Raw genomic sequence first — 127,693 nt, forward strand, 5'->3', positions numbered from 1 at the left:
GTGGACCATTTTTAAAGTCTTTATTGAATTTGTTACAATACTGCTTCTGTTTTATGTTTCAGTTTTTTGGCCTCCAGCCATGTGGGATCTCAACTCCCTGACCAGGGATCGAACCTGCACCCCCTTCACTGGAAGGCGAAGTCTTAACCACTGGACCACCAGGGAAGTCCCTGGTTGTTCGATTTTTAAAACATACTAAAAGAAGGCACACTTCTGTTAAGAAGTGAAACAGTACAGGGATATGTAATGAGTTGGCAGTCTCACCTCCATTTTCCCCCATTTCATCCCTCTGAGGTAACCACAGTTTGTCCCTCCAAATTTACAGGAAAGTCACAAGAATAATTGATACAGAGAACATTCTTCCACATATCCTTTACCCAGATTCACCGATTTGTAACATTTTGGCACATTTGTTTTCTTCCTCTCTCTCTCTTTCTAACACACATATTGTCATCTGTTTTTCTGAGCTATTACAACAGTTTTCAGACATCCTGCCTCTTTACCCCTTGATGTTTCACTGGGTATCTCCTAAAAACAAGAATATCCTCAGTATAGTTGTCAGCCTCAGGAAATTTCACATTGATACAATACCTTTATCAAATCTAACTTCCATACTCCAATTTTTTCAGTGGACCCAATTATGTCCTTTATAATTGTCTTTTCCATTTTCCATCCAGTACAGGATCTGTTCCAGGATCATATATTACATTTAGTTCTCATGTTTATTTAGTCTCCTTTCATCTGGAGCCTCAATTTGTGTTTGTCTTTCATGCCAGCGACACTTTTGAAGAATAAGGGCCAATTTCTTTTAATTTCCAATAATAAAATATTTTGTATTTGATCATTTGTATATATTTATATTTTAAAAGTAAAATGTTTTGAATCTTCCTGATGTTTTCCATATCTTTTTAAATGTCATTTCAGTCCCTGGTGATGCCTCTCCATCTTTTCAAATCCTACTTGTTCTAGGTTCAGTTATAATCCTTTCTTCCCTGGCCTTTGCTGGAGGCCAGAGAATACCCTGTAGACTTTACGTCTGCCATGCACCCGCACCGGCACTGTGCTTAGCATACACAGAGCCGTTAATACATATTTGTTGATTAATTGATTTGGGGCTGAGACATGGGTACCGTCTGCTGCAAAGACAGAACGCATCAAGCAGGCTTAGCAAGTCAAGATGGGTATCTTTGCTGCCAATTGCTTCTGGGCCTTGCAATTATCGAGGTAACTTTTGGATTCAAAACTGGATCCTTGATTGTAGATTTGCCACACCATGGAACTGTGGGGAAGTTGATCTTTTTTTTTAAAAGTTTCACAATAGATAATTAAGAGCGTGAAATAAAAGTAACTTTCCATACTATTTTATTCCTCCAAATTTCAGGAAACTGAAATAGTGTTCAGTTCAAGAAAAGGTTTCAGAGACTAATGAACCAAACAGTATATTCGAATACAGTCTGTGCTTACGTTATCAAAAACCTATAGGAGGTTGAAGGCTAGTGTGTTCAGAGGATAGGCCCCTCAGAGGAGATGCTAAATTATAAACTGAGAAGAAGGCTTTCATACTAAGCACTATCCATTTGTCGACATCAAACCAACATTTTTTGCCCTTGCCCAAGAAAGCTTTAGACTTATCAGGTCTTGGTAAATTGTGAAAATCACATGGCTGTTCAATGCCTCCATGTGGTAGAAAAAATAATTTAGCTCTGTCCTAGCTTCCTGTGATAGCAAGGTTCAGGACCAATACAGTCGCACAATGCTTAGGGTCCTTCAAAGGGATCAGTGCTTTTTGATAAAGAGGCCTGTGGAAGAACGACCCGAATTGAAGATAAAAGCCCCAGATCTCATTAGGCTTCATGAATTGACCCTTCTTTGCAAACCTTCCTTATCCTTCTGTATAAGGAATGGCTTTTTCAGCAAAGGAGCATCATAAAATAAAACAAGTGGACTGAAATCCACAGTGAACCCACCTTTTCAGAAAAGCTTTACAGACATTCTTTTTACATGCCAAACATAAGTTTTTTTCTTTTGACAAAAAACAAACAAAAAAAGGAAATCCTTTCTATCCAGCCATAGGGTAACTTAAAAATACATGTATGTATATTAACAAATGTTAATATATTATTAACAAATTTGCTCGGCAATCCTTTGGATGTGCAATTGGCCAAAGGTGCAATTCACCTTTATGAAATATTTGAAGTTCCGTGTAAGCAACAAGCCAGAAATAGGTGTGCTAGAAAGTCAGACGGGGTCTCTTTCTTTTGAATCAACCGTGTCATTTCACCTCCTAGGGATCAGTCAATACCTTCATCTTCAAGGGCTTCTACTTAAACGTACTTGATACTCTAAAGATGGCTTGAAGAAGGGGATTGGATCATTCTGAGAATCCGGAATAGGCAGTAATAAAAACTGGAGCCCACTTTTTCAAAGCCCAGGGACGCCACAGTGTTGCACCACATGGCCTCTGTGGCTGAATGCGTCTTTTAAATGTAGATTGAGCCTTCCTATCAAAGCAGCCACTGTATATGGGCACATTAGCCTGCACTTGACTTCCCCAGCGTTGGGGGCAGGGGCCGAGGGATATTGTCGTGGTATACCCTTTGGTTTCTTTAGGATAATATAGCATGAGAATGTATTACCTACCTAAAATATACCCGTCAATATGAAATAAAGAAATAATAAGGATTATTCTCAGAATGGGGAGTAGGGAACTTCAATAGGGGTCCTTAGTTGATTCAAGTCAATGTTATAAATTCAGTGATTCCCTTCACTCGCTTCCATTTTTTTCCACTTTCCCACCTGTCTTGATTGTTAATATGTTCTTTAAAATATTATCAGAATTCTTTTATATTTAATATATTGTTCTTCAGTGTAATTGAGACTCTTTCCATCACCACCCCCGTCCCCCGGCATTGCCAGGACTGGCAAAGTCATCATGGGCCACAGTCACAATTCCGCCACTGACTTACTGCTTGACCTTGGACAAGACACGGTGGCTTCCTTTGCCTTAATTTCTTCATCTGCAACATAAGGAGTCTGAACTCAACGCTATCTTAGGCCCCTTCTTGGAAATAAAATCCTGTGATTCCTCAACCCGGTCTTTCTCTTACAAGGTTTCCTATATTGTCATCAATTCTAAGTCATAAAGACACCGTGTCCTAACAAAATTCCTGAGAAGTAAAATAAGGGTGGGATTATTAATACTCTGAGTAACAGTTAATAAACCACTTTTTACTATAGATACACATTTGATCCTTCTTACAACCGACCAGCGAGTACAGCGCAGGTATTGCCCTTCTTAGCTGAGGAAAGGGAGGCTTAGAGAGGTCAATTTATCTCCTTAGGCCTTGCAGCTAATAAGTAGAGAGCTAGAAGATTACAAATGAATTATTATTTTTTTATGACGGAGACAACTGTATATGTAAAATAATCTGAATATAAAAGAATAGTCTTTCCAGAGCAGCGGATTCTTTTCTAAACATTTTGAGGTTATCATTCCCCCTCGGCAGGTCATTCCCGAACCATAAAGCACTAACCAGGGTTAGAGATAAGAAAGACTAGTACACAAAAGAGAGCTAGTGTCCCTCCAGACTAGCTTGGGAAAGCGCTTCCCTATAGAGGAGGGGCCCTCCCATTACATGATTTATTTCCCCAGGGACCAGTCTCATCCAAGCATCAACAATGCAACACAAAATACTACGTTCAGTTTTTTTAAAAGTATTATTATAGTTAGTATCCAAATATATGATTTATGCCAACCAAAGTTAAAGAAAAAATTCATCCACCGTCCCAGTCACATCAGCAAATCAAACCTCTTCCTCTCCTGTATTCTCTGCCAGCTCTCGTCTTGATACATACATGAGTTTTTACTGGTTGTACTCACAGTGTGGACATGTATTTTAAAGTATCAGGAACCCAAAATTTTCGTAAGAGGAAGTCTCAATTTTAATAACTGTCTTCAGATTATGTTTTTCATGTTTGCTCATTGTTTTATCTCGAATTTATGTTTTTTTTTTCATCAGAAGTACAAAAAGTATACAACCTGGTTTTAAGGAGATTTGGGGGCATTGTTTTCAAATAACATACAGCAGGGAATGTTATTATTTTTATATCCTCTACCAAGACTCCTGAAAGCAAACACACACCTGGCATCTTTTCAAAATTTCTAGGCATTTGAGTGACTGAGGGACTGCTCCGAGGTAGGAGGCTGAAACGATGACGGGTTTTTCTCAGCTTTTGGACCCCTTGATTCTACAACAGTTCTTGGTAGATACAGCTTTCCTGGTAAGGATTGAACAAGAAGTCTGCACAATTACTTTGAGTCTTAATAAAGTTGGAGTTTCCTGTTGAGTGCTAGAAGGGGTTGAGGTGGGTGGTAGTAAGAAGTGGATATGCCACGGGCTTTATAGCTTGTGTTGTCCTGTGGTAACTGAAGCCACACTGTTGCCATGGAAAAGGATGGTAATTTGAATGAGACAATTTAGAGTGGCCCATGGAAATCTGACTGGACAGCAGCTGAAAGCACCAGACCTAGTATGCGTGACACCGCACCTATCTCTTCAATTCCCTTCAACTGAAATGACCAATAAGTGAGAAACTAAACTGTAATTTGATGGCTTAATCTTAAAAAAACAATCTTCGTAAAAATACTAAATAAGGAACAATTCAGAAGAATTAGGACTATTATAGAAATATTATGATTACTTGAATAGCATTTATATCGCCGCTGCAGAAGGTACAGCAGGCCCCCAAACTTTAATCCAATTTCCGACACCAAAAATTCTAAATCCAGTCTCCTTCAGTAGTATAGGGTTTATTCCCATTGATTTCTCGCATTTGTGAGGCTGTCACAGTCGGTTGGTTTTACCTGTCACGAAATCCTTTGTATCCCTTTTATAAAACACCACCTCTTTCTATAAAAAGTGACTGGAAGAATCCACAATCGTAAAATTGCACGTGCCTGAGCAGAAAACTATCTTGGGATTTTCTCACAGGCGTGCCTAAACCGACCTCTGCTCCTGGAAGGTAAGTTGCCAGAGGGAGAAGCCAGGGTCAGCCCACAGGAAACCCTGTTGCAGGATTTCTAATTTCCCCCTTAAGCTGATCACTTTTTTAGGAGTTCCCGGGCATTCTCTAGTCCAAAGTCCTGGCCACCAGATTACCATCATTTTTTTTTTTTTTTTTTTTTTTTTACCAATTTGCCATCCCCGCCCCTTCCAGAAGCCCTTTTGGGAAGAACTGACTCTCGTGACTGTCCTATTCCATACAGTTCCCGGCGCCCCCCCGCCCCCCCCGTCTCGAAACGGCTTCCCCGCTCCAGCCCAGGAGCCGGGGGGTCCCCAGACCACTTGAGAGGAAATGCACAGCCCTCGCCCCCTGGCTTGGCGTCCCGGGTGGTGAGGGCGCTGGACTTCCCGAGGTCCCCCGAGCGCTGCTCTCGACCCGCCGGAGGTGTCCGGGGGCGGGGAGCGCGGGTGGGTGGGACCGGGCCGGTGGGGGAGGGGCGGGGAGGAGGAGGAGTGTGTGCGAGCGTGTGTGGCTGGGGGAAGCCATTGCCTGTTTAATAGTTGCTGTTGCTGCACTTCCGCTTCTCTCCCAGCGAGAGAGAGACACGAGTGGCCAGGCCCAGCCGCAGCCGCAGCAGCAGCCGCCGCGGCGGCACGGAGCAGCCAGACACAAAGAGAGGTACGGGGATCCCCCCCGCCGCCAGCCGCCCCCCGGCCGCGCCGCCGGGCCTCGGGGACACTCCTCGCCGCCGGGTACGGGGCCGGAGGGTCGGAGAGGGGCCGGGCCCGCCCGCGGGGGATGGGCAGGGAACCCCGGGCCGCATGGGGTGCGGGGGCAGCCCGCGTCGGGGGCGGGGGGGTGCCGAGGCTCGAACTGTCAGCGCTGCCCCGGGAGCCCCCCGCTGGCCGCCGAGGGGGCCGGGAGCGGGGGAGGGGAGGCGGGGGAGCCCCGTTTTCCCCCGGGGCGGGGGCCCGCGGGGATTAACCCCTTCGGGGCTGACGGGCTCATTGTTATTCCTCCACCGAGGAGGCCGAGTCCCCCCCCCACCGGGGGTGCCGATCGGGCGTGTGCTCGGGACCCCCGCCCCGGCCGCGCAGCCCCGAGCCGGACGGCCGAGGGACGGGCGGCGCGGAGGGGCGTCGGGGCGCGGCGGGGGCCTCGGGCCTCGCCGCCTCGGGCCCCCCCCCGCTGGCCTCTCCCTTCCCCCACCCGGGCACCCGCTCCCCGTCTCCGTCCCCACCCCCTTTCGGCTTCCTCTCCGCCCTCCTCTCTTCCCGACCTCGCCAAACTCCGCTCCCGGCCCCCCGGTCCTCCGCGACCCCCGGAAAGCCGCCGAAAAAACAGCCCGAGGCCGGCCGGCCGGCCGCCGGGACCTTCCCTGCCCGCTCCGGCCGGGCGCCCCGCGCCCCCGCCCGGCTGGCTGCTCCCCTCCCTGCCCCGAGGGGAGCCCCGGGGGGCGAGGGAGGGGCTGCTCGCTACGCCTCCGACCGTTTTCCCACTGCGTCCCCCAGTTGGGGCCAGAGATAAACAAGCAACGTCCGATTTGCAAAAGCCGTGATGGGCCTGAAGACTTTGGAAAGCGAGTGGAGGGCGGTGGGCGGCCGGGTGCACCCCGGGCCAAAGCCCTCCTGACAGCGCCCGAGTTCCTTCTGTACAACTGGCTGCATGGTTTTTGTGTTTCTGTTTTGTTTCCCTCCCCCTGCAGGGGCTGTTTGCGGGGTGGGGTGGGGGGTTCGCTATGTCGGATGACGATTCGAGGGCCAGCACCAGCTCCTCCTCATCTTCGTCCTCCAACCAGCAAACCGAGAAAGAAACAAACACCCCCAAGAAGAAGGAGAGTAAAGTCAGCATGAGCAAAAACTCCAAACTCCTCTCCACCAGCGCCAAGAGGTACCGTACCCCACCCCCCAACGCCAGAAGGCTTCCTATTTCCCGAACGGACTGCCTCTTGCTGCATTTGGTCTGCCTCCAAGGAGGGTAGCTTAAACGCTCCCCACGGGTTATGTGTTTCTAAAAAGGAAAAAGAGGGCCTTGGAAGCCCTAATGGTTTTTCTCTGTTGCTTCTGTTTTCTCTTTTAATCATGGTCCACATGCAGCTGTTGTGGCTTGCCTTTCCCATATCTTCCTGCAGTTTGTAAGAATCCTTGTTAGTATTATTAGCGACCCCCAAATCTGATTTCAGATGATTTGTCCTATTATAATCACTAATCTGTGACCCTCCCCAAGGCTGGCATCCCACTTTATTACTAATACCTGCCCAGACAGCTCTATTCACAGCGAATTCTATTGCCATTTTACTTCCTTCTCACCTGTTGCACGTATGATCTGTTTCACAAATTGCATGAGGAATAACTAACTCACATTAGCAGAGTAAAACATGTAATAGGTGGAGATAGATGTTTTCGGATGGAATTTAAAGAGATGTTTCTGATTTAGAGAGTTGAGGCAAGTGGATGAATAAATAAACGATGTAAAATGGTTATTTAGGCTATTTGGGGGATTCTTTGTTGTTCTCTTTCAGAACTTCAGTTTACCAAATTTCAGGGGAACTCACATTTTTTTCATGCTATTTTCTCTTAGGCTGTACAGTTGTTTTTTGGTTTTTGTTTACAAGATGAATTCAAGCAGTGGCTCTTTTTCTTTCCTCTCTTCCTCTTACGTCTCTGGAAGAAGCTACCTTTTACCTTAATCTTTTTTCAGTAGCAGTATCCTCTGATCCCATGACCCTTAAAGTAATCTCTAGCAGATTCCTGGGAACCCTCATACCTTTTCATAAATCCTTCTGCTGTCAGGTGTACAGTCATTAAACTTTAAAGTGGCAAACCAGAAAGATAGTAAGGAATCCAAATGGTAGGTTAGAGAGAGATATCTGTCTTAAAGAATGTAAAATAAAATGGAACGTGAGGCTTTAGATCTCTCCACTGAGTAGTGAGCCAAAACTCTCAGAGTTTGAAAGTTTGTCCTGTCATTCTCCCTGACTTGAAATTTGGAAAGTTGGTAAAGTGCTTTGGTGACCTGACCATAGGAGGTTGAAGGAATGACTTCAGCTTATTGTAAACAGCGTAGAGGTGTAGAGTTAAGTGGCAAGATGTCTTGGCAAGATTGTTCTCATTTTCAGAGGGTTAGTTTGATTGCGTCTCAGCTTCCCAGGAGTCCTGACTGGCTCTCCTTGATTAGCCCTGTGCTGGTTCTCCCCCAGAATTTTGGCTTCTACCCTGCCCACTTTGGATGGGGCTTTCCTTAGTCACCCCACCCCCTCGCCCCAGCTTCTGGGCTCCCTGTCCAAGCTGGGGCAGCTTTTGGCCTGACCTAAAGGTAGAATATGTGCTTTAGGTCATTAGTATTTTCATATTTTGCTGCATATCCCTGGTGTACATGAATATATTTGGGGATAAAGGCACAGGCATCAAATATAAAATAGTCTGCTTTGTGTCAGCAAATTACAGAGGGGATTTTTTTCATTAGACACAATTTGTCCATATATGCTAAGGAGGTTAAAAACTCATTTGGAAATGCTTGAGAAAGAAATGGTAGGTGTAAAACAAATGAAAGGTGGGAAGCTACCAACGGTACTTTTATGTATAAAGTTAACATCAGCTTTAGCTCCCTGGGAATCTTGCTGAGAGAGTGGCTGTTAGTGCAAAGCAGAGCTATGGTTAATGGTAAAGGTAAAGAAGTGGAGAGGAACAGTGTATCCAGGAAAGAATAAGGGGAAAAGTGATGGTAGTGGGACCCTATAGATGCTGCTCTGGGAAATGGGTTGATTTGGAAGGTGGGTGTTGCCCATAGAATTGGAAAAGGCACATACACCAGGAGATAGAATGAAAGAGAAACCTGAATTGGCAGACGGAAGGTTACTTAACTGCATGTTGGAAACGGCATATTGGTTTTGAGTCCACGCATAAAGGAAAAGCCCCCATCAAGGGTGGTGTGGACAAGAATGACTCTGGAACGTATGTGTGGGTTACTCTTACGAATCTTTTACAAGTACTCTAGAAACGGTGCGGGTGTTGGTTGTAGAGATGAAGTGGACAAAGCTGTCTGGCATTATACTTTTTAGGTATTAAAGAAGCAGCTACCTTTTCAGTGATGAATGTTTTATAGGGAGAGGTTGGGTTGACAAGGAGAAGTGAAGTCAATGTGTGTTTTTATAAAAGTTGTGCTCAGGGGGAGGTTATTTTGGCCCGTGTACATAGGTCTTAACATATACAGTTATTCTAGTAGATAAAGCAGGTAAAGAATCAGGAAGCCAGGGTTCCAGACTTTTAGTCTGACATGCAATAATGAGTCAAACAGCAGGGATGCCAAGGTCTCCGAACTGAAATGATAATTGGTAGCAATAGAATTGAGCAGGACACAGCTAAGTAGGTATCAGAGATAGTAGTGAGCTAAGCCCTTTCTAAAGTTCACCAGAATTTGTAGGGGACAGGAAATGTCCTTCAATAGGAAAGTTGAAAGAACTTCCCTAATCAGCACCCCAATCAGAATTAAATTTCTCTTTACTTATAAATGGAAAGAACAGTGTCTTCTGAAACCTATATTCCTCATTGCATCTAGCCAGCCTTTCTACCTTCAGAAAACCTCTGGGAAGAGAAAAGCATCCATTGCGATTTTATGTATGTGTGTGTGTGTGTTAGTTTTTTACTACTGTGATGCCTCGGTGAGATTTTTAAGTTGTAACGTAGCCCTTTAGGGCTTTATATGATAGGAGCAGGAAAGGTTATAAAAATGGAAGGCTCCATTTAGAAGGTGGAGGAGGCTTAAAGTCCTCAAACTTTGTCGTAGGAATTGATGCTCGAAGCGCCTAGGTAAGCTGAAGACAAAGGCCATGGCTCGGTGTGAACTGCCGGGTGGTGTCGGCCTAGGGGTGGGGGATGGGCTCTTTGTAGAGTCGCGGGCCGTTGCGGAGATGGGAAACTGGGTGGGGGTCCCGGGTTCTGAGCCGGTGTGGGGTGCAGGCCCAAGAGAAGTGAGAGGGTGTCCGGGCTAGAGCAGGGCCGGGCAGGTGAGCCGAGAGGGCGGCCGGTGCACCTGTGCGGGCCGCGGGCCGGGGTGTCCGGGAGGCAGGCGGCGGGCGAGCTGTGGGATCCCCAACCTGGCCCGAGGCTTCGTCCGCGGCCGGCGTGCGCGCGGGCAGGGGGGCGGGGTCGCCGGCAGGGGCGGGGCGGCCCACCGGGGTCCGCCGTGCGGCTCGCGCCGCCCCCAGCCCGACGGCGGCGGCTGGTCAGCCAGCGCCCGCGGGCCTCGCCGGGAGCGGCCATGTTGGCTTCGTCCCCGGGGACGCGGGCGGCCTGGGGGTGGCGCTCTGGGGGGGGGAAAGGGGAAGCACCCGAGGTGCCGGACGGCTTGGGGGGGCGCTCTGCGGTGGGGGAGCACCCGAGGTGCCCGTGCCCGGTTGCCGGGGGGGGGCGCTCTGCGGGGTGGGAGCACCCGAGGTGCCCGGCGGCCCGGGGTGGGGGACGCTCTGTGGGGGGAGGGAACCTGAGGTGCTGGGTGGGGGGGCGACCGCGGGCTCCGGGGTGGGGGTGGGGACGGGGACGTGCTCTCTCGCCCCCCCGCCCCGCACACATTGTGATACAATTCCGGAAACTAGCTGCGAGTGAGGAGCTTCAAAACGATTTCCTAAGTGGAAATTGGTGAGAAATAGCCCTGCCGTAGTGCGTGAGGCGAGATTCGAACCCAGGGCGGTGGAGGGCCGGTTCTTTCCTCGCGGGGTGCAGGTCCTGTTCCCCGCCAGCTCGGTCCGCGGCGGCGGGGTGGGGGGGGTTGTCTGCCCTGCGGGGCGGCCGCCCACCCCTGATTCTTTCTCCCCCCCTCGCTTCCTGTCTCCAGGATTCAGAAGGAGCTGGCGGACATCACTTTAGACCCTCCACCCAACTGCAGGTGAGCTCCTTTTACATTTTTTTTCTTTTTTTCTGTTTAAACTTTTAGGGTTTTTTTCTTGTCATTATAAACTTTTGCTTCTGTTCTTTGGTTAATGCTTGTTTGGGTGCTGACATAAAGTTAACAGCTGAAATTGAATAACCTGAGTATAACGTTTTGATGAGCGTCTGACCATGCAGTCTCATGTCGAAGAGAGGTGGTGGATTTATTTGGAGTGGATCCTTGTACGTATGTGTAAAGTGAATTCAAAGATGTATGATCGCCTGGTCAGGGATCTTTGATAGGTCATTAAGGATGATGTAAAACCTTTTAGATGCTTAGGTACATTTTAGTTTAAAAAATTGCTTTGCTGTCTTAATCTGTTATTCATGCTCTCTACTAAGCTGATAGAGCATAGAGTTAAATCAAGCACTGGATCCTCAAACTTCTATAAATTTTGTTGGACTTTGGGCAGACCTATTCAGGACATAATTTGTGGCTTTGATAAAAAGGTTTTGCCTTAAATTATTGTATAGATTTAAACTCTTCCATGGGGATATTTTTCCTCGAAATTGCTTTACTCAGACTGTATATACATAATGTGTGTTTCAGTTTCAAAACAATTTGATACCAGCTTTTGAAGGATTTGGTGATGACTTGATTTTATTTAAAATAGCCATTTGGTTACTGTTGAGTCAAGGTGGAAGACTTGATGATTTTACTAAATCAACAGTGAAGTGAGGAGGGACTTAAATTACAACAGAGCCATTTGAGAGAGATTAATTGTTCCATTCTATTACTCCCATAGTTTAAAAATTAAGTATAACATTTAATCTAATTCTCAGTTCTCAGGATTGTTATTGGAATGGGATGTGAGGTTTCAGGAGTGTCCTAAACTTGTAGAGGTAGAGGAAGAATTTGTTACCCACAAGAAAATATTTAGTGGCTTTACACAGAATTTAAAGGGAGCCTGTGGAAATATTCAGGAATATTGAAAAGCGAAATGAAATATTTTGCTTATGAACACTGAACTTTCTAAACTATGGTTAATGGAGTAAATGGAAGCTTTAATACTGCCATTTTGGTAACATGTTCTTAATGTTGGTCAGATGTGGGATGTTCTTTAGTAAAATTTTGTCCCTGTTTTGTAAGGAAAGTAAGTCATTTTCAGTTTGAAATGCTCTTAAACTATAGTTTGTAACCAGTTAATCGTTCTGGAGGATTTTTCTTATGTCTGTTAAGAATCTTTTCAGACTGTTGTCCTGAACAGTGGAGAAATGGGTCAGGCTTAGGGCTGGGATGGTTTCGTTTTTCATTTTAGTGGCATCGTTGTTCTGATGGAGGCCTGGAGCTTCCCTTGGTTGGTTGTGTTGAATCCATGGGCTTTCCCCGTGGTAGATCTGCGCTGTGTACTTATTGCCCCTGTCTGGTATGACGTCTCTTCCATGTGTCTCTTGTGAGTTCAGACAGCTTTAGCTGGTCAAGTTATCAAGTTTTTAAAGCATGGTTTCAAAACTTATAACATATATCAAGGCATAAATGGCTTTCTTATAAGTGCAATGAAATTTAAAATTGTAAGCAATTTGAAGGTTTTCATGGAATTAATCACTTTAAAAAAATCAGATAAGTATACTTTTATTTCATACCATTTTAGCTGAGTTCACATGTGAGAGATATGTGCTGCTGAACATGTAGAACTTCTTATCCTTGGAAAACCCTCCTAGTTACCCCTTCAAGGTGAAACCTCTGACCATCACCTGTGGGTCAGGCGAAGCACCAAACTGGATGGATATTGGGTGGGGAGGGGGGAGGAGACAAACTTCGACATACTTAAAACATTTTGAAAAAATATCTCTGATTTCAGAGAGAACACCAGGCATTTTTATTTTGCGAGAGAAGTGTGTGTTATGTAGACTTTTAAAAGTAAAACCTGCTTTATTTTCTGAAGACGTTTTTCAGTAGGGCTGCTTAAGTCATATGAACTGCAGTTTCCACTTTTGGCTGGCTTACTAGCGTTACTGACAGAATGGTATGTAGTAACCCCGATATTCAGCTAACTTAGGTGAGTTTGGTTTTATGTTTTGTATTGGTACCTTATAGGATGGAGTTATTTACTGTTTTAATGTACATTGTTTCAGATGGAAATGGATAATTTGCGGATACTTTTTGAAGTTAGCTTCCAGTTAAAATGTGAATTAAGTGATCTGTTGAATGTGTGCATTTTTTTGTACTTAATGTTATTCTCCATGAAAGCTTGGTTCTTATGAAGTTGTAATTTCACCAATTGTAAATTATATTTTGAATGAGTTAAATAATTAGCTTTCAATTAACGTGTTTTATACCCTAAGCTTTTGTAGAACTGCCTTTCTTCAGTCAGTATTCAGTGTGTGGTTTTAAACTTAAACACATTACTTTATTAAAATACAGCAGTGGACACATAGGAACCTCTCAATAAACCATTGATTGTTGCGAATCAATGGGAGAGTGCCTTCTCCTGAAGGTGTACTGGATGTGTTCAGTAATTTTAGCACTTGGCAAAAATATTTGAACTCGAAGTTATTGAACTTCAAAACTTGTGTGAAGTGCAATTTCTAAAAAAGTTATAATGTATGAGCACATCAAGTTAAATCCTCAGTGTTTTATATTATGTCGAGTAGATTTTTTTAGAACAAAATGTGGAATATATTCAATGACGAGGTCAGAAGTATTTTAAGTGAATTTTAAAAGTTGCTGTATATTGCCGTTTAAGTCACATTCCTTGGTATCTCTGGACTGTTTGGTTATATTTATATGTACAGATGTAATAGTCTCTCAACTCATGTACCATGCTTTTGGTTGTTAGGCTTTTTTCCCTGCATTTTGACTCTTAATCATTTAGGAAAAAAATGCTGTCTTAATTACTGTAATGATTTCCTACAGCATTGGATTGTAAAATTATGCCTTTTAGATAGCTGGTGAACTCTGGGCCACTACAGTCGGGTTTGAAGCTATTATTTATAGCCTGGGGCTCAAGCTTTGCTTAATTGACTAGTTATAGCTATGTAACTAACCTGTAGCCATAAATGTCTGTAGGCAGTATGTCTGCACATAATAAATGACACATTTTGCCCAAGTCCTTTAAACTTCAGATTTCACTTAATAGATATATTGGAATTATGAGTAAATGCTCACTTAGTGCCTCGAAACCTAAAAATTAAGATTGGGAGGGGGTTCTGTTTAGGACAAAGTGTCTTCAAGAAGTCATTAAACACTTCAAGCATGGTGGAGAATAATAAAAGTAAGATTTCCTTTTATATGACTTTATTACATTTTGACCATTATTTTTCTGTTTCCTAAATATATAAACCTAACTAAGTCAATGCTTTTTATTTTGGGGGGAGAACTAGAATGTAATCAGATATAGTTGGTTTTAAAGTTTTACAGCTAAATCGCTCATTTTTAAAGATGATGTAAAGGCTCACATGAAGAGCATTAAAAAAAAATGTCAAGCAGTTGTCTAAGAAGCTTTTTCTCAACCATCTTTTCCTCATTTACTAAAAGGGCTGAATACCTGGCTGGCCTACCTCATAGCATTGTAAAGTTCAAATGAGATTAGAGTTTTCTGACTGTGTTAGGTGGTGACATTGTTGGAACTGCCCATTTAGCTCTTTTTAATAGCTCATCTTTTTTCCTAACATTGCCTTTTATTGCTTGTATTTTAAATACAATTTTAGGCCATTACACAATTATGATATAAGAATGTGTGTTTTTGAAAAGCTGAAATGCAGAAGTTGTGGAGTAAAAAGTGGAAGGATCCCCCTCGTGACCTCTTCTGATCCTGCCCCTTGCACAGAGATGCTCCAAGTTAGCACAGATCGTTTCTGTGAATTTACATTGTCATATTTTGTGGTTTTATAAAACCTCCTGGCATTGGTGGTAATAATCATGAGATGTCAGTTTAGAAATCCCAGGCTGCTAACGTTGGAGTGAAAAGAGATGATCCTTTTCTCACAACAGTAAAGGCTTATACATCTCGTCCAAGTTAAGCATGTTTTGTATGCTTGTTTGGGTTTAAGAAGTGGGTTCAGCAGAAGTCATCCTGTACAAAACCCTGTATCATCTTACCTGCTAAAAAATATCCTTCCTTTTATATATCTTTCATTTATCTGCTAATGCCTTAAGGATATCAGTGTGACTTCCAGCATCTGAATGATGTTTAGTATCATCATAATTGTCATTTGGAGTTACTACTACAGTGTGCTTCCCTGTGTGTGCAAAAGGTAGTGTGGAAAAATAGTGAGAACTGGGAGACTGGCGTGGCAACAGATCAAAGTGGCGCCCAGAGCAGGGTCAGGTTCCTGAAATTAGATCATCACCTGGGGCCCGAGTGGGTAGGGAGGAAGGAAATCTGTCTAAAAGTGAATTGTTTCCTAAGTGAGTAGGAACTCTTGTGGCTGTTGTGCTTTACCGAATGACCACGTGTGTGGATTGTAAAACTGTACTGCTGCTGTTTCTCATAAAGTGAAAAAGAATTACTGTAGGGGGACTTCCTTGGCGGTCCAGTGGTTCGGACTCCACGCTTCCACCGCAGGGGACTGGGTTCCATCCCTGGTCGGGGAACTAAGGTCCCGCGTGCCGAGAGGCGCGGCCCAAAAAAAAAAAAAATTACTGTATGACCCAGCATTCTGCTCCTAGGTGTAGTCCCAAAAGGATTGAAACCAGGGACTCAAACAAATATTGAGTCAGTGTTCCTAGCTTCTCATAGTAGCCAAAAAGTGGAAACAACCAAGTGTCCGTCGACAGACGAGTGGATAAACAAAATGTGGTCTATACACATGATGCAACATTATTCAGCCATTAAAAAGAATGATTTTTTTTTTTTTTTTTTTTTTTTTGGCCGCACAGCATGGCAGGCAGGATCTTGGTTCCCTGACCAGGTATTGGACCCACACCTCCTGCAGTGGAAGCGCGGAGTCTTAACCACGGGACCACCGGGGAAGTCCCACGGAATGAAGTTCTGATACGTGCTATACCATGAATGAACTTGAAAATACTACGCTGGGGAAAATAAGCTAGACAAAAGGACAAATATTGTATGACTCCACTTACATGAAATACCTAGAATAGGCAAATTCATAGTGACAGAAAGATGAGAGGTTTCCGGGGGAGGGGGAGGGGAGAATGGGTAGTTATTTCTTAATGGGGACAGGGTTTCTGTTTGGGGTGATGAAAATTTTGCAAACAGATAGTGGTGATCGTTGCACAGCGTTGTCAGTGTGATTAATGGCACTGAATTTTACACTCTCAAATGGTTAAAAATGGCAAATGTTATATATTTTACCACTCCAAAAAAGTAAAAATAATAAATAAATAAGACTATACTGCTGTTAAAATGTTATCGGTATTTTGAGGGAAAATTGCTTATAGTTTAGGAGGCAACACTTCAGTTTTTTGGGATTCGTGTACAGGATGCTAACGTTAGGTTCCTGTCACAGACCATGAGTGCCTGTCACGTGTGAAAAGTCACTGCCTTCAAGGAGTTCGTTGTCTAGTAAGCATGGTGAGAAATGCCCCTACAGATTTGGGATCGTACTTGGAAACGCGAAAGTTACTTGGAAAGTATTAGTAAATGCAGATGACATATTTTAAAGGTTCAGAGGAGTGACATATTACTCTGACCCGGGTGCGGGGGGTGTGTCTGGAGCAGGGGAGGAGATGAGAAGTGGGTGGGAAGAGTGAGGGACACCTGTGGGGGGAGACCAGCGCAAGCAAAGGCATCGCAGAGGAAAGGCACGAGGGTGCTGCTGGATGGCAGGGAATCAATCTGCGGCTAAGGACAGGAAAGAGCGGGGGAACCAACGGATAAAACGTGCGTCCTCAGTGTCACCGGGGGGCCTTGAAAGTGTTTTACTGATACTGGAGAATAGCTGACACCCTTTTGAGCTGGAAGTGTAATCCAGTTAGAGCTGAGCATCTGGACAGAGACAGAGCAAGGGCTGCGTGGAGCTGCTGCTGCAGTAGTCCAGGTGGGAGGCCAGGTGGGTCTGGGTTGGGGACAGGTGGTGGCCAGCAAAGTGGAGAGGGGAGAGAGGTGGGCAGCAGTAGAATCAGAGAACTTGGCCACTGATTTACATGTGGAGGACTTGAAAGGAGTCAGGGGTCTTTGGGTGTCGGGGAAGGTGGTGGCGCCATTAGCAGCCGTAGACGAGGTGTAATAATGTGCTTTGTTGGCCACGCTTAGCATGTTGCTGCTGCTCAGTAGGCGCTCGGGAAATACTTGCGTTTCGATTATACATTTGAGCTTATTATGAATCCGTCATTGAACTCGCAGATCCACCTAGCCTACTTTTAGATTAGACAAATTAAATAGATTATAAACTCCCTAAAAGGCATGAACCATGATTTCTGTCTTTGATTCTGATCCTACCTGTTTTTTCCCTCAACTTTTTAAATTTGAAAAATTCTAAACCACAGAAGAGTTGAAAGAATACTGCAGGGAACAGCAGCCTTCACCCTGATGCATCAGCCGTGCACGTTTCACCTTGTTTGCTTTGCCTCGGTCCCATCTCCATATATTTACTTTTGCAGAACCATTTGAAAGTGAGGCACAGGCATCGTGATGCTCGTGTGTTTAGGTTTCCATGCGTTGAATCTGAGGTGGGCTGGCTGGGGGCTGAGGCTGGAACCGGCCTTGAGTGTCTACATTAGATTTGAAAGTGGGTGATAAAGTACATACACCCTGTCGCCCAGGGAAGAGGAGAATTGAGACTTGTGCTCTGAAGGATGCCGCAGATGAGGGATGGGAAAGCAGAGAGGACCTGGAGAAAAAAGACGCAAGGTAGGAGGAGAGCTGCGAGCCCTAGGGGAGGTTAAGGTTAAAGTTATGCTTTGCAGACTGAGAGGAAAAAAATGAAAAGGCGAGAGAGGGAGATGCAGTGTTTTTTGAACACGATTGTAGAGAAGGTAGTAGAATATAGAATTGAGGCTGTAAGTGGAGAGCGTGTATTTTGGAAGGCCGGTGGCCTGAACTTGATGATGGAGGGACAGTTTCTAGAGGACTGGAAGCCTTCGTGGTCCTTGACTAACAGTTCAGCTACTTGAAAAGCAACATCTGTCCCCAGTGTTCTTTGGTTTGTTCTTTCCCGGGAGACTTCAAGTTCCTTGAGAGCAGGGGTTATGTCTTTGCATCCCGACATTGTCCGAGAGAGTGGATAAACAATAATACATATTTGTTAAATTAAAATACAAACACAAAAACCTAATTTGGGTCTGATGATTTAATGGAACGTCCTCATTACCCTCTTCAGAAAATAATGGCAAGAGCTGGGGAAATTGCTGTTGCATTTTACTGCTGTCCGTCGCTGGCAGTCTTTCCAAGTTGGCACCCAAGCGCTTTTGGCAATTTTCACCTTCCCGGAATCACAGAGGAGCTCTGGACTGCAGTGTGATACAAAAGATGGTGCTGTGGGCTAGATTGGGAAGATGTATACAGAAAATGCCAGTACCTGTGATTTGCATGCTTTGACTTTTTAGGATTATTGTTTGCCAACAAATGAGCATGGGTTTAGGGGTGCTAAGTAAATTGGGCTTTCCGGAGACGTTCCTCACGTCCCAGGGCTGTTCCAGAGTGGGTTATGTCGGAGATGCTGGCACCGCCTGAGACATCTGACACATTCCCCATCATCAGTGGAGTGAGACAGGGCTTCATAATGGGCCCATTCTTATCCAGCCTCTTTTTTTTTTTTTTTTTTATCCAGCCTCTCTTATGCAGTCATGCTCTAACGTGAAACAAAGGGCCTAGTAACTGGTGTCAGAATACGCTTCTAATCCTCTGGGAAACTTCCTACTCTAAAGGCTAAGAAGCTCATCAGAGCTCCTTGCTGGAGAACTGTAATCCAGGAACTGCTGTGTGCTAATGGTTCCTTTCTTGAAACATACATGCGAGTGACAGTGAATTGCTTGTAGAGTCCATGCCACACTGCATAGATGACAGACTTGTAGGCCAGAGTGATGTCTCACTCAGTCAGGAAAGTCCTACAAAGCCAACAGTTTTCATATGCCAGCCATAACTGAAAGCTATCACCGGGTTTTGCTACTTGAAGCAGCATACTGTTCCCTAATATTTGAATTAACAAAGTAGTCAAAAACTGACCTCCGTCTGCTTTCTGAAGAACCTGAACATGAGAAAGTGAACCAGAACGTGACCAGGCCAGAATAGAGAGACTGTGTTATCAAGCTCTTACATAGCATCAGCATTGCATTTGTTGCAGGTGTCACCTCTGATTGTCTATAATGACCTGTGTCAGTACTAAGTTTTAAATAGTAATAGTCAATGAGAGGTCCCAGTAGGGTCGACCACCGTTGAAATGATGACCGTTATGTGTAAGACCAGGAAATTGGGTGTTTGTATCTATTTAACTTGATAGATGGAAAATTGATGTGGGATGGACCCAAAATAAGTTCTATAGAAAAAGACATTGAAGCACATTTTCAAATAGCAATAGATGGAGCAGCTTGGAATGACTCAAAGAAAAGTTTTAGAGAGGGTACAGCTCAAGGAGTCAGAATTATAATCAGGAAGCAGTGCTGTGGAAGAGTGCCAGCAGTGTGAGTGAATGAGATCGGATTCATTTCAAATGCAGGCAGACCTTTTATTGCGCTTCACGGATACCACGGCTTTTACAGATTGAAGATTGTGACAACCTCGCATTGTCAAGTGATGATCAGCATTTTTTAGCAATTAAGTATTGTTTAGGGTGTTTACGTGGCTTTTTTAGACACGATGCTGTTACACACTTAGACTACAGTGTAGTGTAAATGTAACTTATGTATGCTCTGGGAAGCCAGGCAGTGTGTGTGACTCTCTGTGTTGCGATAATTGCTTTATGACAGTGGTCTGGATCTGAACCTGCAGTATCTCCAAGGTGTGTCTTCTGTGTGCTAGGCTCTGTGGGTGACTCCACAGACCTGGCCTCTGGCTTGTGCAGCTTGAGTTTTAGTAGGCAGTACAGACATTAACCAAGTTAGAGGATTAGTAAGTACAGGTTGTATTGACTTGTATGAGAGAAATTAACAGTGCGGTGGTAGAGAAAAATTGCGGAGGGGGTTACTTAGAGAAGGCTTAGAAAGACATTTAGGCAAAGACCTGAACGATGAGAAGAAAGGAGATGTCCTTGTGAAAATCAGAACACATCCTTGGGAAGAGCATCCCAGAGGGAAGCACACTCACAGGCTGTGGGCTGAGGGAATCACATGATGCGGGATCTTGTAAACTGTTTCATTCTAAGAACAGTGGGAAGCCATTCAAGGTTTGGAAGCAGGGAAGTGACATTATTTAAGTAACGATTTAAAAGTCTTTCCCCACCCTCCTTGCTATGTGGGAAATAGCTGGGAGGAAGGCACGAGTTGGATAAAAGGTGACCAGGAAGGAAGGTGTGGCTTTATTCCAGGCAGCTGGTGAAGGTAGTTGGGACTTGGGTAGTGGCAGTGGAGGTGGGCTTAGAACCCCTGGACCTGTTGATGGGTTGCATTTGGCAGGTGAGAGAGGACTGAGAATGGCTCCAGGTTTCTGTGGTTTTAGAAACTAGGTAGATGATGGTGATGTTTTACTGGAATAAAGCGTGTGTGTGTGTGTGTGTGTGTGTGTGTGTGTGTGTTGGGATGAAGCAGGAAAGGAAAATGAGGTTTTTTTGGATGTGTTAGGTTTGAGATAGATGCCAGTGACACATCCAAATGAAGGTGTCAAGTAGATGTTAGCTGTAAGTAATTGGAGTTCAGAGGAATATCGTGAACTCTAGACACATTAAAACTTGAGATAGGTATACACTTGGGGGACGTCAGTATATAGAGGCTCTTGAATGTTTGGGGAACACCTCTAGCTCACCTGGAGAGGAAAGGTATAGTGAGAAGAGGGCTCAGGATAAAGACTTGGACATCTTTAGTTAGAGGTTGTAGAATCTGAAGGAGAAGCCAGCAAAGAAGGCTGAGAGAAAGGAGGAAAATCAGGAGAACATGGGGTCAGAAAGCAGCGAGTGGACAGGGTTTTGAGGTAGAGTGATGATCAGCTCTGAAGTAATCCTGCTTGAGGTGGAAGAACATGAAGACCAGCAAGTACCCATTGGATTTTATGACTTCACATTGGTTGGTGACCTTCACGAGACAGATCCAACAGAGGGGCTGATTTTTGAGACGGAAAAGATGTTTGTGTTACTGTTCCCAACTAGAAGATTTCATTGTGTTTATCAGGGAAGTGATTCAGTATTACCAGATTTTTTACACTAGTGTAGAATTTCTTAACGTATATTATTTCTCTTGGAGGCGGGGGTCTGTCATATTCAGTGAATTCTCAAAGGATTGGAGGGGGGTTCCTTTTCTCTCCCCCCACCAGAAAAAGTTCTGCTTTACTGGATTCAAGGCTTTTGTGATCTTTACTGCTAACATTGTGGTATGGATACCATATGTAAATAGTGCAGGATTCATATATTATATCTTGATGAATCCCTTTTGCTGGACCTAATTTGAAAATACTAGGCAGTGGATAAATTGGAAAATCAGTGCATTGCTGCTGCCATCCTTAAGTGTTTTTACATGCTTTGATTTGCATCAATATTTTGTGCTCTTCACACTTGTGAATGCACTAGAATGAGGGGATTATACGTGTTTACTTTTTTAAAAAATTAATTATGTATTTATTTTTGGCTGCATTGGGTCTTTGTTGCTGTGCGTGGACTTTCTCTAGCTGCGGTGAGTGGGGGCTACTCTTCCTGGTGGTGCGTGGGCTTCTCATTCCGGTGGCTTCTCTTGTTGTGGAGCTGGGCTCTAGGCACATGGGCTTCAGTAATTGTGGCACGTGGGCTCAGCAGTTGTGGCTCACAGGCTCTAGAGCGCAGGCTCAGTAGTTGTGGTGCACGGGCTTAGTTGCTCTGCGGCATGTGGGATCTTCCCGGACCAGGGTTCGAACCTGTGTCCCCTGCATTGGCACGCGGATTCTTAACCACTGCGCCACCAGGGAAGCCCTACGTATTTACTTTTAACACTGCATAAGTTATTCATCATAGTATTTTTTCATCCTTTTCAGATTGACTGTTATGTTAATGTTTTGGTACATTAACTAAAATTGGATAATTCCAGGTACATTGAATGTACCTAGAACTCTTAAAGCATCATGTAAGCATCATCTTTCCAGTCATCTACCCGTCACGTTTTATTAATTTGTTTCAGATTATCCCAGGCACTCTGGGTCCTGTGTTACTTGATAATTGACATCCCGTTTTCAGAGATTGGTTCTCAAGGCACGTAACTGTAAGTTACACACAGTCAGCCAGGGGACGTCAGGACACCTAGAGTGATTGCTGAATGTGGTTAATAGTTTCATATGAGAGAATGTCCCACAGTGCAAATGTTTATCTTAGTTCTTCCCATCAGCGCAGTGCGGTTAAATAGCAGCTGTGTAGAGCAGTCCGACGCCAGATTCCCTTTCAGGTTTGGGGGTGAGGTTGGGGGAAGTGCTGCACAAGCACCCTGAGTGACCTGCTTGCTGTCTTTGTAGTCACATCACAGAAGTTGTCAGTCGAAGCACTACATTTTAGCGTCACAAATACGTTACACTTCATTGACATTAGCTGTGTTCAAAGGTGGGTCCTTTGGGTTATGTATTTATTTCACATCTTCAGACAATTAGAGGTTATTTTCTCGTATGCCCTTATAGCAGATAAGTATTTGGAGGAGAAATTTTTCATGATCTCTCCTATTCAAATAACTTTGACAAATTTATGAGTTAAAATTGACGATGCAGAGGAATCCGTTTTTTATTTGTATGACGTGAAGCTTCAGACTTCAGTCCTGTTGCTGGGTCCACCTGGTGAGATGCGGGTAGCCAGTAATGGTGTCCTTTGGGTGAGTCGGTGACTCAGGCTGTCTGGAGAAGTGAGAGCAGAGGTCTGGGAGTGTTGACCGTAGAATTTAGAAATTTTCAGGATTGGGAGACATTCTGCTAGTTCAGAGTATTCGTTGGAATCACAAAAGCATTAGGTACTGCCAGAGAAAAGCAAATGGTACCTTGTGGAGCTGCAAGTGTTTGGCTACATGGCGCTTTGCTCCCCAAATAACTTAAATTTCTCCTACCACCACTCATAACCCTTCCTCCTTTATGGGAATACATCTCAGTTTTTTAAGGAAATTTATTGGAATTGGCTTTGTAGAATTTTATTTCTTAGACTTTGCTAGAACACATTTATCCTAAAGAAAAGGAGATCGTTGAAATTGGTGTACATCAAAGACTCTGAAAGAAAACATTTGTTTTACAACAAGCACCCAGGAGGATTTTTTATATAAACATGAAAGATAACTTTCCTCTAACCTAAGTAAATAGTTCAGTAAATGTGTGTTAAGTATTTATAGTAATGTGTGAGCAGAGACTGGGAGTAAAGATAGCAATGCTTTCTGTTACTTAATAGTATATGATACTGCTTTGGCTTTGGTCCTTTTTCTGAATAACTTTAGGAAAGTCCTCAATGCATATTCTTCAGATTGGCAGCCCCCCCAGAAAGTGCTGCTTCTTTGTGGCTCAGAATGCTGAGATGTTTCCACATCCAAAATGTATTTATTACATAGTAGACATTGCCGAGTGATATGGACCAGTCCTAAAATAAACCACATATTAAGGACGCAATTCTTGTTAGAACCAAAAATTGAAATTGGTTTCCATTCTGTCCGGCCACACTGCTGGATTCCGTGTAGATGTAAGGATTTCTTCTACTGTATTTTACTGTAACTGTTTGCATTTAGGTCTATTGGGAGGAAATTCTGTACCTGTAGTACCTGCAAGTTAAAACACATGACTATGAAAAAAACCCTAAAAAGCTATTACGGTCTTGGAGCCCAAATTAATTGTTATGATGGAAATTTTGTAGCTTGGAGGATTGGATGCTCCCTCTCTCTGTTTCTGTGTCCTGTTAACTATGAGATGAGTGAATTTTCATCCACAGATGACTGGTGGTGTGTTTGTCTTTTTCCAGGGCCATTCTTGATACCTTTCTACATTTAGAGGTTTGTTACAGTCCAACTCTCATTGCTTTCCAAAGGTTTATTAAACTTCCCAGCCTGGTAGTGAGGCCCTCCAGTTCTGAAGCTTCTCTGAGATCCCACAAGCCCCTAGAGAAGTGTAAGGTTTGCTGATGGTAACATTTACTCCTTGTCATTTGACCTGGAAGTGCAGGAGAAGAAATGCTGTCTTGTTGTTGAAAGGGCTAACTCAAGTCTCCGATACTAATGACATTGCCGCAGGCTTAATTTGCGATTCCCTTTCTGGTTGCAGTCTTTGTCGGCTCACTCTGGCATCTCTGGCCCCTCATAGCCCGCTGTGCTGCCTCCTCTCCTGGTCCCTTCAGAACAGAACAGTTAGCCAGTTGGGTGAAGTTTTCTTGGTCTATTCTGAACATACTCAGTCGAGCCAGAAAACAGGTAGTTTGTGACACTTGACTTTTTGAGGAAGAGATACGATTGTGTGTATCCAGATTATATATGTGAATTGCTGTTGACCTAAGCTTTGAAAGTATGATTCATTCCCCAACAGGTATTTACCAGGCCCAGTAGATTAGTAATTGTGTTTCTTGAATGAGTTTTTAAAATAATGTAACATACTGAAAGCACATGATTTGCATCATGAGAATTGTCTGTAATAATAACAGATTTTTGTTTGTTCCAGTTCAGTCTTATTACTAGTTTTGCAAGTACATGAGGCCTGGCTTGGTTATCAGTGACTCAGCTGGGGTGGGCAAGGCGTCTCCTGCCTGCCCCACCTGTGTTCCCTGCCTGCCTGTCTCCCTGTGACCCAGGCTGAGCAATACAGCTCATTGACAACACTGCTGGCGCCTTGGTCTGTGTCTGCCCTGGTGTGTTCCATGCGTGGCCCTCTGACTGAAGACACAGCTGTGATCAGCTGCTCCTCAACCACATTCAGTCGCTCATCCTAACATGTAGTGGGCGTTTCCTGTCGTGCCAGGTACGCAAGATAGAGCAGTGGAAAAGCTCTCGTGGAGGTTACATTCATATGGAGGGAGGGACAGTTTTAAAAATGTACAAAACAGTTCTCATCACAAGAAAAACACTTTTTTCTGTTTCCTTGATTTTATGTCTGTATGAGATGGTGGATGTTCACTCAACTTGTGTGATAGTATTTCATGATGTGTGTAAGTCAGATCATTATACTGTACACCTTAAACTTATACAGTGCTGTATGCCAATTATATATCAAAGAAACTGGAAGGAAAAATGTACCAAAAAGTAATTTCAGGTAACAATACTAAGAAATTAAAACAGAGAAATGGCATTAGTGAGTGACAGGGCAGGTGGGAGCCTTGGTGATGCCACTTGGGTGATGACAAGGACCCAGCCATGAGAATGGCATTTTTAGGCCCAAAGACAACAAATAGAAGACTGGACGTTATGAGTGAGGGTGAAGAGTAGTAGAAGATGAGGTAGGCAGGGGTCCGATCTTACTGATTTCGGTAGAAGGCCATTGAAAGTTTTAAGTAGAGGAGTGATCTACCACTGTGCTTGGCCTGTATTCAGACAAAATTTCCAACTCATAAAAAGAGAGCTTACAGAGATACTCTTTGTAAATATCCTTGGTTTTTGTTTTTTCTGTTTGTTTGGGTTTTTTCGGCCTTATGAACAGATTCACTGACATTTCTTTATATAGCAGTCCTGTTTCATCTGGATGTAATAGATCTATCATACCTATTACATCTAGATGTAATACATAGAATATGTGATACATAGATATGTAATACATAGAACATTCTATGCTGTGCAGACTTCAAAAATAGAATAAAACTTAAATAGTGATTATAGCAGCTAACACTTATGTCATTATTATTGTTACTCCCCTTGTACAGATGAGGAAGGAGAGGCTTAAAGTGGTTACCCAGCTTGCCCAAGGTCACTTAACTGGGGGAGCTGTGTTTAGGCCCCAGCCTTTCAAAGCCTGCATGGCTAACCGTCCTGCTCATACAGTAGCCCTGAATTGAACCTTACGTCACGATATCGCCTGTTCAGTTTTTACTCCACAGAACTGTGTTTAGATTAAAACACAGCTTATTTCACAACTTAGCCACTGACATTGTTGCATCAGGCTGGCCACTTACCCCTCTGTATGTTCTCCAATGTAGGTTTCATCATCATGACATTCCTCTTTTAAAAATCGAAGGACTCCAACTGCCCTTAGAGTTAAGTACCCCAGATCTTTATGTGATGTAGAAATCCTTTACAGCCTGATTCCAGTCCACTTGATCCTCATCTTGTTACTTCTGCACCCTCACCCCGCCCGTAACTTAACTACATTCCGCCTACTCCCTGGAGCGTTCTTTCTCCCAATTTCTGTCCTTACTATTTTTCAAAGCACAGACGAAGGGGCTTCACCCCACACAGCTCTCTCATCTGTCCCCCATTGGCACTTTATACTTACCTCTTTACAGCATTTATCACACTCGCCATTATTTGTGTTTTCTTTAAAATGCAACTGTTTTATTTCTTGAGCCTAACACCAGGAGATGCCTAAAAAGTTTGATTACTGAAACAAATTATTTGACCAGCAGTAGTTGTATAAATGTTTCTTCAGATGTTAACATCAGTCACTAAGAAATCATGTAGTCAAGTTGACGTGATGAAACCAGTCAGTTTTAATCTTTCATTGGTAGAAACAAAACAAAGTTATTTCTGCTACTTCGTGTAAATGTAATGTTTGTCCTTAAGATTTTAAATATAGGTGTAATTTTTAAGAAAATTAAAGAAAATATGCACTATACCTAGTGATTTAAAATTTAGATCAAAATGAGAAGATGGAATCATGCTTGGATATTTACCAGTGTTAGGTGATGCACCTGCTGGTAAAGGCATTGAAGTTGCTGCATTACAGATAGATGTAAAGTTACTTTTGCAGTAAAATATTAGAGTAACGGCCACCATCAGAAAAAAAGATTTGAAAAGTTTTTTAAAGATGTTGGGGGTAGGAGTTTATTAATTTATTTATTTTTGCTGTGTTGGGTCTTCACTTCTGTGCGAGGGCTTTCTCTAGTTGTGGCAAGCGGGGGGCCACTCTTCATCGCGGTGCGCGGGCCCCTGAAAAGTTTTATTTGACTAAAATGATAAGCTGAGCATTTATTTATGTGCCTCTCTCTGTGTGTATAGCACTGAATTAGATTGTGTGCCGATAGATGCTCTCAACATAAAACGACATGAAACAGGTAGTGAACAAGACACTGTATATATTAAGGTTCGTTAGTGACCTAAGATATAACTGTTTGATTTTTTTCTAACCATAGTTCCCTTTCATCTAAACCTTCTGTCCGGTGATCTGCAGTGATTGCCAGTTGAGCCCCTGTTGCAGCACACCTGCAGGAGAGGGACTAGCCCGCCTATACCGGCCTTGCTTTCAGTGCTGAGTGGAGGGGAAGGGAGAGGAGCAGTTAGCTGGGGGCTGGGAGGTAAAAGCCCTGCAGCGGTTCTGAGGGACCTTGGAGAGGGAGGGGGGTGGCCTGAGAGGCAGCTGCTCCTTCTTCTCTTCTCCTCTCAGGGTGAACCAGGGGAAGGCAGTATGAACTGAAGGGTTTACAGACCGAGGGAGTCGAAGGGAAAGGTGGTCCTTGGGAGGCTCTGAACCGAGAAGGGAAAGGGGTCTAAAGAGAGGTGACCTATTTCTCTCGAGGTCAGAAATGGGGTCTCGCTTGTTTTTCCCCACAGGCTACATTTACATCCCCACATTTGCTATTTTGTACAAATAAGATACATCTGAAAGAGAAGCAGAAAAAAGCAAAGGAGAAACCGTGGATTGATTGGCTCTGCTGGACCTGGGTTCCTGGGAAGAGGAGCCCCAGAGTTTGCCATTATTTCAGAATTCCTAGAGAAGCCCCAGCGCTGTAAGATTGTGGACATGCTACACGCTTCCCGTCTCCCCTCTCCTTTTTACTACCTCGATGGCTGCACACCTGGAATTTTGGCTCTAGAATAATTTAAAACACATTTTTGCCAAGAAAATATCTTTGGAAAAAATCATGTATGTATGATTTTTTTTTTTAAACTACTTCCTGGCCCTTCAGAACTCTTTGTTTTTTCCCCTTTGCCTTTCTTCCTCCCTCCCTCCTTCCTTCCTTCCTTCCTTCCTTCCTTCCTTCCTTCCTTCCTTCCTTTCTTTCTTTCTCTCTCTCCTCCCCCTCCCGTATGTCTTTCTGAGGTATAACTGACATACAACATTATATTAGCTTCATGGGACTTCCCTGGTGATCCAGTGGTTAGGACTCCAAGCTCCCAATGCAAGGGGCACAGGTTCGATCCCTGGTCGGGGAACTAAGATCCTGCGTGCCACACGGCCAACAAAAACCACAAAAAACAAAACGTTATATTAGCTTCAGGCATACAGTGTGATGATTGGATATTTGTATATGTTTTGAAATGATCACCACAATAAGCCCAGTTCACATTTGTCACTGTACATACTTACGGAATTTTTTTCTTGTAATGAGAACTTCTGAGATATACTCTATTAGCAGCTTTCAGCATGCAGTAGTGTTAACTGTAGTCGCCATGCTGTGTATTGCATCCCTATGACTTATTTATTATTGAAAGTTTGTGCTTTCTGACCACCTTCACCCATCTCCCCCATCCCCCAATCACCGATCTGTTCTTTGCAGCTATGAGCTTGGTTTTGGGGTTTTTTGATTCCACATAAAAGTGAGATCATATGGTATTTGTCTTTCTCTGTCTGACTTATTTCACTCAGCATACTGCCCTCAGGGTCCATTCACATGATTGCAAATGGAAGATTTCATTCTTTTTTATGGCAGAGTAATATTCCACTGTGTGTGTGTGTGTGTGTGTGTGTGTGTGTGTGTGTGTGTACACACATCCCACATCTTTATTCATTCATCTGTCAGTGGGCACTTGGGTTGTCTCTGTATCTTGGCTGTTGTGAATAATGCTGCAGTGGATGTGGAGGTGTAGATATCTTTTCAAATTAGTGTTTTCATTTTCTTTGGATAATACCCAGAAGTGGAATTCCCAGATCATATGATAGTTCTGTTTTTAGTTTTTGGAGGAACCACCATCCTCACCAAATGTTTTCAATCCCACCAACAGTGCACAAGGTGGAACCCTTGATTTCTTTCTTTTTTTGAAAATTGAAGTATAGGGCTTCCCTGGTGGCGCAGTGGTTGAGAGTCCGCCTGCCGATGCAGGGGACACGGGTTCGTGCCCCGGTCCGGGAAGATCCCACATGCCGCAGAGCGGCTGGGCCCGTGAGCCATGGCCGCTGAGCCTGCGCGTCCGGAGCCTGTGCTCTGCAGTGGGAGAGGCCACAACAGTGAGAGGCCCGCATACTGCAAAAAAAAAAAAAAAAAAAAAATTGAAGTATAGTTGATTGACGATATTGTATTAGTTTCAGGTATACAACATAATAATTCAGTATTTTTATAAATTATACTTCATTTAAAGTTATTACAAAATAATGCTATGTTCCCTGTGCTGTCCAATATATCCTGTTGCTTATCTGTTTTATACATAGTAGTTTGTATCTCTTAACCCCACACCCTAACTTGCTCTCCCCCATCCCCCCTCCCCTCTGGTAACCACTAGTTTGTTCTCTGTGTCTGTGAGTCTGTTCCTGTTTTGTTAATTCGTTTGTTGTATTTTTTAGATTCCACATATAAGTGGTAACGTAGAATATTTGTCTTTCCCTGTCTGACTTACTTCATTTAGCGTAATACCCTCTGGTCCATCCATGTTGTTGCAAATGGCAGAATTTCATTCTTTTTTATGGCTGAGTCATATTCCACGTGTGTGTGTGTGTATATATATATACCACATCTTCTTTATTTTTTCATCTGTTGATGGACACTTCGGCTGCTTCCGTATCTTGGCTATTGTAAATACTGCTGCAGCGAACACTGGGGTGCATGTGTATTTTTGAATTGGTGTTTTTGTTTTCTTTGGATGAATACCCAGGAGTGGAAATGCTGGATCACAGGGTAGTTCTATTTTTAGTTTTTTAAGGAACCTCCATACTGTTCTCCATAGTGGCTGCACCCATTTACATTCCCACCAACAGTGCAGGAGGGTTCCCTTTCCTCCACACCCTCTCCAGCATTTGTTATTTGTGGACTTTCTGGTGATGGCCATTCTGACCCGTGTGAGGCGATACCTCATTGTGGTTTTGATTTGCATTTCTCGGATGATTAGTGATGTTGAGCATCTTTTCATGTACCTGTTGGCCATAAGTATGTCTTTGGAAAGATATCTGTTCAGGTCTTCTGCCCGTTTTTTTGTTTTGTTTGTTTTTTGCAGTACGCGGGCCCCTCACTGCCGTGGCCTCTCCCGTTGCAGAGCACAGGCTCCAGACGCGCAGGCCCAGCGGCCACGGCTCACGGGCCCAGCCGCTCCGCGGCATGTGGGATCTTCCCGGACCGGGGCACGAACCCGTGTCCCCTGCATCGGCAGGCGGACTCTCAACCACTGCGCCACCAGGGAAGCCCAGAACCCTCTATTTCTTAAAGGCAGGCGCGTGATCTCTGGGCTGCGCTTGGGCCATGCTTAGTCCTAGTTCAGTGAGCCCTTCGGGATGGTGTTCAAATTTATTCCAAACTCTTTACATCGAGTCTTCTAATATCCCCCTGACAGGACCACGGATGGGTTTAGTATCTCAGTTGTTACCTATTATAAATAGATTTAAGTCTCACAGATGTTGGTAGCCTGACTGCCCGATCCCCATTACATGCGAAAGTACAAATCACAAATAATGAAGAATCGTAAAGTTGATACCGGTCGGGGTGATTGTTTTGGCAAGCTGAAATCATGTGCTGAATCTGAAAGCATGCAGAAGCCTTTAGGTTTAGAAGATGAGCGGAACAGAAGGGAGGGCCGTGGTGGGGTCTGGCTGGGTGGTGCCTGGGGCTGTGGGTCACCCAGTACTGCTTTTCTGTCTCCTGTACTGCTCTTCCCCACTCAGCAGTTGCGGAACCTGCCCCAGCCCCTGCGTGAGGGTGGCCCTGCCCCCCCCCCATGCTGTAGGGAACGTGCGGAGGGAGCCAGGTGAGGGGTCTCAGTTGGAGCATTAGCTCCTCCGTGGAGTTGTGCTAATGGAACAACAAAAGCAGTAACTCCTGTCAGCAGTTACTATGGGGCAAGCTTTGTTTGCTTTGAGTGTAGAAACTCATTTAAAAAATTTAAACCATTCCTAGTGGTGGGTACTGTTGGGCCCATTTCACAGATGTTGAAGTCAGGGCCCAGGCTCTGTGTAGCTAGTGCGCGGAGGGGCCAGGAGAGGCGCGCAGGCAGTCTGGCTCAGGGGCCGTGTTCTCAGCCGCTCTACTCTGGGGGGGGGGAGTCAGGGAGTCCGGTCTGATTCCACTTTTGTTATTGGTTAAGATTCTTTATGTTGCAGGTAACAAAGTCCAGTTTCACCTGGTTTAAATAAAAAGAGGAGATTATTGTAAGGACATGCAAGTGTGTGACTCTATCAGATAACTCAAGGCCTGAGCTGTTCTGGGTCACAAACAGCAGAAGCAGGGATTCTTTCGGCTTCTCACCTCTGCTGCTCTCTGCACGTGCGCCTTGTTCTTTGTCACCTGCCTGGAGGAGCAGGACCACAGGCACTCAGAGAAGCTGACTTTTTTTTTGGCCAGTTCTGACACCTCTGGATGGGGGCCGCTTAGTGCAGCTTGATTGGCTTCTGGGCCGAGCAGCTAGTTTGGTGCCTGGTGCAGAGGGCACCAGCGCTGATGGTTAATTTCACAAGATGGAAGAACCCTGTTCCCTGGGCTCTTCATAACTGGCCGTGGCGGCTCCTCAGTACTGAACGCTCCGTGCCAGCCCCCTAGCCGCGGAGTGCTTGGGAAATGGTAGCTGCCCAAGTGTTTACTGAATGAAGGAAGGAAGAAGTGAATGGTTGTCCTGAAAAAGGAACACTTCTAAAGACAGCATTTGGCTTTCTGACGGCTGCCCACGGCGTGGCATAGATGCAGACAGTCTGTTTGGAAGACTTTCCAGACGGGGGAAGGGGCTGTTTTTCCCGGCTGTGAAGTGTTAAGGTGTCTTTTTTTTTTTTTTTTTAACGTCTTTATTGGAGTATAATTGCTTTACAATGGTGTGTTAGTTTCTGCTTTATAACAAAGTGAATCAGTTATACATATACATATGTTCCCACATCTCTTCTCTCTTGCGTCTCCCTCCCTCCCACCCTCCCTATCCCACCCCTCTAGGTGGTCACAAAGCACCGCGCTGATCTCCCTGTGCTATGTGGCTGCTTCCCACTAGCTATCTACCTTACGTTTGGTAGTATATATATGTCCATGCCTGTCTCTCACTTTGTAACAGCTTACCCTTCCCCCTCCCTATGTCCTCAAGTCCATTCTCTAGTAGGTCTGCGTCTTTACTCCCGTCTTACCCCTAGGTTCTTCATGACCTTTTTTTTTTTTTAGATTCCATATATATGTGTTAGCGTACAGTATTTGTTTTTCTCTTTCTGACTTACTTCACTTATATGACAGACTCTAGGTCCATACACCTCACTACAAATAACTCAGTTTCGTTTCTTTTTATGGCTGAGTACTATTCCATTGTATATGTGTGCCACATCTTCTTTATCCATTCATCTGTCGATGGACACTTAGGTTGCTTCCATGTCCTGGCTATTGTAAATAGAGCTGCAATGAACATTGTGGTACATGACTCTTTTTGAATTATGGTATTCTCAGGGTATATGCCCAGTCTTTTAACTCCGTAGCACCACAGCTCCCGTTTCTTTCCTCTTCCTCTGCTTTTTGCTCAGTCTCCGCATGTTCACCTCCCAGCACTGCCTTAGTGTACAGTGGAGATATTTGGTTTTCATTTTGTATTTCTTAAATAGAAGTTTTGTGCTGCCTGTTTCTAACCTAAAAAAAGAGTAGTGGGTGTGCCTCCCTTGAAAATGAACCATTTGATAGTCAGATACTAAAAAGTAAGAATGTAATAGACTATCCCAGCAAGGAGGATTTGTTTCCTAGACACCTTTGGAAGCAGCTACATTAGTTAATTAATTTACATGTAATACGTAAATTAATTTAATTTATGATGGTTTATTCTTTTTGACAATCATTTCTTTTCCCCATTTTGAGATTATTGGTAGTGAGTCAGAAAACCGCATGCCATGTGGTCTGAAAGCCGTCCTTGATCAGTTGTTAAAGTATTAAAAGTCATGGGGTAGAAAAGGATGCTGGAAAGCAGTGGCAGTGTTAGCAAAACTGGAGGGAGGGTGAGCTTCTGCAGTTAACAGCAAATTTTGTTGCCGATGTAAAGAAAATTACAGGCGTGACTGTGAAGAAAGAGGCTGATTCAAGATATCAAAAGTTTTATATCAGGAAATGTCAACTTTTGGTATTTATGACTTAACAGCTTGACTCCTGGTCCGTGTGCGGACGTTTTTTGAAAGATCTTTGGGCAAGGCCCACACTGCTTCGTTGTTACAGAGCTGTGCAGTTACCTTTGCTGTAATAAGAGCTTGGTTTTGAGTCTCACAAAATGTTCATTCAGGTCTTAACTCTGCTTCTTGGTAGCACTGTAACCTGGGGCAGATCACTTAACCCCTCACAACTTTATTTTCTCATGCATAGATTGGAGATAATAACCCCTATCAAATTCTCCTTCAGAGGGCAAATCTTTGTCACCATTTAGGGTGGTTTTTCTAAAACCTGTCAAGTTGTTTTACTTTCGCACTTAAGGTCCTTCCTCTCCCCTTCAGGAACCTGGAGCAGGTCTCCACCCCGCAGCTCTTCTGAGGTCACTGCTGACGTCCCTTCCTCTAGTCTTCTGTTCCCTTTGAGATGAGGAATTGGATAATTTTTTTTCTTACGCTTTTATGTTTTACATGTTTTAACTTAAACTGTTTTTATGATGGGAGCGTGCCCTTCGGGGACAGTTCTTCAAGTAGGACACTCTCTGGGTGCTGACTGCATGCAACGCTCACAGCTTTTCGGTTGAGTCACTGTGCCTTTACCTAATATGTAAGCAGAAAGACAGGCCAGGGCTCGAACCTCTTGCTTTTCTGACTTTGTAATGGACGAGGAGGACATGTTTCAGAAACTCAGTTTTAGTGGGTATTCCCTTTCTCTTCTTTTAAATTAAGGAATTTCTTTTTAAAATTAAATTTGTACTGAATTTTGTTTTAAGACTTGTGGTATTCCCTGGAATGCATACAAATCAGTGTGAGGAGTCACTACTCCAGTTGATAGTACTTAAGTTTAGAAAAAGACACAGTTAATTACTTGCCGGAAGTAGTTGCTTAAAGCAGTCTAGCATTAAGTGTTGTAGTTTAGTGCAGTGGTTCTCAACTTCGTTGCTGTCTCAGTTACATGTAGCATTTTAAAAAATATTCAGAGGCCAGAGCCCACCCCAGTGAAGCATCATCCATCTCCAGGGGGAGGCCCAGACGTCTGCATTAAGACAAAATGCACAAGCCAGGGTAAGAAGGCATGTAGTATGTATTTTGCATAGAGTATACTTCTGGCCCTAATTTTTGTTTTTATAATGTAACCATAAGTTATTAAAACAAAGTAAAAAGGTAGTCATTCAATTTTAGAAACTTATTTCATTTTTCAGGCTTTTACAAGGAAAACCTCAGGGCGTAAAGATGTATAGCTTTATCAATTCATAAATAATTGTCTCAAGAACCCTGGTTAATTGAGACTGCGTTAAATTTGAGTGTGTGGTTCTGTGCATAATCTACGGAAATAAACCTCAAAGTAAATGGTTTATTTCAACATTGTAATAGCTTTATACTTAAAGGCATTAGGAAAAAGGATGGCGGGCTGGGGGCGGGGTTCAGTACCTCTTCCTCTGAGTTTTAAGCTGTGTCTGATGACTTTTCAGCTGCTGCTTTTATGATCTAGTTGTAGCATAGACAAGGTATATGTATTTCAGAAAAAAGTTTTGAGTGTTTACTGTTGATGTTATGATGACTTTTTATGCTCCATGGGTCTTCTGGAACAAAAGCTGCTTAGATGTAGGTGAAAGATATTGAAACAGCAAGAACTAAAGCATTTTTAAGTCCTGTGAACGAGTCTTTAAAGCACAGTTTTTGTAACTAAAGTAAATAGATATATCTAAAATGAACATCCAGCTAATAAAATTAGCCATCCATTCATAGGATTTAGGAAACAGCTGATTTAGAGTGCTACATAAAAATATTTCCTCGTTTCACTTACTGCTCACAAGTTTTCACCTGTAGTGCATTCACTCATTAAACATCAGATATCTTCCACAAATCAGGTACATCGTTGGGGGAGCACATGTAAACAAGACAGGCTAGGCCCAGGCCGAGTAGGAGCTCTTATTCTGGGGGAGCAAGGGATTTTAAACAAGAAATAAAGGGGCTCTAAATGTTGCTCTGAAAACTACAAGGTGCTTCGATTCTCCTGGTCAGAGGCAACTCTTTAGTTCTTTTTTCTGAAGAGCGATATTGGCTTTTAGAGCTGAAAGGAAACTTAGACCTAGTGCAGTTCTTCATTTTACAGATGGGAACACTCAGGTCTAGGGAGGTGATGTGACCTTCCTACAGCAGCAGAGCTGAGGACTGGTGTGGTTGGGAGAGAGCACCAGCCTTCTGATTCCTGCCCGAGTGCATCCAGCACCTTCCGTGGACCTGCTTTATACTCTCTTTGTGCTGGCTGCTGGGATTACTCAAAACGAAGGGGATAGAGCTCTTGTCGCTAAATAGTTCACAGTTTAGAGTGAAAGACAGGCAACTTTGAAAAAACGTTTGTAAAGGAGTTACTCGTTAAGCATATGGATTAAGATGACAAGTTCTGAAATTAGACTGAGTTAAAATCGTAGCTCCCCCCTTATTAGATATGTAAATTTGGGAGAAACATAAATCTCTGCACCTCAGTTTCTTTATCTGTAAATTGGAGATAAAAATGCTTATTACTGGGGGCTTCCCTGGTGGCGCAGTGGTTGACAGTCCGCCTGCCGATGCAGGGGACACAGGTTTGTGCCCCGGTCCGGGAAGATCCCACGTGCCGTGGAGCGGCTGGGCCCGTGAGCCATGGCCGCTGAGCCTGCGCGTCCGGAGCCTGTGCTCCGCAACGGGAGAGGCCACAACAGTGAGAGGCCCGCGTACCGCAAAAAAAAAAAAAAAAAAAAAAAAAAGCTTATTACTGGGTTCACCAAAAGGTTCGTTCACTTTTTTCCGTAAGATGGCTCTAGTAGCACTTAGTTGTCTTTAACTTTATTCGAACTAGTTTTGTTAGATTGCACGTGACAGCTGTCATATCAGCGTGCATTTAAAAAAAGACCACAATTGGTGAATTTTTATGTAGCCATTTTAATATAGAAGATGGAAGAAAAGCAGCATTTTCGGCATATTATGCTTTATTATTTCAAGAAAGGTAAAAACGCAACTGAAACACAAAAAAAGATTTGTGCAGTATATAGAGAAGGTGCTGTGACTGATCAAACGTGTCAAAAGTGGTTTGCGAAGTTTCTTGCTGGAAATTTCTTGCTGGACGATGCTCCATGGTCAGGTAGACCAGTTGAAGTTCCTAGCGATCAAATCGAGACATTAATTGAGAAGAATCAACGTCATACCACGCGGGAGAGAGCCGACATACTCAAAATATCCAAATCAAGCACTGAAAATCACTTGCACCAGCTTGGTTATGCTAAATCGCCTTGATGTTTGGGTTCCACGTAAGTTAAGGGAAAAAAACCTTCTTGACTGTATTTTTGCATGCGATTCTCTACTTAAACGTAATGAAAACGTTCCGTTTTTAGAGCAAATTGTGACGGGCGATGGATACTGTACAATAATGTGGAATGGAAGGGATTGTGGGGCAAGCGAAATGAACCACCACCAACTACACCAAAGGCTGGTCTTCATCCAAAGAAGGTGATGTTGAGTATATGGTGGGATTGGAAGAGAGTCCTCTATTATGAGCTCCTTGCAGAAAACCAAACGATTAATTCCAACAAGTACTGCTCCCAGTTAGACCAACTGAAAGCAGCACTCAACGAAAAGGGTCCAGAATTAGACAACAGAAAACGCATTATCTTCCATCAGGGTAATGCAAGACCGCATGTTTCTTTGATGACCAGGCAAAAACTGTTACAGCTTGGCTGGGAAGTTCTGATTCATCCGCCGTATTCACCAGATATGGCACCTTCGGATTTCCCTTTATTTCCCTTATTTATTTAGAAAATTCTCTTAATGGAAAAAATTTCAATTCCCTGGAAGACTATAAAAGGCACCTGGAACAGTTCTTTGCTCAAAAAGATAAAAAGTTTTGGGAAGATGGAATTATGAAGTTGCCTGGAAAATGGCAGAAGGTAGTGGAACAAAAGGGTGAATACACTGTTCAATGAAGTTCTTGGTGAAAATGAAAAATGTGTCTTTTATTTTTTCCTTAAAAACTGAAGGCACTTTTGGGCCAATCCAATATGTCATAGGTTTTTAGTGTTTAAATACATAATTGTATGCAAAACACTTGGAACAGTGCTGTGCTCATGGTGAGCACTCAATACGCAATAGCTATTATCTGTTTTTTTAAAATTTTTATTGGAGTATAGTTGATTTATAATGTTGCATTAGTTTCAGGTGTACAGCAAAGTGAATCAGTTACACATATACATCTGTCCACTCTTTTTTAGATTCTTTCCCCGTATAGGTCATTACAGAGTATTGAGTAGAGTTCCCTGTGCTATACAGTAGGTCCTTAAATAGATAACTGATAAAAGCATTCTCTTTAAAAAGTTACACTCTTCTGGTTGTCCTCCGTTTTACAGAAGAGGAGGTTGAAAGCATAAAGTTAGGTAACTTGCCCGTGATCACACAGCTAGAAATTTTGGGAGCCAGGATTTAAAAACAGGAAGTCTAACCACGTGCTCTGTGTAGATTTAGGGGGCTGAGCCAGAGTGTGTTCCAAACTTACTACCGATACTAGAAAAGCTCTCAGAATTCTAAGCATCCAGGATATTGGTGTCACAAAAAGATAGTAATGTGTTAACTGTGAAGTGTTTAGTGATACATTTGCTTTCTTCTGAAGAGAGGAGGGACTACATTTGGGGAATATTGCCTGCTTCACCCAAGTCCAACTTGCCATGTATTTTATTTTTAGCTGTTGGTTTATCCCAACTTGAAATTCAGAGGATTTCTAGTGTGTTAAAAATTGTGTCTTGTTGGATTTTCTAAAGCATTGGACATAGTACTTGGTTGGTTGGTTTTGGTTTTGGCTTTTGTTTTTTAATAGTAGTAGCCTACATCTGATTTGAGTGAGAATGGTTTAAAGTAGCTTTTTTTTTTTGGAGGAACTTTTGACATAAAGAGGATTAGATAGTATGTAGTAGTATGCACTTTCAGTAGAAGACAGACTCTGGTAATATGGAGAATTGAATATTATAAATCTTTATCATTCTCTTATAAATTTCCCTTTCTTTCCACCCGCCCATTAATCTGTGTTGCTTTATACTACACGTTGATACTTTTAAGTCCCTGCAGGAGAAGTTTTTCATATTGATTAGTACGTGTCTAATAAGTGATAGCTGGTACATGAGTTTTTAATATTTAAATATTTCTTTTAAGCAGCATGTAGGGACTTCTTTTCCAATTTGACACTCTTTGTATTTAAATCGGAATGTTCAGACCATTTACACTTAATGTTATTGTTGATGTGATAGGGTTGAAATCTACTGACTTACTATTGGTTTTCAGGTTATCCCATCTGTTCTTTATTCCCTGTTTGTTTTCTTCATGCTTTCTTTTGGGGTGAGTTTATCTTTTAATGATCACATATGCTTTGTTGGGTTACTGGCTGTAACTCTTTTTTTTTTTTTTTTTTTAGTGGTTGCTTTAGAGTTCATAAAATATGTCTTGAGCATACTATAGTCTGCCTTCAAGTGATGTTATGCCCCTTCCTTATAGTACAGGATCCTTCATCATTTATTCCTCCGAGCAGATGTGCTATTGGGATCATAAATTTTATTTCTACAGATTATAAACCCCATAATACTTTACTATGTTTGCTTTAAATACTTAATTATCTTTTAAAGCGATTTAAGAAATAAAAATTTATATTTTCCAAATACGTTACTATTCCTGGTGTTCTTTATTCCCTTGTGTAATGCCAGATACACACCTATTATCATTTCCTTCCACCTGAGAGATTGCTGATGAATTCTTTCAGTTTTTGAATATCTGGAAAAAAAATATTTTGCCTTTGTTTTTGAAACATTTTTGCTGAGTATAGAATTCTGTGGTAACAGTTTTTTTCTTCACGTATTAAGGATCTTGCTCATCTGTCTTCTGGCTTGCGTTGTTTCCTACGAGAAGTCTTATAGGAAAGACTTAGCCTTGTTCTTCCATGTATTGTCTTTTCCCCCCCCCATGTATTGTCTTTTTTCTCTGTGACTGCTTTTAGGATTTACTCTTTATTACTGGTTTTATGCAGTTTAATTATGATCTGCCTTGTGTAGTTGTCTTCATGTTTCTTGTGCTTATGGGTTGTTGAGCTTTTTGTATCTATGTGTTCATAGATTTCATCAGATTTGGAAATTTTTTTGGCCCTTAATTTCTTTCAAATATTTTTTCTGCCCTTTTCCCCTTTGTATATTAGGCTATTTGAAGTTGTTCTGCAGCTCACTGATGCTCTCTTCAAAGTCTTTAATTTTTTTATTTTTGTCTGTTTCATTTTGAATAATTTCTATTGATGTGTTTTCAGGTGTATTCATCTTTTCTTTTGCAGTGTTTAACATGCTGTTAATCCCATCCGGTGTAATTTTTGTCTCAGATACTGTATTTTTATGTCTAGAAGTTTGACTTGGGTCTTTTTATAATTTCCTAAATTATAATTATATATTTATAATATGTATATTTATAATAATATTATAATTTATAATTATATATTACCTAACACTCAGGTGTTTGTCAGTCATTTAGAACTTAGAGAATAGTCATAAGTGTTTATTGTCTTTGTCAATTAATTTTATTATCTATGTCATTTCTGGGTTTGTTTCTGTTGATTAGTTTTTCTCCTCGCATTTTCAAACTTTTCCATATCTGGTAATTTTTTATTGAATACCAGACGTTGTGAATTTTACCTTTTTGGGTGCTGGGTATTTTTGTGTTCTTAAATAATATATTCTTGAGCTTCATGGTTGAGATGCTAAGTTACTTGGAATTAGTCTGATCCTTTTGAGACTTGCTTTTTAAGTTTTGTTTAGAGTGATCAGAACAGCTGTGAAGCCTACTTTTCCCCTTTGCTGAGGCAGTACCATTCTGAGTATTTTACCCAGTGCCCCGTCTTCTCTAGCAAGTGGGAATGCAGACTATTAACCCTGAGGGAGCCCCGGGGCTGTCCCCTCTTTCCCTTGTGGGTGTTCTTTCCCTGCAATTGCGTGTGCCGATAAGTACTCATTCGGACCTCTGGAGCTCTCTTCCTGGGCACCTCTTCTTTTCCAGCAGTTGTGTGCTCTGGCCACCTGGGTTCTGTCTCTGTATCACAGGGACAACTGTAGCTCTCCGTGTGTGTGTGTTTCTTTCTCAGGAATCAGCTGCCCTGAGATGCCTGACATCCAGTGTTTAGAAACTATTGTTGTTTCATGTATTCTGGGTTTTTTTTTGTTTTTTTTTTTTTCTTTCCGAGTTGTTTAAAGCGGTAGGGTAAATTTGGTCCCTTGTTACCCATCTTGGCCAGAAGCTGAAGTGACTTAACAAGGCCAGGACATTTTTTTGTAAATAAAAGTTAGTCATTAGAAAGCAATACATTTATGTTATTCCAGTTTTTATACATTTATTATAGTAATACTTTTAGAAATGTGGGCGAACTCTTTGAAGATTGGAAAGATATAAAGTTACTGGATTCTTGTCATAATGATTGGGGGAGGTGGAAATTAAGTTCATCTTAAATGGCTTGTGTTTCAAGGTTTATCTGCTATAAATGAATAAGATATTTTATTTAAAATTTGTCTTGACATTTGGAGACTGGTACTATTTCTAGCCATATCAACTGCACTTTGCAATTAGAGTTTTTAGTTGTTTCAGACTGTTGGTTTATTTATACTCCTCTACTCTTATTGACTGAGGGTTAAGTGTGCTTTGAGTACATACTAATTCTAACATGATTATAGGGTCAGGCCACATCAGAAAAATATTATGTGTTGATTATAATAGGACTTAAATGGCTACACTGTTACAGATTACACTTCTGTTTTCCACAAATTTCTGTTGGATTTGCGGATGAAATATTCTGAATCTGATAGGGAGAAAATGTAAAGGCCATATATTCATCTCTTGCACTTCTGTCATTTTTAAAAATTGCCTTTCCTAAACCAGTGCCATTCAGTTGTGGGATTGTGGAGCTACGTTTGTAGTCGCCATTAGCCAACTACTTTGAGCACAGTGTTGTACTGTTCTGACACAAATTTGAAATCCTGTTGGTTGGTGAGTGAAAGAGCCACATGCAGCTTAGAGTCCCAGTTTTATATCATTGTCCTAGATCTTCTTGTTTTGTGGAAGTGTGTTTGGGTGGTGGTGGTGGTTTGCGGTTCCGGTGGGAGAGGGCTGAGGGCATTCTGGGGGAACTGCTGTTGGGGGGCAAAGAAGACTTGAGGCACACGGTTTAGTACTGTGATTATTCTAGCAACTGTTACACTGTTAACTGTTACAACTGTTAATTTACCCTAAAACGTTTATTGTAACCAGATAAAAGTAAGTATGGTTATATAACTTTTAGTTTGACTGTAATGGGTGGTAAATCTCAGATTTAATAGGCTTTATGTTGGGATCAGGTAAGAGGGTAGATTTGAACTATTTCGTAGCTCATTGGGGATTTTTTTGATTTTGGGTGAATAGCAATTTTTATGGCATGATGTCGCAAAAGTTTAAGTATATTTTTAGATTATTAAAATTGGATTGTTAAAGTCATACATAAGATTTTATACTTTTTGAGGAAGGGAAAATTCCTTATTGCAGAGGACTAAATGGAATAGATGCTTACAACTTAGACTTTCCTGGAATAGCCGCTCAAAAGCTTTATTTTTCTTTACCTGATTTACGACCTCTGAGGAAAGCAGTGGCTTATTTTACTTACGTAAAGAACCTTATCATACTATAGTTGTGGTAAAACTACCATAAAGTATACTGTGTGCTATTATAACATAGTATATATTCTATATGTATAAATATGTGTAAATATATAAATATAATACTATACACTATCGTATACAATACTAATTATTATTGTAATACACCATAGTATATATACTATATATTATATGTAAATATATATTTAAAAGTATGTATTATAGCAATATAAAGTATGGTATAAAGCTGCTTTTCTGGCAAGAGCACAGTTTGAGGACAGCTTCCTTCAGATTTCTAAGATTACAATTGACTTTCTGTCTCCCCAGAGCAGGTTTCGTTGGGGGTGGATAGAGGGGCAGAGGGGTGTCCATAACACCTTGACTTAGTCTGTACAATTGTGAGGTTCATGCCAGTCTTGTTAACCACAGGCTGTGCAATTCCTAACATATTGTCTAGCACATAGTAGATGTTAAATATTTATTGACTGACATTCTGAACTGTGCACAGTATTTGCTGTCAATAAGAGTGAGTCAGGGACACTGCATCGCACAACTCTGGAGCACCATTCACATAGTAACACTCTAGATTTTCTCAGTTCTTTGCTTGCAGAAATCTGTCTTAAATCTTTGGCGCCTACTGCTGTTAAAGTAGAATATAATGGCATGCGAACACAGAGTTATGTATTTAGTCTTTATTACACATGGTCAACTTTGAGTAAATGAGAGCTGCAATAATTTACTCCCTGCCTTCACTCTCACGTTCCACAGTCATTTCCTACTCTGCCTCCTAGTGGTTTGTTTGAAAACCTCCCCGAGCATCCGTATCATTAGCATCCTGTACGTCTTCCACACCACTGTCATCTTTAATAACTCTGTGGCAGGTAGAACAACGGGCAATCCAGATGACTCTCAAATGCATGTCCAGCCATCCTTGACTGTCCTCTGGAGTCGGTGCTTTCAGGCAAACATTGGAACTTAAAAGCAAGACATGTCTAAAATTATCTAATTCTTCTTTCACCCAAATACCATTCTGTTGTTCCTTTATCTCTTAACCGGTATCATATTGTTTACCCAAGTTAACAGATATTGCCGTCTTTATCCTGCATTCTGGTTATACCAGTACCAGTTCAAGATGTCTTTTTGATATTTCTTTTTACCATTTATAATTTCTTACGCTTAGGGCTCCTTTAATAAAGGTCTGTTAGACGTGAAACTGGAGTATGTAGAAACACCCAGCGGTAGAGCTGTGGTGTGTGCCTGCGGTGCTGTGGTTGGGTGGCGTCTGCAAGGTGCAGGCTACAGCAGCTAGCTTGGTGGGTGTTAGCGCTCTCCCACCCCAGAGTCGAGGGTTCGTATAAGTAGGTTCCTTTTTCTCCTCGTCTCTTCTTGCTTGTTTTATTCCATTTTATCCTCATTTTCCACCCGTGTTAGCCCCCAGAGCACCCATTCTGATGTGTTTCAATATATCATGGGTGAGTGCTCTTGCCAGTGTATTCAGTGAGTTTGTGTTTTTAACTTACGTAAATGACGATGTCATTTACGTAAGCACAATGCTTTAGGCTCTCGCTGTTGCTGTGCACAGGTCTGAGTCATTGCTTTGGTCCGCTGCGTGGCACTCCGTAGGGTGTATCCATTCTGTCCCCACAAGCCCAGCTTGCCTGGGCAGCTCCGTCCCCACCGGCAGGGCCACAGCAAGCGTTCAGTATGCATCCTTTCATGGGCCTCCGTAAGAGTTCAGCCAGGCTGCAGGGGATCGTAGGGTTGGCTTAAATTTAATTTAAGTTGTGCCAGGTAGCTCTGCAGAATGGCTGTCCCCATCTCCATGCCCAGCAGTAGCAGGGCGTGGCAGTTCTTGTAGCCTCATATCTCCTTGGAGGGCTCTGATTTTCTAATTTTTGCCAGTCTGCAAGTGTAAGGTGGTATCTTGTAGTTTGATATGTATTTCTTGGATTATGCCACTTGTTAGCCTCTTGTCCTGTACTCGTCACATTCTTAGGTATCCTAGTCTGTATATTGCCTCGTCACCATTTGTCCACTTTTCTATTGAAGTGCTGTCTGATGCCTCAGATATTAAACCTTTGTTCCACATTTTGTAAATACCGTCTCTCTGACCACTGTTAACTTTATAATATAGAGATGTTAATTCTCCCCCTTATAAATTTAATTCAATCCCAATTTAAATTCCAGTTGGAATTTTTTTTTTTTTTGAGGCAACTCTATAAACTTAGTCTAAACTTATATATGGAGGATATATCCAGACAACTAGGTCAATCTTAGAAAAAAAAAAAAAGCAGCAGTTGGGTGGAGGGCAGGAATTGTTGCTTTACCAGATGTGAAGACGTGCCCCAGTACTACACTGTTTCACCCCTGGCCTTGTGGTAGGTTTAGAGTGCTTAGAGATAGACACATGCACATGTAGGATTTTCGCATGTGATTACAGTGACACTGGAAAACCAGTGGGGGGAAAGGATGGATTGCTTAATAGATGGTGCAGGGGAAACTAACTCACCCTGTGGAGGCAAATAAAACTGGATTCCTACCTAATACCATATATGGGGAGAGAGCAAGATGGATTAAAGGCCTACCTTGGAGATGTAAACTATAAAGTTAAAGAAGAAAATGGGACCCATGGGCTAGGAAGGACCTTTGAAGCACAGACCTTAAGGTGAAATGAAATTAATTTATCACATGAAATTAAAACATCCCGCTTAGTGGACTTCTCTCTCCCTCAGACCCTATAAGTGCCTGGCAGCGTGCATGGCGTGTTCTTTTGGGGAGGGGGCCGGGTTGGCTGTGCGTGTATGTACTGTTGGCAAAGGGCAGGAAGCCTCTGTACTAAGTTCTCCCATCTTGCTCAACTGTGAAATTAGAAGTCTCCACGTGACACGTCCCCCTTCACCTGGGCATCTGTAGAGGAATAGTGTGCAGAGCAGTGTTTTCGGAATAATACAAGGTCTACAACAGAGTTACCCGCGGTGGCTGTTGAAGATGAAAAGGCCCCTTTTCTCCATCTCTCCCTCCCCTGTTGTTTCAGTAAGTGGAGTGGAGAGGATCTGCCTTTTCCTGAAAGCCTCTAGAGCAGGGGATGGCAAACTTGCAAAGTAAAGGTCCAAATGGTAAATATTTTAGGCTTTGCAGGCCGTGTGGTCTCTATTAAAACTATTCAACTCTAACCATAGTATAAAAGCAGCCATAGAAAATAATTCATAAATGAAAGAGCATGGTGGTGTTCCAATAAAAATTTATTTATAAACACTGATAAAATATTAGTGTCACAAAATGTTCTTTAAAATTTTTTTTCAATTATTTAAAAATTGTAAAATTCTCCATTCTTAGCTTGCAGATAGAACAAAAACAGGCAGTAGGCCCGATTTGCCCCGTGTGTGTGTGTGTGTGTGTGTGTGTGTGTGTGTGTGTGTGTCATAGTTTGTCAACCCTGCTCCAGAGTGGTCCATAGGCAACTGAAGTTTGAAAACTGGTGCTGTAAATTACCTGATATAATTGTTATTGTTGGGGGAAATGTCTTATTTCATTATAACAAGAACTTCCAGGACCTCTGAGGGGGAAGTATTATATATTGTTTTTGTTTTGAGTATAATTGCTTTACGCTGCTGTCAGTTTCTGCCGCACAGTGAAGTGAATCAGCCATACGCATACACACACACCCTCCCTCTTGGACTTCCCTCCCCGCCCATCCCACCCAACTAGGCCATCGCAGAGCACCGAGCTGAGCTCTTTGTGCTATACAGCAGGTTCCCACGAACTATCTATTTTCCACATGGTAGTGTATTTATGTCAGTCCTAACCTCCCAATTAATCCCACCCTCCCCTTACCCCACTGTGTCCACACCTCTGTTCTCTACGTCTGCCTTTCTCTTCCTGCCCTGCAGATAGGTTCATCTGTACCAGTTTTCTAGATTTCACATATATGCGTTAATATACGATATTTGTTTTTCTCTTTCTGACTTACTTCACTCTGTATGACAGACTCCAGGTCCATCCACCTCACTACAAATAACTCAACTTCGTTTCTTTTTATGGCGAGTAATATTCCATTGTATATACGTGCCACATCTTCTTTATCCATTCATCTGTCGATGGACACGTAGGTTGCTTCCATGTCCTGGCTATTGTAAATAGTGCTGCAATGAACATTGGGGTACATGTGTCCATTTGAATTATGGTTTTCTCAGGGTATATGCCCAGTAGTGAGATTTCTGGGTCATATGTAGTTCTATTCTTAGTTTTTTGAGGAACCTCCATACTGTTCTCCACAGTGGCTATACCAATTTACGTTCCCACTAACAGTGCAAGAGGTTCCCTTTTCTCTGCACCCTCTCCAGCATTTATTGTTTCTAGATTTTTTGATGGTGACCATTCTGACTGTTGTGAGGTGATACCTCATTGTAGTTTTTTTTTTTTTTACATCTTTATTGGAGTATAATTGCTTTACAACGGTGTGTTAGTTTCTGCTTTATAACAAAGTGAATCGGTTATACATATACATATGTTCCCATATCTCTTCCCTCTTGTGTCTCCCTCCCTCCCAACCTCCCTATCCCACCCCTCCAGGTGGTCACAAAGCACCGAGCTGATCTCCCTGTGCTATGCGGCTGCTTCCCACTAGCTATCGGTTTTACATTTGGTAGTGTATATATGTCCATGCCACTCTCTCACTTCGTCCCAGCTTACCCTTCCCCCTCCCCATGTCCTCAAGTCCATTCTCTAGTAGGTCTGTGTCTTTATTCCTGTCTTACCCCCCTAGGTTCTTCATGACATTTTTTTTTTTTATTTGCATTTCTCTAATGATTGGTGATGTTGAGCATCTTTTCATGTGCCTCTTAGCCATCTATATGTCTTCTTTGCTGAAATGTCTGTTTAGGTCTTCCACCCATTTTTTTATTGTGTTTGTTTTTTGATATTGAGCTGCTTGTATATTTGGGCGATTAATCCTTTGTCTGTGCTTCGTTTGCAGATATTTTCTCCCATTCTGTGGGTTGTCTTTTCGTCTTGTTTATGGTTTCCTCTGCTGTGCAAAAGCTTTTAAGTTTAATTAGGTTCATTTGCTTACTTTTATTTTTATTTTCATTACTCTGGGTTATGGGTCATAAAGGATCTTGCTGTGATTTTTGTCAAAAAATGTTTTTCCTATGTTTTCCTCTAAGAGTTCTATAGTGTGTGGTCTTAACATTTAGGTCTTTAATCCATTTTGAGTTTATTTTTCTCTATGGTGTTAGGGAGTGTTCTAATTTCATTCTTTTACATGTAGGTGTCCAGTTTTCCCAGCACTGTTTATTGAAGAGACTGTACTGTCTCCGTTGTATGTTCTTGCCTTGTTTGTCATAGATTAGTTGACCATAGGTGCGTGGGTTTATCTCTGGGCTTTCTGTCCTGTACCACTGATCTGAATTTCTGTTTTTGTGCCAGTACCATACTATCTTAATTACTGTAGCTTTGTCGTATAGTCAGAAGTCAGGGAGCCTGATTCCTCCAGCTCCATTTTTCTTTCTCAGGGTTGCTTTGGCTATTCGAGGTCTTTTGTGTTTCTATACAAATCGTATAATTTTTTGTTCTAATTCTGTCAAAAATGCCACTGGTAATTTGATAGGGATTGCATTAAACCTGTAGATTGCTTTGGGTAGTATAGTCATTTTCACACTGTTAATTCTTCCAATCCAAGAACATGGTATATCTCTCCATCTGATTGTGTCATCTTTGATTCCTTTCATCAGTATCTTATAGTTTTCTGAGTACAGGTCTTTTGCCTCCTTAGGTAGGTTTATTCCTAGGCACTTTATTCTTTTTGTTGCGATGGTAAATGGGATTGTTTCCTTAATTAATCTTTCTGATCGTTTGTTGTTAGTGTATAGGAATGCAAGAGATTTCCATGCATTAATTTTGTATCCTACAACTTTACCAAATTCATTGATTAGCTCTGGTAGTTTTCTGGTGGCATCTTTAGTATTTTCTATGTATAGTATTGTGTCATCTGCAAACAGTGACAGTTTTACTACCTCTTTCCCAATTTGTATTCCTTTTATTTCTTTCTCTTCTCTGGTTGCCATGGCTACGACTTCCAAAACTATGTTGAATAAGAGTGGTGAGAGTGAACATCCTTGTCTTGTTCCTGACCTTAGAGGAAATGCTTTCAGTTTTTCACCATTGGGAATAATGTTTTCTGTGTGGGTTTGTCGTGTATGGCCTTTATTATGTTGAGGTAGCTCTGTGCCCACTTTCTGGAGAGTTTTTTTTTTTTTTTTTTTTTGTTGTTGTTGTATGCGGGCCTCTCACTGTTGTGGCCTCTCCCGTTGCGGAACACAGGCTCTGGACGCGCAGGCTCAGCGGCCATGCCTCACGGGCCCAGCCGCTCCACGGCATGTGGGATCTTCCTGGACCGGGGCACGAACCCGTGTCCCCTGCATCAGCAGTCGGACTCTCAACCACTGCGCCACCAGGGAAGCCCATCTGGAGAGTTTTTATCACAAATGGGTGTTGAATTTTGTCAAAAGCTTTTTCTGCATCTGCTGAGATAATCATATAGTTTTTATTCTTTAATTTGTTAATATGGTGTATCACATTGACTGCTTTGCGTATACTGAAGAATCCTTGCATCCCTGGATAATTCCCACTTGATCATGGTGTATGATCTTTTTAATGTGTTGTTGGATTCTGTTTGCTGGTATTTTGTTGAGGATTTTTGCATGTGTTTTTATCAGTGATCCTGGTCTGCAATTGTCTTTTCTTGTGATATCTTTGTCTGGTTTTGGTGGTGGCCACGTAAATTGAGTTTGGGAGTGTTCCTCCCTCTGCAGTTTTTTGGAAGAGTTTGAGAAGGATAGGTGTCAACTCTTCTCTAAATGTTTAATAGAATTCGCCTGTGAAGCCATCTGGTCCTGGACTTTTGTTTGTTTGAAGATTTTAAATTACAGTTTCAATTTCACTACCTGTGATTGGTCTGTTTTTATATTTTCCAATTCTTCCTGGTTCAGTCTTGGAAAGATTTATCTTTCCAAGAATTTGTGCATTTCTTCCAGGTTGTCCATTTTACTGGCCTATAGTTGTTTGTAGTGGTCTCTTATGATCCTTTGTGTTTCTGTGATGTCAGTTATAATCTCTCCTTTTTCATTTCTAATTTTATTGATTTGAGTCCTCTCCCTTTTTTTTTCTTGATGAGTCTGGCTAAAGGTTTATCAATTTTGTTTATCTTCTCAAAGAACCAGCTTTTAGTTTTATTGATCTTTGCTATTGTTTTCTTCGTTTCTGTTTCATTTATTTCTGCTCTGATCTTTATGATTTCTTTCCTTCTACTAGCTTTGGGTTTTCTTTGTTCTTCTTTTTCTAGTTGCTTTAAGTGTAAGGTTAGACTTTTTATTTGAGATTTTTCTTGTTTCTTGAGGTGAGCTTGAATTGCTATAAACTTCCCTCTTAGAATGGCTTTTGCTGCGTCCCATAGGTTTTGGATCATCGTGTTTTCATTGTCTTTTTTGTTTCTAGGTATTTTTAAAATTTCTTCTTTGATTTCTTCAGTGATCTCTTGGTTATTCAGCAGTGCACTGTTTAGCCTCAGTGGGTTCGTGTTTTCTACAGTTTTCTTCCTGTAATTGATTTCTGATCTCATAGTGTTGTGGTCAGAAAAGATGCTTGATATGATTTCAGTTTTCTTAAATTTTCCAAGACTTGATTTGTGACCCAAGATGTGATCTATCCTGGAGAATATTCTGTACGCACTTGAGAAGAAAATGTATTCTTTTGCTTTTGGATGGAATGTCCTAAAAATAGTAATTAAGTCTACCTGGTCTATTGTGTCACTTAAAGCTTGTGTTTCCTTATTTATTTTCTGTCTGGGTGACCTATTGGTGTAAATGGGGTGTTAAAGTCCCTCACTGTTATTGTGTTACTGTCCATTTCCCCTTTTATGGCTGTTAGCCTTTGCCTTATATATTGAGGTGCTCCTATGTTGGGTGCATAAATGTTCATAATTGTTATGTTTTCTTCTTCGGTTGATCCCTTGATCATTACGTAGTGTCCTTTCTTATCTCTTGTAACAGTCTTTATTTTAAAGTCTATCTTATCTGATACAAGCATTTGCTACTCCAACTTTCTTGTGATTTCCGTTTGCATGGAATATCTTTTTCCATCCTCTCATTTTCTGTATGTGCCCTAGGTCTGAAGTGGGCTTCTTGCAGACAGCATACATAAAGGTCTTGTTTTCGTATCCATTCAGCCAGTCTGTATCTTTTGTTTGGAGCATTTAACCATTTACATTCAAGGTGATTATCACTATGTATATTCCTATTACCATTTGCTTAATTGATTTGGGTTTGTTTTTGTGGGTCTTCTTTTTTTATATAAATTTATTTATTTATGGCTGGGTTGGGTATTCTTTTTTATATATAAACTTATTAATGGCTGCGTTGGGTCTTCTTTGCTGCGCGCGGGCTTTCTCTAGTTGCGGCAAGCAGGGGCTTCTCGTTGCGGTGGCTTCTCTTGTTGCATAGCATGGGCTCTAGGCACGTGAGCTCAGTAGTTGTGGCTCATGGGCTCTAGAGCACAGGCTTAGTAGTTGTGGCGCGTGGGCTTAGTTGCTCCGTGGCATGTGGGATCTTCCCGGACCAGGGCTTGAACCCATGTCCCCTGCATTGGCAGGTGGATTCTTAACCACTGCGCTACCAGGGAAGTCCTGTGGGTCTTTTTCTTCTCTTATGTTTCCCGCTTAGACAAATTCCTTTAACATTGGTTATAAAGCTGGTTTGGTGGTGCTGAATTCTTGTAGCTTTTGCTTGTCTGTAAAGCTTTTTGATTTCTCCGTCGAATCTGAATGAGATCCTTGTTGGGTAGAGTAATCTTGGTTGTAGGCTTTTCCCTTTCATCACTTTGAATATATCCTGCCACTCCCTTCTGGCCTGTAGAGTTTCTGCTGAGAAGTCAGCTGATAACCTTATGGGGGTTCCCTTGTATGTTATTTTTGCTTTTCCTTTTGCTGCTTTTAATATTTTTTCTTTGAATTTAATTTTTGTTACTTTGATTAATAGGTGTCTTGATGTATTTCTCCTTGGATTTATCCTGTATGGGACTCTCTGTGCTTCCTGGACTTGATTGACTACTTCCTTTCCCATGTTAGGGAAGTTTTCAACTATAATCTCTTTAGATATTTACTCATACCATTTCTCTTTCTCGTCTTCTTCTGGGACCCCTATAATTCAAATGTTGGTGTGTTTAATGTTGTCCGAGAGGTCTCTGAAATTGTCTTGAATTCTTTTTTCTTTATTCTGCTCTGCTGCAGTTATTTCCATCATTTTATCTTCCAGGTCACTTATCCATTCTTCTGCCTCAGTTATTCTGCTGTTGATTCCTTGTAGAGAATTTTTAATTTCATTTATTGTGTTGTTCATCATTGTTTGTTTGCTCTTTAATTCTTCTAGGTCCTTGATAAACATTTCTCATGTTTTCTTCATTCTGTTTCCAAGATTTTGCATCATCTTTATTATCATTACTCTGAATTCTTTTTCAGGTAGTTTGCCGATTTCATCTTCATTTATTTGGTCTTGTAGGTTTTTACCTTGATCCTTCGTCTGTAAGCTATTTTTGTTGTTTCTTTCTTTTTTTTTTTTTTTGATGGGTGGGGCTGTATTCTTGTCTTACTGGTTGTTTGGCGTGAGGCGTCCCACACTGGAGTTGGCAGGCAGTTGGGTAGAGCCAGGTCTTGGTGCTGAGATGAGGACCTCCAGTAGGCCTCACTCTGATAATTATTCCCTGGAGTCTGAGGTTCTCATTCCAGTGGTTTGGACTCAGCACTCCCACCACCGGAGCCCAGGCCTGACCCCTGGCCTGGGAACCAAGAGCCCACAAGCCACATGACATGGCAGAAGAAAAAGAAAAAAAGGAGCAGTACAATAACAAAGAATAAAAAATAAAATAAAATTAGAAAGGTAAGAAATATATTAGGAAAAATAAAAAATAATTGAAACATCTGCAACAAGGTAAAACAAAACCACAACAGAAAAAAGAAAGGAAAGAAAAAAAGGGAACAAGCCAAAAGGAGCAGAACAATAGCAAAGTATAAAGAATAAAATTAGAAAAGTAAAAGATTTATTAGAAAAAATAAAAATATAAATGAATCAACAACAAGGTAAAACATAACTACAGCCTAGAAGAGGAAAAAAAATAGAAAAATAAAATAAGGAAAAGGCTTTGGCTGTGGGGGCGGAGCTTAGGCAGGGGGTGGAGCTTAGGCAGAGGTGGGGTTTAGGGTGGGGTGGGGCCTAGGTGGGGCGATGTTCAAGCGTGGGGCGGGGCCTAGGCTTAGGACCTGCGAGGCAGGGGAGAGGCAGCATGTCAGAGGGGTCCTGAGTGTGGAGTTCCGGACTTTGGAGGTAAGGCCTGGGTGAGGGTGTGTGTGTGTGTGGGCTTAGGCCCAGTGCAGTTGGAGGGAGGGGGTCTCCGAGTGCAGAGGTGGGGCCCGGGGGGTGGTGTAGGGGCAGGGCTTGGGCTCTACATGGCAGGAGAGAGGCTCCAAGGGCAGAGGATTAGGCCTGGGAGCCTGACATGCTCCCTGGTGCCCAGATGGGCAGGGAAAGCGCTGGCCACCCTCCCCTCCTTTCCTCCACTCTCCCGAGGGTTTCTCCCGTTGTCGCTGGACCCCTAACCCTGGGTGGGTCCCGCTGGGTGTAGGAACTCCTCCCCTCCCCCAGCCGCCCCTCAGCGGTGCAGGCCCCGGAGGTCCTGCCTTTACTTTTGCTCCCCCTTCCCTCCCTCCTGCTCCCTCAGGACCCGCGCGGCTGGAGGGGGCCTCGTTGGGCAGAGGATCAGGCCTGGGATCCCAGCAGGTTCCCAGGGGCCCAAGCAGGCAGGAGAAATCTGGCCATGCTCCCGTTTGATTCTCTGCCTTCCCAACGGTCCCCCGTTGGGGATCCTTTCCCCTCCCCCAGCCTCCCCTCGGGCGCTGGTTCCGTCCCACCTCCACTCCTCCTCCCCGTTCACTGCCCCCACGCCCCACGTCCTACCCAGTCGCTGGGGGTTCCTCCCGTCCCCTTAGGTGTCAGCGGCCCCCCACCGGTGCCTGGTAGGTGCCCTGGTTGTGCGGAGACACGAATTCTGCGTCCTCCTAGTCTGCCATCTTGACTCCGCCCCCTTTAATATTAAATATTAAGCAGGTATTTAGTGAATGTTAGGTCCCATCATGTTCCTTTGCCCAAGTATGTCCTTATACTTGAGGAGCTGGGAGGAAGATAAATCACAGTATAACTTGATGAAAAACAATAAGGCTACTAGTTAAATGCCCAAATATGTGATATAATCAGACACTGGCCTGGCAGATCAGACATGGGAGACATCAGAGTATAGTCAGGGAAAATCTTTAGATGAAAGTAGTGAGGTGGGGGAAGGATTTACACAGAAGGCCAAAGCGGAGGACACATAAGAAAGGAAGAGAGAGTAGCGTTAGCAAGAAGGCCCTAACTGGAGCCAGAGTGGGAGGTGCTGGTAAGCAGTGGGGTGCCATCAATGCCGTGTGGTCATTTGTGACTGGCCCTTCCCTTAGCACAAGGCTGTCAAAGTTCATCAATGTTTTAGCAGGTATCAGTTCTTTATTCCTTTTTATGGGTGAATAATATTCCCCATGTAAGGTTATACCACATTTTATCCATTCGTCATTTCATGGATGTTTAGGTTATTTCTACCCGTGGTTATTATGAATAATGTTACTGTGAACATTCATGTGCAAGTTTTTCTGTGTTCATGCTTGATTTCTCTTGGGTATATATCTAGGAGTGGAGTTGGTGGCTCAAATGGTAACTCTGCTTAACATTTTGAGGAATTACAAAATTATTTTCCAAAGTGGCTGCACTATTTGACATTCTCATCTAGGCAATACTTGTTATCTGTGTTTCATTATAGCCAACCTAGCGGGTGTGAAGTGGTATACATTCAGTGTGGCTTTGATTTGAGTTTTTTTATTGAAGTATAGCTGATTTACAATATTATAATGAGGTGTACAGCATAGTGATTCATAGCAATTCTACAGATAATTGATCTGCATTTTTCTAATAGCTAATGATGTTGAGCATCTTCCCATGTGCTTTTTGGCCATTTGTATGTCTTTGGAGAAATGTCGATTTAGGTCTTTTGCCCATTTTTTGATTGGGTTGTTTCATTTTTTGATATTGAACTCTATGAGCTGTTTGTATATTTTAGAAATTAACCCCTTGGCGGTTGCGTCATTTGCAAATGTTTTCTCTTATTCCCTAGGTTGCCTTTTCATTTTGTTTATGGCCTTCGTTGCTGTGCAAAAGCTTTTAAGTTTAACTAGGTCCCATGTGTTTGTTTTTGCTTTTATTTCCATTATTCTAGGAGATGGATCCAAAAAAATATTGCATAATGTCCTGCCTATATCTTCCTCTAGGAGTTTCATAGTATCCGGTCTTACATTTAGATCTTTAGTCCATTTTGAGTTTATTTTTGTATATAGTGTTAGAGAATGTTCTGATTTCATTCTTTTACATATAGCTGTCTATTCTTCTGAGCACCACTTATTGAAGAGACTTTTTCTCCATTGTATATTCGTGCCTCCTTTGTTAAAGATTAATTGACCATAGGTATTTGGGGTTATTTTTGGGCTCTCTATTCTGTTCCATTGATCCATATGTCTGTCTTTGTGCTAATACCATGCTGTTTTGATTACTTTGGCTTTGTGGTATTGTCTGAAGTCTGGGAGGGTTATGCCTCCAGCTTTGTTCTTTTTCCTCAGGACTGCTTTGGTAATTTGGGATCTTTGATGGTTACATATAAATTTTAGGATTATTTGTTCTAGTTCTGTGAAAAGTGTCATGGGTAATTTGATAGGGATCACATTAATAATATCTGGCCATTTAAACTATATTAATTCTTCCAATCCAGGAGCATGGGGTATCTTTCCATTTCTTGGAATCATCTTCAGTTTCCTTTACGAGTGTTTTATAGTTCTTCATGTATAAGTCAATAGTGTCTTTTTAAGAGCCAAATTTTTAAATTTTGATGAAGTCCAGTTTGTTAGTTTTTTTCTTATGCGGCTCATGTTTTTTGTATTCTAGGAATTCTTTACCTACCCCAGGATTATAAAGATTTCTCATATGCTTTCCTCTAGAAGTTTTGTAGTTGTATCTCTTAAATTTTGGTCTTTTCATTTCTGTTCATGAATCAGTCTTTAAGATAAAATGCATATAGGAGAGTTGGCAGGGGAAGGGAAGTACCCGTCACTGATGACTTTTTTTTTAGTAATGAGTAAATTGGTGAGAACAGCTAACTACATGTAAACCTGTAGGCCTGCTTGGTATAATTTTTGCATTTGATAGTCTGCCGGTGCTCCTCAAAAAACCCTGGTGGTGTTCGTTGAGGAATACTATCCATGACCGTCTCTGATGGCCATATGTCATTTGTACACCTAACATCCCCTTGGGGTACCAGTACCTCTCATTTTATAACAATCTTTCCTGTTCCGTCAAGAGTCTCCCCTTCCCCTAGTAGTGGTTGGTGCGTGACTCAAGCCCAGCCCTCCAGAGCTGCAGTGATGGCCTCAGAGCAGGGTGTTGGACCCAGTCTGAACTGGTTGGAGCTGTGGCAGAAGTATTGGGGAGGGCTGTTTTCAAAGGTCGTCCCTTGTCGTCCCTTTTCCTGAGGTCGCTGTCAGTTGGATGTGAATCTTAAGCTTCTGTTATCTGTCTGTTCCAAGGCATCATGTGTGGAGAGCCTGTCTCAAAAGGAAGTCACCCAGAGTCACGGTGAGACGCTCCTAATGACCCTGGTGGTCCACGTGGGTCCGCCCTTGCCTGACCTTTTCAGTTATAGGGGCCAACGAATTCTTCTTTAGGCGTAGGCTCATTTAAGTCAGGTACCTGCGCTTGTAACTGAAAAAGTCCTGATAAATCTTCTCAAATAAGTGTCTCATGTGTAGGGATTTCAAGTAAGTGAGGATTCATTTTATTGATAGAGAGATGGTAGAGGAACAGTAACTTCTCTGTGTGTGCTGTGGGCCGAAGCAGCTCCTGGTGGTTTTTACAAAAGCTAGGAGAGCCTGTTAAATACCTAGGATCGTGATACTGCTTTTGCAGAAGACTGAATTTAAGTCCTATGGTTAAATGAGAATTAACTGAGAAGTACATCTTTAAGTTTCTGCTTTTAATGAATATATGGATTAATTATTCATTTGACCAACTCCTTGATGGTATTTTATGGGAGAGCTGGATGCATAATAGAGGCTTGGCATTTATGAAGGCAGATTGTTCCCTGAACAGGTTAGGACTTTTGAGTGTAATTTTTATTACTTTAGAGTAATTATTTTGTGAGACTATAGCTTGAAATTAAAATGAGGACTGTTTTTCAACTTACAGAATCACAGAGCAGTTATTTTGGGATATGTAGCTAATGTAAGAATACAGAGTTCACCGTGTGGTGGTGAAATCAAAGCATGCTTAGAGCAGTCTTCGGGCTTAGAAAGGTATATGTCGAAAACATCGCCTTTCCCGTATTTGGGCAACTAAGGGGTGTGAATATGCAGCCTTCTATAGCAGTCACTTCCACATTCTTACTAGTTTATGTTTTTTATTTAAAATTTTATTGAAATAGTACATATCTTAATAATCCATGTAATATAAGTTACTTTTTGTGTTATTTGATTTCAGTGTAATGACTTCATTAATTACGTGGAATTCTATAATTTTGAAATTTGAAGTGAGAAGATTAACTTGATTATTGGAAAGCCAAATGTAGCTTTAGATTTTTGTGACAGCTGTTACTGATACTCAAGTAAGCAGTCACTATTTCTATGGAAATTTTATCACTTATTGTTTTTAAAATAATTGTGTGGGTTTAATAGTGCTTTAGGGCTCAGAGCCCCTTTATGCAGTCCTTCCTTTACTTCTCAGGGCCCAGCAGTGCCGTGGTGTGTACGCTCCCATGAGCCACACTCTCCAGATGAGGCTTGAACTGGGATTTGCACACGATTCTGATTTTCACGTTTCCTGTGTGTTTAGTTATATCATGCTATTAAGTGTATTTTTCAAGCTCTTTGAAAGCAGCGTAACCCTTCCTTAAAACAGATTCAGGGAAGTGAAGCATTTAAAACATAAAGCCTTCTCTCCACTTGGAGTACAGTTTTGAACATCGTTGCTTTTTAGTAGGTATTTCTAGTGCGTTACCAAGGCCCACGAACTTGCTAATAAGACAGCACGCTAAGATTTCTCACTAAATTTGTATCAGGTTCTGACTTGCCTTCTCCCTTTCTCCTTCCATTGATGCCCATTAAAGCCGCTCTAGACCCTGTGTTTTCTTTTTGCATTGGAAAGTTTGAACTTTTTGTAACCAAGTGTTAGATTCATTGATATAGTATGAAGGAGAAATTTGATAGACCACACATTTGTCTTTGAAAGAGGCACATACTCTGAAATGAAAGGGGAAAAGAAGAAAGAGGAGTGAAGATAGAAATTCTCACGTTCGAGGACTTCCCTGGCGGTCCAGTGGTTAGAACTCCACGCTCTCACTGCCCAGGGCCTGGGTTCAATCCCTGGTCAGGGAACTAAAATCCCACAAGCCATGGGGTGCGGCCAAAAAAAGAAAAGAAATTTTCACGTGGAAGAATTGAAGTCTCAGGGAGCAAGAGACACCAAGATAAGTGAGAAGTCCTTATAAGTAACGCATTCAACGCTGTAAGATGTTTTTCCCCGGGCTTCCCTGGTGGCGCAGTGGTTGAGAGTCCGCCTGCCAATGCAGGGGACACGGATTCGTGCCCCGGTCCGGGAAGATCCCACATGCTGCGGAGCGGCTGGGCCCGTGAGCCACGGCCGCTGAGCCTGTGCGTCTGGAGCCTGTGCTCTGCAACGGGAGAGGCCACAGCGGTGAGAGGCCTGCGTATCGCAAAAAAAAAAAAAAAAAAAGATGTTTTTCCCCAAACCCATACCTTTCGGTTGCCCATCAGACTGGAGATGTGCACCAGCCAAGACCAAGTTACTCTGACTAGGACGGAGTCTGGCCACAGAGGCTCCGCCTCCCTGTCAGCTGGCTGGTGGTTTGGAAGCCCCTCGTGCACGGAACCTGCTTCTGGTGTGGGTCCCTTTGAGGACCAGGTCTGGGTGATGGAGGTGCCAGTGACCGTGCGGGGAGACAGGCCTTGCCTGGGTCTCAAGTGAGAGGCGCTGGCCAGTGGAGCCGCAGGCCTGGGGCCAGGCCTCTCCTCCGCGGAAACTGCTGCAGAAGCTGTCACTGCAGCAGTGAACTTGGAGCTTCAGCGCGTAGAGGGCTGATGCAGGGCTGCGGATTTTAGCTCACCTTGCAAGGACGTTGAACACAAAATCACAAAAGAGGGAGAACTTGACATCAGAACGAAGGACAGCCCTTTTAGTGAATAAATTAAAATTTATGAAAAACATGATACTTGATCCCTTTCCTTTCCCTCTCTTCGTTACCCTTTGGTGAAAACTTTGTCTGGGACTTGTGTAAGGAGCCCTGACCTGTATCAGGGAGGCTGCTCAGTTTGGGAAACTTGTTCTCAGGACTTGTCCCCTTTCTCCACTCTCCACATCGCGAGTCTGGCGTGTGTGCGTGGGGAGGGGGAGGGAGGGTCGCCGCGTGAACTGCGTGGGAGGCCCACTTTGCTTTCGCCCATCTCCTCTGACGGCTCACCTGGCACTGTAACTTCCACGGGAGTAGGCACCAGCTCTCACGCTCTCATGACTCTTGTAAGAATTTGTATCCCGCGTAATATTGAACAGCTGTTCGTGACTAAACAGGTGTTTAAACGGGCTGTACGTAGTAAGACGCGTTGGGATTGTTTACGTTCTGCCCTCACCGCCCCACGCCCGGAGGCCCTGACTGCCAGAGCCACTGAAATCTTCCTCCGCTCCCTGCTGAGGAGCCACCTCTCCCCCAGAAACGCCTCTCCCCCCAGAGCCGCGTCCTCTGTCACATCTGTGCGCTCAGAGCACACGTGCCCGGGTCTCCTGAAGAGGAGGGTGGCTCTGGCAGCTGTCCCCGCGGCTCCCGGGTGCCGTCACCCTGCCTGAGTGCACACGCACGTTCCTCCCCCAGGTCGGGTTTCCGGGGCGTCGGGACTGCGCTCCGGGGGCCGGTGACCAGCCGACGGCCCTGGTCTTGTTTCGTCTTTGCAGCCGTGCCTGTGCGGGTGCACCGTCCCCTCAGCGCCCACTGACAAAGCTGGCTAAACGTCCCGAGTTGATGTGGGTGTTCTTTTATCTCATGCTGATGCCATGTGGACCGTGCCTGTTTGTGAGTCTTTAAACTTGTGAGCCCTGGTTCTTAATCGGAGCACAACCCTATCGAGCTGTCAGATAAACTGATTAAAAGTATTCATTTTGCTTACAAGTGTTTCCTTTCAGTGTCTGCTTTATTTGCTATAAGGCACAAACCCATTTAAATAAAACCACAAACGCATTTGAATAGTGTTTTTAAAGGAATGCTAAACCTGATATTTTTTAACTTCTTGAAATAAACATAGTGCCCAAAACAGTATGTTCACTATATTTTTTAACTATTGCAAGCAAATCAAACAAGCATATAGCTAATAATTTTCTGAGCTAAAATCAGGGTGTGTAGTTTTCTGAAATGTTAAGGTATTAAATGTACAAAGTTATATACATAAACTCAACATTTTGTTTTTTAGCAAATAAAATGACTTAACCAAGTGGTAGTTACTACCTAACTACCAGCACTATCATGTAGTTAGTTAACTAAGTATATGGTAGTGCTGGGAAAGGTGCTTGGGATTTGTAGTCAACAATACTGCGGAGAAAGAGGCTGGGAAGGCTGGGGAGAGACAGTTTGGATTCTGTATTTGTGTGTGTGTGTGCGTGCGCGCGTTGATCAGAGGATCTGTGCTTTATTGGTAACCCTTCAGGATTGTTACTGTGAAGTACTTCCCCAGAGACAATTCTGTTCTCACTGTCGCTGCTCTAATCCAGGTTCTTAGGTTCCCATAGCCTCTTAGTTAGGCGCTCTGCTTTGTTCATTGAAGGTTGAATGTGTAGCTTCCGATTTCTGAATAGGTTGATGTTTTTAGTGTTTGGGGTTTTCTACTTCTTAAAACAGTGACTTTTTTCACTACGCTCCTGTAGGCAATGCAAAGCTATTAAAATCTAAATTGCTTGGTAGGTATTTAAGGTCCTCTGTGATTGGTTCTTCTCATTTAGTCTCTCCAGCTCCATTTTCAACTACATTCCTGCAGGAGACGCACATCACACACGTCTGTACCATAAGTTCTCCATTTCGGTAACCCCTCCCCTGGGAAAAAAGCCTAATTGGGCTCTCTAAGCATAACTTAGATACCACTACACTATGGAACCTTCCCAGGTCTCCCTAGAAGGAACTTATGTACCATCTCTGTTCCTGTTTCATATTTTTGTTTACCATTTTAGTTTGCGTTTTACTATATGTGGTACAGGGTGCATTAAACTGTATGTAGTGAATCCATGATGTTAAGCCAGTATTTTATGCTTAATTTCTTGTAGTTAAGTGGATGATCCTTTGGCAAAATAGCTCACACACACACTGTTGTACTTGGAGGGCCTTGAATCGGTAAAAAGGAGCTGTGTCACATGGTTTTAAAGTTTTTGGTTTTCCTTTCCATCTTTTCTTGGTTTTTAACAACAGTTTAATATTTCTTTAAGGTATGTTTCAAAGGAGCGACTGTTCCCAGCAGCTTTCCCCATGTTTAGCTTTCCAGAGGCAGCTACTTGAGCCTCTTTGAGCTGGTTATTTTGCTGTTCACCTCCCCATTTTTAGGTAGTATGTCCAAATTGACTCGCTGTTTCAATTTTTGGCAGTAACTCATTCACAACAATGAATGGTGATGATTTAGTTATTTCCTCCCCAGCGACCCCCCAGACTCTTTCTGTTTATATCTTTTGTTTATATTTTGATATCCGCTGTATATCAAAATATCTCTGTGTATATTACGTGAACATTATTCACAGCTGTACGTGGTACTGTGGACCACGGTAGCAAACTGCGATTACTTTTTTCACCTGCATAACCTTTTCCCTCCTCTGGAGTTAGTTTTTCTCTCTCTCGTCTTCTCTTTCCCTCTCCACCCCAGAGCTTTCCATACTTACCACTTCACATGCTTTCATGATCTTCTACGTCTCCTGAAAAGACAGGCAGATGCACTGGGTAGTTTATGAATTTCATAATTTTGGAAGAAGTCTCTCCTGGAGCCTCCTGACCTGCTCCAGTCTAGACAGACGACACTAAGTCTACACACAGCAGTCGCGCCGGGCTCTTCACGTGGTCTTTTGGGGGTTCTCTCTACTCTCTGCTCTCCGTTGAATCTTGTTTCCTTTCTCTTTCTTCTTCACTCACTCCCAGTGTTGCTGTTGAAATCCAAAGTCAAGCGGATTGATTCACTGTACCTTATCTTTTTTCCTCGCTGAGTACTTGATGTGTCTGTTTTCCCCCAGTGTACTGTGCCCTTTCAACCTGAAAACTTATGTCCTGGGAAGTTTTCTGAAGTTACCTTTCATGCTCCTCTCTGTTTACTCCTTTCGGATCACTGTTAAATCTGTTCAAATCTTGGACCCTCTTATGATCCTTTAATTTTTATATGTTTTCTCTCCTAATTTTTACCTGTCCTTTTTCTACTTTCTTGGAAGATTTCAACTTTACCCTTCATTACAGTTTTGAAATCTTTTGTTTGCTTATTTTTAATTTCCAAAAGCTCCTTTTCTTCTCCCCCTGCCCCGTTTTATTGAGCTATAATTGACATAAAACACTGTGTTAGTTTAAGGTGTACAGCGTGATGATGTGATATATGTGTATATTGCGTAATGTTTACTACGAAGAGTTCAGTTAACATCCATCACCACACACAGTGACAGACTTTTTCTTGTGACGAGAACTTTTAGGATCTACTTTCTTAGCAGCTCTCGAACGTACAGTATTGTTGACTGTGGTCCTCGTGACTTATTTACTCTGTTATTGGAAGTTTGTGCTGTTTGACCACCTCACCCATTAATCCCACCCCTTTGTCTTTTCCGAACGTTGTTTCGTTTTAGCCATGTTCTTCTTTCATTGATGCAGTATCTTCTGTCTCTCTGGATATGAACGATACGTTTATTTTGAAATTTCTTTTGTCATTTCTCTTGTCTCTGACTGGCCACCTTGCAGTCTGTCTTGATCTTTGTTTGCCATGTGAGAGGAGCAGCGCCCCTTGGTTCTGTTCCTGTCCGAGGTCCTCCCCCGGCCACCCCTGCTGCCCTGGCGCCCAGGAGGAGGGCTGGGGTCTCGCTTTCTGGCCCGCGGCGGGTGCGGAAGCTCCCTTCAGCTCAGCATCTACCTCTGCCCTCGGCCGGGGAGGTCCCCTGCTCCAGAGACCCTCAGTTTTAGCCTCTCCAGAAAGTAAGCTGCAGTCCGGCGGGATTTCTGTCTCTGTGTAGCAATGACTGCGACTTGAGCAGCTCAGAACAGCGCACACATTCGGTACTGTGGTGCGTGTGGGTGTGGAGTTGGGGCACCGCGCTCCTGGGTCCTGGGTTCAGGGTCTCTGGAGGCCGCGGTCGAGGGTGCCCGGGGTCCTCTTCCAGCTCACGTGGCCGGGAGAGAGGTCAGCTCCTGCCGCCGTGGCACCAAAGCCACCGCTCCTTCCAGGCCAGCGGGGGAGCCTCAGTCTTAGGGGAGCCGGATGGAGGGAGACACGGCCTGACCCGGGCGGTGGTGCCCACCAGCATGGCCTTACTCTGCGGGGAGGGACGGTGCTGCCCAGCTCGGGAGTGGCCTCACAGCCGGTCTTGGGACGCAGCTGCTGCTTGTGTGCACTTCTACCCGTCCTCACTGTACAGCCTGTCCCTGCCCCGCCCTGCACTTGCACAGGCGCCACAGTGCCTAGTCTTCTGGGGACTTTACGTGGGTCATTGGGCTTGATTTTAGCCTCCCGACAGCCGCTGTAGGATTCAGTCTTGGATGCCAAATCCTTGACCACTTGTCTATTTATTTGCCTTCTTGCTTCCAGACTTCTGTTGGCCCCATCTTTGTAGGTTTTTGCCTTTTTAGGAAATCCCTTTCCGGTTCTGTGGGTGGTGCTTGAAGAAGGAATAAATGTTGGTACATGTGTGCAGTCTGCCATCTTGATGCTTCTGAGACAGCCTTTTCCCTCCTCTGCTCCGGCACTTAAATTAGGTTTGGGTTGGTTTTTTTTTTTTTTCTCTTCCATAAAAGAAGGGAAAAATGAGAAATTAAAAATTTCCCACTTCAGGGGCTTCCCTGGTGGCGCAGTGGTTGAGAGTCCGCCTGCCGATACAGGGGACGTGGGTTCGTGCCCCGGGCCGGGAAGATCCCACATGCCGCGGAGCGGCTGGGCCCGTGAGCCATGGCCGCTGAGCCTGCGTGTCCGGAGCCTGTGCTCCGCAACGGGAGAGGCCACAGCAGTGAGAGGCCCGCGTACAGCAAAAAAAAAAAAAAAAAAAAAAAAATCCCCCACTTCGTATTTCATATTTGTCTATTCTTTAATCTTATTTTCCAGTCATGTATGTGGGCTCTTAGCACGCATTATGTGCCCCTGAGCGAAACTCCTCACCTTGGGCTTGGAGCAATTGCCGCCTCTTCTCTTAATCAGAATTTGTCTTGCCTTTTGGCCTTTTCTGTAAAACTTATCCTGAATAGATAGGCACATCCTTCAGCAGTTAGTTCTCTGAGCGTATGTCTCACGTAAAATTGGAAATCACTAGCTGACAGTTTTGGTAGGGCCCTTTTCTGTGGGGAGAATGCTCTTTGGTATTAAATGATTAGAATCGTTTTAGGAGGCAACTGACACTAACATGAGGGAGCGCATATGCGCGCCACATGTGTTCATTTACGGGCCAGAGTGTTGGCTGGCCAGTGGCCCCTGGTGAAAGTCCTGTGCACCTGCTTACCAGTCCCAGTACTGGCTGTGTGAGACTTGGGCAGCCGTGAAATGCCACACGTGAACGCTACACCTGGGCGTCTTTAGCAGCTGCCGCGGTACCTGACTCGATGAAAGCTTTTCTCTCTACTGCTCAACCAGAAGGCGTGTGTAGCTAGCAGGACAGAGATTTGGCTGTGACGTTTCGCAGTGGGAAAGAAACCAGACCCTCCCCTCCAAGTCCAGCCTTGTATTTTTGAGATACAGGGCATAGCCTCGCTCATTCAGTCTCTCAGCCCTTTGCAAACATAAACAGCCTTCTTCCACTTCTGTCCTGGCCAGCTGGGGCTGAGCAAGAAGCCAGTGACTCTCCAAATGCAGTACATAGCTGTGCTCACATCCTGACCCTGTGATTTCCTGGTGGTTCTGAGTTGCAATGGAGACGGAACAAGGAGGCTGCAGGGGCCCAGGCTTCACAGAGCACTGAGCAGGGGTGGTGGGTGGTGGTGTATCCTCAGGCGGGGGTTGACCTGCCTCTCAGCGCAAGTCAGTTCGGTGATGGCCGGCCCTCCTGGTGCCGTGTGAGCTGGAGTGGAGTGGATCGGAGCTCCGGCGCTGTGTCTGGGACCAGACGAACTTCTCAGCTGCGGAAGTAGGTGTCATGTTCTATACCTGCTTTTTAGCTTTTGTCTTCGCCTGAAGAATTGCGTTTATTTCTTTTTTCTCTTTGCAATTTAGGAGCATAACATTTGGACTGTTATTCAATTGAACTGATTCTTGTTTCCCAAAACCATCTTTGGTTTTCATTAAGCGGGGGGTTCTCATCATTTTTGGAGTTGTCACGTCATCAGCAAAATCCCCTCTCTCCACACTAAGTAGGTACTGTGTGGTGTGTATGTATTTCCAGTTAATTCATTTCTACAAATGAAGTGAATCAATTTTTGCTTTAAGAAATTTTAATAACACCTCTTAGCAGATCACAGGATTTTCTTGTTCCTGTTTAATTCCAGCCTCCATCCAAATGAGAAAGAGAAATAAAATAATAAGGTAGGAGAGGCAGACTAGTAAATGTGATTAAATGAAATTGGTGGTGAGTCTGAAGACAGATGATTTTATCAGAAGCTCCGTGGGTGTAGTGGAAAGAATATCAATGTAGGAAAGCCTGGATTGCATTGGCCAGAACTGTGACTTTCTAGCTTTAGGACTTTGTACAGGCACATACATCGCTTAACCTCCTGAATCTGTTTCCCCATCTTTAAAATGGGGATAATGCTACCTTTCCTGATACAGAAGGTTTGGGTAAAGACCGAAAACGTCAAAGTTTATGAAAGAATTGTGGAAATGATAATGTTTCTCTGCAAATGTTGGGTGTTTTTCTGCTTTTGATTGATGTTGGTTCTTGGAGTGGAATTTTAAATGTGCATATATTAGGTTAGAACACACCGATACCTAATAAATTCTGGAGAATTGAATTCAAACATTATTTTGCTTATTATACTTGGATAAATTTCTGCCTGCTTTATTGAGGAGTACTTTGCATACAGTTAAATCCACCCACTTCAGAGTCTTTCATGTTTTGACTCTTTAGGTACACTGAGTACTTAGATAGATATTTAGGTAAATTGAACAGATCATCTTAGCTAACAGTTGGTATGTGGTAATGTGTATGCCGAGTGGTCTGTCAGATCCCCCTGCCTTGATCTGAAAAGTGTTTGCTTCCTGCTGTTGGTGTGTACGTGAGCTGCTTTGGTTTACACTGCTGGGGGGTTTGTAATCTCTCGCTGAACTAGTCTCTCAGCTCCTGGTTGGGGGCGCGGTGCAGAGGAGAGGCTAAGAGGGAGCCCCTGAGTTGAAGGGAGGAGGGAGGAGGACAGGCTGGCGGCGCCCGTCGGTCTCCAAGCTAAAGGTCAGGGGAAGCCTCTGTCATAGGGCTGTAAGTTGGAGGCAGGAGCGCTCACAGTCATTTCCTCTGAAAAGACTATTTTACATATTCACCCGAAGGTGCAGTAAGTCAGTGGGTCCCTGTGGAAAATGTCCTTGGGCTCTGAAGAGCAGGAGTGAATTCGTCTGAAGTCTCCTCTCTACGACTGTTCTAAACCACAGGCTTTGAAAACTGGGCCTCAGTAGCCCAGATGGAGGACCCCCATCCCCTAAACCCTTAAAGGGCTCGCTTTCTCCTCAGAAGCCCTGTTTACCCCAGGGTAACCACAGTTAACTTGCCTTCTCTGTTACTTTCTCTGTTACTAGGTGGGTTAGATTCCATTTCTTCTTCTACCCTTTGTAGAACAGTAACACACTGTAATCATGAAAGTTAAAGATGATCGTTTTTAAAAATCCCAGTAATTTAGATCTGCTTAAAGGAGACAGTAAATCCGCCGCCTCTCATCCTGCAGGCGTAATCACTACTAACAGTCTGGTTGTGTGGTGTGTCCTATAAAAAATGAGACTGCGTTACATACTCTTAGGGAACCTGCTTTTTCAGTTACGTGCGTTATGGATTTCTTTAAACCCTGTTCAGGACGCATACTTCATCTCATTTAAGAGCTGTAGAGTGTACCATTATATGCTTTACCACGATTTATTTAACCTATCTTCTAGTGATAATTCAGCTCGTTCCAAATTTTTTTTTATCATACATAAGGTTCTTATAAATATCCTAATACTGTAGCCATGTGCACATGTCCAGTTATTTCCTCAGGTTAAGTTCTGAGAAGCAGAATCTCTGCGTCAAAGGGTATACTGGATTTATATTTGAATATCTTGTACCTAATCACAGTCTAAAAGAGCTACTAACTTAACTGTCCCACAAACAGTGGAAGTGAGCGCCTGTTTCCTCATAAGTTAACACAAAAGGTTTTCAGTGTTTTAAATTTTTGCCAGTCCTTAGAGGTAAAATGTGTCTCATGTTTAATTTGCATTTCTTTGAGTCTAAGCAAGATTGACAGTTTGTTTATTGGCCATATGGGTTTCTTTTGAGAAATGCCTGTGTACTTTCATCCATTGCTGTTAGTATGTTCAACGTTTTCCCAAAGTCAGGATATTAACCCTCGATCACGTACCCCAGCCTTTGATAAACTGTTGATGACATCTTTCTCTTAAGGGTCTTCGGTTTTTGTGTAGTCACATACGTTCATCTTTCCCTGTGTGTGTGTGTAACTTCATTGGTGTCTCAGCCTTGGTTCCCGCAGAAGGAGACTCTTGAGATGAGAATTCGAGCACAAGTAGTTTTTGTAGTGTAAGGAACAAAGGTAGAGGTGGGGAGTGAGACGGAAGGAAAGACTGCCCGTGAAGGACGGACGCCTACTTGCCAGCTCCCACCGTGCGAGGTGCCGAAGGGGACACTGGAGAACTGTCCCAGCCAGCACTCCGCCGATGGCTGAGGATGCTCTTGAGAAGTGTTCGGTAGTTTATTCCTGCCTTACGAGAACATCGCAAACTAAACGCTGTGAAACAGCTACCAGCATGTGTGTCTGCAGGCTTCCTGACGGCTGTCGGCCGGGCTGCGGAGGCTCGGGCCTGAGGGCAGGGACGCCGAGCCTTCCCAGGCCTCCCGCGCTTGCTGCGGTTTGTCCGCAGCGTCCCAGTGTTCAGGTGCCCGGTAGTTCAGGTTTTCCTAGGTGCACAGAGAGAGTGCCAGACAGCTGCGGCGGAGGGGGGGTCTCACCACCAAAAGAAAGGACCCAGCTTGGGGAGTCTCGCTGTGCCACTTAGCTGTCACTCTGGCCGGCCCTATTCAGAGGGAGGGGAATTGGACTCCGCCGCTGGGAGCGGTGTCAGAGGATGGGTGGATTGTGTTGTACAAGTGCCACAGGTTGTTACTTAGCTGCACTTCCTGCCTGCTGGCCCCGACCGAGCAGCTTTTAGGCACCAAGTCGCAGACGGGCAGCTGGGAGTGGACCGGAGCCGGAACGGCGAGGCAGGAGGCTGTGCGTGAGACGCTGGCGGCCTCTGTGCAGGGCGGCAGGTTGAGAGGTCCCCAGCCCCACATAGCAGACTCCTCGCTCACATTGCTTTCTAGGTCCTGTTGAAAGCTCTTAGGGTGTTTTCTGTTTTGTTTTGTTTTTTAAATATCTGATGGGAGTAAGAGTCAAACACTTATTTTAGTGGTTAGCCAATTGTGCTAATATTATTTTAAAATAATCTACCCAACAGTTCTCAGACTTTTTAAAAAGTTTCAGGACCCCGTTACGTTCTTAAAAAATTATTACGAATAGCAACAAAGCTCTTGTTTATGTGGTTAATAATTATGGATTTTTGCTGCATTCAAAATTATAGCTGAAACATTAAAAATATTAATAGTTCATTTAAAAATCATAAAAGACAGGTTCACATATAACTCTATTTTCCAAATCTAAAAAAACCTAGAAGAGTGACAGTGTTTTATATATTTGCAAATTGCTTTAATGTCTGACTTGAGAAAACAGCTGGATTACCCTATCTGCTTCTGCATTCAGACTGTCCCCATATCACCCCTCGTGTAGTCTCAGGAAAACTTCACGGTGCAAATGGGGGAGATAGAGAGGGAAAAAAGGCCAATCACGTGTTAGAATTAGGAAAGTAGTCGTGCTCTGTGGGCCTGTTGAAGGGGTCTCGGGGAAACTGCCGATCTAGTCTTTTTGCCTGATGATGTCAACGCCAGCTTGAGCTGAAGGCGTTTTTTACCCTCCAAACCCACCTGGGTTCTGTGCTGAGGGAAGAGGTAGGGGCTGGACCTAGGATGGGGAACACCTGCTTGGGGTGTTGTACTCAGAGTCCCGGAAAGAGGGTGCAGGTTGAGGATGGAGACCCAGCGGCAAGATTGCTAGAAGTAGGAGACCGCGGGGGAGTCTGCTCCAAACTGATGGGCCAGTGCAGGAATGTGGTCTGAGATCCCCTCATACGTTGATTAACCATGTAACCTCCAAAGTGGAACACTTTAAAGGACAGTAAAAATTTTAAATTATTATTAAATAAAAGCTGTATCAGACAATAAAATAATTATATAATTCACACCACGTAATAAGCGACCCCCAAAAATCCCCTGCAGCAGGATGGTTCAGGCAAGTCTGTCTCTGGTGGACGGCGAGCCTCGTTTCGTGAGCACTTCCACTTAACGTCACTGCCCACGTTTCCCACTGTGAGGCCGTCCCCTGCTTGCCCGCCTGCAGTCGGAGGTGGGCAGCAGCTGCCGCGTGGAGCCTGCACAGAAGGTGATGGGAGTGAGTGGATAGGAAACCTTTATGAGAGAGCTCTGTAGCCAAAGATGTGTTCCAGAACCTTTTCTTGGAATTGAGTGGAACCTGGTAAGTTCTTTGTTGAGAATTTTGGTGTCCTTTAAATAGCTCTTCCTTGTGGCACTATTGCTTTTGAGCATCGGCGCTAAGGTGTGGAGGGTCCAGGTGTTAACAAGTGTGCCTTATCCCCCCAGAAGTCTAAATGAGAGGCTCTCTTTCCCCCCAACTGCCTCTCATTTACCCGCGATAGAGTCACCATCCCGACAGGTGAGCTGGCTGTGCTTAGTAGACCCTGTGGACTGATGAATGTAAGAGCCAGACTAATATAACTGCTTTCTGTTTACAGTCGCCCCTTGAACAACGCAGTGGTTGGGGGGGTCCCAAGTATAACGTTCGACTCCCCCCAGAACTCAACTACTCATAGCCTGCTGGTGACCGGAAGCCTTACCAATAACATCGACATCGATCAACACATATTTTGTATGTTGTATGTGTATATACATTTATTTTATGCCTTCGTGACATACCTAATTTGTCCTTAATTTTTTCGCTATTTCTAGGCTATGCAGTTCGGCTGCGAGTTTTTTTGAAATTGTCGCAGATCCCCCCAGATTTTTTTAATATATTGATTGAAAAAAATACACACATAAGTGGACCCTCACAGTTAAAGCTCGTGTTGTTCGATGGTCAGCGGTACTCAGCAGTTTTACGTCAGTATATGCTGAGGTAAGCAGTGCACCTGAAAACTCAGGACTCAGCCACGTGACTCTACGGCTTCTTTTAGTGGCAATAGAGGAGTAAGAGCCTTAGAACTTGACCTGCTCTGACCATTTCTCTTACCTCTCTGGGGAAAAAAAACAAATTAGAATTGTTCTAAGTCAGGCTTGTGTGGCTCCTGCAGAAAAGAGCTCTAGGCTGATCCACTTTAATCCTGAATAGCACCTGTTTAACGTGGTATAGGAACACGGCTTGTGAGACACGGGGCGTGCTGATCTTTCAATTCTCTGCACTCTTTCCTGTGTCGCTCTCCCCGCCTCCCCAGTCTGATGTTGTAGTCCCTTGACTTGGGACGAGTTTATCATTTCACTTGCTCGCTACCTACCCCGCACTCTATACCCAAGAGTTCAGAAGTTAAAGCACGATTCTTGGCTCAGTTAACTAAAAACTCTCATTACTCAGCCGTCCCCCGTTGGGAGTAAGGAACCCCTGAGGGCCATGGTTTTTTAGGTCTGCAGTTCTTTCACTATCCCTAAGGGGGGTCTCTTTCAAATTATCTTGAAACTAGTTTTAACTAATTTTCTTTTAAAAATTGTGTCTTTACGTGCATCTGATTTTTTTTTCAATATTGGAGTGTGAATTTCCAGAAGGACCTGTGGCTTTTTTCTAAAGCAGTTGTGGAAGATAAAACTATAATTGAATGGCTAGCGGGGCAGGATTGAGCTTTCGTGGTGTTTTGTTATTTCACAACGTTGTCATATAACCCTAAACAGTGGTACGTATTTTGACCAGCTAATTAAACACTGTTAACCACTATCAGGCCTACAGACCTGTAGTATGTGTGGGAAATTACTAATCTCTAGAGACTTACAATCTGATGTAAGAGAGGTCGTGCACCCACATAGCTGTAGCAGTCTGTGTAAATCATCCACAGACAAATCTGTTCTCTTGTGAGAACAGGACTTCGGGGGGCTTTGTGGGAAGGCTTCCTGGGGGACATGGATCGTGTTGTTTTCGATCCTGAGTTTGAGTTCGTTTCCCTCCCATATGTAGGAAAATGTACCCCCTATTTGGACCCACTCTCTTCCAGAGTAACTGCCTAGACACACAGGGATACCACTGATGTGAGTTCTTACCCACGTGGGCACCAGCTTTTCTGGGGAGTACTTTAGGTTGGCCCTTGGCCTAGAAGTTCTTTATGAGGGACAGTAGCCAGAACGGTGTGTGCGAAGCAGCCCTGCCTTGTCCTCGTGTGAGGAGGCCTCTCAGAGCTACCAGGAAGGATGCACAGGGGAGTGCCCCAATTCTTCATAGCGCTGCCCAGGCCGCGTCACTAGCCTGCTGGTCACTTGAGTGAGATCTGCTGATCTTTCACGTTCCTTCTGCCACTCACTTCTAGGTTACGTGGTTACTGTTTTACGAAGGGATGCCCAGGACAACACAGTTTTTGGTTTTGCTTTTATAAAATTCCTCTGGGTGTGTGAAGCAGATCTCACGGAGAAGGCGGCTTTCATTCCCTAGAGCGTCTGTCTGTTGAGAGGTAGTTGTGGGAGATGAGGATTCCCTCTGGTAAATTGATAAAATAGATTCATGCTATTTTATCGTATTCTTCTTGAATTTCTTAGGAAAAGGAGAGCAAATTAAGAATGGATTTTGAGTAGTATGCTTTGTTGTAGGGAGCGTAGATTGGATTGTGGATCTCTTCCTATAAGCATTTTCTAAGTTCTGTGTGTATGGTATTGATTTTACAGTCTTAACAGAGCAAGGCATCACCAGGGCTAATACTTGTTTCTTACTGCAGAGAATTACAGACAGACAAGGAGAGAGCTAGATAATACAAATAAATGGTCATCTGAGTCTAGAAGATTGGAAAGGAGAGTTGCTGTTCATTGCCACTTAGTTTCTCCATAGCTGGCTTCTCAAGCTTTAATGCGGTTAGGCATCATTTGGAGTCTTTGTTAAAATGCAAATTCTGATGCCTTAGGTCTGGGGTGGAGTCTGAGAGTCTGCATTTCTAACAAACACCCAGGGGATGCTGGTGTTGCTTTATTCAGGGACCACATTTTGAGTAGCAAGGGTCTATAGAACACTAGAACACGTGCAAATCTAACTTTTTTGGTTTTGTTTTGTTTTGGCCGAGCTGCGCCTGCCTTTGCCTTTGGGGATCTCAGTTCCCCCGACCAGGGATGGAACCTGGGCCACGGCAGTGAAAGCGCCGAATCCTAACCACCAGGGAAGTCCCGCAAACCTAACTTAAAATAATGACAGCCATATATGTGGAATGTTTTTTCTGTACCAGGCACTGAGCAGTGGGACAGAGACCAGAGGGTGGGCACTGGAGTCTGACAGTAGGGGTTCAAGCTGAAGCTCTTCTCTTTCCTATCTGACTTTGGGCACATTTTCTCTAAGGCAGGATTCTCAGCCTTGGCGCTGTTGACCTTTTGGCCAAGAGAATTCTCTATTGCGGGGGCTCTCCGGGGCATCGTAGTATGTTGAGCAGCACCTAGCATCTACCCACAAGGTGCCAGTAGCGCCCCCCGCGCCCCATCCTGTTGTGACATCCAAAACTGCCTCGGAGGCAGCATCACCCCCCCCCCCCCCGCCGCCCGCCCGCCGTGGGGAACCACTGCTCTAAGGCTGCTGTTGAAATGGGGGAATTGGGGGATTTTGTGACGTGCGTGATGCACTTTACATAAGCAGCTAGTTTTGCTTTATCATGTCGCTCCTACAGAGAAGAGGAGGAAAGACACGTGGACTAGCCAGTCCACAGTCTCTGCCGCATCCCGTTTCCTGGGGACTATCGTTGGATACTCCAAGTGCCAGTTCTTTATTTTTATGAAACGTTACTCACTGTACTGCGGGATAATAGCAGGGATTCCTTGGGATGTTTAGGTGGGAAGAACCGAGCTGGTAACCAGCTGGTCCTGAGCCCCTCCCCTTTCTCGGGGTGCGCCGGCACACGCTCCCGGCCTGCTGCTGCCGTCCACACGGTCGCCTGCGGCGTGTTTCTTATCTTTCTGTCTCCGGACCTCTCATCCCTCACTTTTTTCTGGGGTGTGAGACTAGATAACTAAGTCGTCTTTCAGGATTATGCCTAAAAGAACATCTGAGTTAGGGTTTTCTATGTTTGTAAGCAAGGGTCATCTCTCCCAATAACAATTAAAAAATTGATCAGGTAGAAATACCATTTCTTAAAATCGATTATAATTTTTGCCTTGCTTTCAGGATATTCTTTATAAGAAATCGGTGATACCTTTTGAAAACTGAAGTGCAACTTTGGTTTCTAACTGTTGAAATGGAAGCTAAGTCTTTAATAAACTAATACTGAGGATGGGAATGGGGGAGGATGGAGAAAAGCATGATTTTAAGACAAAACAAAACGAAGCTTAAACGTTGGCTTGTGCAGTTTTCTTGGAGAAGTCGGTCCAGAGGGCACATTTAGATGCCAGTAGTTAGACTGCTCTAATGACAGTTTTTAAGAGTTGGTTTTATTAATTTCTTTGGATGATACCTTAAATGACTTGTTAATTACTTTTTATACTGTTCAGATTCTATTTAGGACCATATGTGCTAAGCGTTAGTTACACCCGTCAGCAGCTCTGTGCTTCGTGTAGCTCCCCAGAGAGTATCTGGGAGACAGGAGAGCTGCAGCGTTTAGCGGCCCTTCCCAGCGCTCACTGCCGGGGAGGCCCTCGAAGGCCGGAGGCCTGGACCACGGTGAGTGCCTGCCAGCCGGCGGACTTCATACGACCCCCGCTCCCACTGTTGATGGGTCCGTAGGGCATCAGAAACCACTACAGAAATAAGAAAATACTGTGTCAAAAGTAGAAGTTACTATCATTTTTCTTAAAATGTTTACTGCGGCTGTATTTATTTTGACCAGAAGGGAAAAAGCAGAATTAAGGGCACAGACAGTTCTTTCTTTTTGCCTTGTATAAGAGTTCTGTGTGTCACACTTTTTTTTTTTCCCTTGGCTGTTCCGCGACCAGGGATTGAACCCCGACCCTCGGCAGTGAAAGCGCGGAGTCCTAAGCCACTGGACCACCAGGGGATTCTTTTGAACAGTGTTTGTGTTGCAGATAAATGTTATGTCCCTGTTTAACAGAATCTGGAAGGTAAAGGCACGGGCTCCTTTTCCCTTCTCAGTCTCAGCTGCCTGCAGAGATTCCAATCACAGTTGGGTTTCACTGTCTCCAAACAGGGATGTGTATTTTTTGTTGTTGTTCCCATCTTCCCTTAATGTCTTAAATTCAGTCCCCCCATCTCCCAATTCAGAAGTTTCCATCCCTTCTAATCACTTAGACTGATTAGATAATACTTCAACCGGTATTTAAAATTGGAGTTACGTTTCTTATTGTGAAACCAGAAGTATCTTCTGTTACAGGGAGGGGGTTGGAAGGCAGGGGAAGGCATGTGCTGACCTGAGGGGTCCAGCCGGTCACTTTATGGAGGGAGGGGTGGGGTGCTTGGACACACTCCCCCCGGAACAGCCTCACGTAGCTTCTCCCTGACGGTGGCCTTCTGAGAGCCAGGGACTTGTGCCCTCGCCCCCTCCCGTGCCCCCCGCCCCCTGCCATGGGTCTGTCTACCCACCTTCTGGACAAGTAGAGCCCAACTTTTCCAGTGAGAATTGGAAGGAAGGGGAAAAAAAAACCCCAAAAGTTTTGCAGGCCCCATATCATAATTTTCGTTTTATTCTGTGATTAAGAAAATGCATAAGACAAAAAGCTACGTGGATTCATCCAATAACAGCCTCTGAATAGCTGAAGTTTTTATTCAGGCAGCGTTGCTTGGTCTTTCCAGTGGGTTCTCAGACCCCTCACAGTAACTTCCAAGCCTCCTGGTTGAGGACCCACAGGTTAGGGATCTATGCGGTTGAATCTCTTGCAAAGCTTTAGCATTTCAACTACATTGGATATTGTTTCACTCATTACTTTTCTTACTATAACCCACCTTCATTCTCCACTTTTTTGAAGCTTATGTTGTGTACTTGATTCTTGAACTCTCTTTCTCCATACTTTTTTCTGAACTTTCGGGAAGGTTCACAGCCGAACTGAAAGCTGATTGCAGACAAGTAGCGATCCTGATTTGGATTTCTAGCTGTATCACAGGTGACAAGCGTGAAATGTTAAAGCTCGCGTTCTCAGCTGATCGTCCTACTCCCAGTAACCTGTACAAGGGGGTCCCAAATGCAGACCACCTGCTCAGAGGTCCCCAGAGGAGCTTTTTAAATATGTAGATTCTCGGGTTTAAGCTCAGGAGGCCTGGGCTTAAAGGTCAGGAATCTGTAATTTTTAAAGTTCCATAGATTATTTTGATGATGAAATTTCTGTACAGTCATAAAATCTGCTTGTAGTAGCATGTTGTTAGACCTTTGTTCTTCTTTTATCGTTTTTTCTGTACTAAGGGGCCAGCGGAATTGGGCCTCTGCGAACATATCCCCGCCAGGGTTGGACTGACTTTACTGTTACTTTTTTCTGGGTCTCTCAGCGTCACCAGGCTGACTGGGGAAAACAGTATGGCTGCTGATGCGCTAGTGTTCTGGGTGGCCTAGCTTCTGCTCTTGGCCTTGGTTCCTGTCTGTAAGAAGAGGGGTTCACAGTAAATGATAGCCTCCTGCCTTTAAGTCTTAGATGCCGTGAGTTCTTATCCAGTTGGATAAGAGAGAATAGCTTGTCTTTTTATCCGCAGCCTCTGTGTCAGTTCATCTTCATCTGCTCAGTGCACTTTTCAGTTAACTCCAGGCTGGCAGTCAGGTATCATAGCTGCATCAGCCATGGCTTGTGGACTTTCTGTTCAAGCACACATGCTGGATGCAGACATGTAAGCAGGCCAGCAAACTTCAGATGGCCAAGGACCAGTTCTAATCTCAGGCTATGAAGCAGCAGCAATCAGAGTTGCATCCTTTCACTTGGAGGGGTTACTGCATGTTTTTAGAGGGAGAGGGTGGGTTAAGAGCGCTCCCCACCTTGCACCTTCTGAGAACTGTGGTCAGATGTCATGCAGAATCGGAAGTCGGGGAGTCGTCTTTTTTTTTTTTTTTTTAAACTCGAAGATTGGTGTCTGCATATACGTGTGACTTAATATTAGAGACGGTGTTAATTAAACGAGCTCTCTTCCCATATCTGTCCAGTGTAAAACAGGTTTTTAATAGTTGTTGGGAATACCCATCACAAGGATATATTCATGGACCATAGTATTTGAGCCAGTGGGAATAATCAGATAATTGGAAACGGAGGTGACAGCTGCCATTTAACGGGAGATTACTGTGGGCCTGTTGTTCTGCAGAGATAGTCATGCGCGCCCCCCCCCCCCCCATATTATCAGTATTTTAGTTCTCAGAACATTCCTGTGAGGTGGGTGCTCTAAGCTGAGTAACTTGCTCGAGGTCACACAGCCAGCAAGTGCTCAGTGAGTGTCTGAACGATTTCTACCTCTTGACCAGTTTGGGCCCTAACCCTCCCCATTGGCCCCTATCCTTTGTCTGTATCTTCTCCCTCCTTTTTTGCCACAGCATGTTTTCCCCCCGAACCTGTTTTCTTCGGGTTCTCTTTTACAAGCTCATTCCCCCAACCTATGTTGCTGTTGTTTCTCCCACTCCAAACTTCAGGTTGAAAGAAAAAAATCTCTGGTGGGTTTGAGGAAAGTATAGGGCCACAGGTAGGTTTTCTCTTTTCCTTTTTTTCCCCCTCTCCCTTCCTCTTCATCTCCTCTTTCTCTTAGAAGGACCTGAACCCTATCTCTAACCAGTTAGCAGCGGGCATGTTGAAGACAAGCAGTTCTTGTCTTGTGCGTTAGGGAACCTTGGCATCTAGCATCTGCGTTGGGCATGGGCCGTCCGTGAGTGTGTGGGGAGTGGATCCAGTTCACACCATACGTTTGTTGAAAAGAGCCTTGCCTGCTCTGTAGAAATTATGCTGTGTATCCACTGGGATCTACAAGCCTCTCCAAGCGAAGACCTTTTGTTGTTTGGCCAAAACACACTGCTGTCCTCGAAGCGGCTGTTAATAGTTAGGCTTGAGCGTCTCAAGTGAAGCCGTGTCAGCGAAGCCGTCCACGCCGTTACACGTTACCCCGCGCTGCGGGCAGGTCTGTCTGTATCGGCACCGAGACCGTCGCCCAGACTTGCGTCTTCTCTCTCGGTAGCGGAGCTTTACGCTTACTTGTGTGGACAGATGTGTTAGCTAGCCCTCGGAGGTCTTGCTTGTATTTTTGTTTATTAATATGCTTGACTACAGAGCACTCTGTGAGCCGACACAGTGCTGTGGCTATGCGTGAAGAGCGCTGATCTCACAGGTGAGGGTAGCTTAACGTGTAGAGAGAGAACCTGAGTGCGGAATCTAATGTGTGCAGAAGTGAAAACTCAATGACTGGTAACCGGATCCTTTGTCCCCCTCCTGCCCCGCCCAGCACGGTTTCTGCTGTAAAGAGAACTGCAACCTGTTGGACTCCTTTTAGGGTAAGATCATGGAGAAACAAGGACAAGGAGGAAGAGCCCCAGGCAAAGGGTCAGAAAGGAAGCTTTGGTGCTTTAAAATGGTCCTCAAAGATGATGTAGCCGTGAGCAAAACTTTGTCACTAATTTAATGAGTTCTGGTGTGCTGAGAGGCGTTTCTCTTTTTGTAAAGTATCATTTTCTTATGATGTATCAAGGAGAGGGTTTGAGAAGTGAGGGGTTTATTGCTTTTTCACGGTTAAGCGGGCATAGACTGGTTTCAGCGTCCTTTTTTACCATATACTTGACCTAAGGCTTGTTGGAGGCCTGCATCAGAGAGGCCTGTCTGAAAAATACCTGTGTTTTGTGGAGAGAATCCACACACCAAACAAAAAGGAAGGAGAGGCGACCTTTCCCCCTTTGGGGACACACTGTAAACATGGGGATGCCCCGCCATCTACTCACCTTCTGGTGTATTATTTCACAGCGCTGGTCCCAAAGGCGATAACATCTATGAATGGAGATCAACCATCCTAGGGCCTCCAGGGTCCGTGTATGAGGGTGGTGTGTTCTTCCTTGATATCACTTTCACACCAGAATATCCCTTCAAGCCTCCAAAGGTAAGAAATTCCCCCTGATTTATGCTAAAATTTACATACTCCCATGAAAGGTTATTCAGGCTTTTAAAATTGAGTTGTTAATCGCAAAAAAATAGATTTCTGTTATATCTTGACAAATCTCTAAGTACACTTGAACATACAGAAAACACTTCTTTGGGTTGACTTTGCCTCTTTTGGCATTTCTAAGAGTACATGCTTTGTTTTGATGGGGCTTAAAATCCTGCTAATATTTATAGTAACACAGTCAGCAACCTATAAATAATTCCCTATTTCCCACTCAACAGAAAAAGTTTCTGAACAGATAAAAATGGTGTCAGAATATCCACGCACTAAAGCAGTTAGAGAATCTCCTACCAAACAAGCCTTGGATTCCGCTCCTTGTCATCTTTTGGTCTTGTTCAGATCCTGCCCCAAGCTTGCGCTTTCTCGTCTAGGATGGGCAGGGGTTGCTCAGTCACTGTCTCCTGTAACACTCAACACTGTGATTCTCATTCGCCCAGTCGGAAGGAAAACCTCTTCTCGGGGATGGGGTGGACTGCTAGGGAAAAAGGTACAATTGCAGCCCAAGAGGTGACCGCAAGTCTGTCACTTAAAAAAAAAAAAAAAGTGGTAAAGTGATAGGGTTTTTTCACTTTTGAATGAGTCAGTGTATTTCACAAACAAAAAGTAGGAGACCAGACAAAGTAACCCAGGTTCGTGGGGCTGTTGATTCGTCTGCTGCTGTGGTCCTTACCCACTTGTAGCTCCTTACCTGTGGAGATTCCGTTTAAGTGAATTCTCTGATTTAGGTAGGCACGATTATCTGCAAGATCTGATATATAAAGGTCAGAAAAAGCTGAAACGAACTTCATCTTCCAGTATATTTTTCAGCCTTTTAGGTGTGTGATCATTGTTTGCTAAGCACTTTGTCTTTATGTACCCACTGTGTTTGTTTGAATTAGATTCTAAAGCTTGCTTTGAGGCCATGTAGTACTACCAGCTAACACAAGAGGTCAGCAAACAATTAGCTGTTCAAACTTGGAAACGTTTGGAAAATACTTAATACATTAAAACTGCTAAAGATGAATTCAAGAACTATACAGGGAACTATATCCGATCTCCTGGGATAAACCATAATGGAAAAGACTATTTAAAAAAGAACGTGGGGCTTCCCTGGTGGCGCCAGTGGTTGAGAGTCCGCCTGCCGATGCAGAGGACACGGGTTCGTGTCCCGGTCCGGGAAGATCCCACATGCCGCGGAGCGGCTGGGCCCGTGAGCCGTGGCCGCTGAGCCTGCGCGTCCGGAGCCTGTGCTCCGCAACGGGAGAGGCCACAACAGTGAGAGGCCCGCGTACCGCAAAAAAAAAAAAAAAATATATATATATATATATATATATATATATATAACTGAGTCACTCTGCTGTGCAGAGATTAGCACAGCATTGTAAATCAACTATACTTAAATTTTAAAAAAAATATTGAGGTTACCTTGCTTTTTGTTGATGGATATTACTTTTTAAATGAAATTGAAAATCCCTGAGATTGTATCAGTGAACACTTTCTAATCTCAATTTCATGAAATAGTCTCTTACCCTATCTTTTATCAGCAGCCTTAGTTAAACTGTTTTAAAAACAGTTCACTTTTTAAAAAGACCAAATGTCTCTTTCTTTAAAAGTTTTAATTAGGACCATTTAATTGAAGAGGCGATTTAGTAAAAAGTTTCATTGTTTGCTGTTCAGATTTCATTTAACACTGTCTTGTTTTTTAGGTTACATTTCGGACAAGAATCTATCACTGTAATATTAACAGTCAAGGAGTTATTTGCTTGGACATATTGAAAGATAACTGGAGTCCAGCACTAACCATTTCTAAAGTCCTTCTTTCTATCTGCTCACTTCTTACAGACTGTAATCCTGGTAAGGTTAATAATTCTTTACCTTGTTTTATTCCTCCTCACCTGGAAAATGGTTATTTTCCACGTAAACCAAGATTTTCTAAAGATAAAGTTCAGATTTTATTTTTGAACGGGCTTTCGAGGGACAGAAACTCATTGCTTTTCAAAGCAAGTTCTTATCAAGAGTTCAATCTACTAGGTGAAAAATGCAGTGGACTTCACCATTACTTGACGTGTTCTAGCAACAAGGTGTTATAAACTGAAGACTTACAAAAGATTGCCTTAGGTTTTTACATCTTCATTCTCTGCCCTTTACTTTTTTTCCCCTTTTTGCGTGTTTCCCATACAGAAACGGCACGCACACTTGTGAATGTTGAGTCACCCACCCTCTGCCTGCGGGTCTGCTCAGCACCTGCCCACAACTGCTTACTGACGTGGCGTTGTTTCTCTGCTGTACACTTAGTGATTACCAGACTGTGGTTTCGTCTGGGCCTTAATTTCCTCTTATTAAAAACTTTTTTTCTAGATAAAGAAATATAAATTTAATTACTGAAGATTTTATTTAGGTTTCAGAGGAACACTGTACTTAATCGGAAGTACAGGTTTTGACCTGGCAGCTTTGGGTCTTTGCGGGTCAACAGAGTAGAGAGGTAAATAGCGTTCGCTTGCAGTAGCCCTGAGGACTTCACAGCGCTCAGTGTCACAAGTGGTGCCATCGAGCAGGTGGTCCTGTGAACACAGCTGGGTGTTCACTGCAGCCTAGGGCCTTGCGCGTTCCGTGCCCTGACACGCAGGAGCAAAACCCTTCCCGTGGGGGGGGGGGTGGTTGGGGGAGAGATGGAATGAACTAAGGAGACGGGGCCGGACCGCTCTGTCTGGATCAGGATCCCCCTGCATCCATGCTGTTTTTTAAAGGCCAGGAGGAAAAGTATCCCAAATGGTGGAGTGGTTTGATCACAGCTACTCTGTCCATTTCCTCGCAAGCTGTCACTAGCTTATTTGCTGAAACTTAACCATGTTCCCTTTCCCTTCTTCGAAGTAACGTACATTCTTTTCTTCCAGCCGACCCCTTGGTGGGAAGTATTGCCACTCAGTATATGACCAACAGAGCAGAACATGACAGAATGGCCAGACAGTGGACCAAGAGATACGCTACATAAATTGGGTTGTCACAATTCTCTACATTCTTTGTCTGTCACAGAGAGAGCTGCTTATGATTTTGAAGGGGTGGGGGAGGGTGGGCGTTGGTGAAGAGTAGGGTATTTCTATAACAGATATTATTCAGTCTTATTTCCTAAGATTTTGTTGTAACTTAAGGTATCTTGCTACAGTAGACAGAATTGGTAATAGCAACTTTTAAAACCGTCATTAGTTCTGCAGTATGAGCTGAAATGCAGTACAGAGAAGAATAGACGTTTGGGTTCAGTTGCTTGTAGTCTGTAAATCTGAAACAGCTTAATTTGTACAGGTTACACACCTGGCCATTTATGTAAAGTCCTTCCAAGACTACAGTCTTTTGTTTTAAAAAATTGGAATTTGTTTTCCCTTCTTGGAGGGGAACAGTGATACTTAACAGCTTTTAGAGACTGTCATCTCATATATACAATGGACACATGGCTATAAGACACCATAGAGGAAATATGAGTAGTTACGTACTTTATTTTATATGCCAGTCTACTTTCTTGTGAAAAGACAGAGGTTGAATCAGGACTTGTGAAAACCTGTAGTAAAATACCTTAAGCTGTTAACTGTAAGGCGTGGAATAGGAGTTGCTCAGTGGATTGGTTCTATGTTGTGGACTGCCTAAGTCTGCATTTGTTACTGTGCTAATAAACAATATTAAAACCACCGCCTAACGCTGCTGTATTCATTTACTTCCTTTTGCCTTTTTTGTAGTTTCTTTCTTCTTGATAGATCTTTGCTACTCAAACAGCCTAGAGGTAATGCAGACTGTACGCGCTGGTGTTGTCTGCCCAGCACGTGTGTTAGGATTGGTACGTTACTCTGGATTTATCCAACAGCCTTGCAAGATAGGTGCCTTAGGGAAGGTTAGATAATCTAACTCATGATCTTGCAAAGGCAGAGTTCCGCTGTATCTTCGTCGAAGCATTTTCCAACTTGGAAGCGCTGTGGTGGTAAGTGCGTGCGTGAGAAGTGGGCTCTCATGGAGAAGCACCCCCGCCACAGTGGAGGGAGCCTGGCAGGACCTAGGTGCACACACCTGCTCCAGAGAAGCTCGTCCAGGGCCCAGGGCGGAGGTACCTGCACTCTCATGACGCATTTAAAAAGAACACGGTCACTTCGTGTACTGACGGATCTAAGCTGCATTCAGCAGACGAGCAAACTGCAGGATCTATTATATTATTTTTAAAAAACTGTAAAAGTATTTATCCATGTAAAAAAAAAAAAAAGAAAAAACAACAAAAAAAAGCTAGAAGCCCAACACCGGGAGAAAAGGCAGGAAATGACCTGACCATATCTGAGTGACAATTGTTTTACCCAAAGAAACATGATGAGAAATTTTAAATAATTCTAAATCGGCTAGTGCGGTCGCCATGTAAGTAAGTTTTCTATCTATCTTTATATACAGTAGTTCTTGGCTTGCACTCACTGAACTGAGCCAATTGAGTTTTTTTTGTGTGTGGGAGTGGGGGGCCGCACTGGGTCTTCATTGCTGCGCGTGGGCTTTCTCTAGCTGTGCCGAGCGGGGGCTACTCTTCGTTGCGGTGCGCGGGCTTCTCATTGCGGTGGCTTCTCTTGTTGCGGAGCACGGGCTCTAGGCGCGCGGGCTTCAGTAGTTGTGGAACGTGGGCTCAGTACTTGTGGCCCACGGGCTCTAGAGCGCAGGCTCAGTAGCTGTGGCGCACGGGCCTAGTTGCCCCGCGGCATGTGGGATCTTCCCGGCCCAGGGCTCGAACCCGTGTCCCCTGCATTGGCAGGAGGATTCTTAACCACCGCGCCCCCAGGGAGGTCCCACCAAGTGAGTGAGTTTGAATTCACTGAACCGCGCCTTAAATGTATTCAAGATACTGCTATTTACTAGACGTTTTAACATTTCTTTGCTGGACAGCTCATCTCATACTTTATATTGAAAGCTAATAGTGCACTGTTTTCACGGTCAAAACCACTAAGTAGCTTGCTTCCGACTTTACAGTTAGTTAACAGTATTGTCAACTTGCTCAACATAGTCAGCCCCGCTACTCAGATCTTGCCAAAATCTTCAGAGAACCATAGCACAAACTCGGATACCTAACTAACTTGACGACTACTCCAGAAGGTTATGGTATGCCTTGTGGGAAATGGAAGCTTCGCTGTCCGTAAGTGTTCAGCAGCTTCCTACGGAAGGAAGCACCAGCTGGAACATATTTACACCACCTACTCAATTCATGCTAAACGTAATTTGAACAAAGCCAAATCACAGGTTTAGCAAGATCCCTACCAGATAAAATTTAGCTTAACTTAGCACCCGAATTGTTTACTGTTTGTGATCCAATTTGGACACACAAAAAATGTCCTTTCATAATCCTAGACCTTAGATGATGAGTGAACTTTTCAAAAACAAAATTAACATTTGAGCGAGTAAGTCTGGATAAAGTTACACAGAATGACAGCTTCTGAAACGGGTTAAAGGTGAGGGGAGCTACTCACAGGTACACGTGCATACCACCCAAATTTTATTTTATTCTTTTGGCAAATGCAACATAATACAGATAACAAAGGTGCTAATTTTAGGGACAAGTCTGAAAGAGGGAGAATGCAAATATATTATTACTTCATGTCAGGGAACAGTAACTGAATTATAACTGGAAGTGCATTAAATTACTTCCCTAGGGTCTTCCTAAGGACCAAAGGTAGACAGAAATGGCCTGTTTTACATAAGTTCACAGACACCTCGAGGCAGTCACCATTCAAGGGACAGTTGTGCACCCTAGGGTTTAGTTCTCAGAGCTGGAGTTGCCTTTGCTTCTCCTCCCAGGCAGAGGGAAGCTCGGTTTGCTCTGGGGCTGGGAGAGTTTGCGGGCTAGCAGGGTGAAGGGCTCGATCAGGGTCTTGCGGTCTGTGACCGTCACCTCCCACAGATGCACCTTCTCACTCCTGGCCCACCGCTGTGCCACTTCGGCGTCCACTTGTCTCTGCTCAGAAAGGTCAGTTTTGTTTCCTAACACGACAATGGCCACCTGAAAGAAACGGGTAAAAAAGATCACACTTTGCCAGCATCAGTTCCTAGACAAAACGGAGGAATAAAACTGTCCCATTTAACAAAGTGCTTCGTCCAAACTGATCCTCAGGCGTGAGGCTGAAGGGTAAAGGGCATTACCTCACCCCTCCTCGCTCCGTGTATCTCCTTAAAAACGCAGATGCTCTACAGGCTGCTGACCACGCAACAGTTGAAGTTACTCAACTCCGGGTACGGCTGGAAGACAGACTTGGGGAAATCACTATCGAGGGTACAGATAACGGTTTGACTGAGGTGTGTCTACATTTCAGTTTAGCTCTACCTGCTGTCTGGGAAACCTGCGATACGTACTTGAAGATACAACCACGGAACTTCTGGAGCCGTGAGAGGTCTGCAGCCCTGGGGCCTGAGTTCCTTGAGAACGGGAATTGTTCTGTTCACGTCACTCCTAAACATAGCAAAGCACCTGACACAAGCACTAAATATGTGTTGAACGTACCACCCAATAGGTACATTTTACCCTAAATGCAAGGCAATCGATCCTTCTTCTCGCTACCCCCAGGCACTGTTTCAGGCGACCAGAAGGGCGGTCACAGTCCGCGGGGGAGGGGAGACGAGTGGTGACCTCCAGACGCTGAGAGAGTGCCTGGAAAGGCACCTAAAGCAGGAGGCCGGGGAGGTGGAGGGGGGCTCCTCTGCGCCAAGGCCGGGCTCCCGCCTTCGAGACGTGCTCGCGCTCCGATGGGAGGACGGAGCGGGATGGAGCGGCACGGAGCGGCAGGCAGGGCTCTCCTCCGTCTCTCAGCAGGAGCCAGCCTTCCCGTTGCCCCCCACCACCCACCCCGTCTCTGCGGCGAAGGTTCCCTTCCCCTCTGGCCTGGCTGCGCGTGGTCACCCGGCCGCCCGCAGGGCACAGCGGGGGAGGTGTCCTAGGCTCGGGGCCACCTCCAACACGATCCCTCCCTAGAAACCCTCAGGCCGAGGGCTGCTGCTTCTGCCCTGCGCCCCCTGCGCCCTGCTCCCCGGCCCGGCTGTTGCTGCCCATCCCAGCTGTTGCTGCCCATCCCAGCGCTGGCCCGTGGTCACCCCACACGCTACTCCCCTCATACTGGTGGTGATTTCAGCAGCCCCGGGGGTGACCCGGTAACCTCATCCCTCAGCTCCTTGACTTCAGAGATCCTAACTGCCCTCCTGACCTCAGCCACTCGCTCCCACGAACCAGGACAACCACTCTCCTCTCTGACCTCGAGTGCGGGAATCCCGCTCCGCCCGCGGCCTTCCTGGTTCATCCCCCGCACCCCTCTGCAGCAACCCCGCAAGCACCGCAGGGACCCACGAGCCCCAGCGCTACCACCTCTATCTCAGTCCTGCAACCCCGCTGCTGCCCTCGGCGCTCCCCCCGCCGAGCTTCTCCTCGTTCGCTCCCTCGCCATCGTCATCACGCCGTACGCCCCCCGCCGCCACCTCGGTTAAGTTGAACTCTTAACTGTACCTTTTGCCGACACCATTTACCGAACGTGTCGGGAGAAAACACAACCCCGCTGGCCGGTCCTGGTTCGTAACCACCGACCTCCAGCGCGCTGCTGTTCTCCAGCAAACACATCACGTTCCCGCCACTTCCCCTGGAAGGACCGCATCTCCTACTTTGGTCCTCCTCCAACCTCCACCGTTCCCTCTGCCTTCCCCGTCTCACCCTCAGCTGATGTCCACACTAGGTCAGCAAGAAGACAGGAGCAACTAGAAGGGAACTGTCAGGTGCTTCCACCGCCACGTCTACCAGCCCCACGGTCCTCTAAGCCCATGTCCCCACCCTCTTCAACCTGGACAAGGTGTCACTCCATCGGCTATCCCCTCACCTGCGTCTCTCCGCTGAATCATCCCACTGCGTACAACCATCTCTCTCATCTGAAAAACAAAACCCTCTGATACATCCTTCTCCAGCTCCTCTCTGTTCCCCTTTTAGGGGACAATATATTTACCCTTTGACTCAAAACTCTTTCAAAGAGCTATGTTTGCTGTGCTCAACTCTCTCACATCCAGTCCATCAGACTCTGTCTCACCGTTTCACTAAAACTGTCGTCGAGATCTCCCAAGTTACTAAAGCTGGCCACCTCTCGGCTCTTTTGATCTGCCTTTAGTATCTGACATAGCTTGGTCACTTCCTACCTTTTAAAGTGCCGACTTTACTTGCCTTCTGGGTCACCCTTATCTCTTGGTGTTCCTCGTACTTCAAAGGCCACTTTGTAGACTCCTTTGCTGCCTTCTCACTTCTCCAGCCGGTAAATGTCAAAGTGCTCTAGAGCGAGAGCATCTGAACTAAACTCTGCTTCTCACCTTGTCCCTCAAGGTGAAAGTCAACAGAGTGATTTTTTTTTTTTTTTTGGCCGCACAGCATGCGGGATCTTAGTTCCCCAACCAGGGACCAAACATACGCCCCCTATAGTGGAAGTGTGGAGTCTTAACCACTGGACCACCAGGGAAGTCCCAGAGTGATCATATTAAAACAAATCAAAAGATGAGACTTCCTGAGAGAGTGGCATGGACATACATACACTACCAAACGTAAGGTAGATAGCTAGTGGGAAGCAGCCACATAGCACAGGGAGATCAGCTCGGTGCTTTGTGACCACCTAGAGGGGTGGGAGGGAGACGCGAGAGGGAGGGGATATGGGGATATATGCATACGTATAGCTGATTCACTTTGCTATAAAGCAGACACTAACACCACTGTAAAGCAATTATACTCCAATGCAGGGGGCCTGGGTTCAATCCCTGGTCAGGGAACTAGATCCCACATGCATGCCGCAACTAAGGAGCCCGCCTGCAGCAACTAAGACTTGGTGCAACCAAATAAATATTAAAATAATAATAATAATAATAAGTGAAAAGAGGTTCAACTTCGTTCACTTTAAGGACAAAAGAAACTATGAAAATACCATTTCACCCAGAAGAGTCACAAAATCCAAAAATTTAACCACACATTGTTGTCAGGACTGAAGAAACAGGCATTTTCATACCATTCCTATGGACAGTAACTTGTCACTATATTTACCTTTAACGCAAGAACCTAACTTCTGCTGGTTGATCTTTCAACTCTACGTTAAAATGTACAAAATAACAAATGTCTAAGATTCTTCGCTGCAGCATAGTTCATGATAGCAAATGACCAGAGAAAACCTAAGTCTCCGTCAATCTGAGACTGGTTAAATAAGTATGATACATCTACAGCCACACAGTGAATACTATCCATCAGTTTAAAGAAAGAAAAAAAAAAAAAGGAGTCTGAGTACTGCTATGGAAAGGGCTCCAAGATACACTACGTGAAAAATACAAGGTGTACAACAGTATGCTACCTTTGGTACAAGAGAGAGAAATGAGAAAAAATTATATACATTTCTATCTGCTTGTATTTACACAGAGAAACTCTGGAAGGACGCCCCCAGACTAGGAAAGGGGTAAAACATTAAAACACCATGCTTGAGGTACAGGAAACAGACGGTTGAACCCAGGGGTGGGAACAAGTTCACTAGAGTCCTCTCTATAGATCATTTTTATTTTTGAACCATGTTGCAACCATTACCCTTTCAATTTTTTAAAACAGACATGAAAACAAGTAAGTGCCACCCAAGCTAGACCCTGCCATCCCTTTGCCTCCCATCCCGAGGTGCCCTCAGCTCTGCCTCCCCCCAGCCCCGCCCGCTCTGGCCTCAATGCTGCTCCTGGCGCAACATGCTCCCGCCCCCGCCCCTGCTCAGCTGGGGCCTCCGCCTGGAGCAGCCTCCTCTAGACATCGGCTTGCGCCCTTCCCTCACACCCTTCAAATCTCTGCTGCAAGTCACCTCACCAGGCCTTCCCATATCACCTACAGAAAGCAGTGCCCTCACTCCCCACTCTGCTTGACTTTTCTTCCTACACTGCGTCACTCCTCACAATACATACTTGTTCGTTGTCCCTCTCTCCCCCACCCCCCAGACAGAAGCTTTATGGCAACAGGGACTCTGTTCTATCCTCTACTGTATTCCCTCCGCCTCACCTAGAACAGTGCCAGGCACATAGGCATCTGCTATCAAAACCACGATGAGGTGGCACCTCACACTGGTCAGAATGGCCGCCATCAAAAAGTCTACCAACAGTACGTGCTGGAGAACAGGGGACCCTCCTGCACTGCTGGTGGGAATGGAAATTGATACAGCCACTATGGAGAACAGTGTGGAGGTTCCTCAAAAAACTACAAATAGAACTATGGTATGATCCCGCAATCTCACTCCTGGGTATATATCCGGAGAAAACTCTAATTCGAAAAAATACATGCACCCCAATGTTCACTGCAGCACTATGCACAGTAGCCAAAACCTGGAAACGACCTAAATGCCCATCAACAGATGAATGGATAAAGTAGACATGGTACATATACACAATGGAATATTACTCAGCCATAAAAAGAAACAAAATAATGCCATCTGCAGCAACATGCACGCAGCTAGAGATTATCGTACTAAGTGAAGTCAGTCAGACAGAGTAAGACAAATATCATATCACTTATATGTGGAGTCTAAAGTATGACACAGGTGAATGTATCTATGAAACAGAAACAGACTCACATAGAGAACAGACTGGTGGTTGCCAAGGGGGAGGGGGTGGGGGAGGGATGGAGTGGGAGTTTGGGGTTAGCAGATGCAAACCATTATATACAGGATGGATAAACAACAAGGTCCTACTGTAGAGCACAGGGAACTATATTCAATATCCTGTGATAAACCAAAATGGAAAAGAATTTTTAAAAGTATATGCATGTATAACTGAATCATTTTGCTGTGTGGCAGTAATTAACACAACATTGTAAATCAACTCTACTTCAATAAAAAAATTTAAAAATAAGCATTTGCTGAATGAATGTGCTTCTTAAATCCCCATAATAACCATATGAGAAAGGTACTATTATTATCCTTATTTTATAGATAAGGAAACTAAGGCAGAAAAGTTGAGAAGCAGAGCTAAGATTCAAGTACATGAGTTCACTGAACTATACTTTTAACTTTAGGGGGGCAGGGAGGGAAATCTGGGGGATTCTCCCCCAAATAATAAGAGCACTTATCTGTCTCAGTGGGAAAGATGGGAAACAGGTGGAGAGGAGCCTTCATTACTTACCTTTTTATATCTTTTGAAGACTGAACCTTGTGAATGTTGTTATCTATTCACAAAGTAAGTTAGTATTCAAAATAATAAAAATAATTAAAATATCAACAACCCAGAGGTCCTTGAACAGGTGAGTGGTTAAATAAACTTCGGTACATACACACCATGGAAAACCACCCAGCAAGAAAAAAGGAATGAACGACTCATACACGCAATTATCTGGTTGACTCTCCAGAGAATTATGCTGAGTGAAAAAGGCCGATACCAAAAGGTTACAAACTGCGATTCCATTTACGTTAACACTCTTGAAATGACAAGGTTACAGAAATGGAGAACAGATAACGGTTAAGGAGGGAGAGGGGATGGGAGGGGAATGCGTGAGGCCGTAAAAGGTCCCATGAGGGGTCCCTGCAGTGCTGGAAAGGTTCCCTCACTGTATAAACGTCAGTACCTCGGTTGTGTTATTTTACTGTAGTTTTGCACAGTGTTATTAGCATTGGGGGAAACTGAGTTAGGGATCTCTATTATTTCTTAAAATTGCATGTGAATCTACAATTACCTCAAAATTAAAAGTATGACATAAAAAATACATAAAAATTAGGTTAAGTAAAAATTAGGTTAAGAACACCTAGACAGTGCTGTTAATGGGTTCATGACACAGTTCCCTAAACCCTGAGGAGTCAGCCATGCCAAGACCCAGAGAAAGACCTGCGACGAGAGAGTTCCAGGCAGGGGAACGAGCCACTGAGAAGGAGTTCACAGGGGGACAAAATTATCATGCTGGAAAAGCAGAAAGTTGACCACTGGAGTACAGTGACAGAGGAACAGAATGCTAAAGGTGAAAGGACAGCCATGGGCCAGATCATCTAAAACTTTACAGACCATAGTAAGAATCTTATTTTCAAATGTAAGTGGATAGAAGCCACTAATTATTTATTAGTTTTTTTACACTTCTTTTCTTTTTTTTTTTTTTAACGCTAAGGACAATCCTATTTCTCCAAGAAGACAATAAAAAGCCCTAGGAAACAATGATCCCAAATAACGTGAAATGAACTATGTAGTATTTGCAATATGGAGTCATTAAAATTCAAGTTGTACATGGGAAGAAGCAAAGGCAGAAAGTCAAATGCTGGTCCTGGTTGAACTCAGTCCTGTATTTCCTGGGCTAGGGAAAAAACCATGAAGATTACAGATACTGTGAATACAATTTAATGTTTTTAAAATATTTTAATTGCCCAAAAGCCCATGCTACAATTTCAACGTTATAATTCATAGCTGGCATTTTTTAACATACCCACTTACCTCTTTTTTGTCTTTGAACTTATCAATTTCTTTTTTCAGAAGCTCCACTCTTTGAAAGGATTCAAGGTTATTCACACTGTACACAAGAACAAAGCCATCAGCAAATGAAAAATAATGCTTTGGCAGCTCCACGCCTTCCTGTAGGCCTCTGGTGTCGTAAAGATGTAACTGTTCCTTGACTCCCCGATCTGTTTCCACTGAAGCCATATACACATCTTCCATTGTTTCACAGTCCTCCATTCCTGGGGTTAAAAAGAAATTACTTTTACATATACAAATATCGAATTATTATGTTATTCACCTGAAACTAATACAATGTTATGTCAATTATGCCTCAATTAAAAAAAAAGCTTTTACTCTTTCTGGATAACTCAATACCAATTGTTGAGTATTTTCTCATCCTTTAGAAGGTGGCTTTCTAGGTTCCTTATTTACTACACATAAGAATCATATTTCCATTTACTGGCTTCTTTAAAATGAAAGGTAATTGTTACAGTAAATGAACAAAGTGCTTTTTAAGATTATTTCTTCCATATAGACACACAAGAAATAAAAATTTGGCAGTGAGATTTACTATTACTTATTTTTCAGAAGTAACTTACAAGAGTCAAAGAACTTACTATCTCAATTGGAGAATTAAGGGCTGATTTTTAAAGTACCTTCATTCAACAACTAAGTGGCTCCATTTTCTTTTCTTTTTTTTTTTTTTTTTGCGGTACACGGGCCTCTCACTGTTGTAGCCTCTCCCGTTGCGGAGCACAGGCTCCGGACACGCAGGCTCAGCGGCCATGGCTCACGGGCCCAGCTGCTCCACGGCATGTGGGATCCTCCCGGACCGGGGCACGAACCCGTGTCCCCTGCATCGGCAGGCGGACTCTCAACCACTGCGCCACCAGGGAAGCCCCCCATTTTCTTTTTCATCAGTGCCAAGGACAGGACCTCGGTAAGTTTGATTTTTCTCTGTACAATTTCCACTGTTTCCAAGATCTGTTTCAAGGACTCAGAAATGTACATGTCCAGTCTGGGTCTAGGCACCAGGCCTTAATTCCCAAGTACCTACTGTGCACTTTTGTGTGAATGTCCTCCAAGTCCTTCAAACTAACAAGACTTATTATCTTTCCTGCCCCACCTGTCCCTCCTCCTTGCTTTTGTCCCTTGATCACCATCCACCTGGTCAGTCTTCGGCGTTCTTTTTAAACAAGAAAGTATGGGTGAATGTGGTCCTAAATCAGCCACTCTACACCTGAGACATCTGCTCGATCCACTGCCTGCTTCCACTCCCCCTGGCTTGCTCCCTTCACCTGAATGACTGCAACAGCTCAGGAAACACCTGGTCAACGCCTCATCCTTTCCAGGCTCTGTAGATTTTCTTCGGATTATCCACTTCCCTCCATCCTGCTCTTACTGTGCCTTGTACAGGTAATACCACTTCACCCTAAACTCTTTTCGTATCTGTCCCCTCTGGAGCTGCAGTGGAAACTCCTCGAGAGCCAGGACTGTGGCTAATCTCTCTTCGGAGCTCTGAGGACTAACGAATTGACTTACATACATAGAAAGTCCTTAGTAAACGTCTGAATGAATGAATGAATGCGTGAGTTCCTAACTGGTGCCCCAATTTCATTCCCCTGCTCGCCTGAATGATGAGCCCTGTAAAATCCATTTGACTTTGCTCCATTTCTGTGGGTTTTGTCTCTTCAACTCGCCTAGAACTTCCTCAAGAGAAACAACACTTCTGTGTACACAGCAAGTATGCAACAACCATTTGTGGATGAGGGGATTAAGGTGAGAAGATGAACACTTTGAATGTTAATGACTAGTGCAAGAGGTAGTCTATGGAGACATAAACTTATTGGGCTTCGATTACAAAAAATTTAAAAGCAAAAACTACCAAGACTTTTGTCATGGTGGATGTTCTGTCCACCAAAAGCCAGTCTGGTTCCCTTCCTTCTCCCATTAAGCTTAGACCTTTTGAGATTTTCTCACTCTATACATCAAGTGAAGTTACGACTCTGCATCTCCTCTGCCACTCCACGCCACCTCTGTCCTAGCAGGAGACTAAGGCTGCACTTCTAGAAAGGGTAAAACAGAGGCTGCTGAGATGTGGGACAGAGGGTATGAGTTCCGCAGTGAAAACAAGGGACAACTCAGTGACGTGCCCCCTCTGCTCCCAAAACTTTGGCGGCCAACTGTTTTTTTTTTTTTTTTTTTTTTTATTTTTTATTTTTTGGCGGCCAACTCTTTATCCTCTAGGCGGAGGGATCTGGGGAATCTGGCCAGTGAAAACGGAGAAATCCTAAATATGCTAACCTCAGAGGTAAACCAACAAATGCCCCACCCAGGTCACCTTATAATGAAGCAAAGTCATGAACCCTATCCACATGCTTAGAGCTTTAAATTAGCTTTTCAGTTCTCCATTCTTAATTACAAGCAGACAACCAAGGATTACCAGATACCTGAGAAAGAGACCAAAATTCAGGAAAGAGCACCTGAAAATAAAAAGACTGTGCAAAGAAAAGAAAACAGACCAAAAAACTACCAAATATTATACTCAAAGAGATAAGACAGTGCATCCATGAAATAACAGGATACTAAGAAATGAAAACTCAATAGAAGGGCTGAAAAATAAAGATGGGGAAAATTCCCACAGAGTGGAACAAAATGCTGAGAAATTTCAAACAGAAGAGAAATTTTAAAAATCAGAGGACGAGTCCAGAAGATCCAGCATCCAAAAAGAGAGCTCCAGAAAGAGAGAACACAGAAGAGAAATAATTCAGAGCTGAAGAACACACATTTCCATACTGAAAGGGAGTTCCAGAAAGAGAGAAGAGAGAACACAGAAGAGAAATAATTCAGAGCTGAAGAACACACATTTCCATATTGAAAAGGGCCCACCGGGTGCCCAGCACCGTGGATGAACACAGACTGATCCTATGATACACCACTGCGAATTTCAGAGCACTGGGGAGAGAGCCTACAAAAGTGTCCACATCCGCGGCAACAAGAATCACGATGGCTTCTGGCTTCTCAGAAGCACTGGAAGAAGATATTAGAATCTGGTAAACTGAAGATACACATGGTCTATGAGCCTGCGATTTCATTCCTAGGTATATCCCCCCAGACCTTGTCCAAATCATAGCTGGGATACGTGTATAAGACTCTTCACAGTAGCACTATTTCTAATAGCCCCAAACTGGAAACAACCCAAATGTTCATCAAGATACAAGAGGTAAATAGGGACTTCCATGGCGGTCCAGTGGATAAGACGCCACGCTCCCAATGCAGGTGACACGGGTTTGGTCCCTGGTCAGGGAACCAAGATCCCACATGCCACATGCCACACGGGGCGGGCAAAAAAAAAAAAAAAAAAGATACAAGAGGTAAATAAATGGAGGTATATTGAGACCATATACCTATCGTGAAAATTACACCACACCTACTTAAAACTATGGATGAGTCTTACAAATATAGAGTGAAAAAAAAAAACACTGAAAAATTTATACGGTATGATTCCGTTGATATCAAGTCAGTAAGAGGCAAAAATAAACGATGTCATCCAGTGATACATACATAGGTGGCAAAACAATAAAGAAAAGAAGGGATTAACCAAAAGTCAAGGGAAGGGCTGAGTTTTGATTGAAGAGAGGAACACGGGGAGCTGACGAGAGTACCTGCGGTCTTCTACCTTTTGACCTGTGTGGAGGTTATGCAAAGGTTTTGTAATTATTCATTAAACCACATGCGTGTTTTATGCCCTTTTCTATATGTATGATGCATTTTATAATAAAAGAAGGAGAAAAGATGATAATGGACCAATGCTTTCAAAATTTTGGAAGGAACTTATTCTCCATCTAGAATTCTATACCCATCAAAATTATCACTCAACTGTGAATGAAAGTAAAGACATTTTCAAACAGGTGAAGCGTCAGAATATGTATCATGCACATTTTCTCAGGAAACTCTTTGAGGGAGGCCCGCCATCAAAATTAGCATGTAATCATAGAAAGAGGAAGACACCAGATTCGGAAAACAAAACCTCACATGAGAGTAAAGGGAAGCATAGGGACAATAGTAAATACCTTTATTCAGAAGCCCCAGGATTACTACTGTGCACCAGGCACAGAGGGCATTCTGAGGGCTGTTATCACCCGATACCTCAGCCCCCAAAAGAGCACTGCAAGATGTGCTCCACCAAAAGAAGGGCGCAAACAGAGGATGACAGGAGATCCAGAAAGCAGGAAATCAAACCCGGGAAGAAAGAAACAGTAAAGGGAAGTTCTATGGTGACAGCTGTACAACAGGCCCAGATAAGAGAATGCTAGCTCCTGGAAAAATATCTCCAAAAAAAAGGGCGGGGTGGATTAGCTGATATGATTGACCTCCTGGAGAACTGAGAACCATCTGGACGTGTGGAAGAATCAGCGAAAGGTATGAACAAAACTAAGGAAGTGATAGAGCAAATATTAGCCTCCATAAGGAGAAAAAGAAAGAAAAGAAACAATCATAGTACATAATACTGCTCAGCTGAGAATATTTACATGTGCCAGCAGTTGTCAAAGTGTGGTCTACAGAGATCCCTTGAGGTCTCCTTTCAGGGAACCCATATGGGCAAAACTATTTTCATAATAATATAAGACATTCATCTTTTTCACTGTGTTGACATTTGCGCTGATGATATAAAAGTAATGATGGGTAAAACTGCTGGTGCCAGGACTTCCCTGGTGGCACAGTGGTTAAGAATCCGCCTGCCAATGCAGGGGACACGGGTTCGAGCCCTCGTCTGGGAAGATCCCACATGACGTGGAGCGACTAAGCCCGTGTGCCACAACCACTAAGCCTGCGCTCTAGAGCTCACGTGCCACAACTACTGAAGCCCGTGCTCCGCAACGAGAAGCCACCGCAATGAGAAGCCCGTGCAAAGAAGAGTAGCCCCTGCTCGCCGCAACTAGAGAAAGCCTGCACGAAGCAACGAAGACCCAACGCAGCCAAAAATAAAAGTAATTAATTAATTGAAAAAAAATTCTCTAAAAAAAAAACTGCTGAGGGCTTAGTACAAATCAAGGCAGTGGCACCAACTGTATTAGAGATTGAATTCCTCAACACCTCATACTTGCAGTTTCAAAAGAAAAAGCCAGTTTCACTTAAGAATGTCCTTGATGAAGCAGGAAAAATGACCAAACTTATTAAATCCTAATCTATGAGTATGTATCTTTACATCTCTTTAATATTCTATGTGATTAATGAGAAGTATACATGAAGTATTTCTGCTTAATGAATAATGGTAACTGACTGGAGGAAAAGCTCTTGCATTTGAGTTTCAAGCTGAAATAGCTTTTTTTTTTTCTTTTTTTTTGGGCTGTGTTGGGTCTTCCCTGCTGCGCACAGGCTTTCTCTAGTTGCGGTGTGCGGGCTTCTCATTGCAGTGGCTTCTTTTGTTGCGGAGCACGGGCTCTAGGCGTGGGCTTCAGTAGTTGCAGCGCACGGGCTCAGTAGTTGTGGCTCGCGGGCTCTAGAGCGCAGGCTCAGTTGTCATGGCACATGAGCTTAGTTGCTCCGCGGCATGTGGGATCCTCCCGGACCAGGGATCGAACCAGTGTCCCCTCTATTGGCATGAGGATTCTTAACCAACGCACCACCAGGGAAGTCCCACTTTTTTTTTTTTTTTTAAAGAAGTAATAACAGAAACAAACCATGGTTATTCAGGGTATCTGACAGACATTTTCTCAAAGATGAATAACGAGAGCCTATCATTTCAAGGAAAATAACTGATAGTATCTGTTGTTAAAGATAAAATTTGAGCTTTCAAGCAAAAATGAGAATTGTATCCATCAACAGAAACTCGATAGCTTCCCAATACCGATGAGACTGGTGATGATATTAATAAATGGTATTTGGAAGATCTGCTTACCTCAGTTAACCAGTATTTTCCAAATGACCAATTCATAAATGTTAAGAAACCATGCATGGGTAAAGATCCCATTTGAAGTGCAAGATAAATCAATGAGATTTTAATGTAATAGAACAGGAGAAGTTCACTGATGTGGCTTCAGACTCCACACTGCAATAACCTTTAAGTAACCATCACTGATTGAGTTTTAGTGAAATACCAAAGAAGAAAGTCCACAATTATCTGCAAAGCTATTAAAATATTCCTACCTTTTTCAACCACATATTTGTGTGAGGCCATATTTTCTTCACATATTTCAACTAAAAAAACATTTAACAACAGATTGAATGCAAAGGCAAGCAGATATGATAATCCAGCTGCCTTCTATCAGGCTGGACATTCTATTTTCAAAAACGTAAATCAACACTCATCTTCTCACTAAATTTTTTTGAAAATATAACTATTTTTCATTAAAATGTGTTACCTTAGCATATAATAAGTTTATTGTTATTATTTTACGTGATAAGTTTTTTTTTAATATTTCCTCAGGTTTAATCCTAATACGATAAAAATATCGTAAGACATAGCCTACAGAAACAAAATCTGTTGGGGTTTTAAGAGGGGAAAGGGATTCTTTTTTACCCCCTTTGGGCATAATTTACTTTTTCACTGGCATAAATTAGAATCCGAAGGTGAAAAATTCAGAACCAATAGTGCAGCACTGTGATAGGTTTTCAGACCTTCTGGCACAGGCATCGTTATTAATAAAAACCAAATATGGATTTAACCGAAGTTGTTAAATATTATTCTGGGAAGGTGGAAGAGGATCAGAGTTCATCAAAATGGTTAATAAAAGACAGAAATGTGCTTGAAGCCACCTGCCAGCGATAAATACTTCAAAGATCTATGATTCTACGTATATCTCTAAGATAAGCCTTGTTTCATTCTAACGTGTTATGTCTGTCCTTCCTTACCGAATTGTGACCTCCTTAAAGCCAGAGATGCTTCTCCACCTCTAAATTCCTCACAGCCTGTATCAGAGAGCAAGTACTGAACAATTATTTAACTCAATGAATGAATAAATGAATGAGATAATCCGATTCACAAAATTAGGTCATATTGCAGCAAACAGCTGTCTCTTCCATTCTTAAAACCTATACAGCAGTACTGGAAAGTCATGTTTGAAATGAGAATGAGAGACCATTCAGTGTATTCTGAAGTCAGTGAGTCTGTGATTCCAAGACCACTCTTCATCATGTAAACACACTGGAAACCACACAGAGACAGCATTTTTCTTACCTGTTATAGCTCTTGTTCTAACAGAGTTAAGTGCAAGCACTCTGGAATATCAACAACATAAAGATGTTTTTTTCCTTGCCCCTACTTTCCCCCCCTCATCTCTGTCGATTTCTATGACCCTTTTGGTCCCTCTCAATGACACTTCACTTTTGTGCACCACTGCCCATCTTTAAGTTAGCATGACCAACAAAAGACCCTGACCAGTTCCCAGAACCTGCAGGTAAACTAGGGAAAAATAATCTTACCAATAGTATGATTTCCATAAAGGAGCTGCTCCAAAATTGCTGTTTTCCCCACAGATAACAAGCCACAAACCACAACCTTACAGCCCTTTCCCATCTTCCCTTAGGATATCACTGTGAAGAAAAGAGAAGATCTTTAAAACTGTGTACAGTTAAAAAAAAAGAAAAAAGAAAAAAAAAATCAACCTTTCCTTTTTCTTTCTTTCTGTGTTTAAATTTAATTAGTAATACATACACAGGGGGAAACTGCAAGTATAAAAAGAAATGTAGAATACAGTACATCCTTCCAAACCCCATTCCTGGTTCCCGTCCTCCCTTAATCAGTGTTACTAGTTTCCTATATATCTCTGCAGAGGTGACCTACAGAAACATAAGAATACATGTATAGATATATGTTTGTCTTCAAACAGCATAAACACATCTTATACAAGGACTATTCCAATACTAATTAAGTCTATAGGAATCCGAACTGAATCCTAGATGAAGCAATCCTTGAAAGACTGCCTGCTCGTCAATGTTTACCTGGAAAAATAAGCATTTTAAGTAAAAATTTAAGGAGGCATGAAGATAAAAATTTGGACAGAGAGTAGACATCGTTTTTTAAAGAAGTATTAACACCATCAATGCAAACGTTAGTCTTTTCTCAGGAGAGTGAGAAACTGGATGTGGGGCTGTCTTAGTCGTACTTCTTTTTGCATCACAGTTCTTCATGCTAGAAAAATTGCTCAGGCACTTTAAACTGAAAGAAAGGAAAACTCATTTCTCCTCGCTTCCTCACATACGCATGGAAGAGCAAGACTGGGTAACACTTTCTTGAATTTTCCTCAAAGTTTTTATTTTCCAGAAGGCAAGGTACCAGCAGACAAGACAGAAAGGGAAAGGGGGCTCATTAAATACAACAGAAAAACTTGAGAAGTTAAAGTTCCACATTGTCTTTTGCCTCCTTTCCTCCAGTTCTCTTACCTAGAAGTGTGAACATGCAATAGCTCTGACGAAAAAGCATGCCACAACGCCTTCAAGTCAGAAAACAACAAGAAAGTCCAAATGAGCATTCAAATAAAAGGGACGGTGGGCATCTTTCTGTATGTGTGTGCGCACGTGTGTCACACATCACTTTTTTTTTTATCAACACCTAAAACATTAACAAATGAAGTTCCTGTAAGTCTTCTCTACTCTGTTTTCCCAAAGTCTGTAAATTTTTTTTTTTATCGAGGTATAGCTGATTTCCAGTGTTATGTTAGTTTCAGGTGTACAAGAGTCAAAAATTTTATAGATTATACTCCATGTATAGTTATTATAAAATATTGGCTATCTTCTCTGTGCTGTACAATATATCCTTGTAGCTTATTTATTTTATATATAGGAGTATAATCCCCTACCCCTACTTGCCCCTCCCCCCTCTCTCCCCCCCACTGGTAACCACTAGTTTGTTCTATCTCTGAGTCTGTTTCTTTTTTGTTATATCCACTAGTTTGTTGTATTTTTTTAAATTCCACATATAAATGATAACATACAATATTTGTCTTTTCTCTGACTTATTTCAATATGCATAATACCCTCCAGGTCCATCCACATTGTTGCAAATAGCAAAATTTCATTCTCTTATGGCTGAGTAGTATTCCATTGTATATACTGATATCCTCTTTATCCATTCCTCTGTTGATGGACACTTAGGTTGCTTCCATATCTTGGCTGCTGTAAATAGTGCTGCAACAAACATTGGAATGTAGGTATCTTTTCAAATTTGCATGTTTGTTTTCTTCAGATATATACCCAGGAGTGGAAATGCTGGATCATACGGTAGCTCTATGTTTAGGTTTTTGAAGAACCTCCATATTGTTTTCCACAGTGGCTGCACCAGTTTACACTGCCACCAACAGTGCAAGGGGGTTCCCTCTCCTCCACATCCTTGCCTACGTTTGTTATTTGTAGACTTTTGGATGATAGCCACTCTAACAGGTGTGAGGTGATATCTCATTGTGGTTTTGATTTGCATTTCTCTAATGATGAACGACGTTGAGCATCTTTTCATGTGCCTGTTGGCCATCAGTGTGTCTTCTTTGAAAAAGTGTCTATTTAGGTCCGCCGCCCATTTTTAAATTGGGGTCTTTTTTATATTGAATTGTATGAGTTGTATTTTGGATATTAAGCCCTTAGCAGTCATATAATGTGCAAATATTTTCTCCCATTCAGTAGGTTGTCTTCATTTTGTTGATGGTTTTCTTTGCTATGCAAAACCTTTTAAGTTTAATTAGGTGCCATTTGTTTATTTTTGCTTTTGTTTCCTTTGCCTTAGGAAACAGATTCAAAAAAGTATTTCTAAGATTTATGTCAAAGAGTGTTCTGCCTATGTTTTCCTCTAAGAGTTTTTATAGTGTCTGGCCTTATATTTAGGTCTTTAATCCATTTTGAGTTTATTTTTGTGTATGGTGTTACGGAGGTTCTAATTTCATTCTTTTCCATGTAGCTGTCCAGTTTTCCCAGCACCACTTACTGAAGAGGCTGTCTTTTCTCCATTGTATATCCTTGCCTCCTTTGTCGTAGATTAGTTGTCAAAGTCCATAATTTCTTATGACCCAGATCAGCCATGACACTTATCTCCTGACATGAAAAAAAAAATTTTTTTTTTGGCTGTGTTGGGTCTTTGTTGCTGTGCATGGGCTTTCTCTAGTTGCAGCCAGCGGGGCTGCTCTTCATTGTGGTGCGTGGGCTTCTCACTGCGGTGGCTTCTCTTGTTGCGGAGCACAGGCTCTAGCTGTGCGGGCTTCAGTAGTTGGGGCATATGGGCTAAGTAGTTGTGGTGCGCAAGCTCTAGAGCGCAGGCTCAGTAGTTGTGGCATACGGGCTTACTTGCTCTGCGGCATGTGGGATCTTCCCGGACCAGGGCTCGAACCCGTGTCCCCTGCACTGGCAGGTGGATTCTTAACCACTGCGCCACCAGGGAAGTCCCAAAGTGGATTTATTTAGAGAGAAACATGCTCCACAGACAATGTGGGCCATCTCAGAAGGCGAGAGCGGCCTTCGGACAAACACACTACACAGACAGGATGTGGGTCATCTCAGAAGGTGAGAAAGGCCCAAAGGGCTTTTAATAATAGTTAAAATTTAAAGGAAGTTGCCACCTAACTACATGAGAAGAGGATAAGAAAGTGATGATGGCACGCAGAACAATTCTGTTGTCAGAAAAGGCTGCCGTTGGAATCTAAATTCTGATTTTTCTATTGTTATTTTCTATTGTTATTTCCCTTCCTCTGAAATAATATTAGGATCAGCAGATAAAGTCTGTTAAAAATATGCACTATTTTGTATTTGTGTTTGTATAAGATAAATTGGGGGATTTGTTCCAGTATTTCAGAGAAGACTTCAAGGGCAAAGAGTAAAAGCAACTGAAAAGAGGTAACTCAAACACTAGGTAAGGATTTTAAGGTTTTTTAGGATGGTGAGAGAAGGAAAGAAATAAAGCAGATCTTGGTAAATGTTTTATACCATCAAAAAGAAAACAAAGATGAGAGGGTAAGTGTGATTAATCAAAGCACACCTGAAGCATTCTAGCTTCCTAGTTGTCTTCAAGTGGGAAACAATAATACTACATAAACCTGAAGATGAGGACTTCCCTGGTGGTGCAGTAGTTAAGAATCCGCCCGCCAATGCAGGGGACACAGGTTCGAGTCCTGGTCCGGGAAGATGCCACATGCCGCAGGGCAACTAAGCCCGTGCACCACAACTACTGAGCCCACGCACCACAACTACCGAAGCCCGTGTACCTAGAGCTCATGCTCTGCAACAAGAAGCCACAGTAATGAGAAGCCCACGCACTGCAATGAAGAGTAGCCCCTGCTCTCGCCGCAACTAGAGTAAAACCTAAAGATTAGTGACCTGCTTTACCATCAATTAAAAAATATGAATTCTTGGGACTTCCCTGGAAGTCCAGTGGGTAAGACTTCACCTTCTAATGCAGGGGATGAGGGTTCGATCCCTGGTCAGGGACCTAAGATCCAACATGCCTCTCAGCCAAAACACCAAAACATAAAAACAGAAGCAATATTGTAACAAATTCAATAAAGACTTTAAAAATGGTCCACATCAAAAAATCTGTAAAAAAAAAAAAAAAAAAAAGAATTCTTGAGGTATAAACTACTGTGTATAAAATAAATAAGCTACAAGGCTACATTGTACAGCACAGGGAATATAGCCAATATTTTATAATAACTATAAATGGAATATAATTTAAAACTGTGAATCACTAAGTTGTACACATGAAACACATGTAATACTGTACATCAACTATACTTCCATAAAATTATTATTATTATTATTTTTTTTTTGCGGTACGCAGGCCTCTCACTGTTGTGGCCTCTCCCGTTGCGGAGCACAGGCTCCGGACGCGCAGGCTCAGCGGCCATGGCTCACGGGCCCAGCCGCTCTGCGGCATGTGGGATCCTCCCGGACCGGGGCACGAACCCGTGTCCCCTGCATCGGCAGGCGGACTCTCAACCACTGCGCCACCAGGGAAGCCCCATAAAATTAATTTTTTTAAAGTATGTGTTCTGTAAAAAAAAAATAATATCTAATGTAAGATTTTGAATGAATAACATTAAATACACATACAAAAACACTTTATTTTCCATATATGATCATGATGGCAGGGACTCACATTACATATAAGAAAGTTGTTCTCACACATATATATTCAATATGTACAAATAAAACCTACTAAAAGCTTAGTTCTATAAGCATTATAATATTTCATAATTCCCAAACACAATAAATAGGCACCATTCCCTTCCAAATATAAAGGGAGGTCATCTGCGGCACCCTGAAAGGGCAGAGAATCACATGAATAGATCCTGGGGGTGGCCACGCCTCTTACTAAACCCAGGTTTCCAGAGTTTGAAAGGCCCCAGAGTAGATGGATGACCTTTAAGGTCACTTCTAATACTGTAACGCTATGAGAGCAGAAACTACTTACCCGGAAACTGCATCAACACGAGGTTAATACAAAAAGCGGTAGCTACAGCTACCTGTATAGTCCCTACCCTAAGAAACTGCTGGACAATACAATTCAATCTGTGACCTATTAATCCCTGACAGTCTGATGTAAATGACTAAGAGTATGTGCTTAACAGGCAAAATCCAATGCAGTCTAAATACATATTGCTTTGCTTTCCAGGCTAATCAATAATGTGTCTAGAGAATAAAAATCGATCTGATCCATTCTGCTGAAAACACTCAGCTTGGTCAGTATTCTCTTTGAAAAGCCATCAGAAAGAGCTACCCAGAATTGTCAGTACTTCTGTTCTTCCTCTGTTCTTCTAAGGAAATCATTCTAGTTTTAAAGTAAAACACAATTTTTTAATGCAAACTGAAAAATATTATCACCACAACACTGTTAACGTCATAAAGAGATGTTATAGATCTTATTATGCAAGCATTACAGGAAGAAAACCTCTACACTCCGTATTTGTTTATGTAAACATCATGGATTGTGTGCAATACTTTCACTTAGCCATAGATGAATACACTTTACATACATAAACACATATTAAAAGAGTTTTGCAAACAATACTGCCCAAAATGAAATACAATAAACAGATTCCAGTAACCATTCTTTTACTCATTCACTAAATACTTACTGAGAGATTATCCTAATGCCAGGCATTAGGGACAAACTAGGAGGCAAAATCAGAAATGATCCCTGCCCTCAGGAATCTCAAAATCAATTGAAAATACCAATCCAAATCTTGCAAAATTGCTAATTGAGAAACTGCAAACTGCAAATCAACAAACAAAACTGCAAAACCTAATTAAGAAATAGCAGTGATTAATCATATTGCCAGAATCTTCTTTCCAAATGATTATTCCACCTTTGTAGTCAATCGTTCTTGACTAATTTTCCTCATAACCCACATCTGATCCATCAATAAACCCTCTACCTTTCAAACACATCCAAGGCTGGACCACTTAGCACCTCCATCACTCATGAAGTAGTCCAAGGCACTATAGTCTCTCATCTGATCTCTCAAAGATGTCCACATCATAATCCCCCAAGTCCATGAGTATTCTACTTTACATGGTAAAAAAAAAAAGAGACTTTGTGGTTGTGACTAAATGAAGAACCTTGAGATGGGGAGATTATCCTGGATTATCTCAGTGGACTCAATGTAGTCACAAGTGTCTTTATAAGGCGGACACAAGAGTGGCAGAAGTGAGAGAGACAGCGATTTGAAGATGCTATAATGCTGGCTTTGAATGAAGAGGCCAGAAACCAAGGGATGCAGGTGGCCTCCAGAAGCTGGAAAAGTTAAGGAAATGGAGTCTCCCCTAGCACCCCTAAAAGGAACACAGCTCGACTGACAACTCGATATTAGCCTAGTGAGATTTCTGACCTACAGACCTATAAGATGATAAACGTGTACTCTTTTTTTTTTATTGTTTAATTTTTTGGCCGTGCCACATGGCATGTGGGATCCTAGTTCCCCAACCAGAGATCGAACCCATGCCCCCTGCATTTGAGGTGCAGAGTCCTAACCACTGGACCGCCAGGGAAGTCCCTTTGTACTCTTTTAAGCCAGTAAATTTGCTGTAATTTGTTATAACAGCAACAGGAAAATGAATACAACCTCCTAACCATCCACACTTTTTCCCTTCTTCCTTTTAGCCTCAAATAATCCTTTTTCTTTTTTTCCTTTGGCCACGCTGCACAGGCTTGCGGGATCTTAGTTCCCCAACCAGGGATCGAACCCAGGCCAAGGCAGAGAAAGCTCTCAGTCCTAACCACTGGACCACCAAGGAATTCCCCAAGTGATCCTTTTAAAATGTAGGTCACATGAAGTCACCCTTCTGCTCAACATCGTCCCATGGTTTCCAATCTCAGAAAGTTTGAAAACCCAAAGTCCATAAGAACGTTCGTCTCTTTGATGTCACGGGCCAGTTTCCCCTCTGCCTCCTTGCTGGTCCTGTATTAACACAGGAACGCTCCAGCCCTGGCGCTGTTCTCCCTGACTGAAATCAGTCCCCACACCTCCAAGGTGTTTTCTCAAATGCCACTTCTCAACACTTACCTGAATATTCCACCCAAAGTTTCCACCCCTGCCCCAACACGTCCTACCCGTCCCCTCCCCTTAATATTTGTCCTTAACACTTATCACAGAGCATAATATACATTTTATGTCTATTGTCCTTTTCCAAGAAGCTAGAATTGCTGCAACGACCACTGCTACCATCCCAGCAGCTGGGCACATATGAGGCCCTTCAGAAATACCTGTTGAATGAATCAATGCACCTATGAGGGCTTTTACAACGGTAAAGCTGCAATTAAAAAAACAACAACAACAAAGGATATTAGGAAATGGGGTAAAAAAAAATAACCAAACTCACTAATTTAGAAGATAAGAGTCTCTTAAACCTTCGCCACATTTAAACTTAGAATTCGTAAGAGAATTAAACCACATGACTTATCTAAAATGAAAATATTCTGGCGATGCAAAAAAGCTAGTAAATAAACTGTCAATAAAGAACGCAACAAAAAACGCCTGCATTTTCTCGGCTTTTTTCCCCAAAACACTCGCACCTGACGACCAGATTTGGGCATATAATTATTTCGCCTTCCTAAAAAGATCGTGGTTCTTACGTAGCAAATGTGGAACCAGATCTGCAAGCAGGAAAGGCACGGACCTGGGAAGGCGAGGACCCGCCTGCAACACCCTCTCCCCTCCCCGCCATCCTTTTGGTGCAAAATTCCTCGGAGCGGGGCCTGCAGCCTCAATTGCTCCGGGGGGGACAGAGCGGCTCCCACCGCCAAGCCCCCGTACCTCGAGCGCCCCACCTGCCGGCTGGGGCAGCGCCGCCGGGGCCCCCAGTTTCTGCCAGCGTCCGGGGAAAGCGGGGAGCCCACAGCGGCCCCCACCCCAGGTGAGGCGCCCGCAGCGCAAAGCGGCCCCGCCGGACGCCCCCGACAGATCCGCAGGCCCAGAGGGGAGCGGCGCGCGGGCTGCACGGCAGCACCGCGGGCTGCGGCCCCGGGAGCCCCGCCCCCAACTTGCCTTCTCGCGGCGGCGGGATGTCGGGACGCTCTCCAGCCCAGGCCTTGCCGCGGACGGTCGCCGCCGGCTCGCCTCTGCCTCTCGGGCTCGAATCCCGGGGAGCGGGGGACGGTACCCTGGGGCAGGTTGCGCCGGGCTAACTCCGCCCAGCGGGCTCTCTGCTGGAACTACGTGGCCCATGAGGCTCTGCACGGCCGCCGCTTTCCACCGGAAGGAGGCTCGCAGAGGAGGGGGAGGAGCGCGGAAGGGATTGTGGGAGAAAGGGTCGTTCCTTTCCGTTTGGCGGCAGCCATCAGGTAGGTTGTGGTGGGATATAGGCTATTCTATCCGCCGCGGATCTCTCTTCATCTCCGCCATCCAGGCTCGGGGACCCTGCGACCTCGGAGCTCCTCCTGTCTCCTGTGCGGCGCGGGTTCGGTCGGGATGCGGGGCAGCGCGGGCGTGGAGAGGCGGCTCCCCGAGCGGGCTGGGGGGAATGCTGTGATGGCGGCGCGAATCCGAGCTGGGGCCAGAGCGTGGAGGAGAGGGAGGCGTGGGGGCTGAGGGATGGGCGGCCGGGCCTGGGGCATCCGAAAGCGAAGCCGGGGGGCTGGGGGGAGTGAGAGTTTTTCTTCGAGGAGTAACCCTTGGCGGTGGCGGCGGCACCTTCCCCTTGGGGGTCCCGGCAAGGCCTCTGCAGGCCGGGCCTGGGGCGCCGCCCGCCTCGGTCCCCCGCCCCCTGGGCGCCCAGGGCCTGCTCGGTTCCTTCGTCCGGCAGCAGCGTGCGGGGCGCCGGGCTGGGCCGGCTGCGCCCCGCGTTCGTGCAAAGCCGTTTCTTCATCGGGGCTTTCCTTGTGGTCGGTGGGGACTCGGGCGGGCGGACGGGGGCTTGTCGTTACACGTGAAAAGGATGATGTGTTTCTAATACCTGGCTTACGTCAAAGGTGAGCCGAGATGGGCGCTTACAAGTACATCCAGGAGCTGTGGAGGAAGAAACAGTCGGACGTGATGCGCTTTCTGCTCAGGGTGCGCTGCTGGCAGTACCGCCAGCTCTCGGCGCTGCACCGGGCCCCGCGCCCCACCCGGCCCGACAAGGCGCGCAGGCTGGGCTACAAGGCCAAGCAAGGTGAGCGGGCCCTGCGCGCAAGCCGGGAGGAGATGGTGTCCCCCGGGAAAAGCCGGGAAGCGGTCTTCGGGGAGCCGCCCCCCTCGCCCAGGGCCTCGGCAGAAGCCGGCTGCTGGCCTGAGATAACGGTCGGTGTCGGCGCGTTAGAGACAAGGCAGTGAGTCCTTCGCGCCCTTCAGTGGCTCTTTTCTCTAAACAGGTTATGTGATATATCGCGTTCGCGTGCGCCGCGGTGGCCGCAAACGCCCGGTCCCGAAGGGCGCCACCTACGGCAAGCCCGTCCACCATGGCGTCAACCAGCTCAAGTTTGCCCGGAGCCTTCAGTCTGTTGCCGAGGTAAGTGGGTTTCGAGTCGCGCTTGCGCTGGCCGCCTCCCGGAGGAGGATTTGAGCACCTTTCCGCGTGGTTCGTTTGTACCCAGGCGAGCCCTGTTGCGTTTAAAATGGGGTTGGGTGACTTTTTTGTGTTTTTGACTAATCCCAGCGAGGAGTTGGTATCGGACTTTGCCAGTTTTTTGTTGGGAACCTGTCTTTGCTTACGTAGAGGAAAGTGCTTTATGATCAGCGTGCATCCGTGGAGCCTTCCCTTTTAAAGGGCAGTGAACGTTGTCTTGAAGAGTGCGTGTCCCCAGGCGTTAGAGAAGCTGTGTTTGTTCGCACCACTGATTTCCTGTGCTCGGTAGGAAGCTGTCTTTCTTGGCTAGTCAATTCAGCTGTGCTCTGTTGTAGAGGTTGGCAACAAGGGCCTGTTGCCCTCCACGAACTAAAAAGGTTTTGTGTTTCAAAGAAAAGGCAAAGAAGACCATCCGAAAGAGACTCGTGGCCTTCACAGTTCTCTGTAAGAGTTGGCTAACCCTTCTATTGTGCTAGAAAAATGCATGGTTCCAGAGTACTAGATTTGGTTAGCCAGATACTAGCATTCATGTTTTACTTGGGAAGGAGGCGGTAAGAGAGAACGGTTTCAGATCTGAGCCTGTCTGTGTGCTTTGTTTTATAGTAAGTTTCTGTTTTATTGTACTTAGGGTCCCAGCCTCTGGGGAGCAAATCAGTCTAAGGATATTTATGTGTGTTGCATAGTACGTACATCTACCTTATCATAATGGTCCCTGCCTCTGGGGAGAATTCTTGCCGCCTTATTGGCCACTAGGATGTGTGGGATGCTGACCTTGGACCTTTGTTTCCTGTTCTAGGAGCGAGCTGGACGCCACTGTGGGGCCCTGAGGGTCCTGAATTCTTACTGGGTGGGTGAAGATTCTACGTACAAATTTTTTGAGGTTATCCTCATTGATCCCTTCCATAAAGCTATCAGAAGAAACCCTGACACCCAGTGGATCACCAAACCAGTCCACAAGCACAGGGAGATGCGGGGGCTGACGTCTGCAGGCAGGAAGAGCCGCGGCCTTGGCAAGGGCCACAAGTTCCACCACACGATCGGTGGTTCTCGCCGTGCAGCCTGGAGAAGGCGCAATACTCTCCAGCTCCACCGCTACCGCTAATATAAGTAATGTTTGTAAAATTCTTACCTAATAAACAGTTTAGGATATCCACGTCTGCTTAAAAGTGTTTTTTAATCTGTCTGTTAAAACTAGTTGTCTGCAGATTGCTTCCCTGAATGCATTGTCAAATTCTGAAAGTTAAAGTGCAATAATGTTTGAAGATTTTAAGTGATGGCGTGTCTTGTTTCTAATAAGGGAAATGCCTTTGTTTTTGCTTTATTAGGCAGTTGATATGTCCGTGTGTAAAATGCTGTCTGGTAACAATAGGTGTAAAACTCTGTAAAAGAGGAGCGCAGAAACTAGCCGTGTAGATTTGTTGGTGCATGTGATGAAACCTACAGCTTTATTGGGGTGAGGCAATGCTCTGCTGGTTTACTCTAAAGTGGCTGTTTTATGGAGTTTGGCAAGGACAAACTTTAAATTGGGTTTTCCTTGGAAATGTGAAGGATGTCGTGATCGTTTATCATGGTCATTATGCCGAAAAATAAAGTTGACTAGGGCCCACATTTTTAGACTTAATTTGCTATTCCATATATGTAACTGCTGCTGCCAAAAGGCAGAAAGTAAAGGAATGCTACCATTTTTTAAGAGAATTGGATAAACCTGTTGCAAGATGTTTCTCTTACAAATTGAAACAAATCCTGGTTAGCCTAAATCAAATTGCCTTGGCCTCCATGGTACCACTGAAGCTCACATAAAAGGTGGGAGCTCCTGGTCAATCCCGTGACTGTTCTGTAGAATACTTAACTTCATGCAAAATAGTCATGGTATTTACACTAGTGTATATTGAAACTGATGGAAATTGAACATTGGGTAAATGAGGAGGGAGTTTTTAACCCTAAGGCTTGTAAGCTAGTGATGCTAGGATTGGGAAATTGGTGTTCATAAGGTCCCTTTCAAGTGTGGGAGGATAGAAGGGGCTTGGATCAAATTTTTAAATGTTTTATTTTTAGTATTTGTGACCCATTATGAAATCTAAGCCACCTTGGGGAAAATTGGGTTGGTTTTATTTAAAAGTAACATTGCTAAGTCTAATCAGTGTAATCTTGGGTCAAGCCACTTTATCCATTCCCATAAGGCTACTAAGAAGAGTCGTGTAGTTGGGGTCAGTACCAGTTCAGTTGGTTTCCGATTTTATGTGTGGTCTACAGTTATTTTTCTCATCCCTGCTCAAACTACCCCCAAGAGCCTCACCATTCCACAAACGTGCCAGACCACGCACCGGTTGTGGTCGGGCGTACCACCACATTCTGCTTGCATCATGACTTCCCCTAGACTGAGCTTCTGTTTCCCAGGGTGGAGTTGAGTGCGTAGGAAATACGGAAGAGGAGTTGCCCCAGTTCTTTCCAGTTCTTGATTTGCTATCTTAATAGGTAGTTTAATTTGGAAATCTAATTGCTGGTTTTCTTGCAAACCAATTTTCCTTGTATTTTCTTCAAGGGTCTTATAAGGCCCACTTAAATGATTTCCAGAAAACATGTAGCAGGCTCGCAAAACCTTCTGAGACCCAAATTCCTTCCCACTCAGAAAATCTTAAACCATATTACTTTGTGTGTAGAGGTGGTTCAACTATATATAATGATAGAATAAACGTCTTATTAAACTAAAACAAATGGACCTCCTGTTATCTTTTGTGATCTAATACTAATAATGTGCTTTAAAGCAAACAATACCCTGCAAAAAGATACAAAACACGGCAGCAACAGTCAAGAATTATAGGGAAAATAAAATGTTTAGTCTCGAGTTTTTCTCTCTTGGTTCTTTGGTCCTTGCATGAATTAGAAAACTCATTTAGAAGTTTCTTCCCCAACTATTGCAGGATGCCGACTTGGGGAGGGGAGGGAGGATTCAGGCTGAAGGTCAGCATTTACGTATCTCCCAGAAGGGCTTGCTGCCCTACAGGTAGTCTACACACAGCAGCTAGGGGATCACAGGAAACTAAAACGCAAATGGCTTTTTCCATGGTCTTCCCACTCCCACCCTGAGATCTCGTGTACCTAGTGCTGTCCTCATTCCATCTCATCCACCCTCAAAGTTTCTCAGACGCACCAAGCACTCTCTAATGCCTTTATCATGGGAAAACTCACCAGGCTTTCCCTGACTGCCTCACAAGCTGTACCTTTTTTAATATTTCTAGATCAGCAGGTGGTTCAAACATACCCCAATTGATTCTATTAGAATTTTCTTCAGAAGTAGAGCAATTGGTTTCTTACAACCCCACAAGATGGAGGCACTGATTCTAATCCCCCTTTTGTCGATTAACAGACATAAAGATGAAGCAATTTGCTCACGGTCACACAGTGGCAGTCTGAATTCATATCCTCCATATAAACATTTTAAAATTTGGTGGGGCTTTCCTGCTGGTCCGGTGGTTAAGACTCCATGCTCCTAATGCAGGGGGCCCGGGTTCAGTTCCTGGTCAGGGAACTAGATCCCACATGCATGCCACAGCTAAGACCCAGTGCAGCCAGATATATTTTTTTAAATAAAATTTTGATTAGGTAATAACATAGGCATGGCTAAAAATCCAAAAGATAAAATAGGGACTACAATAGAAGTCTCCCTGCCCACCGCCATCCCCCCAGTTCCCCTTCTGGAGGCAAGCAATGTGATCAGTTTGTTTTTTCCTGATCGTCAGGAGAGATTTTCATAAATGTACAAACATAATACATATGTATTTTTTTCGTTTTTACCCAAATGGTAGGATATTATACACATTGATTTTTTTCATGTGGTTATGTATCTCAGAGCTTATTCTGTCTCAATTCGTGAAGAGCTTCCGCATTCTTTTTTATGACTGCATGGTATTCCATCATATGGATGCACCACAAGTTTGTTTAATGTGGACCCTGCTGGTGATTATTTAAGATTTTTTCCAATCTCTTGCTTTTACAAAAAGTTTTTTACATATGTCTTAGTTCATCTGTAGGATAAATTCCTAGAACGGCAGAGTTAAAAATTGTTGTGTATCGACAGATTCTGCTCTGCAGCCTGATAGAATAATATTGTTCTCTAGTTTTATTTTTGCACTTCTGAGTGTGGCAGAGGCAAAGCCACACACACACACACACACACACACACACACACACCCTGTATCTTCTTCCCTCTCCCCCCAGGCGTACAGCTGAACTATGTTTACCAGGTGCCTCGTACATTTAGGTAGGGGTCTTAATGACATTCTTGCTAACAGAATGGGAGCAGAAGTGACATATTACCTCCTTCAAGGCAATCAAGAGTTGGTATGCCAATGGAGGTCAATGATTCGTAGCTACAAGATGGAAGAAAAAGCTGCTCAACCCCTATCAGCCTGCACAAGTGAGAAAACTTTGTTAAGCTACTGAGTTAGGTGCGTTTGTTGTTATGGTAGCATGGCCTAGTTTGACCCCAACCAATTCAATAACTTGAGCATGCTTTTTATATTTAAGAGTCTTATGTTTGCCTTACGGTGACCTTCCATTGTAATCCTTTGTCCATTTTTCTGTCAAAATCCATACATCTGGGCTTCCCTGGTAGCGAGTGGTTAAGAATCCGCCTGCCAATACAGGGGACACAGGTTTGAGCCCTGGTCCAGGGAGATCCCACATGCCGTGGAGCAACTAAGCTCGTGTGCCATGACTACTGAGCCTGCACTCTAGAGCCCAGCGAGCCACAACTACTGAGACCATGTGCCACAACTACTGGAGCCTGCACACCTGGAGCCTGCACACCTGGAGCCTGCACACCTAGCGCCTGTGCTCCACAGCAAGAGAAGCCACCGCAGTGAGAAGCCCATGCACCGCAACAAAGACCCAATGCAGCCAAAAAATAAATAAAAAATAAATTTTTAAAATGATAAAAAAAAAAACATAAAAACAAAAATCCATGCACCTTTAAGTACCATGCCATATGAAATGAATTGGAGGGTGGCTGCTACCTTATTGTTGCCATGCTTCATCATTTCCCTGCTCTTAAGTTTCTTAAAGGTGACTTTATGTAGAATAAGTTCTTGAAAGTTCAACTCTTCATTTTATCCTTTCAATTCTAAGATCTCATTCCATCTCTGAATTCTGAAATTCCTAAGGGAAATTAGTAGGTATACTGCATCAGTCAGGTAGACTAGATTAGGCTACAGTAACAAACAACCCCCAAATCTCGGTGGCTTAAAATAATAAAGGTTTATTTCTTGAACAAACTACATGTTCATTGATGGTTGGTCATGGTCCTCATTCCAGAAACAAGGCTACTGGAATAGCCACTGCCTGGAACATTGCCAGGTGCCCGTACAGCATGCCCTTGGCTTTTAGAGCTTTTTCTCAGAAAGTTGTCTGAAAACAAGTCCCAAGGCTACACCTGAGTTCAAAGTGTGGGGAAGTGAAATCTCACCAGTAAGAGGGAGAACCAAATATTTGTGAACAGCCCAATGGCTAATCCATTTGATTTCCTTTTGTCCTTGTACACACTTGAGGTTTTGTGGAGAACAGTTTGTATACCAAGAGGGGAGCAGGAACCACTACATTCCACACTGGCAGAGAGCGGTACTTTATCACTGATATTGCTTAGAACTGTCAGCACATGATGATAATAAAAACAGACTTTTAATCAGCTTTTGTTGTTTTTAAATTCTCTATAGCCAGCCCTCTGGTTCAGTTGGTTCATTTGGCAAAAGACGATTATCCGCACACAACTCTGCAACCAATTTACCTGCCTCTTGGTTATGTGACAGCTTCTTTCCTATAAACCACAGACATATTTACTGAAAAATACATTAGCATTGCACTATCCCATACGGTAGCCGTTAATCACCTGTGACTAAATTTAGATCTAGATTAAATATCATTTAGAAGTCAGTTCTTCGGTCACACGAGCCGCATTTCAAGTGCTCAGTGGCTGCTTTGACTACCATATTGGACAGCACAGAAAACATTTTGGCGATCACAGCAAGTTCTATTATACAGTGCTCCTGTAAACCCTTGACATTCTTTTCTCCTTTTTTGTGGTATTTCTCAGTAGATAAAGATGAGGCATCTGAAGTCTGGTTTTCCCACACACGATGTATTTGAAGCTTAGATTTCATATTAGAATAGTATTTGTTGCTACAGATTTTTAAAGGGTGTAATGATCACTTCCTTCGCCCAGTTGGTATTGGGTTTTTAGAAGTTTTTAACGAGAGTTGTATCCCAACAGTACTAACTATAAAAAAAAGAAGGAACTGCTACAACACCTTTTCTAACAATAAAGGTTTTGGTCTAAAAAGACCTAGTTTCCCACTGGCTTCCACTGCCGGATACTCAAGTTTTATAAATACGCATCATTGGGAGAAAAAACAATTCTTTGTTTTTGTCCTGGAAGCGTCAAGCTGCCTGACACCAGGAGTGAGGTGACATGCAGCCTCCAGCTACATCTTGATGATCCCACAGAGACTCACCAGAAGTGGAAGTTTTTACCCAGGAACCCTTTCCCCATAGCCCACCACCAGCCTCCGGTTCAGCCTTGGGAATGTTGGCTGGACATTTAGAGCGTTCATAGATTTTAGCTCTTGTTACTCATGCTGCAGTGAATATCATCATTATACATATAGTTTTTGAAAGTAAATAAATAAATTTATTTATTTATTTATTTTTGGCTGCGTTGGGTCTCCGTTGCTGCACGCGGGCTTTCTCTAGTTGCGGCGAGCGGGGGCTACTCTTCATTGCGGTGCGCGGGCTTCTCACTGCGGTGGCTTCTCTTGTTGCGGAGCACGGGCTCTAGGTCTGCGGGCTCCAGTAGTTGTGGCGTGTGGGGTCAGTAGTTGTGGCTCGCGGGCTCTAGAGCGCAGGCTCAGTAGTTGTGGCGCGCAGGCTCAGTAGTTGTGGCGCACAGGCTTAGCTGCTCTGCGGCATGTGGGATCTTCCCGGACCAGGGCTTGAACCCGTGTCCCCTGCATTGGCAGGTGGATTCTTAACCACTGCACCGCCAGAGAAGTCCCTATACATATAGTTTTCAACAATTTCTATATAGGAAAAATAAACTTACAGCCTGTTAGTAGGAAACACTGATCAATTTCCTTAAAAAAAAAAATCTGCTGAAAAGGTAGTATAGTTAGCCTGTACCTTTAAAACTCATCATCAAAGCACTCAAATTTAATGAAGCAGTCAGAAAACACACCTCACAGCTCGCTCTCAAATCCTGGTAAAGGGCAACTCACCATCCCTCTGAAACTGATTAATCATTTAATTTAATTAGTATGCTATCAACCTCTGAACTCATTTATTTGCAATTCTCATTGTCATTTAGAGAGAGGTTCATTATCTGGCAGTCCTAGTTGATTTGGAAACAGTAATTGATGGGTAATGTAATTATTAGTCATCTAATCACTAAACTTCTTTCTATGAGACCGTGAACATACTATTTAGGTTCCAGAGGTCGATTATTAACTAAGCGAGGAAATTTCACTTATCAGATAGACAGGAAAATTCAAAAAATGATCATCCACATTAAAGAATTCAGCCCATTGGCTCCCAGTTAGATTCTGTGGGGAGGACCTGTTAGAATCCATTGCTGTCAACACATCTAGTATAATATTGTGATTAGAACGAAAAATGTTTAAATGCTCAGCCCCTCCTCCCAATTTAGTAGTTCTCTAATTTGTTCATTCTTGGTATAATGACTGCTCATAGATTTTGCCCCTCTATGCCCCATTCTGTTCTTTTTCTTCTCTCTTCTTGTAGTCAGTCAGTGGAGAACTGGAGGCCCCCAGAGTCAGATCAAGAACAAAGCTGAGGACAAGACCAAGAGGGGCCAACCCCAAAGATAGAAACCACCACGAAAGCTGTTAGCTGCCAACTGAAAAGCTTTCCTGATGGAACAATGTAACAGTAGAAATTAATATGTCTAATTATGCCACAGTATCATTGATTATTTTTATGTGATTTGTAAAACACGTCTGAAGTTCTGAAAATGCTTTATTTAAGCAACAGCATTCTCACGGTTTCACAATGGTGGTCCTCGTCACGTGACTCTTCATGAATGTCACCAGGTGTCAGAAAAGCCACTGCCTTCTTTAGTAGAATAGAAGTTCATCTCAAGATCTGGTAGATTTGGAACAGGCTTTAAGTGGGGTTGGGGACCTGGATTGGTCAAGACTCCTTTGACTTTCTAGGTAGGGCTCTTAGTGGTCACCACCACGGCCTCCCCTCAATACTCTGCAGTGTGGCTGGGACCAGGAGAAATTATTTAAAGAGGATTTTATTGAATCTAGAGGGTAACAGGAAGGAAAGAACTAGGCAGACAGCCGACCAGATAGTCTAGTTTTACAAGATAAGGAATACTTTCGGGGACCCACTCTGATGCCTTAGGCAAGCTCCCTTAGTCTGTCTTGGGCCTGTCCCTCTCACAATAAACACAAGAGACAATGCTGTGCATTTGGGGCAGCAGTCAAGGGCGAGGGTGCTGGAGAGAGGTTGCTTGAGTTTAGACCCCTGCACTCCCATTTCCTGAACAAACTGTCTCGGGGAAGTGGCTTCAAGCCTTTAAGTGTAAATTCTGTCATCTGTAAAGTAGGTCAAACAGTACACCCAGTGTTTGTCAGTATTTTTCCAGTTCCACCTGGGGAGAGGAGTACTCCAAGAGCCTGGATGTCTAGATCAGACTTTGTAGGACATAAATACTTCTGTAGAGGAACAAAAGGGTCTATTCGGTCATGACGGCTTGAGTGAAATTCCTCTTCGGAGCCAATGACCTTCAGCATCCTGCATTTCTCCAAGCCACCACTTTACTTACTCGATAATTCGATCTTCCAGGAATAGCCCTTTTTCTGCAGACCACAGATCTAGATTGCCAGTTTATATATCACGGATGTAAAATGTACTTACCTGAATACTGTTAGTTCCCACTAACCCTCCAGTCCCTCATAGTTCCTCAGTGAACTAACATTAAATGGCTAAATATGTAAAGTGTCTTTAACTCCAATGTATGTCATAACTGACTTGTATATAAAAATAAATCCTGCTGCATCCTTGATAGGATCAGAAAAAAAATTTTTTATACTAATATTTTTCCCTAAAGAAGTTGAAATTTGAGATAGAAACGGATTCCAAATCAGGGATTCCTGTGCCAGTGGTTTATCACAGAAGTGCTCTCAGGGGAAGTCGACAGGGAAAGAGAAGCCAAGTCCCAGGGTGATTTCACTCTTACAGGGGGTGGTTTCTGCCTGATCGCACCGGGAACACTGGAGTGGAAGTTCTGCCTCGGAGTTTGTCTCAGCTCATGGCAAGGAAGCTGGGCTTTCACACTTTTCCTGCACTGGCCATGGGCTGGGGCTGCCCAGGGGGAGAGTAAACCAGTAGGCCAAGTGGCCCCTGTAGCTCCAGGGCGGCCTCCTGTGAGAGTCACAGGCGCCCAGAAGCTGAGGAGTGCGACTAGAAGCTGTAACAGGATCCAGCGGGATCTGAGTACCCACAACGTCTGTCTCACAAAAGCACAGAGATTTCATTATCCTCTCTCTAGCTGGTTTTGTTTTTGTTTCTTCACGAGACCACTGTCATCATCAACAATTTCTTTGGCCGATGTTTCAAGTATAATAAAATCAGCTAACAGTTTTGCATAAATTAACTAGCCTTGGATGTTTGGGAACCGTTCTTAAAATATAACCAGTTTTAGGTAAATGTTGCAGTGTGGTGTTTCAAAATACATTGGTACCTCTAGTGGGGGCATAATTATTTAATTACATGTAGTCTTTCCTATCGACAATGATTTTCGATTTTATTTATCTATTTTTTAATTGAAATAGAGTTGATTTACAATGTTGTGTTAGTTTCAGGTGCACAGCAAAGTGATTCAGTTGTACATAGACATATATATTCTGTTTCATATTCTCTTCCATTATGGTTTATCACAGGATATTGAATATAGTTCCCTGTGCTGTGCAGTAGGACCTTGTTGTTATCCATACAATGATTTTCTAATAGTTAACTAAATATTGTAATTTCCAGGCCAAGGATATTCACAAAGCTCTCACATATCTTAAAATGAATGAGAACATTCCTAACAGGCTTACCCTAAATCACTTTTTAAAAAAGTTTTTTGATGACTTTTTTTATAATAACTTTACTTTTTAAATTGTTTTTGTAATTTTTGGCTGCGTTGGGTCTTCGTTGCTACGTGCGGGCTTTCTCTAATTGGGGTGAGCGGGGGCTACTCTTCGTTGCGGTTCGCGGGCTTCTCATTGTGGTGGCTTCTCTTGTTGCGGAGCGTGGGCTCTAGGCACGTGGGCTCAGTAGTTGTGGCACGTGGGCTCTAGAGCACAGGCTCAGTAGTTGTGGCGCTCGGGCTTAGTTGCTCCGCGGCATGTGGGATCTTCCCGGACCAGGGCTCGAACCCGTGTTCCCTGCATTGGCAGGTGGATTCTTAACCACTGTGCCACCAGGGAAGCTGCCTTTTTTTTTTTTTTTTTTTTTTTTTGCGGTAAGTGGGCCTCTCACTGTTGTGGCCTCTCCCGTTGCGGAGCACAGGCTCCAGACGCGCAGGCTCAGTGGCCATGGCTCACGGGCCTAGCCGCTCCATGGCATGTGGGATCTTCCCGGACCGGGGCACGAACCCATGTCCCCTGCATTTGCAGACGGACTCTTAACCACTGCGCCACCAGGGAAGCCCAGCCTTCTATTTTTAAATATGCTTACAATGTGCGGGACTGTCAGACTTCTTAAACATAATGCTAACAAGCAAGATTTTTTTTTTTAATTACAGAAAATTTGAAAAATAAAATAAAAAATTATCTGAATTCCACTATTCAGAGAGAGACATGTTATTTTGGTTTCTTTTCTTCCAGTTTCTTTTTTTTTAATTAAAAAAAATTATAGAATTTCCACTTTATAATGGTGGAATCAATAATTGGTGGAATAGGTAATCTGGATGACTCTCTCTCCAAGGACAGCTAGAAAGGTAGAATACATTTTACATCTATATAGTATTCTCTCTCTCTCTCTCTCTCTCCATACACACATAAGTATATAAAATATAAGTATATAAAATAAAGTAAATATATATATACACACATATGTACACACTTTATATATATGTATATATATGAGCTAACAAGCAATGGAGAATCACAGAACTCAGATCCAGAACGACACAGGGAATCCAGAGAGTGGGTAGCATTCAGAGCTGCTTCTGGAAGGGGTAGCTGAGACGCAGAGCAGCTTAATGACACTCCGACATTCTCGCTGGGCTACGGGGACAAAGATGAAGCATCTAGTTCCAAGCAGTACAGGAGGAGGGTGCTGATAAACCCTCTAAACTAGGGTTGGTGTTCCCCTGCATCTGTTCTCCACAGAGCAGCAAGAGTGACGACGTTTCTGAAACTAACCGCATCAGGCACTCTTTTGCTCAAAACTCTCCAGTGACTTTAAGTCTCAGAGTAAAAAATAAGAAACAAAAAAAAAATTTTAGAGAACAAGAGGACTGCAAGACTCCTACGCTAGCCGTTTTCAACCCTGTTTTTGTGTCAAAAGGACCCAACACCCTCTTTTTATAATAGGGATTTATAATGCTCTCTTGACTACCATTATATGAAATTTATATATCACAGCTAGTCTACAAATATAATTTCAGAAAAATCAACATAATGCCCAAACTGTAATATGAAGGAAAAATAAAAGTAATCTATAATAAAACAATATGTATTGCAATATGTAAATTTCTGCATACAACTAGATCAGAAAGTATTACAAACTAGTAAGAAGGTGTTTATACCTTTATGCAGAATTCCTGTGAATACAACCTGATGCACGTGTTTATTCTATCAGCCTCTCAAATACCATAAACAGTGTTGCCTTCCATGATCTGATTTCTGAATGGTTTAAAAACTCTTGGTAAAGTTCTAAACAAAACCAACAGCAAGCTTCCCTTCCTTCACAAGGTAGTTACATTCCCAGAAGACACAGTATATATTCAAACTGTGCAAAAAGCAGTTTGTGTTTATATGTGGAATGAAGTTAAGTTCTAGGCTCATATAATAAAACAGATTTTTCAACTTATCTACAAAACAGAAACAGAGTCACAGATGTAGAAAACAATCTTACGTTTACCGGGGGGAAAGGGGGGAGGGATAAACTGGGAGATTGGGGTTAACATATATACACTACTATATATAAAATAGGTAACTAATAAGAACCTACTGTACAGCACAGGGAACTCAATACTCTGTAACAGCCTAAATGGGAAAAGAATCTAAAAAGGAGTTGATATACGTATATGTATAACTGAATCCCTTTGCTGTACTGTATGCCTGAAACTAACACAACATTGTAAATCAACTATACTTCAATAAGAAAATTTAAATTTAATTTAATTTATAAAAAAAGAAAAAAGTAACACAGTGGCTATTCGTTCCCGGCCCCAAAGACTGTCTCATTTTTCCTCCTACTGGGAAATGCGCAGAGACGGTGTTTTCTATCTAGTCTTCGCCTGACACTGTGATGTTTATTCTTAGTCAGCGGGGCCTGCCACTGGTTTTTGAAGTTTTTGTGAATGGAGAAGTTAATTTTGAGGGGAGAGATAGCTAAGAACCTCTGTAAGTTATATCACCCCAAAGCCAATTGACTACAGGTGGTTAGAAATCAGCTTGGCTTAGAGCCCTCAATTCTCTTTGTAATGTGAGGTGTTTATGGACCCCAAACCTCACAACTAAATGGAAGTGTCAGAAGTGATTATAGGTCTGGCAGACTTTCTGAGGGGTGTTTTGAGTTAGTCACAGCAGGCAGCCTTCCAGTAATAGCTATTGTGCCTATCAAATTGGGCTCAATAAAAGGGCATGCAATAAATAAAGAAATCAAAGAATGAAATTCCAACCATTTCCATACTATACTATAGATAAATGATACCTGGAGGAGGTCCCTGTCTTTTTAAATTTTTTTTTTGGAGTATAGTTTTTACAATGTTGTGTTAGTTTCAGGTGTACATCAGTGACTCAGTTATTGCTTGTTTTATTTAAATTTAATTTATTTTTTATACAGTAGGTTCTTATTAGTTATCTGTTTTATACATATTAGTGTATACATGTCAATTCCAGTCTCCCAATTCATCCCACCACCACCATGCCCGCCCCGCCACTTTCCCCCCTTGGTGTCCATACGTTTGTTCTCTACATCTGTGTCTCTATTTCTGCCCTGCAAACCAGTTCATCTGTACCACTTTTCTAGGTTCCACATATATGCGTTAATATACGATATTTGTCTTTCTCTTTCTGACTTACTTCACTCTGTATGAAAGTCTCTAGATCCATCCATGTCTCTACAAATGACCCAATTTCGTTCCTTTCTATGGCTGAGTAATATTTCATTGTGTATATGTACCACATCTTCTTTATCCATTCATCTGTTGATGGGCATTTACGTTGCTTCCGTGTCCTGGCTATTGTAAATAGTGCTGCAATGAACATTGGGGTGCATGTGTCTTTTTGAATTATGGTTTTCTTAGGGTATATGTCCAGTAGTGGGATTGCTGTATCATATGGTAATTCTATATTTAGTTTTTTAAGGAACCTCCATACTGTTCTCCATAGTGGCTGTTATCAATTAACATTCCCACCAACAGTGCAAGAAGGTTCCCTTTTCTCCACACCCTCTCCAGCATTTATTGTTTGTAGCCTTTTTGATGATGGCCATTCTGACTGGTGTGAGGTGATACCTCATTGTAGTTTTGATTTGCATTTCTCTAATAATTAGTGATATGGAGCAGCTTTTCATGTGCCTCTTGGCCATCTGTATTTCTTCTTTGGAGAAATGTCTATTTAGGTCTTCTGCCCATTTTCTGATTGTTTGTTTTTTAATATTGAGCTGCATGAGCTGTTTATATATTTTGGAGATTAACCCTTCGCCTGTTGATTTATTTGCAAATATTTTCTCCCATTCTGAGGGTTGTCTTTTCGTCTTGTTTGTAGTTTCCTTTGCTGTGCAAAAGCTTTTAAGTTTCATTAGGTCCCATTTGTTTATTTTTGTTTTTATTTCCATTACTCTAGGAGGTGGATCAAAAAAGATCTTGCTGTGATTTATGTCAAAGAGTGTTCTTCCTATGTTTTCCTCTAAGAGTTTTATAGTGTCCAGTCTTACATTTAGGTCTTTAATCCATTTTGAGTTTATTTTTGTGTGTGGTGTTAGGGAGTGTTATAATTTCATTCTTTTACATGTAGCTGTCCAGTTTTCCCAGCACCACTTATTGAAGATAAGTGTGTCTTTTCTCCATTGTATATTCTTGCCTCCTTTGTCATGGATTAGTTGACCACAGGTGCATGGGTTTATCTCTGGGTTTTCTATCCTGTTCCACTGATCTAGAGTTCTGTTTTTGTGCTGGTACCATATTGTCTTGATGACTGTAGCTTTGTAGAATAGTCAGAAGTCAGGGAGTCTGATTCCTCCAGCTCCGTTTTTTCCCCTCAAGATTGCTTTGGCTGTTTGGGGTCTTTTGTGTCTCCATACAAAATTTAAGATTATTTTTTGTTCTAGTGCTGTAAAAAATGCCACTGGTAATTTGATAGGGATTGCATTGAATCTGTAGATTGGTTTGGGTAGTGTAGTCATTTTCACAATATTGATTCTTCTAATCCAAGAACATGGTATATCTCTCCATCTGTTTGTGTCATCTTTGATTTCTTTCATCAGTGTCTTATAGTTTTCTGAGTACAGGTCTTTTACCTCCTTAGGTAGGTTTATTTCTAGGTATTTTATTCTTTGTGTTGCAATGGTGAATGGGATTGTTTCCTTAATTTCTCTTTCTGATCTTTCGTTGTTAGTGTATAGGAATGCAATAGATTTCTGTGCATTAATTTTGTATCCTGCAACTTTACCAAATTCATTGATTAGCTCTAGTAGTTTTCTGGTGGCATCTTGAGGATTTTCTATGCATAGTATCACGTCATCTGCAAACACTGACAGTTTTACTTCTTCTTTTCCAATTTGTATTACTTTTATTTCTTTTTCTTCTCTGATTGCCATGGCTAGGACTTCCAAAACCATGTTGAATAATAGTGGTGAGAGTCGATATTCTTCTCTTGTTCCTGATCTTAGAAGAAATGCTTTCAGTTTTTCACCATTGAGAATGATGTTTGCTGTGGGTTTGCTGTATATGGCCTTTATTATGTTGAGGGAGTTTCCCTCTATGCCGCCTTTCTGGAGAGTTTTTATTATAAATGGGTGTTGAATTTTGTCAAAGGCTTTTTCTGCATCTGTTGAGATGAGCATATGGTTTTTATTCTTCAATTTGTTAATATGGTGTGTCACATTGATTGATTTGCATATATTGAAGAATCCTTGCATCCCTGGGATAAATCCCACTTGATGATGGTGTATGATCCTTTTAATGTGTTGTTGGATTCTGTTTGCTAGTATTTTGTTGAGGATTTTTGCATCTATGTTCATCAGTTATATTGGCCTGTAATTTTCTTTTTTTGTAGTATCTTTGTCTGGTTTTGGTATCAGGGTGATGACAGCCTCATAGAATGAGTTTGGGAGTGTTCCTTCCTCTGCAATTTTTTGGAAGAGTTTGAGAAGGATGGGTGTTAGCTCTCTTCTAAATGTTTGATAGAATTCATCTGTGAAGCCATCTGGTTCTGGACTTTTGTTTGTTGGAAGATTTTTAATCACAGTTTCAATTTCATTACTTGTGATTGGTCTGTTCATATTTTCCATTTCTTCCTGGTTCAGTCTTGGAAGGTTATGCCTTTCTAAGAATTTGTCCATTTCTTCCAGTGTGTCCATTTTATTGGCACAGAGTTGCTTGTAATAGTCTCTTATGATGCTTTGTATTTCTGGAGTGTCCATTGTAACTTCTCCTTTTTCATTTCTAATTTTATTGATTTGAGTCCTCTCCCTCTTTTTCTTGATGAGTCTGGCTAAAGGTTTATCAATTTTATTTCTCAAAGAATCAACTTTTAGTTTTATCGATCTTTGCTATTGTTTTCTTTGTTTCTATTTCATTTATTTCTGCTCTGATCTTTATGATTTCTTTCCTTCTACTAACTTCGGGTTTTGTTTGTTCTTCTTTCTCTAGTTCCTTTAGGTGTAAGGTTAGATTGTTTACTTGAGATTTTTCTTGTTTCTTGAGGTAAGCTTGTATAGCTATAAACTTCCCTCTTAGAAGTGCTTTTGCTGCATCCAATAGGTTTTGGATCGTCGTGTTTTCATTGTAATTTGTCTCTAGATATTTTTTTCATTTCCTCTTTGATTTCTTCAGTGATCTCTTGGTTATTTAGTAACGTATTGTTTACCCTCCATGTGTTTGTGTTTTTTACTTTTTTTCCCCCCTGTAATTGATATCTAATCTCATAGCGCTGTGGTCGGAAAAGATGCTTGATATGATTTCAATTTTCTAAAATTTACTGAGGCTTGATTTGTGACCCAAAATGTGATCTATCCAGGAGAAAGTTCCATGTGCACTTGAGAAGAAAGTGTAATCTGCTGTTTTTGGATGGAATGTCCTATAAATATCAATTAAATCTACCTGGTCTATTGTGTTATTTAAAGCTTGTCTTCCCTTATTAATTTTCTGTCTGGATGATCTGTCCATTGGTGTAAGTGAGGTGTTAAAGTCGCCCACTATTATTGTGTTCCTGTCGATTTCTTCTTTTATAGCTGTTAGCAGTTTCCTGATATATTGAGGTGCTGCTATGTTGGGTGCATATATATTTATAATTGTTATATCTTCTTCTTGGATTGATCCCTTGATCATTATGTACTGTCTTTCCTTGTCTCTTGTAACATTCTTTATTTTAAAGTCTATTTTATCTGATGTGAGTATTGCTACTCCAGCTTTCTTTTGATTTCCATTTGCATGGAATATCTTTTTCCATCCCCACACTTTCAGTCTGTATGTGTCCTTAGGTCTGAAGTGGGTCTCTTTTAGACAGCATATATATGGGTCTTGTTTTTGTATCCATTCAGTGAGCCTGTGTCTTTTGGTTAGAGCATTTAATCCATTCACGTTTAAGGTAATTATCGATATGTATGTTCCTATTACCATTTTCTTAATTGTTATGAATTTGTTTTTGTAGGTGCTTTTCTTCTCTTTTGTTTCCCACTTAGAGAAGTTCCTTTACCATTTGTTGTAGAGCTGCTTTGGTGGTGCTGAATTCTCTTAGTTTTTGCTTGTCTATGAAGCTTTTGATTTCCTCGTCAAATCTGAATGAGATCCTTGCCAGGTAGAGTAATCTTGGTTGTAAGTTCTTTACTTTCATCTCTTTAAATATATCGTGCCACTCCCTTCTGGCTTGTCGAGTTTCTGCTGAGAAATCAGCTGTTAACCTTATGGGAGTTCCCTTGTATGTTATTTGTCACTTTTCCCTTGCTGCTTTCAATAATTTTTCTCTGTGTTTAATTTTTGTCAATTTGATTACTATGTGTCTCAGTGTGTTTCTCCTTGGGTTTATCCTGCCTGGGACTCTCTGCACTTCCTGCATTTGGGTGGCTATTTCCTTTCCCATGTTAGGGAAGTTTTTGACTATAATCTCTTCAAATACTTTCTCGGGTCCTTTCTGTCTCTCTCCTCCTTCTGGGACCCCTATAATACGAATGTTGTTGCATTTAATGTTGTCCCAGAGGTCTCTTAGGCTGTCTTCATTTCTTTTCATTCTTTTTTCTTTATTCTGTTCTGCAGCAATGAATTCCACCATTCTGTCTTCCAGGTCACTTATCCGTTCTTCTGCCTCAGTTATTCTGCTATTGATTCCTTCTAGTGTATTTTTCACTTCAGTTATTGTATTGTTCATCTCTGTTTGTTTGTTCTTTAATTCTTCTAGGTGTTTGTTCTTTAATTCTTCTAGGTCTTCATTAAACATTTCTTGCATCTTCTCGATCTTTGCCTCCATTCTTTTTCCGAGGTCCAGGATCATCTTCACCATCATTATTCTGAATTCTTTTTCTGGAAGATTGCCTATTGCCACTTCATTTATTTGTTTTTCTGGGGTTTTATCTTGTTCCTTCATCTGTTACAAAATCCTCTGCCTTTTCATTTTGTCTATCTTTCTGTGAATGTGATTTTCCTTCTACAGGCCACAGAATTGTAGTTCTTCTTGTTTCTGCTGTGTTCCCTCTTGACTCAGTTATACATATACATGTATCCACTTTTTTTTGGATTCTTTTCCCATACAGGTCATTATAGAGTATTGGATAGAGTTCCCTGTACTGTACAGTAGGTCCTTATTAGTTATCTATTTTATATATAGTAGTGTGTATGTGTCAATCCCAATCTCCCAATTTATCCCTCCTCTCCTTTCCCCTTTGGTAACCATAGGTTTGTTTTCTACATCTGTGACTCTATTTCTGTTTTGTAAATAAGTTCATTTGTATCATTTTTTTTAGATTCCGCATATAGGTGATATCACATGGTATTTGCCTTTTTCTTATATATAAATTTATTTATTTATTTATTCATTGGCTCTGTTACGTCTTTGTTGCTGCACGCGGGCTTTCTCTAGTTGCGGCGAGTGGGGGCTGCTCTTCTTTGCAGTGCGCTGGCTTCTCATTGCGATGGCCGCTCGTTGCAGAGCACAGGCTCTAGGTGCGCGGGCTTCAGTAGCTGTGGCACACAGGCTCAGCAGTCGTGGCTTGCAGGCTCTAGAGCACAGGCTCAGTAGTTGTGGCGCATGGGTTTGGTTGTTGCTCCACAGCATGTGGGATCTTCCCAGGTCAGGGATCGAACCCCTGTCCGCTGCATTGGCAGGCGGGCTCTTAACCACTGCGCCACCAGGGAAGCCCTAGGTATTTGTCTTTCTCTTTCTGGCTTATTAGTATGATAATCTCTAGGTCCATCCATGTCACTGCAAATAGCATTATTTTGTTCTGTTTTATGGCTGAGTAATAGTCCATTGTATATATATACCACATCTTCTTTATCCACTCCTCTGTCTGGAGGTCCCTGTCTTAACCTGAGATTTCATGAGCTGAAGTGTACAACCTTAATGAAACAATCCACATGAGAACTACGTATTATCACCCACCGAAAACTAACTTCTGTTATTTTATAAAGAAAGGGGCAGAGAGGCTTACAGGGGCCTCATGTTGGGAAGAGCAGGAACTAGCGTGTGTTTCACTTTTACTCCTTCCTCCAAAAAGGGGTGTTTCTTCTACGTTGGGAGTTAGTAACATCACTGTACATAGGATCATTCCACATTTATTTGTGGTGGGCAGAATCATGCCCCCTCCCAAAAATGTCCCACCCTAATACCCTGTGAGTATGTTAAGTTACAAAGCAAAGGGGGATTAAGGTTGCAGATGGAATAATGTTGCTAATCGGCTGCCCTTGTGATGGGGAGATTACCTGGGTGGGCCCAGTGTGATCACAAGGGTCCTTTCAATACAAGAGGGAGGCAGACAAGAATGAGTGTCAGAGAGATGGCAAGGTGAGAAGGACTTGGCCTGACATTGTTGGTTCTGAAGATGGATGGGGAGCACACGCCAAGGACAGTGGGCAGCCTCTAGAAGCTGGGAGAGGCCAGAAAACAGATTCCCCCAGAGGCCCTGGAAAGGAATGCAGCCCTGCTGACACCTCGATTTTATTTTATTTTTAAAACTTTTATTGGAGTATAGTTGCTTCACAATGTTGTGTTAGTTTCTCCTGTACAACAAAGTGAATCAGCTATCCATATACATACATCCCCTCTCTTTTAGATTTCCTTCCCACGTAGGTCACCACATTGCATTGAGTAGAGTTCCCTGTGCTCTACAGTAGGTTCTCATGAGTTATCTATTTTATACATAGTATCAATAGTGTATATATGGATTGACACCTTGCTTTTAATTCATGGAGAGCCTGTTAGACTTTGGACCTACAGAACTGTAAGATAGTAAGTGTGTCTTTTGTTAAGCCCCAAGTTTGTGGTCATTGGTTATAGTAGCGGTAGGATGCCCACACAGTATTGCTCTGCTGTCCGCGTGTGTCACTATTCTGTCTCCCACCCCACACCTCCACACGCTTCTCCTCACTGTAGCCACTTTGTAAATCGCTCTGTGCTAGTGGTTCTCAATGGGGGCAATTCCCCCCCCCAGGGGACATTTGGCAATGACTACAGATATTTTTGTCACACCTGGGAGTTGGGGGTTTGCTACTGGCATCTCAAGAGGGTAAAAGCCAGGGATGCTGCTAAACATCCTATAATGCACAGGACAACTCCCCCCCCACCCGCCCACCGCCCTGCACTGCCCGCAACAAAGAATTATCCAGCCCCAAATGTCAATAGCACCACTCTGCGAAAACCCTGCTCATCACATACATCAGCTTATACATAGAACATATGGGGCTGGGGGCTAAGGGCCTACATTCAACCCCCACTCTTCCTCCCCTCCCCTTGCCTTTTTTTTTTTTGCCTTGCTTTATTTATCCCATGCATTCTCAAAGGGCTAAGGTAGT

General features: G+C 43.3%; 3 protein-coding genes and 1 pseudogene across 6 annotated transcripts; 3 read left to right on the plus strand and 1 right to left on the minus strand.

Moving 5' to 3' along the window:
- The first annotated feature begins 5,553 nt into the window (after positions 1–5,553).
- Positions 5,554–81,503, plus strand: UBE2E1 (ubiquitin conjugating enzyme E2 E1). 3 transcript variants are annotated; one of them, XM_022554652.3, is made up of 6 exons: positions 5,555–5,682; positions 6,710–6,894; positions 10,837–10,887; positions 77,649–77,781; positions 79,530–79,677; positions 80,718–81,503. In XM_022554652.3, the coding sequence occupies exons 2-6, from the start codon at positions 6,743–6,745 to the stop codon at positions 80,813–80,815; spliced, it is 582 nt and encodes a 193-aa protein (XP_022410360.1). In that variant the 5' UTR covers positions 5,555–5,682; positions 6,710–6,742; the 3' UTR covers positions 80,816–81,503. The 3 variants fall into 3 exon arrangements, with proteins under 3 accessions (XP_089767333.1, XP_022410360.1, XP_089767332.1); XM_089911206.1 differs by having other exon boundaries at positions 5,562–5,756; XM_089911207.1 differs by lacking the exon at positions 10,837–10,887 and having other exon boundaries at positions 5,554–5,682.
- LOC149749456 (uncharacterized) lies at positions 5,767–6,702 on the plus strand (annotated as a pseudogene).
- Positions 81,504–83,306: 1,803 nt separating the features above from the next.
- NKIRAS1 (NFKB inhibitor interacting Ras like 1) lies at positions 83,307–105,899 on the minus strand. Of its 2 annotated transcripts, XM_022554690.3 has the most exons (4): positions 105,738–105,899; positions 97,699–97,809; positions 90,271–90,512; positions 83,307–83,833 (listed from the first exon to the last, which is right to left on the minus strand). In XM_022554690.3, the coding sequence occupies exons 2-4, from the start codon at positions 97,790–97,792 to the stop codon at positions 83,591–83,593; spliced, it is 579 nt and encodes a 192-aa protein (XP_022410398.1). In that variant the 5' UTR covers positions 97,793–97,809; positions 105,738–105,899; the 3' UTR covers positions 83,307–83,590. The 2 variants fall into 2 exon arrangements, with proteins under 2 accessions (XP_022410398.1, XP_022410399.1); XM_022554691.3 differs by lacking the exon at positions 97,699–97,809.
- A 29-nt stretch (positions 105,900–105,928) lies between these two features.
- On the plus strand, positions 105,929–108,388 carry RPL15 (ribosomal protein L15). Its single transcript, XM_022554688.3, has 4 exons — positions 105,929–106,033; positions 106,661–106,842; positions 107,042–107,178; positions 108,032–108,388. Exons 2-4 carry the CDS (start codon positions 106,671–106,673, stop codon positions 108,335–108,337), a joined length of 615 nt encoding a protein of 204 aa, XP_022410396.1. The 5' UTR covers positions 105,929–106,033; positions 106,661–106,670; the 3' UTR covers positions 108,338–108,388.
- The last annotated feature ends 19,305 nt before the right edge of the window (positions 108,389–127,693 follow it).

Source organism: Delphinapterus leucas, chromosome 4, assembly GCF_059928025.1.
Source record: "Delphinapterus leucas isolate spDelLeu-1000000601 "Yukka" chromosome 4, BTC_Dleu_Yukka2, whole genome shotgun sequence".
Taxonomy (NCBI): Eukaryota; Metazoa; Chordata; class Mammalia; order Artiodactyla; family Monodontidae; genus Delphinapterus; species Delphinapterus leucas.

What these genes read in the sequence shown, in the direction of transcription:
- RPL15 (XM_022554688.3), top strand. Translation starts at nt 106,671, where the DNA reads ATGGGCGCTTACAAGTACATCCAGGAGCTGTGGAGGAAGAAACAGTCG. An exon ending in GGGCTACAAGGCCAAGCAAG is followed by an intron (nt 106,843 to 107,041) that starts GTGAGCGGGCCC and finishes TTCTCTAAACAG; the next exon opens with GTTATGTGATATATCGCGTT. An exon ending in GCCTTCAGTCTGTTGCCGAG is followed by an intron (nt 107,179 to 108,031) that starts GTAAGTGGGTTT and finishes TTCCTGTTCTAG; the next exon opens with GAGCGAGCTGGACGCCACTG.
- UBE2E1 (XM_022554652.3), top strand. Translation starts at nt 6,743, where the DNA reads ATGTCGGATGACGATTCGAGGGCCAGCACCAGCTCCTCCTCATCTTCG. An exon ending in CTCTCCACCAGCGCCAAGAG is followed by an intron (nt 6,895 to 10,836) that starts GTACCGTACCCC and finishes TCCTGTCTCCAG; the next exon opens with GATTCAGAAGGAGCTGGCGG. An exon ending in ATCCCTTCAAGCCTCCAAAG is followed by an intron (nt 77,782 to 79,529) that starts GTAAGAAATTCC and finishes CTTGTTTTTTAG; the next exon opens with GTTACATTTCGGACAAGAAT.
- NKIRAS1 (XM_022554690.3), bottom strand. Translation starts at nt 97,792, where the DNA reads ATGGGAAAGGGCTGTAAGGTTGTGGTTTGTGGCTTGTTATCTGTGGGG. An exon ending in TTATGGAAATCATACTATTG is followed by an intron (nt 90,513 to 97,698) that starts GTAAGATTATTT and finishes TTTTAACCCCAG; the next exon opens with GAATGGAGGACTGTGAAACA. An exon ending in AGTTCAAAGACAAAAAAGAG is followed by an intron (nt 83,834 to 90,270) that starts GTAAGTGGGTAT and finishes CGTTTCTTTCAG; the next exon opens with GTGGCCATTGTCGTGTTAGG.